The sequence below is a fragment of the Lethenteron reissneri genome, chromosome 66 (genome assembly GCF_015708825.2).
Source record: "Lethenteron reissneri isolate LAM-NWPU_2019-01 chromosome 66, ASM1570882v1, whole genome shotgun sequence".
NCBI classification, from domain to species: Eukaryota; Metazoa; Chordata; class Hyperoartia; order Petromyzontiformes; family Petromyzontidae; genus Lethenteron; species Lethenteron reissneri.
Genome location: NC_083844.1, coordinates 5,972,597 through 6,116,775, shown reverse-complemented (window position 1 = coordinate 6,116,775; position 144,179 = coordinate 5,972,597). Strand labels below are relative to the sequence as shown.

General features: G+C 50.0%; 1 protein-coding gene across 1 annotated transcript; it reads right to left on the bottom strand.

Moving 5' to 3' along the window:
• Window positions 1–76,484: 76,484 nt before the first annotated feature.
• LOC133359830 (IgGFc-binding protein-like) lies at window positions 76,485–132,302 on the bottom strand. The gene is made up of 29 exons (XM_061578371.1): window positions 132,143–132,302; window positions 129,538–129,654; window positions 121,482–121,717; window positions 120,255–120,416; window positions 116,848–116,992; window positions 115,607–115,769; window positions 114,505–114,640; window positions 110,197–110,364; window positions 107,708–107,748; window positions 106,762–106,847; window positions 105,292–105,565; window positions 104,394–104,635; window positions 103,459–103,576; window positions 102,850–103,033; window positions 101,656–101,942; window positions 100,857–101,062; window positions 99,921–100,071; window positions 99,262–99,353; window positions 97,870–98,007; window positions 95,961–96,262; window positions 94,260–94,537; window positions 93,414–93,616; window positions 91,912–92,056; window positions 91,144–91,397; window positions 90,520–90,812; window positions 78,890–79,161; window positions 78,551–78,750; window positions 77,125–77,264; window positions 76,485–76,641 (listed from the first exon to the last, which is right to left on the bottom strand). Exons 2-29 carry the CDS (start codon window positions 129,643–129,645, stop codon window positions 76,620–76,622), a joined length of 5,046 nt encoding a protein of 1,681 aa, XP_061434355.1. The 5' UTR covers window positions 129,646–129,654; window positions 132,143–132,302; the 3' UTR covers window positions 76,485–76,619.
• Between the last annotated feature and the right edge of the window lie 11,877 nt (window positions 132,303–144,179).

Here is a 144,179-nt window from a genome sequence, read left to right as displayed (position 1 = left end):
ACAACAACAGCAGCAGCAGCAAGATTAATACGAATGAAGCAACCACATTAACAACATCATCGTCATCACCAACAACAAGCAATGCCAACCTTTCCTGTTGTTAAATCTATTTGCACAAAACTAGGGGTGGCGGTGGTGGTTATGCTGCCTCACATGGCTACCTGTGATCCAGCACTGTAGAGGCAGCAGCAACAGCGAAGGTTTATGGATCACCACACAATTGTTGTGAAACTCCCTTCCCATGGGCATCGAGGTGGTGCCACGTCCTGGGCTCCCAGGAGAGGGCAGTACATCAGAGAATGGGCTAATCTCCATCTGTTCCACACTCCCCGTGCGTGGGTGCAGAGGAGGAGCCGTACCCTTGCCCTGCCAGATAGATGGCAGATATAGCAGAGTGTGGGCTAATCTCCACCTGCTCCATACCCCCTTCTCATGCACTAATTGCCATCTGTTTGTCATATGTGCAGGGATATAGTGTTGCTCCCTTGTGCAAGGCAACAGCGAGAAGATGACGACTCAGTGTGTGTCTCTGCTGGATGGGCACAATGACAATTGTCTTTGGTGACAACGCAGGAACTCACGGATCTTGTAGTGGCACCCGTGCACCCCATTGCTGTCCGTGCCACAGAAGTTGAGGTCGCAGGAGTTCGACTTGCACTGGATGTTGTTAGGAGATACGCATGTGCACTGCATGGCGCACCCGGGCCGCCAGAACGCCTCGTTCAGCTGTACAGGGGCGAGCAGGTGGAGGGGAGCAGAGAGGGTAGATAGTCTCGTCACATGCGGGGTAAAAATAGCTCTCCTACATACCACCATCCATAAGGCTAACCCTACACCCAATGATAACTGGTAAACCCTAATCCTGAGCACCCTAATCCCTCATCCTAAGTCGACATCCAAAACAATAATTCTTAACCCGAACCCCAAAAATCTAACTTAAACAAGAACCCATGAACCATAATCCGTAATGCTCACCTCAAAACCCTCACCATAAACCCCGATCACCTAACCCTCATTGCTAACCAATCAATCTAAACTATAACCCCTGAATCAGAGGTAGGGAACCTTGGGGGGCCCGTGATCTCAATCACGTGGCTCATGACCACATGAGGCCGACCGCTTCAAAAACAGACCCACAAGCGGAATCCATCGCCGGGGTGGACGAGTGCGGTTGGGAGTGTGAGCAGAGCGGCTGGAGCCACTCCCCTGGTAGTTGAGCCTCGAAGGTATGTCGTCTCTCTTGGTGGATAGTGCGAGTGAAGCGGCGGTGGTGGCAACCACTCACCTTGTAGTAGCCGCTGTCCGTGACCCAGTTGAACCTCCCAGAGATGTGGTATCTAATGGCAGTGAGTGTGGGGGGAGTGTGGCAGTCCGGGGTGTGAGCGAAGTGGAGGCGGTGGCGACCACTCACCTTGTAGTAGAGGCCGTCCGTGTCCCGGCACCCGCACTGGCCTGGATGTACGCATTGGTCGCCATCCCATAGCTGGGTGCTGTCGGCACACTCGCAGTCCTCCACGCAGGGGTCTGCGCACTGTGCTGGGGCTGCGGGGTCGTAGCATGTGGCCGGACACGCGGTGGCACACGAGCTGAACCGCGTGCCCGCGCCACAACTCGTCACTGCGAAAGAGACAAAGACCCCCCGCGTAGCCTTAACATTCTGTTGAGGAAAGTATTGCGAGTGGTGCCGATGAAGGCCGGCCACGGTGGCGCATGAGGGGGTAGGTGGCCAGCCCCATGGCACGCCGCTCCGAAAGAAACAAAGACCTACCCCCATGGTGTAGGCCTTTTAACAAAGGTCTCCCACGTTCCCGAAGTGGATCATGAACAAAAGGCTGCATCGGTCACGCGGGAAGCAGCGCGTAATTAACATGACCAGTTTTATTTTTATTTTCACCTATGTGACTTTACCGAAAAAAACTAAGAGTATGGATCCTTGCAGTCACGAAAACTTCAAATCTAAAATGATCAGTTTTGCGTGCTCATTTCACTTTCATAACAACTGCGGCTGTGATTTCAAGAATGTCGTCAACATCCAGAGAAGTGGTGCTGGCTATCTTAGAGTGGCGGTGGTCGTGTCACTATGGTTCTCTGCGGTGAGTCACGAGGTTCTTAAGAACAAGCGGCGCTGATATCGTTACTACTACTACGACGACTCCGCCTCACCAAAATAAAATGAACGTCCAACCGCTCACAAGTCCCACGATTCAGCGGTGAACGGTGACAACCCACCCAATGACCCGCAGCGTGGAGACGTTTCAGAATGGGAGAAGGGGGTTAGATGAGTGTTGGGATTTAGATAGCAGTCGGAAAGTCCATCCACCACCACCCGCCAAAGTTACCGCAGCTGGTGCCGTTCTTCCACGGGTCGGCGAAGCTGAACCCGGCCGCGTTGCAGGCCGCCACGTACGCCTCCAGCGACTGGCACAGCACCGATACATCCAAACCCGACAGCACCATGTCGAAGACGCAGTCGGTAAAGTACGGCGCGGGGTCAACGGTCGTGAAGCACGCGGACAGCGTGCCATTCGCGTCTTGTAGCCGCCCGCAGTTCTGGGGGCTGGATGCGATCGCCGACTTGCCGGGGTGCAGGATAATGCCGGACGAGGCTCCCGTGTCACTGCTCCCACTGTGGGGGCACGGTTCACGAAAGGAAGGAATTGCAATGTGAGCACGTGGCGCTTGTTGAAATTCCACCGCAGCTCACAGTACATACTACTGTATATGTGTACTATGAGACCTCCTTTACCAGTGGCAAAATATAGTAGTAGGTTTTCACCCTTTAAACTGGTACAAAAACTGACATCTTTATACAAGGGGTCATGTGGTCCAACACCAATGGAGACTAGGCTCGAAGAAAAGCTGTCTCGGGTGTGGACCAATCAACTTCAAGGACAGTGCATATCATTATCAGAGTTGTTTCTTTTTATTTGCATTTTGACTGCTTGTGTTGTGGTTATTGTAAACATGATGCCTTGTATAAAGGTGTCAGTTTTTGTACCAGTTTAAAGGGTAAAAACCTACTACTGTATGTGTGTAGTTGAACTTATTTGGCATCGAATGCAGCCAACTGCATGAATCGTAGGTGTTGGGGGGGGGGGGAAGGACAACAAACTAAACACACCAACAAGAAGCAGTTCTAAAGAAATTCATTTCTCAATCTAGATGACGATTTAAAAGTGCATCATAGCAGACGGCCGCAGAAGCGCATCTGAAAGCGCCGCGTGATGCGGTGGCCATCTTTGTTCGACGGCCAGCCAAAAGCACTACTCCCAACCTTCGAGTTGCTATGCACCAGCTCCATCACAGTGTGCATATGCGTGTGCACATATGTGCGCGTGTGCGTCGTAGCGTAAGGGGAGCAGTGGCGCATTGGTTAGCACGCTCCACTACAAACCATTTTTCCCCATTCGTGGCCACCACCAACACCGATGACGATGACCTTTCCCGGTCCTGGGCCTCTGCTAGGTCGACTCAGTCTCGAGTGAGTACCTGGTGCAGTATATAGTAAACATTGCCACTCGGGATACAGCCGCTTAAGGCTATCCAGCCCGTTAATGCTATACAGCCCGTTTAAACTACACAGCCCATATAGGCTATACAGTTTGTTAAAGATATACAGTGAGTTTAGGCGATGCAGCCAGTTAAGGGGACCATTGTCTTTGTAAGTTCCTACACGGCACCTCTCTGCGTTCCTCCTCCCGGGAACCTCCCAGCTGTTGCCAAATGTGGCCGCGTCGGGAGCCTGGGAGTGATCGGGCATGGCGAAGTCGTCGCTCTGGTCACCGTTCCACACCCCGCACACACCACACGTGCCATTCCAGTACACGTCGTGGTTCAGCAGAGACACCACCACCCTGTTCCAACCTGTGGGTGATGGCGGGGGGGGGGGGGAGGGGGTAAAGGGACAGACCGCGTCATGACATATTTCGCAAGTGTTTGAATAATCAATAGAAATCCTTCAGAATAACAAAAGGTCAAGCACCAAGTTCACACCGGGAAACCGAACGTCTAAAACGCAGATCATTGTAAGTCGGACCATGGTAAACCCGGCCGCCGCCTGTGTATTCCCTCCGTGTGTTTGACGGACGGTCTCGCGAAACGACATTGATCGAAATTGACATCGGGGTGAGGACTCTCCCTGCAGAAGACGCGACCACGGCGCAAACTTCCTCCCTCCTAATCCCCTCCTCCCTCCCTCCTCCCCCTTCACCTTCCCCTCACCATCGTATTCGACGCTGAAGAAGATGTCGGTGGTGAGACGCACGTAGCTCCTGGAGCCAGTGATGCGGAACCTCTCCCCAGGCTCGTAGTACGGCAGGTTGATGGCTTGCCCATCGAGCTGTGACGCGAACGCGGCGGCACAGTGGTGCGGGTCAGTGAGAATTCTGCGGCAGTGTTTTTGCAAGCACGGTCGCTGCTCGCTTTAAGCAGCCTCAGCATCTCAACGTTGAGCAGAAGGGTAGCAGCCTTCGCGTGGACCCACCCTGCCGTCAAGCGAGGAATCACGGCAAAACTGCCGTCGACACGGCGACCGAACGCTGACCATCGATCTCCTTCTCGGGTCCCCAGAACAACAACAGCAACAACAACACGAGGCCACACTAGTCGCCCCAGTTCAGGGCCAAACAACGACAGCGGAGCCAGATGGGCCCTGTCTGGCACAATAGTGGAATAACAGCCTCTCCTTTTTACAGTGAGCGTTTGAACAGTCCACGTGGCCACACGCAGTGATTTCCTGCTATTGCCGGAGGTACCTCGAAGGGGGAGGGGGGGTGGTGATGGGGGGTTAATCTCCTGGCTCTGCCAAACGGGGTTTGGCTGGGAGACGTCATTGGCACATGTCCCCCCGGGGCCTCCAATACAAACTCAAATGGATATTTTCAAAGTGTTTTAGTTAGAGGTGCAGCAGTCACCAGTCCCTGGTGCCCACCCAGAGCCCTCCTGTTGGCCACTGTGGCGGCTGCAAGTGCCATGAGGGTATCAGCCTCGTGGCACCGCCAATTAACATGGTTGAAATGAGCTTTCACTCCCTTGCACTCACCCAGACGGCGCCGCTCTTAAGAAAGGAGATAGTGTAGCCGTAGATCTCGGTGTGCACCTCCCGCGTCCAAGCAAAGTCCGTGTGGCCCCGGTATTCGTTCTTGGCGAGCACTCGCCACGCCGTTGGCTGCTGCTGCCCGCCCAGGCAGTTGGACGCCAACACGAAGGTGTGGGTGCCCATGTAGTTGAAGAGCCGCCCGTCAAACGAGCTGTAGTGGGGGTCGCCAACGGCGTAGCACTCGGCTGTGGGGGGGGGGGGGGGTGCCAGAGACTTTATCGCAAAATATCGTCACAACCCTTCAACACGACTCATCCACTCCTCAAAATCTTTTATTTCTAGATTTGAAGCTTTCGTGACTGCAAGGATTCATATTCTTAGGTTTTTTTCGGTAAAGTCACGTAGGTAAAAATTTTTAATTAATAAAAAGTAAAATAAAAATCAAATAAAAATCACGACGTTTCGGAGGCAACACAAGCTTCCGTCTTCAGGTGGAACAGTCATAGCACGATAGCTGTATCAAGTGAGAGAAATTCCAAGAACAGTCACAGCACGATAGATGTATCAAGTGAGAGAAATTCCAAGAAAACCGTATTTTTATATATACTGGTTGAGGGTGGGAGGAGCCAAGGTAGGCCCTGAATAGTATTTTTGTGAGGATCGGTGCGGCTGAAGCACGCTGTTAGGAAATAGCCTTTGTGTAAACTAGGTGCGGATGATGTAAAGGTGCATGTAAAAGGGACTGAGCCTTTTTGTTATGTAGAGATGATGCAGCTGAAATCGCTGCCAGGAAATTAGTCTTTGTTGTGTAGAATGGTTGACTGAGCCTATTATTATGTAGAGGTGGTGCGGCTTAAATCTGTGTTATATTACACTAAAAATGGTTTTATGTATGAGTCATTGCTTTAAAATGTCGCAAAAAAGTGTTCTCATAAAAAGAAGACTTTTAACGTGTACAGAGCTGCTTCAAATTGCTCATACAAATGGTTTTCAATGAAGTATTTGACAAGTGGAAATGCTGCTTAAAGGTTATTGAACTCATAATTGATTATACATGTGTACGTTGTCTTGTACAGTATGGTACAGGTACTGTAAATGTACCTAGTTTTATGTACATGAAAAATACGTATTTTGTGGCTAGGCAACATTCTCCTAAGTTGCGGTCCCTATTCCGACCTTGTTCCATTGTTTATTGTGTTACACAGGCAATGTTTACACTCGTAGGTCCCTACCCCCCCTATCCATGAACATGGAGTAGTATTCCTATGGGGGGAAAGGTCCCGTTATACGTGGTCTCGTTATAAGTCAAAACTTCCCGGTCCTTAATAACCCTCAATGTATATCAGGGACCCACTGTAAGTACATTATGCATGCACATTCTGACGTTTGACACCGCTGTCACTCAGGCATTTGGGCCGATTGACACCGCTGCAACTTCAGCGATTGGGCGCGGCGACGCTCACCGTAGACTTTCTTGCGCAGCATGAACACCCAGTCCTTGTGGCCGTGCGCGTAGTTTTTCGCGATGGAGCCATTGACGACCATCATGGCGGCGCCCTCGTCCACGGTGATGTAGAGCGGGACGCCGCCGCTGAACACGTAGGGCGGCGTGGTGAAGCGGACCGCCGTGCCGTTGGGCAGCGGCGTGACCGTGGTGCCGTCCACGCGGTACACCTCCCGCCCGCTGCGCAGCTCCCAGAAGCGGAAGTACCTTGAGACGGTAGGCAGGACGATCTGGTGGGGGCAGGGGGCAAGGGAGAGGGTGGAGTGGAGTGAGTAGGGCGTTGTCGTCTTCTGGCCATATGGCTGCTAATTTAAACGCAGAGCCTCGAGTTCAATTTCACATTCGAGTGGTTATTCAATGGATAACAACCACGTCAGGAGCATTGGAGTGGCATCGCTGTGATGTCTACCTTCGTATTTGTGGATCAGGGCATTGCATCGTTATATGTTGTACGGTCTCTGTTCTGGGGTAGTGATAAGAGCTGCTGATTTGGATATAGAGCTACAACTACAATGTCACATGCAGGTGGTCAAGCGACAGACAACCACGTCAGGAGCAGTAGTGGAGTAGCTGTATCATCATCATCATCACCACTGTGATGTCTCCTTCTTTGAATTTGTGGATGGGGGCATTGAGCCATTACACGTTGTGTGGTCTCTGTTCTGGATGACCACGATCGCACCACGACTACCAGAAAGTTTTTAATTTTCCATTTGTGCATCTTCAAGTATGCCATGGTTTATGCAGAGTGGACCTTGAACTGAGTGGGACAAACGCGTGGAAGCAGACGAAGAAATTGCATATGCACATCAATCGTGAGAAAATACATTCCCTTGCCCACCTTGTCGTTGAAGTTGATCGTCCACTCGATGGGGAAGTCGTTGGTGGTGATGTTGTCATAGGAGAATGCGATGGGTCGGCCGGTGCCTAGAGTAGACATGAGACACGTGACACACCGGGGCATTAGTGCTGCCCATAGACTCGTCACACAGATACCCACCGACTCATCCATCCGAGACCCATAGACTCGTCACACAGAGACCCATAGGCTCATCATATAGAGACCCACAGACTCGTCACACAGAGACCCATAGACTCATTACTCAAAGACCCATAGACTCGTGTGCCACCGTGCCAGAGTGGCGATGTTTATGTGGCACATTAGGAATGGATCACTCTTTTAATTATATCTTTGTGCAGCAAGGGAGTAAAGTATGGTTCTGTGAAAGTCCTGATGTGTTGTGCAGTGAATCAATTTATGTGTGTACAGCAGCATGTGATGACTGAGTTGGGCCTGTAGGTGGCTGGCAGGGTTAATAAATAACCGAACGTGTAAACCAGCCACATGGTTAATGGCGACTCGGAAGAAATTATGTTGTAACACGTGCTGTTGCATTTTACAGGTAAAGGACCCAAAGGTTGTTTTTGATCGTTATATAAATGTTCTAGACTTGTTCTAGACGTTAAGCTTGGCTTTGAATTGTTCGTTTGTGATATATGCAGTTAGAGGCGTTTTAGCACTGCATTGTAAAGGGATGACGCACTGTAATTACTTACTGTCATTGTAATTCTTTAACTCTAATACTGTTTAGTCTATAACCATGCCCATGTACCCAGAGTATGACTACTTGCAATGCTATTGAGAATAGAACACATGTAAAGTAGTAAGCTGTACAATGGTGAGATACAGTACGTATACTGTACACATACAGTACATATAATGGGTGTAAGATACCGATATAAGTGGATGGTATAGATAGACATACAGCTCAGGATTAAAGGAATATTGAATAGTGATGTGCAAATGTGATTGTCAGAGACAAAGAAGGGTTATCAGTAGTAGAATTCGGTTTAAGAGAAAACTGTTAATGAATAACCGTACGTGTAAACCAGTCACATGGTTAATGGCGACTCGGGAGCAATGCTGGTTGTAACACACGTGCTGTTGCATTTTACAGAGTGACGGTGCTGTTCTTCACAATATTAATATTAACCACAATAAATAAATGTGCTTGCCCTCGATTTGGAGCACCTGCCCACGTCCTTCATTTCGAGTGTGCAACATTTACACACCCCACTAGGTAACATCACAAATCATAGCTCAGTAAAGTAGCAGCCAAATACTCAAAATGCATGTTTCAAAATGTGGATGGAAAAACCGGAGGACCCGGAGAAAAATTCACACGACCACGTGGAGAACATGCAATCTCCAAATATACGGCAGGAATCAGGGTTGAAATTGAACCCACGATCTCCTTGTATACCAGCCGAGGTAGTTACTGTATCAGTCCACAGTGTGTGTAATGATATAGTAACACTGTTGCATATCCTCAGTTATTTGTCCCGCCATCTTACTACGTGGCATTGTGTATTGTTAGTACATCGTATCTCGTCAAACTTTCCTGGCACTTTTAAGGAGAGCATCTCTCGCGTTAAACGAGGCCTCCCCATTTACGCATATTCATGATGTAATATAAATGCGAATGAAGGTGCGTGCAGGGCTGAGAAATGTGATTGGCTCACCTTGAACGACGACATTGACGCAGCGTAGCTCGGTCTCCTGGCTGCTCGCGCACGGCACACATGGGTGAATAACGCACGGGTGAGTGACACGTGCAGGCGAGTGATGCCCGAGTGAGTAACGCGCGCGGGTGAGTAATGCGGCCCACACTACCATCTCAACCTTCCATTATCCTCGTCCCAGGACTTGCAATCCCATAAATAAACAAAAAACATCGACCTAAAGCAACACACCTCTTGACCTGCTTTATGTACCTATGTTAAACTTCTTTGGCACTGTACGTAGTGAACCGCGCTAATCGGAGGTGCGGGGGAAGTACAACAAACTAAACATAACAACAAGCAGTTCTAATAAATACGTTTGTCAAGATAGATTATTTAAAAGTGCATAGCTTCGGTGGCTTCCTAATATTGAAAGAGAATTGAGAGCAAATAAAGATATCCAAACTCTTGATAATGATAAGGGCCGATGTCTCATGAGGATTATGATAATAAAATCAGATATTTATTCAATGAAGGTAACTACCTTAAAATTAAATGAGACCCAACCAATGCCTTTGATTGTAAGACTACTGCAATCATTGCCACGTTGCCAATTCCCAAGAAAGAGCAAGACCTGATCAAACTAAGGGCATCAAAACCATCAAGACCTCATGGATTGCCAATAATTCACAAACCTGATGTCCCATAAAGACCCATAGTACAATAGGCCCTGCCACATTCAAATGAACACAATACGTAACAAAACAAATATAGACCTTCATCAACAGGGCCTCTTCGCTCATTAAAAACTCAGAACATCTTGTAAATATAATTAAATATATTAAGCTTAACCCTAATGATATTCTGATACGTTTCGATGTGACTTCTCTGTTCACGAGGGTTCCGCTGAACGAGCCAATTAAGTTACTCGATCCTCTGGTAACTAGTACAGGTTTACCCAACGATATCCCACGACTAGCTCAGAAATGTCTAAAGAACACCTATTTTTCGTGAAAATGTGATTTCTATAAACGAAAGGAAGGAGCCGCAATGGGCTCTCCTTTGTCTCCTGACATTGCGAATCTGTACATGGAAGACTTTGAAGCAAAAGCAATAGCTTCAAGCACACAAAAACATATATTTGGTTTATATATGTGGATGACACATTGGTAGTCTGGTCACATGGTAAAGATACACTTAATGCATTTTTAAATCATCTCAACTCGCAAAACCCATCCAGTTCACCATGGAAGTGGAGGTGGATAACACTCTCCCTTTTGTGGATATTCTGCTCAGGCGCGGCCGAAACAGTAAAATAACACAGCGTTTGCCAAAATAAAATGCACACGGACGCCTATCTGAATGTGGAGTCACACCATCACCCCACACATAAATCATCTCTCATTAAGTCGATCATACATCGGGCTAGGAATGTGTCAGATGGTGAAATTCTGAGGAGTGAAATTAAACATGTTAAAAAAGCGCTGCAATTGAACGGTTACAATGATGCACAAATCAACAGGACAATTCATGCTAACACCAAATCAAATAGCACAAGTGTTGAAATTGACTAAGAAATTTAAACTATTAAAATACCGTGAATTTCGGGAGTAACTGGTAAATCAGCCAGATTTTTGAAGAAAAAAAAGTCCGGGTAAGATTTGGCATGGTACATAAAATAAAAACGAATATCTGATACTGAAGATGTATTACCAAAGCTATCAACAAAAGGTGTGTACCGGATTAATTGCTCCTGTGGTAAATGCAACGTTGTTCAGACGGGACGAATGTTCAGCATTAGACTAAAAGAACATACTCTTTGGTTCTTTCGGTAAAGTCACGTAGGTATAAAATAAAATAAATCACGACATTTCGGGCACAACACAAGCATCAAGATTGAACCGCCTCTACGGGGAGGTTTTTCACATATCTATTCCCACCTGATGACAGACGCTTGTGTTGAGCCAAAAAAGTTGTGATTTTTTTCATTTTATACCTACGTGACTTTACCGAAAGAACCAAATAGTATGGATTTCTGCAGCTACGAAAGCTTCAAATCAAGACTAAAAGAACACCAAAGGCATATGAAATAGTCCCAAATACAACTCGGCAGTTGAAGAAAACACGTGTGCCAAGAAAGTCATTCAAATGCCACCCCCCCTCCACTCCTTGTCTGCCGGCTCTACTGACGCGTTGCTGTCGGAAGCGTAGAAGCAGATCTGGTGGCTCTGCATGTCCTTCGGTCCCGGTGTCCAGCTCAGCGTCGTGTGGAAGAGCTTCGAGTTTCCAGCGTCGGCCTCCAGGGCACCCTTCTGCACCCCGACAGGCGCGATGGTTCCCAGCCGCATGATCGTCACGCTGTGCGGACAGACACGCACAGACACACATGGACACACAAACACAGGGACACACGCGAAACACACGCACATACATACGGATACATGGACACATGTGGACACATGGACACACGCGGAAGAATAAGGGGGGGGGAATGGATGGAGAGGGAGGTCATGGTGGTCAAGCGGTCACCAAGACGGGTGCCACTGAGGTCACCACACCTACTGATCGTCATCTCTAGGGGGTGGTGTGAAATCTCTAGGGGGTAACGAGACATCTCTCGTGGGTAGTGAGTCATCTCTAGGGGGCAGTGAGACATCTTTAGTGAGCAGCGAGTTCAATGAGCGTCTCTCCCGGTTGACGATGCCACCGCCGCTCGTTCGCTCACTCACCCTGGTGCCGCGTCGCTGGGCAGGGTGATGTCCACCTGCAGCTGGAAGGGGAGCCCCTGCGTAGCCTGGAACATTTGTCCGGCACGGGGGGTTGCTCCCGTGAACAGGGGATCCGAGCACGAGCTTCCCGTCTCGACTGCCAAAGCAAAAAGACGGCGGGGGGTGCGGGTACATGTTTTACTCGCGCGGTTCAGATCAGAAGGTCAGAATCTTTATTTTGACTGCAGGAGGAATCTGATGAGATGTGAAGCTCTTTTCTCACAGATGTCTAGTTAGGGGCACGGGGTCAGTAGGTTCCGACAATAAACAATGCACAACAACCATCAGAGAACAAAGTATAAAAAGGTGAGCAAATCAATAAAGGAATACAAGTTAAACTGGGCTGTTTTTTTTATCATACCTGGTAAAGCCCACTTGAGCTATGATACATTATATTTCAGAAACGACCTGGCCACAAATGATAGCTCAACGAAGTGGCATATCATGTGGAAATGTATCACAGCAAAATAATCTGAATAATATAGATGCATGTTTCTAAATGCGGAGGGAAAACCCGGAGGACCCGGAGAAAAAAATCCATGCGACCACCAAGGGGAGAGAGAGAGACACGCAGACTCCAAATATACAGCAGACGTCAGGTTTGAGATTGAACCTCCGACCTCCTGCATACCAGGCGAGGTAGTTAACATTTACTAGCCACCGCGGTTTAGCATTGGCTAGAATGGGGTGCTATAGCGTCGTGCATCATCGCGTGCTTTGCCCAAACCACTGCGTTGTTAAATTTGTTTTCCCCAAATCAACGTTGCAGTGAATTGGTGTATATTAAATCGAGTTGCACTATGGCCGGGGGGCGGGGGACAAACCGCGTGGAGTTGACGCGAAATCTTTTTCACGAAACGTTCCGATGTCAATGCACCCCTCTCCCCACCCCGGACGTGACGACTGTCAGCAGAATTTTTTAGTAGGCTTTGGTTGGTCATGAAATTATATTCCATACAAATGGAAGCAAGATGGCGGATTCGTCCAACACTTTGCTGGACCATGGGATATTTTTTGTGGCCAATATCAAAGCGTAGTGACATTGAATGGGCCACTACGGCGCGTAGTGCTGGTTACTGACAGAGAGAAGTAATATGGGCGTAACGGCAGATCTGCCAGCAGAGCAGGGTGTGGCAGCTGTACTGCCAACAGAGCATGCAATGCCACGGAGTGGGTCACTAGGGTGAGTGTCGCTGGCTGCTGGCAGCAGGGGGCATATGAGGATGGGGCACCCCGGCCGGCTGGTGGAGCACGTGATAGGCCGGGGTAAAGGATGTAGGGCAAAGGTGACCGAGGGGACACGTGAGGTATAGCCCAGAACCTTCTGGTGGGTTCGAGAAGGGGGTGTAGCCAAGGGTGGGGCCAGGCAGGGGACACATGGAAGGTGGCCTAGAATCTTCTGGTAGGTTCCAAAAGGGGGCATGGCCGAGGGCGGAGCCAGGCCATGCCGGGGGGGCATACTACTATTCGTGTCTCAGAAAGTGACTCACTACAAAAGTATGACAAATAAGAATAGGTTTTTTCCATTTTTTGCAAAAGGTATCTAATTGGCGTTTGAACATCTTAAGACCTCATTTGTTTTTGCCAGAAAGGGTAAAACGGATTCATATTTTTCATACATTTCTGGACTGCCTTCTCCTGGCGTACCAGGCTTACGGCTACCTCCTCGATGCCCCACGGGGGGAGGGAGTTTCGCTGCATCTGTTTGCATGATCCACAAACTCTCACTGCCGCCTCCACAGCTCTGGATTACAGTGGAACCCCTCCTATTAACGAAGGTAATTGGATCCGTGAAACCAGTCGTTAAGGGATTTGGTCCTTAAGCGAGTATTGGAAAAACATGTTAAAGGCGTAACAATGGCTATTCATGCATACAGATACGAACAACATTATAAACACATAATATTGAAAGAATCATGGCTCATCAATGTTTAGTGAGTCCAACTGAGTCGCAGACGTTGTTCCTTTTAGAGGCAACACATTTATTGTAACACCGTAACACAAAGGGGTAACGGCTCCTTTACCTGATACAGCCTACGGTGTGTGACCATCCAGCTAACTACGCTATACAGAGGGGTTACTGCTACGAAGGAACGGACCCCTCACTCGGGTCTCTTGACCATGTGGTTGCCTCATAAGACGAAGCGCTTCCAGCTTGAGACGTAGAGCTTCCCGCTTGTAGGTGTTGAGCTTCCAGCTTGCAGAATGCAGCGACCCCGGTCCCTCTCAGGGACCCGCCTTATAACCCCCTACGGTCGGGGCCACTCCGACCTCGTCCCCGCCCGCCTTCTCGAGCATTCTCGTTCCCTCTCGATCCTTCTCAAGAGCTCTCCCCGGACAGGCTTGAATCGCGTGCGTTTTTTCTTGCTCCTCCGCTTAAAAGTCATGTAATCACACGACGCGATTTTCGGTGGAGAAAAATAATGGAATTGACGCGGTGTGTGTGTGATGTCACGTCAAGTGACGACGTCAGTGTCACCTTGATCCCAAAACAGAACAGGATAGCGAGTCATTTCTTGCGACGTCATAATTTTGCATAGCTGTCAACCCGTACGGTTTTCCCCATATTCTTGTCCAGGGAAATAGAGTTTTCAGGTTCATACAGCTTAGAGCCATTTCAATACAGTGAATTTTTTTATTTACTATTTGTTTGTGTTTCTCCCTTGTGATGGGACTTTGTAGGATGAACGTTGAGATTTATAAGAGGCACGGAGTGACAAATAAGGTCTGAATTGGTCTGTAATAAGATCGGCACTATGGGAACCTCATTTTCCAGTAAAAATATGATAATTGGTTTTTTACCCTTCTATCTGGCAACAAAACTGACACCTTTTTACAAGGAGCCATATTTGCATAGACCACAATACCTGCAGTCATAATACAAACAAAAGACATAACTCTGATAATGTGCACTGTCCTTGAAGTTGATTAGTCCACACCCGAGACAGCTTTCCTTAGAGCCTAATCTCACATGGGTTGGACCAGATGACGCCAAAAACTTCAAGGACAGTGCACATTATCAGAGTTATGTCTTTTGTTTGTATTATGACTGCAGGTATTGCGGTCTATGCAAACATGACTCCTTGTAAAAAGGTGTCAGTTTTGTTGCCAGATAGAAGGGTAAAAAACCAATTATCAAGATCGGCACTGTTAATGTAGTTGAAAGGTATGCTTTCACGTTGATCCGAAATGTACCGAAATGTCGAGTTATCCTGATTTCAGATGATGATGATTATTATTTATTCATCTGAAAATAAGGGAACACATCGCTGAGTGACTTCGCGACACGTGCGCCTAACAGGTGTGCTGCGACTCACTCTCGAAGAGGACCTGCAGTGGGATGCTGGAGAGCGGGCTGCTGGGGGAGTACGAAGCAGAGTCCATAGTGATGCTATTCCGCGGGAAGTCCTCGATCATCAGAGCCAGGACCCAAAGACCAGAGGCGGTCACGGGCACCGTGAACGTGATGGTGCACGTGTCCTGCCACACACACAGCGGCAACAGCAACACAACACGTGGCACATTCATTAATCCGTCCACGTAGTTATCCGTTTGCCATGTAGGCTTTCGGGGTCATCACTGTGCGGGTGTTTTATTTTTTCCCACTGGCTACGTATCGTGCCGAGCCTGAACCAAACCGTGATGCGCTGGCCTTGCAGGAAGACGTCTAAATCTAGCTCGGGGACCGGCAGGGCCTGGGGGTGGGGCTAATGACGCGTACATTGAGTTGTGACATTATCATGCCTGAAGAAGATAAACAAAATGGCGTCCAAGCGACGTCGGTCCCTTGGGGCTATGAATAAGTGTGTGCGTTAGCGAGTGTGTGTGTCTCTTTATGGATGTGTAGTGGTGTTAACTACTCGCTGTTTGCAAACTGTGAAAGCAGATCGTAAACAAGGTTTTCCCGCTCAATCAAACGGTCAGGGTCAAATGGGGTGAGGTAGGATCCAAACGCCAGATTGGGAAGGACCAATCAGAGGGTCCCACAAGGTGGCCGGGGATTGGACAACCCGGCCACGAACAGGTATAAAATCCAGAGCGCTGAGATCTCTAGGAGGAGTTCTGCTACACGAAGACCCAAGTCGGCCGAAGAAATCTAGGACCCTGGACCAAGCCCTCCAGCCCTTATCAGGGCTAGGGCTCAGAGTAACCAGTGGTCGGGGAGAGATCCCCTAGGTCCAGCCAGAGGACGCTGGGAGAGCAGGGAGATTACATAGCCTGCAAGGTCCGGAGGCTGTACCTTCTGAGGGTAACGGGTGAGGGGACCATATACCCCTTAGTGTGATAGGGACTGTGTATTAAGATAATAAACAGTGTGTGCCATAAAGATGTTTAGAAGTCCGTCTTTACAACACAACAGATGCATGTATGTGGGGAGTGGTAGTGTAGCAGAAAGCATGCTGCGCTCGAACCTGAGTTCGATTCCAGCTCACAGCCAGTACCAGTGACGATTATCTGAACCGATCCTGAACCTACCTTAGGTAGACTCAGCCTCAAATGAATACCTAGTGCAGTGTGTAAACATCGCCACGTAATTAGACAAAGCGGGCCAGGCATGGTGCTGGCAACCCACTCCCTCGTGTGCCGTGCCGACCTTCATAAGTACTTGCTGCTACAGTCTGTGAAGATTATACGGGGGATCTTTATCTTGTTCCATGTATGTATGTTGAACTTCTTTCACACCGGACGTAGCCAACTATGCTAATTGGAGGTGTTGGGGAAGGACAACAAGCTAAACACAAAAAGCAGTTCTAAAGAAATGAGTTTGTCAATCTAGATGGTTTAAAAGTGCACAGCTCCCAATGACTTCCTAATATCAGAAGGAAGAGCCTTCCAGACAGCTGCACGATGCCAAGAGGGAGACATTGGTGAGCAGTGGCGCCACGGTTAGTATGCTGTAATGTTGAGCGGTGCGGCCTCAGTGTCTCAAATCTCCCAAGCCAGCCAGGCCACCACCACCACCTCCTCCTCCATCTCCTCCTCCTTCCTCTTCATCTCGTGATGGAAGTGACAGGGACTCACCTGATTCAGCGTCCCAAAGGGCGCGACTCCGCAGATGTCTCCACACTCGTTGTGCACGCTGTTGTTGGCATATCGACACTTCACCACATCGCCATCAGCATCCAACACGGGGATGGCCCACACCTTGGTGCAGCCCACTTTGAGCCTGAGGGCACACGTGACGACCCCGGTGATGCGAGTTGAACTAAAACTAAACTAAAAACGAATAAGTATTTTAGCAGGTAAGGCCCCACTGAGCTGTGTAGCTCTTTGTCAGAAGCAAACTGTCCATCACAAATGATAGCCCAACAATGTGGCCGATCACGTGGAATGTATAGCAGCCATGGTGACAGTTGTATAGACTCGTCAAAAGACAAAGATCCCCCGTATAGCCTTAACAGACTTTTGGGACTAGTGCTATTAGCGAGACCCTATGAAGGCCAGCACGGCACACTAGGGGGTGGGTGGTCAAGCACCACGCCCGGCCGCCTTTGTCCCCCGAGGGTCAATGTTTACACATCGCACCTTGGACTATCGTAATGATAGCTCAGCAAAGTGGCTTATCGTCACGTAGAAATTTATAGCAGTCAAATACTCTCAACACGTGATGTTGATTATAGATGTGGAGAGAAAAACCAGAGGACCTGGAGAAAAATCAACGCAAACCAGAGAGAGACATGCACACTCCAAATATACAGCAGACATCAGGGTCGAAATCGAACCCACGACCTCCTGTATACCAGGCAAGGTAGTTAATATCTCGCCATCGCGAGTTACACTTTGGGTCGGTGCGGTGCGGCAACCCTGTACGTATGGATGTTGAACTTTTTTTGCACCACAAGTAGCCAACCACGCTAATCGGAGGTGCAGGGGAAGGACTCCAAACTAAATGTGTCATATGAAACAAAGTTACGGGTCATGTGACGTGAAGTCACGGGTCGTGTGAAGTGAAGTTACAGATCGTGTGAAGTGAAGTCACGGGTCATTCTTGGCCCCGTGGGCCACAGGCTCCCCCCCAGGCTTGGTGCAGCCACGTACTTGATGATCGGCTTGGAGGTGGTCATGGGGGAGATGTTGGGGCTGCCGGTGTCGCTCCGGGTCCCCGGGATGAGTATGGCGATCACGGACCACGAGCTTGCCATGCTCTGGGTCCCGTGAATGGTGGCCACGTTCGCCCTCACCCAGCAGCAGCTCGCGAAGCTATAGTCGGACCAACATGCGCGGCGTGCCACCACCGCAATCATCGTCGTCATCATTGGCAACAGCACCATTTCTGGCGCCGTCCATGTCACGGTGGTCATCTATTTACATTTTTATTTTATCTCAACTAGGTAAGGGCCCACCGAGCTATAAATCTCTTTTTTAGAAGCGACCTGGCTATCACCAATGATAGATCAAGGAAGTGGCTTATTACGTGGAAATTTATAGCAACCAAATACTCTAAACGCATGTTTATAAATGTAGGGGAAAAAACCAGAGAACGCGCAACTTCCAAGCAGGTGTTAGGGTCGAGATCAAACCCTCTTGTATACCAGGCGAGGTTATTAACATCTCCCAGCCACCGTAGCGCCTTTCGTACATACGTTGACGTCGTCATTATCATCATCATCGTCGTCGGCCACGTGTCTCTCACCTGACGATGCTCTGCTGCGTGGTGGGGATCGTCATATGAAAGCTCCCCCTTCCCATCATCCAGTCCAAGTTGCTGTTCTGCTCGATGCACGCGATGTTTATGGGGCGGCTTCCACTGCAGCCCTGGGTGCATCGCCACCAGTCGCCCGTGGAGAAGTACGCTCCAATCGTGATATCGTTGTCTGTGCAGGGGGTCATGGAGGAGTGGCGCCAGGCCAGCATGTAGTTGAACTTCACCTGGCGGAAGAGAGTCAACGCGGGCGGCACGAGTGCGGTTGTCGTCTGGTGACGGGCAACGAGAGCGTGTGGGGTTCGATCCCCGACCTCTGACGATGCCTGCTGCTGTATTTTTGCAGTTTGCGGTGTCTCTCCCCGTGGTGGTTGCGTGGATTTTTTTATCCGGGTCCTCCGGTTTTTCCCCTCCAGATTTAGAATCGACATCAAGCAGTTTAGAGTATTTGGCTGCTGCTGCAAATTACCACGTGATGAGGATGATCAGCGGCCACGTGAGCTGCTACCATTTGTGATGGCCACGTGGATTCTGACAAAGAGCTACGTAGCTCTACCTGGCTTTATCTGGTAAAATACAAACGCGTTTACAGCAATTATTATGGAGAGAACTTTGCGGTGTTTCTCTACGTTTGAATGCAGAAGTGTACGTCTAATCATACGGCTATCAAAGATCATTTATAATAAAGATGACGACAAGAGTTTCCTGGCTTGCTGCTGGTTGGTCTCCTTTCCTCCCCAAACACGAACTCTGTTGCTGTTGGTGTTGGTAGTGGCTGCTGCGGGGCCATTGCCACCGAAAATAGCTGGGTAACTGGCTACACGGGATTTTCCAGGTAACACACATTCCTGCTGAGGGAGCTGGTAGGAACGTTGGGTTGCTCGGTCAATGGCCAGGGTCAACGGCGGCGTGGTGTATTCCGCAAATATGGCCGACTGTGATGGCGGGCACAAGCCGGCGTGAGTAGGTTAAACGTTGAGTTTTATAAGGGCACCATGGGGTGACCAGCCCCTCCCTACCCAGCCCCTCCCCACCCAGCCCCTCCCCACACAGCCCCTCCCCACCCAGCCCCTCCCCACCCAGCCCCTCCCCACACAGCCCCTCCCCACCCAGCCCCTCCCCACCCAGCCCCTCCCCACCCACGCCCCACCCCACCCAGCCCCACCCCTCCCACGCCCCACCCCCCACCCCTCCCACGCCCCACCCAGCCCCACCCTCCCCACCCAACCCCTCCAATAAAGATAATGACGATAGTTTGCTGGCTTGCCTCCTCTCCTCATCAAACACGAACTCTGTTGCTGTTCGTAGTGGCTGCTGCGGGGCAATTTGCCACCGAAAATAGCTGGGCAACTGGCTACACGGGATTTTGCAGGTAACAATTAAACATTGCATTTATTTGAACAGGCGTGGGGAGGTTTGGGGAAGACGTTTAATAATGATAGTAATTGATAACAACACCAAAGAGGTGGGAGTAGACATGCAAAATAATCACACGTGACGTTTTTGTTGGGTTAGATCGCATAAATATAAATGTGTCGTTTAATGTTGTAGTTGTGTGTTTAACTCTCCAGCACAGAACCGGTTAGTGCTGAGCTCGTAGCAAATTGGCCACGTTTTGTTTACGTGACAAACCCCTTTACTGATTGGCCGTGTCAGGTGGTGATGGGGGGTTTAACGACACAGCATTTGCACTCACCCAATCTAACCCAACAAAAACACGTTTATTATGAATAATATTGGTTGCGAAAACCTAACTACTTCGTGTAAAAACGACTAACACAGCTCGCTTAAAATAGCTGTCAGTAAAAATGTACTTCTTTCATTTCTATATGTGGCACATTAAGAATGGATCACTCTTTTAAGTATGTCCTTGTGCAGCAAGGGAGTAAAGTGTGGTTCTGTGAAAGTCCTGATGTGCTGTGCAGTGCATCAATGCATGTGTGTACAGCAGCATGTGATGACTGAGTCGGGCCTGTAGGTGGCTGGCAAGGTTATTGAATGACCGCGCGGATATACCAGTCACATGGTTAATGGCGGCTCAGGAGCAAGGCTGGTTGTAACACACGTGTTGTTGCATTTTACAGGTAAAGGACCCAAAGGTTGTTTTTGATCGTTATATAAATGTTCTAGACTTGTTCTAGACTTGTTCTAGACTTTAAGCCTTTGCTTTGAATTGTTCGTTTGTGATATATGCAATTAGAGGCGTTTTAGCACTGTGCATTGTAAAGAGATGACGCACTGTAATTAGTTACTGTCATTGTAATTCTCTATTTCTAATACTGTTTAGTCTATAACCATGCCCGTGTACCCAGAGTATGACTACTTGCAATGCTTTTGAGAATAGAACACATGTAAAGTAGTAAGCTGTACAATGGTGAGATACAGTACGTATACTGTACACATACAGTACATATAATGGGTGTAATATACCGATATAAGTGGATGGTATAGATAGACATACAGCTTAGGATTAAAGTAATAGTCGAATAGTGTTGTGAAAATGTGATTGTCAAAGACAAAGATGGTTTATCAGTAGTAGAATTGGGTTTAAGAGAGAGGGTTAATGAATAACCGTACGTGTAAACCAGTCACATGGTTAATGGCGCCTCGGGAGCAAGGCTGGTTGTAACACACGTGTTGTTGCATTTTACAGAGTGACGGTGCTGTTCTTCCCAAGATTAATATTAACCACAATAAATAAATGTGCTTGCCCTCGATTTGGAGCACCTGCCCACGTCCTTCATTTCGAGTGTGCAACATATACAAGCGGACGCACAATGCGCTTCTCCAGGAATTGCTAATTTGATTATTTTTGTTGCATAGTGCACAAATAATGCGATGATTTTTACAAAAAATATTTTGTCATATCCTCAAGTTCGTGCTTTTTCCGGCACGGTACATTTTTCTTTTGTGATGGGGTGGGGGGGGCTTCCTCTGCTACCTTTCAATTCATATCACAGTCGACGCATCAGATCGCAATGCCTCCTTCAATACATCCGCCTCTCCACGTAACGAATGTGAGTATTCATTTACACGACCTATCGCACCCCTCCCCCACGATCCGCCTATGAGTTAGAAAGTTTGCAGCAGCGTTGGTTCAGTACAAGTGCAGTGATTGTTCCACACGATGATGGCGAGCATAGATAGAGCAACAGGACCGCAATGCACAGGAAGTACTTATTAAATAGACGTGTGTGTGCGTGTGTGTTTGCAAAGTTCGCAAAAACATTTGGTGATTTTGCATATTTCCCCCACTTTTTTTTACTTAAGGCAAAAAATGGTCAAAATATTACATCTAATGGGTGAGGCACGGCACGGCACACACAAAGACCCCCCCGTGTAGCCTGTAACAGACTGTTGGGGCAAGTGCTGTTAGCTAGCACCTCACACTCACACAAAAAAAGATCCCCTGTGTAGCCTGTAACAGACTTTTGGGGCAAGTGCTGTTAGCTAGCACCTCACACACACACACAACAACAACCGCCATTCACTACTAAGTGGTGGTGACGTCACAACGACGCTTGTGCCAGGCTATGTGCACGTTGAGGCCACGTGAAGTGTGGAACGCCCGCTGGCAGGAGATCACGGGGCAGACCCAGATGCCACAGGTCGACTGACTGAGACCACTGGTTGATGCACCGCCTCTGCCCCCTACTGTGCCAACTTGCTGTGCTTTAGCCACCCGGCGCTCCGCTCGTTGTTGTAAGGGTCGCTCCTCCCTCCTCAGTTGTTGTTGGAGGGCGACTGCCTCCAACTGTCCAGTAGCGTCATTCACGAGCCTCCTCCACACAGGCCGATCTTGACACCGCTGGTACCAGTCCACTCAGCTCCACATCCTCCCGTACCACATCACTACCGTTCTTCTCTAGCCCGTGCCACGCCCGTTTAGCCCCCTCGATCCGGCCGAACAAAAGCTGTTTAGGCATGCGGTGGCTGGGCATGCGGGCTACATGACCCAGCCAACGCAGCCTTGCCTGCCGGAGGAGCTCACCGATGGGACTTTGTTCAGTTCTTTCAAGGATTTGTGAGCTCCTCACACAATCCAGCCTGGTTTAACCCAGGATGGATCGTAGGCAGGACAGCCTACATGTTTCTAAACGGTGCAGATGTTCTATTAGGAGGGTCCACGTTTCGCAAGCATAGAGAAGGGAGGAAATAACTGTGGCCGAGAAGATCAAAAGCTTCGTGTGGAGCGACAGACCAGGTAGCTTCCACACAGCGTTACGCAACCAATGAAAAGATAATGCCACTCGACTGATTCGGAGTGTGACCTCTGTTGTTAAACCGCAGTCAGTCATGAGCACACTGCCCAGGTATGGGAAACTCTCCATTCTATCCACAACTGTCCTATCACCAATTTGGAGTTGTGGGGGTGGAGTGTCCGATGGTACAAAATACCCAGGCAGGTGCTTAGTTGTGGTGGGGCTGATTGTAAGGCCCACCTCTTAGTGGCAAGCTCCAGGTTCAGCAGCAGCACCTGAAACTCCTCCTCTGAGTGAGCAGAAATTACCAGAGCATCGGCATACATAACCTGGCTGACCAATAGGGAGCCATCCCTTGACCGCACCCAGGTATCGATCAGACTCCCATTGTATCTGTACCAGATGGAAATTCCTCCAGTACAGCTATTGAAGGCTTCACGCACTACGTGGTCGAAATAGATGTTAAATAATGTGGGAGCCAGATGACATCCCTGTTGCACTCCTAGGTGTACAGGGAATGGCTCCGACTCACGGCCACGTAGTTTTACTCGGGCCCACTCACCATCATGAAGGTCCTTAATGATCATGAGCAGATGGTCAGCGACTCTGAAAGCACGAAGAACAACCCAGAGCCCAGGCCTACTGATGGTATCATAGGGGTTGACCAGGTCAATAAAGCAGAGATGTCGGTCTTGTAGGAATTCCCTACACCTCTGCTGCAGAAGACAGACAGAAAAGATGGCAAATTTGTACATGGAAAACTTTGAAACCAGAGCACTTGCCTCGAGCACATTAATACCATCCTTTTGGTTTAGATATGTGGATGACACTTTGGTGGTCTGGCCACATAGTAAAGATACACTTAACGATTTTCTAAATCATCTCAATGCACAAAACCCGGCCATTCAGTTCACCATGGAAATGGAGGTGAATAACACACTCCCATTCCTGGATATTTTACTTGGGCATGGCCTAAATGGTAAAATAACACACAGCGTTTACAGAAAGCAAACGCACACTGATGCCTATCTGAACGCAGATTCGCATCATCACCCAGCTCAGAAATCCTCTCTTATCAAGACGCTCATACATCGGGCTAAAACAGTGTCAGATGGTGAAAGTCTAGTGACAGAGATTAAACATGTTAAAGAAGCACTAAGACAGAATGGCTACAATAATGCTCAAATTAACAGAGCACTAAATGCCAAATCACGATCGCAAAGCAACACTGCTGAAAGCGATCAGATTATTAAAACAATAAAAATACCATTTATCTCAGGAGTAACTGACAAATTAGCTGTAATGTTTTACTGTAATGTTTTGCAAAAGCAAAACATTACAGTAAGATTTGGTACAGTACACAAAATTCAACAACTAGTAACTTGCACTAAAGACGAATTACCTAAATTATCAACAGAAGGTGTATATCAGACTAGCGGAAGTACCCGGCTTTGCCCGGGTGAAAAATATATTTCTTAAAAACCTTACATATATACACAGATGGGCTGCTACCCCTGCCCCCCCCCCCCCCCAGCCACAATCTCCTCGGCCGCTGTGCAGTAATATGTATGTACGGCCTATAGTGTGGTGGGGTGTCGAGGCCTAGTACCGTGCAGAGCCTCCGGCCTCGCCTAAATTGCCCACCCGGCTGAGGCTGGGTAATGGGGCCGTTAACCCCCCCCCCCCCCGCGCTACAATAATACTGTCTAATCGCTATAATTGTATTATCTACCGACCCTATAACAGTAATTGCACACATTGGGGTGGGGGGGGGGGGTAGTGAAGAGGACGTGAAACTTTGATGAATTTACCTCAGAGTCGCGTGTTAATGCGTGCGCATATTTTTAACGGGAATTAAAAATGGCGTCCACCCTGCAGCGAATGCGTCGCTACCCGTTGCCAGGGGCAACCGCCGTCCAATGAAACTGGTCCGGCGACACACAGACAGAACAGACAGACAGATTTGCGATTTTATATATATAGATTAATTGTTTATGTGGCAGATGCTATATTGGACAGACAGGGCGTAACGTTAGTGTAAGACTAAAAGAACACCAGAGAAATATTAAACTATCGCAAACACAACTGTTGGCAGTGGCAGAACATGCTTGCCAACAGAGACACTCAATTGATTTTCACAACGTTGAAGTGTTGTGTAAAACTAGTTACTACTGGCAAAGACTAATTAGAGAATCCATTGAAATTGAGAGAAACAGAAATAACTTTAATCGCTCAGACAGCTACAGGCTTAGTGTGGCCTGGAAGCGTATTATTAAATAAGATACATTACAATTCCTTATAGGGGAAACAAACACGAACTGATTACTAACGTAGCATAATCACAATAAAACACATTCCAACTGATTACTAATCTACAACTCGCATCGTAACAACTGCCTGATTACTAATCTTGTATACAATTACAATAACCCCTCCCCCCTCAAATCGTTGCACCTGATGAGTTAATGAGTTAATGATGACGTCACCCTGCTGCTGCTCTATATAAGAACGGGAGACAGAGCAGAGCCTCACCATTCTGGCGAATTGCCCGATGATGCTGGATGCAATTACCAGTGAAACGTCGTACTAAAATTGAAAATGTTGTGGTTTCATGCTTCAACACACCGGTGGGCTAAAGCAGTGAACTATTTGTCTTTTGTCAACGTGACACTTTTTTACTGATTGGCCGTGTCGGGTGGTGGAGGGTTACGACACATTTATAAATAACGCGATCTAAACCCAAAAACGTTGATTATGAATAATATTGGTCGCGAAAGCCTACGTGTTAAACAGAAAAGATGGCATCGGTGCAGGACCGCCCTTTCCTGAAACCGCATTGGGGCTCCGCAAGCCTCACCTCAGCGTGCCTAGCAAGGCGATGTTGAATAATACTTGCCAGGACCTTTCCTGGCACACTGAGGAGCGAGATGCCCCTGTGGTTGTTACAGTCTGTGCGGTCCCCCTTAAGAGGGGGACCACTAGGGCATCCTTCCAATCCTGAGGAACCTGTCCAGTTGTCCAGACTGTTGTTATGATGTGTGCACAAATATCACCCTGCCTCAGCATTTCGCTTGGGAGATCATCTCTGCCCGGTGCCTTTCTTGGTCTCAGGCTCTGGATTGCCTTCAGTACTTCCTCAACAGATGGCACCTCAGCCAGCCACTCACAGGGGGTGACATCTTCTTTCAATATTTAAGGCACCGCAACCTCGGAAGGGTCATCCCCACTTTGTCCCACGTTGTTTTCTAGGCTGAGGGATTTCCCCTCTTCCAGGACCTCACAAAAATGCTCTGCAAATCTGCAAACCTGTTCCTGGGGGTCGGAGATTTGATCACCGTTTTTTCCCCTAATGATGGTAATAGGTGTGGCGCTGCAGGTTACTTTTGAGGCAGACTCCATCTCCTCAGCAACCCACGACCACCACCCATCCTTGCAGCGCCTAACAGCTCTCTGAATCTCCGAGCGAAGGCTGCGGTAAGCCTCCTCATACTCTATCAGCCAGGGTTTCTGGGGAGGTCTGGACCGTGTACCCAAAGCAGCCATTGCATTTGCATGAGCCACAGTCCTAAATCTCGCCCATTTCCCCTCGACATCAGGAGTAGTGGGGGATGATGCCAACCTCAGCTGCAAGCGATCATGAAATTATCGCTTGCAACTTTCATCAGCGAGCTGAGACCATGCCACTACGGGTTTGAATGGGGTCCTGGGTGCACACCCACCACCGGAGTGGAAGAATGGCAGGCGCATCTTACAGATGACAAGTCGATGATCATTGGGCAGATCAGCTCCACGGTCGGTCCTGGTGTCAAGGACATGGGCCCACATCCGCTGTTCCGTCACTATGTAGGTCCAGCAGATGTTCTTGCTTGGACCCGGCATGCGTCCATGATGTGTGAATGTGCCGATGCCGGAACAGCGTATTGGTAAATACAAGCCCAATGGTTGTACACAAATCTAGCAGCCTCTCGCCGTTGTTATTAAGCTGATCTGGCCCATGCCTTCCAATCACTCCAAACCAGGTGCTAGCATCATGACCAACTCGGGCATTGATGTCACCCAACAAGATGACTTTATCCCAAGGGGCCACTTTAGCTAGCACCTGTGACAGGAGGTCATAGAAGGCACCTGCATCCCTCCACGGATGTTCGTCTTCAGTGAGGTCATAAGTAACTACGACCACCACTCCTCGCCTCTGGTTCGATAGGAAAACGAGCCCAAAGTAGCCTGGGGCTTACAGCTTCCCACACCTCATTGCCACTCTCCCACGCCCCATTGGTTATTTTGTTCAGAGGAGGAGCCACTCCCTGTTGTTTGGCAGTCTCCTACCCCGAGAAGAGGACTGTCCACCCTTTATGGTGGCAGGACCCAGAGCCGGTCCACTCGACCTCCTGAATACCACAGAGAACCAGGCAGTAATGGTCCATCTCCTGACAGAGGAGTGGCAGCTTCTCCTCCACAGTGAGCATTCGAACATTCCACATGGCCACACGTAGTAGTTTTTTGTTGTTTCTGGAGGAGCCCCGAGGGTAAGGATTCAGTCTCCTGGCTCTGCCAAATGGGGTTTGGCCAGGAGACGTCATAGATGCCTGTACCCCCAAGGCCTCCGGCACAAGCTTATTATTTAAAAATTCCAGTCGTGGTTTGGTGGTAATTAATTGAAGGTGGAGGGGTTACCTGCCAGAGCCCCCATTTGGCTGATGTGGTGGTTATAAACGTCATGAGGGAAAAGGCCAATTTAAATTGGCCCTCCCCCCATGGCACTGCCCACCACAGCATTGCCGTCCGGCACCACGAGGAGGTAGGGGGTTGTTTTTTCCAGACTACACACACGCACAAACACCCACACGCACATGCACACACGCACCTGGTCGTCTTCTTGATGAATAAAGGAGATGGTTCCCCCGCGGAAATGGGAGCCACTCGTCGTGCCCAGGGCCAGGACAAGTACAGCCAGAGCCAGACACAGCCTCATGGTGGACTCCTGCAGGGAGGCGGGGTGGACAATCAACACGGGGTGGACAACGTCTGACTAACCCCGATTCATAAATCCATAATGCCTCGTGGGTCACTTCTTGTGGACATCAAATTTCCAATGAGACATCGCGTTTCCATCCCCACATCTCTCCCTCGGCACACAACACCAACAACAACATAAACCAACATATTTTTGTTTACACATCCCGTCAGCAACACTCACGGTCGACGCTCTCGGCGTCTCATCGACAGCACCGGTCCACGGGTGCTCGCTTGAACATTCCAAATGCTGTGGCAGTTACGGAGCCCTCCCAGACAAGTGTAGTGGGTACGACTTCGAGGGCGACTTCTTTCTTGGAGGCAACACGTTTATTTTCCAATAGCGATGCAGAACACAGAGGGGTACGGCCCCTTACACCCGCTACACTAGGGAGGTGCATCCTCCTCACTGGCGTGCCCTATACATTCGGGACTAATGTCTATACGCTCCTACGCTATCGGGATCTAGGCAGGCTATCTGACCCGACCCAGCCAAGGCCCTCAGGTCAGAGGTCGCAAACGGGTTTTGATTCCTTACCCGTACCCAGCCGCACCAGGGTCGCAAACGGGTATCCGTACCCTACCCAATACCCGGCTACCCGTACCCGGCCGGGTATCGGGTAGGGTACGGGTACCCGATTGCGACCTCTGGGATGAAGCCATGTTGCAGGCGCGGGTGGGTTAATTCTTGGAACTTGAATTGTGAGAAGAGACAAGACGTTGGGAAATGAGTGACAAACGGTTACTCACCAGTGACTCACGGTCTACCCGTACCCGTACCCGGCCGCACCAGGGTCGCAAACGGGTACCCGTACTCGGCCGGGTACGGGTAGCCAGGTATCGGGTAGGGTAAGGGTATCGGGTACCCGATTGAGACCTCTGCCTCAGGTCCGTCCCAGCCAAGGTCCTGGGGTCCAGCTCTGGCTCACTCCGCCCCTAGCTCCTCCTCCCTTCTGGAACCGTCTAGAGGGGCCTGGAGTGTGACGTTATTCCCCAGCCCGCCTCTTGGGGGTCTGGGGTCTGTACCTCTGGTCCTGGGGGTTACCTTGGCCCAACGGCCTCACTCATCTCCATCGGCCTCCCTGTTGACTCAGGCCAGTTAAACACAACGTTCAATGATGCCGCTTACGCAAGGATCCCCCGTGTCGCCTTTAACAGACTGTTGGGGCAAGTGCTGTCAGCGTGCACCTATGAAGGCCAGCACGCGCTAAACGCTACACTGCCACCCACCTCACTCACCCACCAACTCACTCGCCAATCCACTCCCTCACCCGCTCACCATCACTCATCCACTTACTCATCCACTCACTCATCCACTCACTCATTCACTCACTCATTCACCCACTCACCACTCACCCGCTGACCCTCACTCACCCACTTACCCTGAAAGACAAAGACGTCCGTATAGCCTCAACAAACTGAGGCAATTACTATTCGTGAGGGGGTGGGGTTCTAAGCACCACGCTCGGACCGCCTTTGTCTCCCCAGTGGAGATGTTTTACTACACACCGCACCAAACACTCATTTTTAGGCTGAGTCGACCTAGGGGAGGGGCCAGAAACCGGTTCAGATAATCGCTGCTGTCACTGGCGTTGGCGGTGGCCGTGAGTGGGAATCGAACTCGCCCGGGTTCGTCGTGCAGCGAGGCGCTAACTGCTGCGCCACCACTCCTCCACCACCACCACCACCTTACACGCCCCGTCCCATTGAATTGTAACGCGCGCACGCAGCCATCCAATGGACGGTCACCGGATCGCGTGCTTTCATATGTATGTGTGTCTGTATGTATGTTGAACTTCTTTCACACCGTCCGTAGCCGACCGCGCTAATCGCAGGTCATACCTGTCAACCCCTTATCAGTGCCCTACCTTACTACAAACCAATTAAGAACGTATTGGTCACCCCGTGCCCCTTATCAATCTCGACGTTCATCCTACAAAATCCCATCACAAGGGAGAAACAGACAACAATATATTTTTTGCCCATATCTAAACGGCTAGATGCCACATGAACCAGAATGTCCAATTTCCCTGTATAAGAATACGAGATAAACCGTATAGTTTGATGAGTATGGGAGGTGCGGGGGGAAAGACAATAAACTAAACAACAACAAGCAGCACTTCGATAGAATCAGTCTTCAATTTAGCATATTAGTGGAGTGTATAGTAGTGTAGTGGGTAGTAGTGTATAGTGTAGTGTATATAGTGCAGTGTGTAGTGGAGTGTATAGTAGAGGAAAGACCCCAGCTGGGCCCCAAAGTGAGAGGGCCAGGAGGTATGCAGTCAACAATGCTTGACTCTGGGAGGAGGACGCCCCTGCCATGCATAGTCCCATGGGATGTTGGCTATCAACAACAAGGCAACTCCTATGACTAATTGGGAATGGGACGCAAGCGTAGGATTGATCACCCTGTCGCTGGCCGCCTTTGGGGAGGGTGTATAGTATGAAAGGCCGAAACACCCTAGGAACCAAAGGTTCACTACTGACGATGCGCTCCCCAAATTTCACCAGGCTCACTGTTCATGAACTCTTGGAAGTGCTTGCACAAAGGATAGTAACATCTCATCCTGTGCTCTTTGGAATAATAGTGTAGGGTACAACGTGTATGTTGAACTTTGTTCGCACCGTACGTAGCCGATTGCGCTAATCGGAGGTGCGGGGGGAAGGGTAACAAACTAAACACAAGAACAACAGGCAGTTCTAAAGAAATTAGTTTTCAATTTAGTATAGTGGTGCAGCCGGTGAGTGTGGAACTAGTTAACTAACTGGCGATATTGTGTTTACGTGACACACCCTTTACTGATTGCTGTGTCGGGTGGTGGCGGGTTTAACGGCACACATTTATATTTACACGATTTAACCTCCAAAAATGTGTTGTGTATATGAATGTACATGTAAATGCGTAAAAAAATCATGTTTGTACATAGCTATGTCCAACTGTGCGTCTATATAACTTTCTATATGGACGTGTGCATATTACTATGACTCCGTATGTATAGGATAGTACATATATGTGTATATAGCTATGTATAACGGTGTGTGCATATATAACTATATATATATGGGAACGTGTGCCTATTACTACATATGAGTTTAACACGTAGGCACGTAGGCTTTCGCGACGAATACTCAGATTGCAAATGTTGTGGATTTACTCTCTAACACACCGGTGTGCTGTATTAGTAACGAATTGGCACGTTCTGTTTACGTGTCAAATCTTACTAATTGGCTGTGTCGGGCGGTGGCGGGTTTAACGACTCATTTATATTTACGCGATCGAACCCAAAACAACCGACATTATGGGTACTATACAGGGGGCTTCAAACATTTTTTTTACACTTATATGGGGCCATCGTTTTTAATGTAAAAAGAACGGATAATACACTGTAACATGATAACAAATGGATGTTAATAGCTTCAAAAAGTCAACGAGTCTCCACTTGTTCGCAATCATTGTCAACGCGTGGCCTGGAATCTTCTCCAGGTGGTTTCCAGAGCCCAGAGGCACATTTTTTGTGGCAATGTTGCAAATTCTCATAAGTACTGTATTAAGAATCAAGGAAGCACCCTGTATAAGACTCTGTATACCAGTGACGTGGGGTGAGGTCAATGGCTGGGGAGGCACTGGCTAGTGTCAGAGCCAGATTGACACACTGAGGGGGGCGTGGCCTCACTGAGGGGGGCGTGTTAGACACGTTCCCCTCAGTGAGGCAAATGTGATAGCTGCCTCCCCTGGTGCTTTTTCATTGCGGTTTAATGACGAGACTAGAGAGCCTAAATATATTTATCCGCATACGTGAAATAAGTTACCTGTAGTATGGAAGGCGAGGGCATGAAACGAAGGGGTCTACAAACATGACATTGGTGACATACTGAGATAGTAACAGGCACGCGCTTGTTGCCCGCGCTCCATCCAGCTACTGAGGGGTTGCGCAATCAGAGGGGAGGCTGAGCTCGTCGCTGCCTCACCTCTCGTCGCTTCCTGCATTTGCAGCGGAGCTCCGCAAATTTGGCGATTTTGACCGTAATAATGATTGGAATCGTACAGAAATGGCATTTATAACACAGACATTTCTAACACAGATCAGTGGAAAAATCTTAATATTTATTTGATTTGATTATTCTTTTTTTTTCGTAACAGCTATTTTCATTGGAGTATGACAGGCGAGGATCTGCCTTCCCTGCCTCCCTTGCCTCCCCTGACCACACATCCCTGCTGTATACATAGGATAATACATATATGTGCGTGAGAATTAACGTGTGTAAATAGATATGTAGAACTGTGTATGCATATATATATAACTATATATTTGGGTGCGTGTGCGTATTGTGATGCGTGCAATACCGAGCCTTGTGATGATCGCACGCTGAGAGTTGAGCTGGGAGCCATCTCGCCTTCACACAGACGCAGAACAGAGGGGACAAAGAACCCCTCACTGATCCTTCACTCAATCCTCTGCCCAATATTTATACCAACAGACACACCACCATCCTCATCAACATCATCCATATTGTGGGTGGGGGGAGAGGGGGGGGGGGGTGATAAGTTGAGTCACCCTCATTAAAAAATCGATCTTGCGTGACGGTCATGAATTATACAATAACTCGGCGAACTTGCTCGCGAACATTGCCAGCGGCAGTCCTGATAAATGGGGAACGCAGTCATTTGTGAGATCTGCATAAGTATGGGGGGAGGAGGATGATGGTATCAGTGTGTAGAGGTGGTAAAGGTTGCCATGGTGGCTAGAAAGATGTTAACTTACCTCATAATAGAGGGTGTTTTTCCGTATGTATCGTTAATCGTATTAACGTTTTTGTTGGGTTATATCGCGTAAATGTGAATGTGTGTCGTCGTTAAACCCGACGCCGCCACCACCCGACACACAGCCAATCGGTCAACGTTTGTCACGTAAAGAAAACGTGGCCAATTCGTTGCTAGTTCAGCACTCAGCGGTTGTGTGTTGGAGAGGAAACCCACTGCAACATTTAAAATTCGAGTACGTTTTGTGCTGAGCTAGTAACGAAGTGGCACGTCTTGTTTAGGTGACCAACCCATTTACTAATTGGCTGTGTCGGGTGGTGGCGGGTTTAACGACGCAAATTCATATTTACATGAAAAAAAATCCTGTTATGGATGATATTACTCTTTGGTTCTACGTGACTTTACCGAAAGAACCAAAGAGTATGGATTCCTACAGTCACGAAAGCTTCAAATCAAGATGGATAATATTGTTCGTGAAAGCCTGCTGCGTGCTAAGTTAACCACCTTGCCTGGTATACAGGAGGTCGTGGTTTCGTTCCCGACCATGACGATGTCTGCTGCTGTCTATTTGGAGTTTGCATCTCTCTCTCTCTCATCACCATCACGGTGGCTAGGAGATGTTAACTACCTCGCCTGGTATACAGGAGGTCGTGGTTTCGTTCCCGACCATGACGATGTCTGCTGCTGTCTATTTGGAGTTTGCATCTCTCCCTCTCTCTCTCATCACTATCACGGTGGCTATGAGATGTTAACTACCTCGCCTAGTATACAGGAGGTCGTGAGTTCGATCCTGACCCTGAAACCTGTTACTGTCTATCTGGAGTTTGCGTCTCTCTCTCTCCGCGTGGTGGTCACTGTGGATTTTTCTCCGGGTCTTCCGGTTTTCCCCACATTTAGAATCAACATCACCACGCGTTTAGATTACGTGGCTGCTGCTGTAAACTTCCACGTGATGATGATGATCAGCCGCCACTTCGTTGCATCTGCTATCATTTGTGATAGCCAGGGTCGCTTCTGAAAAAAAGCTACGTAGTAGCTCAGTGGTGGGGGCATTACACCTGGTAACAATAACATTAGTTTAGACTAGTCTATGTGTCTCTATGGGTGTCTATGTTGCTCTATGGGTTTCTATGTATCTCTACGTGTCTCTGTGTCTATATGGGTTTATATGGGTGTCTATGTGTCTCTATGGGTTTATATGGGTGTCTATGTATCTCTATGCGTCTCTATGTGCCTCTATGGGATTCTATGGGTGTCTATGTATTTCTGTGTTTCATTGTGTCTCTGGGTCTCTATGGGTTTCTATGGGTGTTTAGATATCTATATGTGCCTCTATGGGATTCTATGGGTGTGTATGTATCTCTACATGTTTCATTGTGTCTCTATGTGTCTTTGCATTTACACCTGTTTAAAAAAATTGTGTTTTTTATTAGTTTGCTTTCGGGGGTACGGGGAGAGGGGAGTGGTGGAGAATGAGCCAAGGGTGTAACAAGTATGTTTGGTATGGAGTGCATGATTTGCCCATTAAATGGAATACTGATTATGCACACTTCAATTACATAAACACGTGACGATATAGGAAGCTACTTTTAAAATCTGTAGACTGACAAACTAATTTCTTAAGAACTGTTCCTTTTTGTTGTTGTGTTCAGTCTCTTGTTCCCACCCCCGCACCTCTGATTAGCGCGGTTGGCTACGTGCGGTGCGAAAGAAGTTCAACATGAAACTAATCTCAACTATTTTGTTTATTTTTATTATTACCAGGTAAGGTCACACTAGTGAGCTATGTAGCTTGTTTTCAGAAGCGACCTGGCTATCACAAATGATAGCTCAACGAAGTGGCTTATCATCATCACGTGGGAATTTATAGCAGCAGCCAAATACTTTAAACGCGTGGTGATGTTGATTCTAAATGTGGAGGGGAAAACCGGATGACCCGAAGAAAGATCCATGCGACCACGGGGAGAACATGCAAACTCAAAATATATAGGCATCATATTCTTTGGGTTTCTCGGTAAAGTCACGGAGATAGGTTCAAAGAAAACTTTAAAAAATACAAAAAACTACGACGTTTCGATCACAACACAAGCGGTCGTAATCAAGAGGAAAAACGTGGGGGAAAGCTACTGAGGAAGACTGTTGTAAAGGTTTAAAATGGGTGTAGCCCAAGGGTCATAAATGAAGTGGGCGGGGCTAGTGATGTTAATGTGAGAAATTAGAATGTTAATGTAAGATCGGCGAGCGGCCTGCAAGACGAGCGCGCAGAGGTGGCTATGTTAATGTGAGAGATTATCATGTTAATGGCAGATCGCATAGCAGGAACGTCGAGCTCAACACCATTGCAGTCATTGAAGACTTGGTCCAACAAGGACTGAATGCTGATGTACCGTCCCTGGTGAGACTGCCTCACCAACACTTACTTCACCTGGAATGGAACCAGGGGCGGTTTCTTCATTAGGGCGATTGGGCGACGCACCACCAATGTCATTCAACCACAGAGTCACGCTAGCCGTCACTGCAGCCTCTGGATATAGTCCAATCAGCGTCATGTCACGTTCTGTGGAGTACCGCTTCTTTTGGGGCGATTTCACTCCGGCTGAGAATCGCCCCGAGTGGCCGCATAGACTTACATTCAAAGATGTTTTTTTTCGAACGGGGGCGCTCCCATGCATTCTCTATGGCTTCCGGGAGGGCGAGCCCTAACGTGCTTACGTCATCATACGTGGTTACGTCATCATACGTGCTTACGTCATCATACGTAAGCACGTTTCATCCAACAATATAATTTATCGCTACCTAGTGGAATCTTTAATAAAATAAACTTGAGTGGTTTGTTTTAATAGTGAGTATATAAACAAACAAGATGTATTGTAAGAGTCACTTTATTTTTCATTAATATTAAAGAAGTGAAGTTGCTGTTAATTTATTCATTGCATGGGTGGACCTTATCCTTATCAATCATCCAGACATTTGCCCCCCCTGAGAGATTTTGCAGGAGCCGCCACTGAATGGAACTTTCTACAAACAAGTTGAAGGTACCGCAATGGGTTCTCCCTTATCTCCAGTTGTAGCCAATGTTTTCATGGAAAATGTTGAGACAGATGCCATCCAGGCATCCACTCTACGCCCGTCATTGTGGAAGAGGTACGTAGATGACACGTTCGTCATCTGGCCACAGGCCCGACCAGCTCTGAACCAATTCCTCAACCACATCAATTCCATCCATCCAGTCATCAAATTCACCATGGAGGTGGAAAAGGATGGCAAGCTACTATTCTTGGATGTCTTAATTGAAAGGAGACCAGGTGGCTCAATGGGACACTGTCTACAGGAATACCACCCATATGGATGCATATCTAAAACCTGACTCCCATCACCATCCTTCCCAGAAGAATTCCCTCATCAAAACTGTACACCATAGAGCTCGATGTATTTTCGACCATTATCACATAGACAGTGAATTGAAACACGTACACCAAGCTCTCAAGATGAATGGATATTCAGACTACACAATCCGTAAAGCTATCACCCCAACCGTTGTGAAAGAACCATCTGAGGACTCAATCAAAACCATCACCTTGTCATACATAGCAGGAGTCACCAAAAATATCTCCAAAATCATGAGCAAATACAAGATCCAGGTTCGATTTAAAACAGTACATAAAATTCGTGATCTGATCCCATCTATGAAGGATGTGATTCCTGACATGCAATACCCCGGCATCTACAAACTAAGCTGTGTCTGTGGCAGTAGTTACATTGGGGAAACTAAGCGAGATGTCTCGGACCGTGAAACACGGTAGGACCAATACCTTGGTCGTGGCTGATCATTGTTTTAATGCGGTGGGCTCACACAAAATGTATTTCTCTAAGACGAAGGGACTTTGCAAACCCACTGGCTTTCAAAAAAGATTCGTTCATGAATCCATCCACATAGACAGACACAGACACAACTTCAGTCGAGAAGATGGGTATAAATTGAGCAATCATTGGAAGGACGTTATCAACCAGTTTAAGTCATAACTGGCTGTGATGTTACCATCCTACCACCTTCCGATGTTAGTTGCTATTTTGGGCTATCTGATTTTACATTAACAGGTTCAATTTCCCACACAACCACCTCGCTCAAAGAGCTCGACGTTGCTGCTCTGCGATCTCCCATTAAAATTATAATCTCTCACATTAATATCACTAGCCAAGCCCACTTCGTTTATGACCCTTGGGCTACACCAGTGGCGGCTCCTGCAAAATCTCAGGGGGGGCAAATGTCTGGATGATTGATAAGGATAAGGTCCACCCATGCAATGGATAAATTAACAGCTTAAGCATGTAAAGGCAACTTCACTTCTTTAATATTAATGAAAAATAAAGTGACTCTTACAATACATCTTGTTTGTTTCTATACTCACTATTAAAACAAACCACTCAAGTTTACTTTATTAAAGATTCCACTAGGTGGCCACAAATTATATTGTTGGATGAAACGTGCTTACGTATGATGACGTAAGCACGTATGATGACGTAAGCACGTTAGGGCGAGCCCTCCCGGAAGCCATAGAGAATGCATTGGAGTGCCCCCCGGTCGAAAAAAAACATCTTTGAATGTAAGTCTATGGGGCCACTCGGGGCGATTCTCAGCCGGAGTGAAATCGCCCAAAAAGAGGCGGTACTCCACAGAACGTGACATGACGCTGATTGGACTATATCCAGAGGCACAGTGACGGCTAGCGTGACTCTGTGGTTCAATGACATTGGTGGTGCATCGCCCAATCGCCCTAATGAAGAAACCGCCCCTGGGCTACACCCATTTTAAACCTTTAAAAAGTCTGCCTCAGTAGCTTTCCCCCTCTTTTTTCCTCCTGATGACGATCGCTTGTGTTGTGATCAAAACGTCGTGTTTTTTTGGTTTGTCTTTTTTGTGATTTTCTTTGAACCTATCTACGTGACTTTGCCGAATGATCCGAAGAATATGAATTCCTGCAGTCACGAAAGCTTTAAGTCAATATTTATATAGGCGTCAGTTTTGGGATCGAACGGACAATCTCCTGTATACCAGGCAAGGTAGTTAACATCTCCTCGCTACCGTCGCGCGACACTCATATAGAGAACCCCTCACATAGAGACCCATAGACTCACACATAGACACATAGACACATACATTCACACAGAGACCCATCGACTCACACAGATATCTATAGATTCACACTGAGACCCGTATCGTCACGTAGAGACCCATAGACTCACACATAGACACATACATTCACACAGAGACCGATCGACTCACACAAAGATCTATAGATTCACACTGAGACCCGTATCGTCTCGTAGAGACCCATAGACTCACACAAAGATCTACATGAAGGAGGCATCATCATCACAGCAACGATTCACCACTCGGCTACTCCTGACTCAATCATCTGCCTCGTTAACCACCTCGATGTAAAATTACAGCTTCACCTGTTCCAAATATGAATTCCACCGGTACATCTGTGGGAAGCTTATCGAACTATATGGGCAAACATGATGTGAAATAGTGTAGGGGCCAGAAGACATCCCTAGGTCAATGAAGCAGAAATGTGTTGGAGAGTAAACCCACAACATTTACAATTATACGTGGGTTTACTCTCCAACACACAACCGGTGTGTTGAAGTAGTAACTAATTAGCACGTTTTGATTAGTTGACACAACCTTACTGATTGGTTGTGTGGTGGATTAACAACAACGAGCGGAGCGCCAGGCGGCTAAAATGCAGCAAGTTGGCACAGTAGAGGGTACAGCTGGTGTGCATATACCAGTCATCTCAGTCAGCCAACTCATGGCACCTGCTAGGTCTATCCCGAGACCTCCTGCACCTAGCCTGGTACAGTAGGGGGTACAGCTGGTGGTGCATCTACCAGTCATTTCAGTCAGCCAACTCATGGCACCTGTTGGGTTTGTACCGAGACCTCCTGTCAGCGAGCCTTCGTCACTTCACGTGGCCTCAAAGTGCACCTGGTCTGGCACAGGCGCTGTGGTGACGTCACCGTCACTTAGTTGTGAATTGCGGGTATTAGTATTGGTTATTGGTGGGTTAACGACACATTCATGTGTACGCAAACCAACCCAACATTTTTTTATTATGGAATTGTCCCACAGGTAATCTAATAGTGCGAAAGTGTGGCGAGATACGATGCACTACTACTAACTACTCCTACGCACACCATGCAGTGATATGGCGGGAAAAATAATGGAGGGTGCATAACATAGGTTTTTTGGGGAAGATAGTGTAAATATAAATGTGTCGTTAAACCAGCCACCACCCGACACAGCCGATTAGTAAGGGTCGTCACGTAAGCAGAACATGCCAATCCATACTAGTAACGAATTGGCATGTTCTTGCTAGTGTAATGCGGGCGTAAACGGCCTCGCGGATATGACGTCACGGGGGGAGGGGTTAGGTCACGTGAGAGAGAGGGGTAAACTCTTAAGGGCGGTAACCGGAAGAGACGGGAGGAGAGTGGGAGAATAGAGACAGGAGGAGGCCACGCAGGGCAGGGAGTGGAGAGTGGCGCGATCGCCACGCGGTGGGACTCGGCACCGTCGGCCAGCGGTGTCCGGGCACGGGTGCAATGGAGAGCAGCTGTGAGGCTGCAGCGACAGCAGCAGAGAGACTGCACATCGGGGAAAGGGCTACGTGAGCGACGCCTGCAGCGGAGCTGCATCGGGAGCGGGGAAAGGGCTACGTGAGCGACGGCAGCTGTCAAGCTGCCAAGCGGGAGGCTCTGAGCGAGGGCCGTGCGGGGCAAAGTTGTAAGAACCCAAATAAAGGACACGGAGACAGACAACGTGGAAGAGTCCTTTATTACACTAATAACGAATTGGAATGTTCTGCTCACGTGACAAACCTTACTAATTGGCTGTGTTAGGTGGTGGCGGGTTTAACGACACATTTATATTTACGCGATCTAACTAAAAAAACCTTTATTATGGATCATATTAGTTACGAAAGCCTACGTGCTAAACAGAGGCTACGCAGTCGGGTTACCATATCGTTCCGCATACCATATCACTGCACCGCTCAGCCACATGGTAATTATCAGCGAAGCTTCGTACTGAAATTGTAAATGTTGTGGATTTACTCTCCGACACACCGATGGGCTGAAGTAGTAACTAATTGGCGCATTGTTTACGTGACAAACCTTACTGGCCGTGTTTGGTGGTGGACTGTTTCCGACACATTTAGTTACGTGATCTAACCCAAAAACCTTTATTATCAAAGAAAGTAGTTCGTCGTCGACTGCTCATAAACTACGCTCTTCAGAGCAGGACCAACTACTCTCTCAGCCTTGGCTCTTGCGCTCGACGCTGGAGGGGGTCGGGCCTTCTCAAGTGTTGCCCCAAGGAATGATCTGGCACGCTTAGAAGTCTCGGTGTGTTTAGGAGGGTGAGTGTCAAGACTCGCTATTTTCACGTGGCCTTTACTTAAACATTATTCCATTGTCTTTGCGTTTTATTTTAGTGTACAATGTTTTGGTACCCCCTTGAGTGGAGGTGATATTACATTTAAAATAAGGACGTTTTTTACGGGTTAGGGGCCGTCCAAAAATGACGTCACGCACCTAGGGGGTGGTGGGGTCAGACATTTGTGACGATGTGTGACAAGGGGGAGGGAGGGGGGGTGATAAATGTGACGTCACATCAAAATGCGCAACTTAAAATAATTATAGACAGCACGTTCTACTTAATTAAATATAATTTTTAATAAATGTTTTCTCCTACAAAATCAGAGTGCAGCGCCACATTAAATACGCACTACAATGACAATAGTTTTAAGCGATTTGAAGTATGTTTTTTTTGGGGGGGGGAGCAGAGCTTTGTGACGTCATATTTGAGGGGGGGGGGTCTGACTTTTTGTGACGCCGTGTGAAAAAAACGAACAGAAACCTTAATTTTTGGAGCTTTCGTGACTGCAGGAATTATTCTTTGGTTCTTTCGGTTAAGTCACGTTGCCGTCCACTCATTGATATGCTAATTTTCTCTGCCCCCTCCCTCTCTCCGTCCCCGCCCCCCCTCCCTATATTTAAGGGACCGTCACAGAAACGACCCCTCTCTCTGTGCCGATATGTGTCCTCTCTCTGTGTGTCCTTGTGATGTCTGTCTGCTTGTATGTCTGTCTGTAGTTTTCTAATTAGATTTTTGTTGCTATTTCTCTTATGCCTGATGATGATTGCTTGTGTTGCAATCGAAACGTCGCTATTATTTTAATGTATTATTTTATCTTTAGACGTGACTTAACCGAAAGAACCAAATAATAAGAACAGAAACCTTTTGCAAGGAATAATGTCTGCATTAATCACACATACTTGTGGTGAAAATGCAAACATAAACATGCTCTGATAGCTAGTATATGATGATGCAATGTCTTTAAAACTGATTGGTTCACACCAGAGACAACTTTCTTTAGAGCCTAGTCTCAAACAGTGTTAGACCAGAGGACGTCAAAAGTCGAAAAGCACAAAAACAATGCACTATGAGGGTATTGAGAGCCTGGGGTGAGCAGCTACATCATGGGACCTCCTCCCTTGCCAGTGTAATAAATGGACTCGGATACTTCCTTCTATCTTCGTGTCTTTTATTGGGTTCTCGTCTTCACCCACACGGCACTCTGTTATAACTCTGTATTTGTAGCCCCCGGCTATTCACTGCTATTATAGCTTCTTCTTCCCTCTGACTCTCTGCTTCATCTACTGTAACCTCCTCCCTGCAGACTCGCTGCTACCTCTATGCAGACTCCCGCTGCTACCCCTATGTGCAGACCCTCTGGCTGCTACCGTATGCAGACCCGCTGCTGACTCTGTATGCAGCCCCGCTGCTGACTCTCTGTGCAGCCCCGCTGCTGACTGCAGCCTCCTCGCTGCTTCGGGTCGGTCACCGCTGGCCAACGGTGCCGATCCTCGCTCCCCCGTGTTCGTGGCGATCTCGCCACCCTCCGCTTCGCCCTTCGTGGCCTCTCTCTGTTCCTGGTTCCCCGTCACTCCCCGTCCTCTTCCGGTTCCCCTCCTTCTATAGCCTAACCCCTCACCCCCCCACGTGACCTAACTCCTCCCCTCCTGACGTCACCTCCGGAGGGCCGTTTACGCCCGCATTACATCACCCTCCCCCATAAAGAAAATCCAGCCGACCTCGGCTGAATTGCAACCTGACAAGAAATGCGGGTGTAAAGGGCCAACACGTATAAAGACACGAAGCATGCAACAACAATATAACCAGAACACAACACAATACAATTTCAACGAAACGTGAGGGATTTCGAGCGAGTACGGGCAGCCGGGCCGTCCCGGACGGTCGGCAGACCACCCGCCGAGCGGGAACGTGGAAGGGTTTTAGGGGCAACGGGCGCAAGTTCTTCCGTCGCCATTGGAGGCCCGCCACTGTCCCGCTCGCGTCCAGAGACATCCCGTACTCGCGTCCGCGGAGGGATAGGAAGAGCTGCAGGTCCCGTGGGTTCTGCGGCTCCAGTCGACGTCCCACGAGCGGAACGTCCTCCTCCCTGCGCTGTCACGGCCGGCTTGTCTGTGAAGGGTACGACAGGCGCTCTCGCAAGGTCAGCAGACACAGGCAAGGGCGAGTCGGCAGCAACAGACCCCGGCAAGGCAACTTCGGGAGATGACGCATCCGGCCGCGGGGCAATGTATGGCTTCAACCGGGATGTATGCACGAACCAGCGCCGTGAACCAACCTGAACACGCGCCGACTGTGGGTTGGGAACCTCAATGAGGCGGACCGGACCCTGCCAAGGTCTATGTAATTTAGGAGAGGTACCTGGCCGCACCTGTGGGCAATGAAGCCAGGCCAGGTCCCCCTTTTTCCAGGGGCACTCCCCCTTTGATCGTCGGGCACACCGCTCATTCCTGGCCTGAGCCTTGGCAGTAGCCATGCGGGCACTTTCCCTCGCCTCAGCGACACGCCGAACGTTGTCCTTAATATACTCAGGAAGAGGCTTAACAGGCCCCCTCGCGCCGGTTCCCAACTGTTCATTAATCGGCGGCACATTCTCACGGCCGTACATAAGGAAGAACGGCGAGTATCCAGTAGCCGCGTGCGGCGTCATGCGATACGCCGAAAGCACCCCAGGGATATGCAAATCCCAATCAGATTGATTTTCCCCGACTGTATGGCACAGCATGGCGGACAGAGTCCGATTCAACCGTTCCACCATACCATCCGTTTGCGGGTGGTAGGGGGACGTCCGTATCTTTTTAGTTCCAAGAGCCGCACACACCTCCCCCAACAATTTGGACGAAAAGTTACGTCCTTGATCCGTAAGGAGCCTCTCCGGCGCCCCTTTGTCCATCACATACCAAAATAGAAAGGCGTCAGTGATAGACGCCGCTGACTGGTCAGGCAAAGGCCAGGCCATCGGCCAGCGAGAGAGGTACTCAACCCCCACCAGTAAATACTTATTTCCCTTAGCGGATGGCGGAAAGGGTCCCAAAATATCTAACGCCACCAGCTCATTAACCCGAGATACTTTAATCGATTGTATCGGCGGAACATATGGATGTTTAGGTGGTTTACGGCGGGCGCAATCGGGACACGCGCGAACGTGACCGACGACATCCGTCGTCATGCCGTGCCAATAATAGTCTCGTTGCAGCGTCAATAGGGTTTTCTGCACCCCCAGGTGTAAAAGTGTGTCACAGTGCAAAGATCTAATCAACTCATACCGCAATGACGCAGGCACAACGAGACGCCAGTGTTCCTGTATCCCTTCCCTCCACATCAGTAACCCATCTCGGAGAGCAGTTTCCGAAATATCACCCACACCGAATTCCTTACCCGCCTTCTCCGTTCGTTTTCGTAACGACACCAAAGATTCGTCCAACATTTGCTCCCGAATCCACACAGACCTTGGAAGACGCAAAATCCCGTCAGCCGGTCCCCCATCAACCGGTCCCGGTGTAAGCGGAGTTTCGAGAACATCCACTGCCAGCGCGACAGGCTGAGGGGGGGGCTGAGTCGGTCCACACCTATGCGTCCCCGACGCACACGCACAAGGGGATCGTTGCGGCAACCTGGACAGTGCGTCCGCGTTAGCGTGACGCACACCCTTCCGATGGTGAATTTGGAAGGAGAATTCTTGCAACGTGTCCAGCCATCTCGCCAGTTGTCCGGATGGCTGGTCCATCTTAAGAGCGTACTGCAAGGCCGCATGGTCCGTGCGGACAATAAACGACCGACCGTACAGATACGGTCGAAATTGTCGGAGAAAAAACACAATAGCCAAAAGTTCCCTGCGAGTGACGCAGTAACGGGTTTCCGCGGGAGATAAAACCCGACTCCCATACGCCACCACACGCTCAACACCACCTTTTGACTGGGACAACACCGCCCCAATACCAGTGTCACTCGCATCAGTATCCAGAATGAAGGGATGTTCAAAATCCGGATAATCCAACGTCGGCGCAGTAGCCAGTAACTCGCGCAGGCTCCGAAACGCCGCCTCCTCCGGCGTTCCCCACACAAATTTATGCCCCTTCCCAGTAAGGAGATGCAAAGGCCTGGCGATAGTAGCGAAATTCGGAACAAACCTCCGATAATATGAGGCGAACCCCAAAAACCGACGCACATCACCCACCGTGGCCGGGGTTGCCCAATCCCGGACACACGCAGTTTTCTCTGGATCCGTGGCCACCCCGTCCGCACTAACAATATGTCCCAAGTATCGAACGGAGCGTTGCAGTAGATGACATTTCTTAGGCTTGAATTTCAAATTAGCAGAACGCATTCTGGCGAATACAGCCTCCAACCGCAGTAAATGCTCATCAAATGTGCGGCTGAAGACTATAATATCATCTAAATAAATGAGACATGTCTCCCACTGCAACCCCGTCAATACCAACTCCATCAATCTCTGAAAAGTGGCAGGGGCAGCATTCAACCCCATCGGAAGACAGTTAAATTGGAATAACCCCTGCGGCGTACGGAAAGCTGTCTTTTCTCGCGAGGGCTCGTCAAGGGGGAGCTGCCAGAAGCCCGAAGAGAGATCTAGCGTTGAAAAAAACTTAGCCCCTGACAAGGCGTCGAGAGAATCGTCCATACGCGGCAGTGGATACGCATCTGCCACCGACACTTTATTCAACTTCCGAAAATCCACACAAAATCGCAATTTACCATCCTTCTTTTTAACCAACACAACCGGCGCGCCCCATGGGCTATTAGACGGAGATATAATATCCGCTTTCAACATGTCTTCCACTGCCCCTCGAACATGCTCACGCTCAGCCGGACTCATCCGACGCGAGTTCAAACGGATAGGGGCAGCGTCCCCCGTGTCGATATGATGAGAGAGCAGCGAGGTGCGTCCCAAGTCCAAATCGTCCGAGCTAAACACATCGGAATAGCTCGATAATAATTTATGAATCGCACAACGCTGCTCGGTGGAAAGGGCCGAATTTTCCCCACATAATTCGGCGATCCAACGATCATCAACCCCTCCATCGTGTGAAACACCACCCACAAGCCCCCCGTCCGGCAGGTCACTCTGAGCCGTAAACGCCGTAGTGGCATGTGCCACAACGGTACCAGCCGGCACACACACGCTTTCAGCACTCGCATTTAACACCTGCAAAACGGGCGCTGATCTGGACGGACAATAGTTTGCGCCCCTACCAGCGCTAAGCCGCCCGTAACCGCGGCGGACGGCGACAGCAAAATCCCAAGAGCACCCTGCCGACCCGGAACCGGCTTCCGGTATCGTAAGGGAATGAGCATCTGAGAGCCAGGTGGAATATCAACCGAAACTTCCGATAGCGCCTGCACCTGGGCGACAGGAGCCGGTCGCCCCCAGGCGGACTGTAAAAATTCAAATTTCCGGCCCCCCGGTAGTTCTATGCAATTTTCATTGATTCTAATTAGAATGGGCATCTTAGCCAAAAAATCCGTACCCAACAGGCAAGGAACCGCCAGGGACCTCGAAATCAACACAACGCCCGAGGCCGAGACACCCCCGATAGAAATGTTAGCGTCCACCTGTCCCACGATGCCCATACTACCCCCGTTCGCAGCGATGCAGGAAGCGTAAGCCGGCCTCACGGCCCCCGGTGGGATGTTCAAAAGATGGAATATCACATCCGAAATAATGGTCGCGGACGCACCGGAGTCCACCAAAATACGTACGTCCACCCCTTGGATGGACCCAGGTACAGTGGACGAACCGGTAGCGGCCGCGACAACCCGCCGAGCCAGCTTACGCCACTGCGTTATCGAGCGACAAGGCTCAGATACTGGCCTCCCGTATTTTACAACATCCGCGTCGCATAACAACGGCGATGAGTGAGGTGCCAGGCCTTGCCGGGTGTCTGGTGCGCACCGACTTGCCTGTGCCGGAGGGTCTTTCTTTGGGGCGTCCGCTGTCGAGGCCTCCTGCTGGGGCGGCCCAGGAACCCGGGCCCAGCAGTCCCTGGCATAGTGGCCCCGACGGCCGCAGCGGAAGCAGTCGACGTCGGGGTGGCGCGCAGCGGGCACCCCGTCCCGACGCGGCCGCGCCGGCGGCGGAGCCCGCGGCCCTGACCCGCTTCGAGCCGGCCACGGAGTGGAGGCGGCCGACAACTCCTTTGGGCCGGTCGCATCTGGCACGTACACGGCCTTTGTAGGGTCCCACCCTACGGCCCCCCCATCGACGACAGGACCGCCCGTCCACGCCGTGACTTGTTTCCAGCGGCGGAGATTGAACTGGGCGTCCAAACACTTGGCCGCGGCCCGGGACGTGAGTTTTTCGTGACCGCACGCCGGCATAGGAATGCCCAGATCCCGGGATAACTCCAACATCTTCCCCAAGATGAGAGGTTCCAGCAGGTCAGGCTCCGTCTCCGGGTAAGCGGCCATAGCGAGTTCCAACACGGCGCCCCTGTACGCTACAGGCGACTCCTCCGGTGCGCGTTGCCGCTGCACGAAGCGGCGATGGGCGTCATCCGGTGGCTCGTACGCGTCCGCCATTTCATCGAACACCCCACGCAGAGTTTTCTTCTTCGCAGCTTTTATAGAGCGAAAAAAACGAACGGACTCATCATCAAGAAGAGTCGGAAGCACCTCCAGTGCCTCAGCGTCCGTCCACCTTGCCGTACGTACCGCCGCCAAAAATCTACAGGCGAACGCACTCCAATCGCCCCCGATGGAGAACTCTTTGACGGTTGTAAGGTGACGACTGCGGCCCCTTGGCCTGCTCCCGTCCGTCGCTGACTCTTCCGGCGGTAAGTTCAGCAAGGCGTCGCAACGCGGTGTCGCCAAGATGGCGGACGATCCTCGCGGCGGCCCCAAAATGTGCAGCCCCGCTGCTGACTGCAGCCTCCTCGCTGCTTCGGGTCGGTCACCGCTGGCCAACGGTGCCGATCCTCGCACCCCCGTGTTCGTGGCGATCTCGCCACCCTCCGCTTCGCCCTTCGTGGCCTCTCTCTGTTCCTGGTTCCCCGTCACTCCCCGTCCTCTTCCGGTTCCCCTCCTTCTATAGCCTAACCCCTCACCCCCCCACGTGACCTAACTCCTCCCCTCCTGACGTCACCTCCGGAGGGCCGTTTACGCCCGCATTACACCAGTATCAAATGAAAAGAACTGGTTTTACCTTTTCTGGCAATAAAACAGGTGTTAAGATGTTAAAACACTTAACAGAAACCTTTAGCAGCGCATCTGAAAGCGCCGCTCGATCCGGTGAGCGTCTTTGTTCGGTGGCCTGCCAAAAAATATTTCATAGTGGTATGTAGTGTATAGTGTAGTGTATAGTAGTGTATTGTAGCGTATAGTAGTGTATTGTAGCATATAGTAGTGTCGTGAATGGTAGTGTTGCGTGTAGTGTATAGTTTAATGCATAGTGGCGTGTATAGTGTATTGTATAGTAGTGTATAGTGTAATGTATCGTCCAGTGCGTGCAATGTATAGTTTAGTGTATAGTAATAATCTAAATGCGTGATGCTGATTCTAAATGTGAAGGACTCAGAGAAAAATCAATGCAACCACGGGGAGAGAGACACCGCAAGCTCCAAACATACAGCAGGCGTCAGAGTCGGGATCTTAGCCACGACCTCTTGTATGGCAGGCGAGGTAGTTAACATCTCGCCTTACCCACGACCTCCTTCATACCAGGGGAGGTAGTTAACATCTCCTAACCACTGTGCCATCCATGGCCAGTTAATGCTGGCCAGCGAGGTTCCATAGCTGTTGGGCCAAGTGCTATTTTCAGAACAAACGCAAATATCTCCCGTGTAGCCTTAACAGGCCATTTGGGGGCAAGTGCTGATATTAGCATAAATGCAAAGATCCCCCGTGTAGCCTTAACAGGCTGTTTGGGCAAGTGCTTGTATCAGATAAAACGCAAAGATCCCCCTTGTAGCCTTAACAGACTGTTGGGGCAAGTGCTGATATCAGCACAAAGCAAATATCCCCTGTGTAGCCTTAAGAGGCTGTTAGTAGCGAATAGCTCCGTTTCTTTAGAACTGCTTGTTGTTGTGTTTAGTTGGTTGTCCTTCCCCCGCACCTTCGATTAGCGCTGTCGGCTACGTACGGTGCAAAATAAGTTCAACACGCACACACGCGCCCTTCAGGAACGCATCCCCAACGTAAACCGGGGGGTGGTCGCTGTAGCCGCACTCCGAATGTCGTTGGTTGTCTCTTTCATCGGTGACTGGACGAAAAGTAAACAAACGCGCACTACGACACACCGGTAACACCGTGGGCTAACCCATGACCCCAACATATCAGTGGTTCACACTCAGATCTGTGACGCAGCGTGAGAAACCACTCCCGTGAATGTTCGGGTTTATTTACTTTTAAACTCGTTATTCTTCAAAGCCCACGCGACGTCGGATTATTATATTGTCAAGTACAACAATAAGTGATTTGATTACTCTGCCTCCAGCACGTAGTTCAAAGCGTAGCGATTACTCCGATAAAAAAAATTCCAAAACAAAACGTAAATCATTAAATACAATTTTCAATTGTTAAAAGAACCTTAAAATGTTCATTGTGTAATGTTAACGTAATTAAGCGTGGATTGTAATTAAATACGCTAAAAATGTGTATGTTGTAAATGAATAATGGTTATGGCGATTAATAATTAATGATTCGATGATTCATTAGTATGGGGAGGGGTGGGGGGTGGGCAGTAATGCATCTCGAAATAGCCTCTCGCTGCCAAATTTGTGTACCTTATCGTGGTCCCCACCCTGTTGATCACCGAGTCTGTGCACGCGATCGAACGTCTGGCGGTATAAATGGTCAGGGAGCAGATTCTGGTCTCGTAGCTGCGGTGTGCTGGGTCCACCGGCATGTGGGTAGAGCGGTACCTTGACTTTCGTCGCTTCGCTCTTTCAACCTTTTTAAATTATAACCACATTTCAAATTTCGTCTACGCGCTTTCCTCTTTCGTCCGATTTCATCCCAAACCTTCCACGACGTTTGCGCCACGCGCCATCTTTTTTGTTCAGTCTTTGAATAGAAGTCGTTCAGTGAGCATACTCTTATATTTGTGTTTATTCATATTTTATGAATACTGTACTTATTTCTGTAGTTATACTGTAAACAATTAATAGTTATTTTTGTGATGACAGCATAATACTATTTCTAGATTTGAAGCTTTCGTGACTGCAAGGATTCATATTCTTAGGTTTTTTCGGTAAAGTCACGTAGGTAAAAAAATTAAAATTAATAAAAGTAAAATAATAATATAATAAAAATCACGTTTCGGTGGCAACACAAGCTTCCGTCTTCAGGTGGAACTGTCACAGCACGATAGCTGTATCAAGTAAGAGAAATTCCAAGAAAACAGTCCTTGTATATATGCTGGTTGAGCATAATACTAGTGTTCATAGTTATTTTCGTGATTATAAAACACGTCAGTTTAACACGTAGGCTTTGGGGTAGATTGCGTTATTTATAAACAATGGCGGAGCCAGGATTTTCAGGTAGGAGGGGGCAACCTCTCCAGCAATAAAAAACGATAGGATTTGTATGTAAGTAGGGACTTGTCCCTACTTACTTGACTTTTATTCGACGCGGCGATGGCGCAACCATCGATCGAGGGTCGAATTCGAACCGTGTGTGATCGAAATCGCGCTCGCTGAAGGTGTTTGCCTTCAGGGAAGTCGTGTACTGTATACGCAACTGCGCACAATTCTGCGAGTCACTTATAACTGCTTTGCCGTTATTTATTGCCAATTATTATCATCTCATAGAGTCCCTGGCACGAAATAATATGCTACACAGTGGCAGTGGGGGTCGCCAAATGCCGATTTATTTAGAATAAACCCCAATGATCCGATGGCAATTAGGGATTTCGATCGGATTATTGGGGGAGCACGTGCCACCCCCCCCCCCTTCCCACTGACTCCGCCAGTGTTATAAATGTGTCGCAACCATCCACCACCCGATACGGCCAATCAGTAAAAAATTGTGTCACGTTGACAAAAGACAAATAGTTCACTACTTTGAAGAGTGGATCCACAACATTTACAATTTGAGTACGACGTTTTGCTGGAAATTACATGCAGCATCTTCGGGCGATTTGCCAGAATAATGAAACCATCCACCTGCTTCCAGTCTTAAATAGTGCAGGATGACGTCATCATTGTTGAACCCCATCAGGATTCGAGATCAGAGGAGGAGGTGTGGGTGGGGGTGTATGTAATTATATTATAGATCAGTAATCAGCCACTTAGTATGCGACTCACCTGTAAGGAATTGCAATATGTGTTGTGTATTACTTAATAACTAGCTTTTTTCCCCATCCAAGGACGGGTGTATATGGCAAAAACAACCCCCTACCTCCTCGTGGTGCCGGACGGGCAACGCTGTCGTGGGCAGTGCTGTGGGGAGAGGGCCAATTCCGATTGGACTTTCCCCTCATGGCGTTTGTGACCACCAGTGGCCAAATGGGGGCTCTGGATGGGTGCGAGGGGCTGGTAACCCCTCCACCTTCAATTAATTACCACTAAATCACGAAGGAAAAATTTCATTAATAAGCTTGTGCCAGAGGCCCCGGGGGGACAGGCGTCTATGACGTCTCTTGGCAAAACGCCATTTGACGGAGCCAGGAGACTGAATCCTTACCCTCGGGGCTCCTCCAGAAACAACAAAAAAACACTATGTGTGGCCACGTGGAATGTTCAAACGCTCACTGCGGATGAGAAGCTGCCACTCCTCTGTTGGGAGCTGGACTGGTACCGCCTGGATCTCTGTGGTTTTCAGGAGGTCCGGAGGACCGGCTATGGCTTCTGCCAACATGAGGGGTGGACAGTCCTCTTCTCGGGGCAGGAGACTACCAAACAACAGGGAGTGGCTCTTATTCTATACAAAATAATCAGGGGGGCGTCGGGGCATGGCGGTGAGGTGTGGGAAGCTGTAAGCCCCAGGCTACTTTGGGCTCGCCTTCCCATTAACCAGAGGCGAGGAGTGGTGGTCGTGGTTGCTTATGCCCCCACTGAAGATGAACACCTGAGGAGGGAAGCAGGCAAGGTCGATGAGTCAGATGCCTTCTATGACCTCCTGTCACAGGTGCTAGCTAAAGTGGCCCCTCGGGATAGAGTCATCTTGTTGGGTGACTTCAATGCCCGAGTTGGTCATGATGCTGGCACCTGGTCTGGAGTGATTGGAACGTATGGGCCAGATCAGCTCAATAATAACGGCAGGAGGCTGTGTGGTGCCACAACGACGGGGCCGCTCTGCCGAGCCAGGGAGCCGCCCGGCTTCCACCACTGCACTGCCCCCCATCACCCCCCCCACATAAGCATGCACCCGCACCCACGTAGGGCCTTGTGGTCGGGTCACCTACCCTGAGTTTTCACCCGAGGGCCCCCTCGGGGGGTTACCCCACGGTTTCTCAGGGCCAGGGAATTGGACAGGACCCTTCCCAGGCTAAGTAACACTGCGGCGCCGTGGGCGGATTTGAGATCGCACGACCACGGCGAGCTCAGAGAGCCCCGCAGTTAGAAACGCATACAAACACAAACACGGGTCAGCAAGGCAGATAACTAGGATCAGGACCCGGGGCTGCTGATTAGCCAAAAGGTCAAAGGCCGGCGGGATCGCAAAAGGGCGGGAAATCCTAGGCTCAGGATTGGTCGAGAGACCAAGGCGGTCGGGACGGGGGCGCCTAGCCTTTGATGTGGATAGTTTAAAAGAAAACGCAGGGGCAGTAGGGAACTCTCTTCTTCTGGAGTAGTGACACGGGGTCAACGACGAGGGAGTCATCGGGCGAGCCGCAGGATCGTCTGCAGGACGACCTGAGCGCCGCAAGGTCACCTAGGACTACAGACGGTATCGTATTACGCGCCTTACAACACCTCAGAGCGGAGAGTAGGATCCGTAGGAGAAGGTTAGTTCGGGGTAAGGACGAGTAGGAAAGCGGTGTAACAGAGAGCGCAGCATAGAATAGGGCTGCACGCCACTAGAGAGTGGGTTGGAAGCGCCTTGCTGGCTCGTACACACACACGGGTGGCTCGGTGGGTTAACAAGGGTTAATAAAATCTCGAGCGTAGTAACAAAACCGTGTTGTTGGGTGTTTTTGAACGTGGTATTAGCGTGCACTGCATTCGCGGGTGTGTGGTCGTTGTATGCGTAAAGGCCGTGGTCTCTGTACGATGGTGCGGGTACGGAGGTGTGTGTGTTAACGCCCGGGGAGAGCACTTTTGTGTGTTGGCGTGCCTACGCAGCCGTGTGAGAGGAGAATCGTCCTTGCACGATACTTGTGTTGACGTGCACGCGCGAGTGCGGGAGGGGACGAGTCGTCGTGTCGGCGTGCACCCCGCTCGCGTGTGCGAAACCGCGGTGCGCAGTGAAGCTGTTAGCTTTGTGCGAGCTTGCGTGTGCTCGAGCGCGTAATCGGCTGCGCATTGTTGTACGGTTTATCTCGCGCGCACGGCGGCGGCAACTTGAGTCGTTGTGTCGGCGTGTGCCCCGCTTGCGTGTGCTCGTGTGATCCCGTGTTATAAGTGTGAACGCGTGTGGTACGGTGTATGCGTAAGCTCTCGTCGTGCGAAATCGGCGTACCCCAGGTGCGCGATCGTAACGTGAGCGGCCAGCGCGGCGCAGAGCGGCGCAAGAGTGAGTGCTGTGCAGAGCTGTGTGTGTGGGTGTGCGCGTACGTAATTAACCATGCCTGCTACGCGGACCCGCGGTGGAGGGGAATCCTCGGGCGACGGCTCCCACACCATGAGTGAGGAACTTAGCAGCGGTTCGCTTAGCAGCGGGGGGGCGATTGATGATGCTAGCCCGGCCGTTAGCATTATCGAGGGAGGGATCTCGGGGGCTAGCGACCCCCACAGCTGCTAGATTTTTGTGCAACCCATGGGCTTGTAATTACCAACACGCTGTTCCGGCATCGGCACATCCACCAAAATCATGGATGCATGCCGGGTCCAAGCAAGAACATCTGCTGGACTACATAGTGACAGAACAGTGGAGCTGATCTGCTCACTGACCATCGACTTGTCATCTGTAAGATGCGCCTGCCATGCTTCCACTCCAGTGGTGGGTGTACACCCAGGACCACATTCAAACCCTTAGTGGCATGGTCTCAGCTAGCTGATGAAAGTTGCAAGCGAGAATTTAATCATCGTTTGCGGCTGGTGTTGACATCGTCCCGAACTCCTCCTGATGTCGAGGGGAAATGAGCGAGGTTTAGGACTGTGGATCATGCAGCTGAAATGGCTGCTTTGGGTACACGGTCCTGACCTCCCCAGAAACCCTGGCTGACAGAGGATGTGTTCAAGTTGGCTGAGAAAAAGCGACAAGACCACTCTCATTGGCTACAGCATCCCACGTTGGAGAATGAGGAGGCTTACCGTAGCCTTCAATTTGAGGTTCGGAGAGCTGTGAGGCGCTGCAAGAATGGGTGGTGGTCGCGGGTTGCTGAGGAGATGGAGTCTGCCTCAATGGCCTGCGATCACAAATTGCTCTTTAATTCCATCAGAAAAGTAACCTGCAGCGCCACACCTATTACCATCATTAGGGGTGAAAGAATGGTGATCCAATCTCCGACCTCCAGGAACAGGTTTGCAGATTTGCTGAGCATTTCTGTGAGGTCCTGGGGGATGGGACATCCCTCAGCCTGGATAACAACGTGGGACAAAGTGGGGATGACTCTGCCGAGGCTGCGGTGCTTCAAATATTGGAAGCAGTTACCCCCTGTGAGTGGCTGGCTGAGGTGCCATCTGTTTAGGAAGTACAGAAGGTGTTCCAGAGTCTGAGACCAGGAAAGGCACCGGGCAGAGATGATCTCCCAAGCGAAATGCTGAGGGAGGGTGGCGTGTGTGCCCTACATGACATCATAACAACAGTCTGGGCCACTGGACGGGTTCCGCAGGATTGGTAGGATGCCCTGGTGGCCCCCCCTCTTTATGAAGTGGACTTGCCGATGACTGGTACCAGCGGTGTCATGATCAGCCTCTGTGGAGGAGGCTCGTGAAAGATGCTACTGGGAAGTTTGAGGCAGTCACTCTCCAACAACAACGGATGGCGGTAGAGCGATGCTCATAATAACGAGCGGAGCACCGGGTGGCTAAAGCACAGCAAGTTGGCACAGTAGGGGGCACAGGTGGTGCATCAGCCAGTCGTCCCAGTCAATCGACCCATGGCATCTGGGTCTGCCCCGTGACCTCCTGCCAGCGGGCGTTCGACACTTCACGTGGCCTCAAGGTGCACATAGCCTGGCACAAGTGTCGTGGTGACGTCAACGCCATTTCGTGGCGAATGGTGGTTGTTGTTGTGTGTAACTCCATGTGTGTTTGTAAGTTGATGTGTTTGTATGTGTGTGGGTCGATGTGTGTGTGTTGTCCTTCTAATGTAGGGATGTATTTATTTAGTTACATATTTTGCTAATTTATGTGGCAGAGCCTATTGTACTTACTATGGGTCGTAACTGGATACCGATTTTACGAAAATAAATTAGTAGTCCATGCAATATTGGTGGTTTTGAGGCCCGTGGCTTAATTTGGGATTACTCAGTCTTAGAGATTAATGAATTTGTAATGATTGCGGAAGTCTTGCATTCTAAAGTATTGGTTGGATATTAATATAGGTATCTTCCTTCAGTAAATCTTTAATTTTATTATCATAATCTGATTGGGACATCACTACAGTAGTGCGGCCTTAATCAGCTTCCATAATTTGAATTTATTTACTTAATCGAAGCTTTCTTCAGGCTTTTGCATCACCAAAGCTAATATACATTTTTTGTATTTTTATATTCTCAATTATTTTGGCAACCTCGTGTCTAGTCTTCTCTGCCTCGTTATGTGGAATATGTCTTACCGCTGATGCCACCTCTGCAATTATCTCATGTACTGGAATTGTGCGTGGGGCAACGGCAAAGTTAAGTCCTTTAAAAAGGACGGAAATCATGTCACTGGTTAAATCAGTGATAGTTAACTTCATTACATTTTTGTTATTAAAGTGTTTCCGAACATGATTGAAATATAATCGATACTATAACACAACAATCGGCTGATAATATATTTAATATAACTAAAACTTAGCAAATTAATCAATTCTCCAGATTATGCAGTGCGGCTTCCTCACCATCCCACATCTCATCGCCCTATCCCCAAGTCTCCTGCCTGCCTCTGTGCCTACCAAGTGTCCTGTCGGCAATCTGGCTGCAAGCAGTTGTTTGCGTGCTGTTGTTCTTTCGCCTCGGCCATTGCTTGCCCTACCTCCCTTCTCCCCATTTCCTCTATTTTCCTATTCCCATTTATATACCGTCCGTGTTTTAGGAAGTGCCTTGCTAAAGGCACTAAATAAATATTAACTACAATAAAATACAATTTTCTGTTTGTCTTCTTGCGTATGGCCCTTTTGGGGAGCTAAATGTCAATGTTGAGGTCTGCTGGCAACGAAAGAGCTTCAGGAGAGAGCTCATGTATTACTGTTAATCTTCCATTGAAGGGACGGAGACTACACGGGTTTATTATGTGGCCCATCATTTCGGTTCACAGTTCCAATGCTTATTTAGTATCATAGTTTATATTGTATTCTCCTAAACACGAAAAATTCATACACAATTACTTTTAAAATACATTATTCTTTTTTTGTATTTGTGTATGTATATGTTATGTTTTTAAGAGAAGTTTTGAAATATAACGCCAGGTACTTTCCGATAGTTGTTTATAAATGCCTACAGTTGGTAGATAAAATAGTTACGTAACTTTCACGGGAAGGCCAATAACACGACGAGGTTTTTCTTAATTAGAACACCATCTTTTCAGAGGTCACTCACAACAGCCCCATCTAGTGGAAATGAGCCGCCACTGCAAAACAGACTAGTGCCTCAAAAATGATTTATTCATGCAAGAAAATGTGTTCATAAAATTCTTACCAAAGGGTTAGAAAAAAACATAAACGATCGAATTGCAAGCTTAAGCAATTAAATTCAATTAACAGACAAGGTAATATCTCAAATAAATTAGTTAAAACATAGTTTTTCAAAGCACACACTTTTTTTTCAACCAAAAAGTAGAAAATACATTATTTTCACACCAGAAATGAATAAAATTTGATGTGCTGAACAAAAGTGGGTGGCGTGCTTAAATTAAATAAAAAATATCGAAAGGAAGCCACCCACTTTAATCAGCACATCGAATTTGATACATTTCTGGAATGAAAATAACGTATTTTCTAATTTTGGGTGCAAATAAAAGTTTGTGAATTGAAAAACATGTTTTTCACCGAATTAATTTTTTTGCCGTGAAAATTATTTTAACTATTTAACTGCTCTTTGGTTCTTTCGGTAAAGTCACGTAGAAATGAAATAAAATAAATAATAGAATACGACGTTTTGATTGTACCACAAGCACCCATCATCAGGTGTGAATGAATGCAAGCTCGGAGAGAGACATATAAAGAGAGAGAGACAAACACAGACACGCAGAGACACATACACAGATAGAGACAGAGAGAGAGATACATGGGGGAGAGACACATAGACACACACGTAGAGAGAGACACACACATGTATCCGAGTCATCCCCTATCCGAGTCGTCCCCTCTGAGTCGTCCCCTCTCTCCGAGTCATCCCCTCTCTCTGAGTCGCCCCTTCTCTCTCTGAGTCGCCCCTTCTCTCTCCGAGTCGTCCTCTCTCTACGAGAGTGAGCGACTGCTGTGCGTGTTGCATGCAGGTTGTTGACATTATTATTATTATACAGGTAGGAACACCAGTTCCACACCTGCCCACCAGGGATTATGTGTCTGTCTGTCGTGCATAGCCACGCCCTCGATTTGTATTTCATAGAGCGCTTCGGGCGGGCTCAGCACCACGTGACACGGATCGCACGAATGCGCTGTCTAACCAAGTTGCTACCTGCCTACTCCGAAGGAACGTGTTTATGAAACCACTAGTTGTTCGGGGGCACCTGTGGCCGCCCCCTCATAAAAGCACATCAACTGGTAGCTGTTGGCGAATCTGTTGTGCCGGCGGAAAAAGCGATCAATTTCGTCCAGGATAGGTTGACGACACTGAGCATTCGCGTTGTGCTGTTAACGGATCTCCGTTGCTTGCGTGCTGTTAAGCACGTACAGCTGCGCCTACTTGCGGTGCTTGATTGTCAAGCGGCTGCAGGTGAGATTTGTGGTGATATGTCTGGCCGTGGACCTCGTCCTGTCAAATCTTCGCTCCCATCGACGCGAAGGAGACCGCGCTGTTGTAGGATCGTATGTGATCGCGGAAGTGAACGTGATTCGGATGAGTTGGGTCAGTCAGCAATGAGTGGAGAAAATTCAGGATATTCCAGCTCAACTCCGTTGATGTCCTTTTGCTTTGGCAACTTAAATTTGCCCTTACGGCAGCACGAAGTGAATTTCCGATCAACAGGGCGTTCTGAGATGAAGTTCCTCGAGCCGCAGAACTGGCAGATGATGTTCATTGGACTGCAATTGTGCACCTCTACTCGAGTGTCGTCGAAATGTATGGCTTCATTGCGGAACGCTTGTCTCTGACGCTCTGTAACTAAGCGCTGAGTCTGAATTGACTGCTGAACGCCGCAACTGCGATTGTTCATGAGTTTCAGCCGCGATTCGAAGTCGATGGGCTGTGGCATCTGCTTCGCGCCGCGACTGGGATTGCTCAGCAGTTTTTGTCGATTGATGTAACATTATTGAGATTGACAATGTGCTGGACGAATTCTCTCGAGCAACTCCTGACTTTGCTTGGCCAACCATCTTTGCTTTCGTTCGTTAGCCTTTCGACACTTTTTTACGAGGGAATCATCGTCTTCGTCCATAATTTGTCACTGGAAGTGAAAACATCTTTAAGGAACATTATGAAGACAAATATAGAGAGAAGAGTGGGCCGCCTCTCCTCGCTCTTATCTCTCTATCACAAGCGTTCATCATGTTCATCATAGACAGATAAAGGTGTGCGCTTACTAACGTTATTGAACGTCTGTTCCTGCGACCTGTTGATTGTGTTAGCGTATGCGGGGAGAATGGGAAATTGTCGCCAAACAAATGGCAAAGTCGTGTCGGTGGGGGCCAAGTCGTTTCTGGCAATCGATTCTGGGAATCAACACAGAATCGCCTCGTTCTGCAGATCAATTCCAATGTAATCGAACGTCTGTCCGTGCGCATCTGTCGTTCAAACCTACGCGCCCCCTGCATGAAAACGATGGGAAGTGCAGCGTTCATCACAGATAGAGCTCGAGGTTTATACTGGTAGGAACGAAGTGGACCAGACCACCAATAGATTAATGTGTCCGTCCGTCCGTCCATCCGTCCGTCCGTGTATCAACATCGCCCCCTACTGCAAACACTTGGCATGACCCTACAAAAACCTTTAGACTCAGTGACGCTATCCTGGTAGCAACATCGCCCCCTACTGCAAACACTTGGCATGACACGTGTAACATTCCCTTATTCCCTGAGATAGCTTTTAATTAAAACTTTGAAATTAAATAAAAAAACTCACAGCGCCCTAAAGCCTACAGCTAGGCCTAAAGCCTAGAACTAGGCCTGAAACTCTCCCTTCGTATCGTACTCCCGCGTGTGTGAAAGGGAGTTATGTTAAACAATGTTACATTCCCTCATGTTTTTAAATAGAAACATTTAAATTTAAAGCTTTTACATAAATCATTAAAACATTTAAATTAAAAATTAACTCACAGCGCCCTAAAGCCTACAGCTAGGCCTAAAGCCTAGAACTAGGCCTCAATCTCTCCCTTCGTATCGTCCGATTTGGTGTAGCAACATCGCCCCCTACTGCAAACACTTGGCAGGACCCTACAAAAACCTTTTGACTCAGTGGGGCTTTCCTGGCTTAACAAGTGTAATAATAAACTTCGCTTCAAATTTACTTTACTGAAACGCAGCACGTTTTTTTTAACACAAAGACAAGATACATTTATTAACACAGAGACAAGACACATTTAATCGCCTTATTTGTGCACGAAAAGCACGGCGCGAGGCCTAGTGCGGCAGGCTTCGCGAGGCCTAGTGCAGAAGGCTTCGCGAGGCCTAGTGCGGCAGGCTTTGCGAGGCCTACTGCGGAAAAGGCTTCGCGAGGCCTAGTGCAGAGAAGGCTTCGCGAGGCCTACTGCAGGGAAGGCATCGCGAGGCCTACTGCAGGAGGCTTCGCGAGGCCTAGTGCAGGAGGCTTCGCGAGGCCTACTGCAGGGAAGGCATCGCGAGGCCTACTGCAGGAGGCTTCGCGAGGCCTAGTGCAGGAGGCTTCGCGAGGCCTACTGCAGGGAAGGCATCGCGAGGCCTACTGCAGAGAAGGCTTCGCGAGGCCTACTGCAGAGAAGGCTTCGCGAGGCCTATTGCAGAGAAGGCTTCGCGAGGCCTAGTGCAGAAGGCTTCGCGAGGCCTAGTGCAGGAGGCTTCGCGAGGCCTACTGCGACAGGCTTCGCGAGGCTGTCCCTCTGTCTGACAAGATGGCCGCCCGCTCCCCCTGCGATCCGTGAACTAAATGAACTAAACAAGATGGCCGTCGCATCCGGCGCAGCCAATGACATCGCCTGTTGCAATCCTTGCTCTGTGTGCGCGCGAGTCAGTGGGCAGGGGGGGGTGTGGACGTCATTGCTCTGTGTGCGCGCGAGTCAGTGGGGAGGGGGGTGTTGACGTCATTGCTCTGTGGGCGCGCGAGTCAGTGGGGAGGGGGGTGTTGACGTCATTGCTCTGTGTGCACGCGAGTCAGTGGGGAGGGGGGTGTTGACGTCATTGCTCTGTGTGCGCGCGAGTCAGTGGGGAGGGGGGCGTGGACGTCATCGCTCACCCCCCATGCACAAATCATTTTCTTTTTAACTCCTCTATACCCGGTCGATATCCCTGTACCGGTATTAGTATTATTCCTACCAGCCCACCCCGCAGGGTCCTGTTACTGGTAGGTACGAAGTGAACCAGCCTACAATAGATTATATCGTCCGTCCGTCCTTCCGTCCGATGTCCGATTAGGTGTAGCAACATCGCCCCCTACTGCAAACACTTGGCATGACCCTACAAAAACCTTTAGACTCAGTGAGGCTTTCCTGGCTAAACAAGTGTAACATTCCCTTATAATTCCCTGAGATAGCTTTTAATTAAACATTTAAATTAATGAGGCTTTCCTGGCTAAACAAGTGTAACATTTCTTTATAATTCCCTGAGCTTTTAATTATAACATTTAAATTAAAAATTAACTCACACCGGCCTAAAGCCTACAGCTAGGCCTAAAGCCTAGAACTAGGCCTCAAACTCTCTCTTCGTATCGTACCCCCGCGTGTGTGAAAGGGAGTTAATGTTTAACAATGTTACATTCCCTGATGTTTTTAAATAGAAACATTTAAATTTAAAGCTTTTACATTAATAATTAAAACATTTAAATAAAAAAATTAACTCACAGCGACCTAAAGCCTACAGCTAGGCCTAAAGCCTAGAACTAGGCCTCAAACTCTCCCTTCGTATCGTCCGATTAGGTGTAGCAACATCGACCCCTACTGCAAACACTTGGCAGGACCCTACAAAAACCTTTAGACTCAGTGAGGCTTTCCTGGTTAAACAAGTGTAATAATACATTGTTTATATTCTTTGGTTATTCGTTCCTACCAGCCCACCCCGCAGGGACCTGTTATATAAGACTAGGCGTTTATATATATATAGATGGCTTCAGTCATTACCGATGTCACTTCTGGTCGTCTCTTCTATAAATGTTGGTTTGTCACTGATCTTCCATAGATCTCTCTCTTTCTCTCCACTCGTTTTGACAATAATTCAGTTGGGCCCTTACCTGGCAAAAAAAATACTTTTATCTTAATGTTTTTTCTTAAGAGGAGAGAGCCAGCAAACAGCTGCAGGCCGACGTGCGCTCCCACCCCCACCTCCCGACCGCCACGGAGCCACGTATCGATCGGTCAGTCTCTGATCGCTAATCAAACATTTTGCTCGTTTTGCGAACAAATGGGTCCCATAATTCAAATTGCATGGTTGGCTGCCTACGGCGCGAAGGAAGTTCAGCGTACCTACGAACAGTGGTTATATTGTGGGGTAAGGGGAGTACATAGACTGCCACGGAACTTTGAACGACATACGATCATTTTATTGATTAGTTAACAAAAACACAATCCAATTACCGACACAAATAAGGTACATGAATTGAATTATAAAACCTACATTGCCATATGTTCTGCCAAATAAACATCTGTGCCCCCTGGTGTCTAGAGTAACACTAAACTGGTCACGCACAAACAAAGATCTCCCGTATAGCCTGCAACATACTGATGGGGCAAGTGCTGTTAGCGAGTACCTATGTAGGCCGGAACGGCACATAAGGGGGTGGGTGGCCAGCACCACGCCAGGCCGCTTTTGTCTCTGCCCGGTGTGGCGATGATTTTTACACACCACACCCAGGTACTCGTTTGAGGCTGAGTCGACCTAGGGGAGGGCCCAGGACCGGTTCAGATAATCGTCATTGTTGTTGGCCGTGAGCGGGAAGCACGGGGTTCATAGCGCAGTGCGCTAACCTGTGTCGGGTGGTGGTGGCGGCGGGTTTAACGACACACACATTTATATTTACACGATCTAACCCAAAAAATAAACTTCTGTTATGGATAATATTGGTCGCGAAAGCCACCTCAGTGTTTAAACGTTATGTCACTTATTTGATAACTCATTGACTTAAACTACAGTAGGCTCTCGATTTATCCACATGCGGTTTATGCCGATTTGGCGATTAACTCAAATTAATAATCCGAAAACGGTTATACGACGTTCTTTTCGGAAATGTTCATTCTAAATAACGCGGTGTTGATACCAAACAAATATGTTTGCTCCCGTTTCCTCCGAAATAAAATGTGATTGCCTCGACAGGATAGTAGTTGCCAAATCGTTACGACAGTGGGTGCTGCAGTCTGATTGATGTTGATTGGCTGTGGCTCTGCAATCATTAACTCAGTGACAAGAGTCTTCTGCTGGGTGGGAACCAGGGAAGTGTCGTTATCACTAAGCATGCGCATCATCGGTGGGTCGATTCTTTACAACACGTTGTCTTTTGTTCATTAAAAAACTTCATTGTCTTAGTGGGTATTGACAGAGAGGTCGGCGGAAAATGTTAATATTTTTGGATTATAAGCAATTATGTATTATTTATGTCCGTCCTCCCAGTCATTAACGCGGTCAATCGAGAGTTCTACTGCATGGCTGTTGTGTAGCCATGTAAATAAAGTTGAACCAATCATGTTACGCGACTTTGGAAGATATATTATACTATCTGGGCTCATGGACTAACAGTGACCAAACTCCTCCCATCCATCCTTCCTCTCTGGCCTCGTCTCCACCGCTCCCCTTGAAACCCGGGGTCACTCGGAGACTTCGGGCGGCAGGAGGCTGTACTCGCCGCCGTGCCCTCGCCGTCTGCGGTGGTGGATCAGGGAGCCGCCCACGAAGAGAGCCGCAAATACCACGGCCAGTGGGGTGAGCAGCTGACTCAGGTTCACTGTGGGGTTGGGGGGGTAGAGACCAGAGGAGTGGGGCAGAGGTGGGGGGAGAAAGGAATGAGGCATGGCATCACGACGTCGCCCCATCGCGGTTCTGCCCGTGTGAATCCGAAGCCGGTGCGAGCGCCGCCTTGACAACAGACATTCCCTATCAACGCTCCTCCGCTCCTCCCACTGATGTTGAAAGAGCGAATGAATTTGCTCTCTCCGTCCTTCTTTTGGTCTGTCCATCTGTGACGGATGGGGGGGTGCGTGAGATAACCCAATTGTCAAGGTGATCCGATACGCCTGACACGTGGCCGGGCCCAGTGCAACGGCGCATTTCAGAATCTTTACGTTATACCGCAGGAGGAATCCGATGAGTTGTAAAGTGCTTTCTCGCGCACAAGTCCAGCTCGGTCTCTATGAAGCCCCACGTGACCGAACTGCCCCTGTCGACTGCTGAGATCGACCGATGAGGGGGAATCGGTAAACATCCGCAGGGTGCGACTGCGAAGATCTGGGGCCCGGGCCCTTGTTCACGTGGCTCCCTCCGTACCTTGGAATTCCCTTTCCTTGTCAGATGAGACCTGATACTCCGTCGTTTGTAAACAGAACTTAAAAGATGAACCTGTTAATTTTGAGATGGAAATTAGTGTTTCAAAATGTGAAAATCACGCAATTAAAATTAGTCTAAAACCAATCACTGACTTAAAGCTTTCGTGACTGCAAGAGTTCATTTTCTTTGGGTCTTTTGGTAAAGTCATGTAGAACAAAAAAAGTGTACATCGTAGTTTTTTGTGAAAAAATGTGTTCTACGTGACTTTACCAAAAGACTCAAGAATATGAACTCTTGCAGTCACGGAAGCTTTAAGTCAATGATTGGTTTTAGACTAATTTTAATTGCGTGATTTTCACATTTTAATAGATGCATTGATTCATTTGAGTAGGAAGGGCCCACATGAGCTGTTGTTAATCCTCTATGTCGAGGATAATCATTTATGTACAGGGGGGTGGTGGGGGGGGGGGGGCTTGGTTTAAGAAAGTCGCCTTCTAAGGAATACAATTCCGCATTGATTTGTGGTTGCTATGAGGAACATAACTCTTGAAAACCGGGCACAAGTTTTGGGGCAACCATTTTGCGATCAAATGGCTTGCCCAAGACTTAAAGGTACAATTCAGTGCTAGGAGTGCAGTAGACTCTCGATGTATACGCGGCGCGGTTTATCAGAGAATCACAGATGAACCGCGCGCGCACTAAGATTTTGACGTGAATTAATAACCCATTGATTTACCCTTAAGCCCAAATTAATAAAAAAAAAACCTGTTAGACATTGCTATTTTTGGAAATGTTTACTCCAAGTCACACGGTGCTTAAAGCGTAGAGATATGTTTCTCCAGTTAATCCGAAATCCACGTGATTGCCTCTACAGTACAGTAGTTGCCATATCTTTACAACAGTGGTCGGCAGAGTTTGATTGATGGTGATTGGCTATGGCTCTGCTATCATCCACTCAGTGGGCAGAGTTTGATTGATTTTCATTGGTTGTGGCTCTGCTATCATTCACTCAGTGGGCAGAGTCTTCTGCTGGGCGGGAGTCAGGAAAGTGTCGTCATTATCGATCGGTCGATCATGAGCGTTCGTTCTCAATCGAAAGAGTAATCGTCGGTTATGCCTCGTTTTTTGGCGATTTATCCGATCGTTTATTTTGTGAGATTACATTTTTAAAGAAAACTGCTAAACGCTGGAGAGCATTGGGGAGACCCTGCGCCCACGGACATAGGAGGCCGATAAACGAGTCACCACGATATTGGAACTCAACAGACGTTGCAGGCTGTGGTTTTAGCGGTGGTTTCATGCCGGATCTGTTGTGATGTTAACGACCTCACCTCGCTTTATTTTGGTGATTTCGAAAAGTTTTTTGGTTTGGCCATGTTTGTTGTAGTACGGAGTAAGACTGATGGCCTTAATCTAAGTTGTCTTGTGGTTGTTGTTGTTGTTGTTGTTTGACTTGAATCCCACTGGCATTTCTGCACACAGCGTTGGTGTACGGTGTTTTTTCTGCAATATTTTGCTGTCTTTTCTTAAATTTTCTGTTTGCACTTAGTCACATATTCACTTTAAGATGTTTTCTTGTTCATGTTTTTGTTGTTTGTTTGTTGCGGTTGCACCCGATTCAAGAGCCAAATGGCTCACAGGGCTATACCTAATACATGAACTTGAACTTGGTATGCAGGAGGTCGTGGGTTTGTTTCCAAACTTAACGTCTGCTGTATATTTGGAGTTTGCGTGCCTCTCTCTCTCTCTCCCCGTGGTCGCGTGGATATGTCTCTGGGTCCTCCGGTTGTCCCCTCCACATTTAGAATCAACGTCACGCGTTCAGACTATTTGGCTGTTGCTATACATTTTCACGTGATGATGATAATCTACTTGGTTGAGCTGCTGTCATTTGTGATAACCAGGTCACTTCTGAAAAAAGAGCTACATCAGTAGCTCAGTGGTGGGGGCCTTCCACCTGGTTACAAAATAATTTGTAGTTTTGTTTAACCGGTCGGCTTTCGTGACCAATACTCGAATCGTAGATGCAGTAGTGGGTTTACTCTCCAACACACCTCCGGCGAGTGCTGGACTAGTAACGAATTGGCCACGTTTTGTTTACGTGACAAACCCAGATTAAATTGGCTTTGTCGGGTGGTGGTGGCAGGTTTAACGACACATTCATATTGACATGATCTAACCGATACAACCCTCTCTTATGTAGTTTATAGATTTATTCTATCTTGCCCAACCCATCCTTCTCCCCTTGTTGTCCTCCCTGACTCGCACGAACGCCACCTTTCCTGTCCCCCCGATTCCCCGTGGTCGCCCACCGTCAATCCACCATCTCATTCCCATCTCCGTTTATTCCACGCTTCATCACTACCACCAAAGACAAAGATCCATCCCCCGTGTAGCCTTAACAGACTGTTGGGGCGAGTGCTGTTAGCGAGTAGCAGCACCTACGAAGGCCGGCACTGTGGCATACGAGGGGGTGGGTGGCCAACAGCGTGCCTGGCCACCTTTGTCTCCCAAGTGACGATGTTTACACACCGCACCAGGTACTCATTTGAGGCTGAGTCCACCTAACGGAGACCCAGGACCGGTTCAGATGATCGTCACCGGTGTTGGCCGCGAGTGGGAATCGAACTCGGGTCGCTAACCACTACACCACCACCCTCCGCCACCTAATTTTACACACACACATCCGATCCACTCATCTCGTTCCATCTCGCGAACCCATCTTGTAGTTTAGTTTGTTGTGTGTCTGTGCGGGGAAGGTGGTGGTGGGTTACCTCCTCCGGTCGATCGCTCCGCCGATTCCCCGTAGACCAGCGGCCCCCGTGAGACGGTGTGAACCTCCGACTGCACCGTGCCCTCCTCCGCGCTCCTCCTGCGCCTCGCCGAGCCCCCCCCGGCTGGCAGGCAGCCTTGCTGGCACCGCGTGTTGGGCTCTCCCACCTTGCACACGATCACGTCGCAGTGGACAAACACCTGCCGGCCAGGGCGAGACAAACACAGAAATGTAACTAAACATTTCTAAATCTCCTCGATAACATCTCCTAGTCAACGTGGGTGCCCACGAGGGAGTTAACATCTCCTAGCCACTGTGAGCGCCGACGCGGGAGATAGCAAATTTCAGCCACCGTGCATGCCCATAGTGCCTAGGAGATGTTAATTCCCTCGCCTGGTATGCAGGCGGTCATGGGACTTATTCTGACCCCGACGATGCATGTTGTGTATGTAGAGTCTGCGTCTTTCTCTCCCAATGGCGAGATGTAAACTACCTTGCCTGATATTAGAGGCCGACCGAAATTCGGTTTCGGTTTCGGCACCGAAAGTTGGCAAATGGCCTCTTTCGGCATACTTTCAGTTTCGGCCGAAAGTATTTTTTAAATCCTTTATATTAAGTTCGCGTGCTTGCTTGCTTGCGTGCTTGCTTGCTTGCTTAGGACCGTGCAAATCTTTCAGTCGTTTTTTAACCCACTTCCCGTGATCCAATCGAGCTGACATTTTCCACACAGACTCGTTGTGCCAGACAATTATTGTTCGTGAAAAAAAATTCCCAAAATGTTACACTTTTTAGGCAAAAATTGTTTATTTTACATATATTCAAATAGAACGCATTCATGGCTTTAGCTGAACGTCAGAGTGTAAGAGCTCAGAGCGTAACCCCTCCACAGGCCGTGGTGGAGTAGCGCAGTTGGTAGCGCCCTCGCTTCCCATGCCAAAGGTCGCGGGATCGATCCCCGCGTCCTCCACAGGCGAATATATTTTTAAATCTTTTATATTAAGTTCGCTTGCTTGCTTAGGACCGTGCAAATCTTTCGCTCGTTTTTTAACCCACTTCCCGTGATCCAATCGAGCTGACATTTTCCACACAGACTCGTTGTGTGGGACAATTAATTTTCGTGAAATTTTTTTTCCAAAATTTTACACTGTTTAGGGAAAACAAATTAAATATTTAATTACCAATTGCTTAATACTGGCAGACAATCATCTGACCCATAGATTGCAGCCATCTCAAGCCAGAGGACGAGAGAACTCTAGCCGCCACGCATATAAAGGATTTAGAGTGAAAAACTTTGTTTTTACGGGTTTACTTGTTTTACTTTCGGTTTACTTTTGGTTTTGGCCGAAAGTCAATTTTGTACTTTCGGTCTGGTTTCGGTTTCGGCCGAAAATGATATTGACTTTCGGTGTCATTCGTCAACCGAAGATCTATTTTTAGAATATAACGCTAGTGTTACGTCTATCACTCTGCCTATCGGCCGGTCAGTCGGCGCTAGGCAATCCTATGTGATAGGCTGCAAACACACACACACGTCAGCAGCAGCAGCTTGGGAGCGAAGTTACAGCCGCAACCATAGTCTGCTAATGTATATACGACCGGTCAATAGACGGCAGGCTGTCTGGCTGAATGCGGAAAAACTGTTGTTTCTTAACTACAACATTCGTTTGTTTGGATATAATTACTAAGTAAGTAACACCTAAAGATTTGATATTTAGCGACTCTGACTGCAGGCTCTGAATGATTAGTTCTAGATTTATTTTTAATTAAAGTAGCATTGCATCATGACATATTTCATATCTGTATAAAGGTGTCAGTTTTTGTACCAGTTCTTCTTCTTCCTAGCGTTGTTCCCGCTGTGGCGCAGGGTCCGCTTTTCGACATTGTCTTCTCCATTTGGCTCGGTCCAGGGCATCTTCAGGGGATGCGTTGACCGTCTTCATGTCTTCCTTTATTCGGTCCATCCATCGCTTCTTCGGACGTCCGCGTGGACGGCGGCCCTCTGGCTCAATACGCACGGCAGTCTTGGCCACTGATGACTCTTCACTTCGCATCACATGGCCGTACCACCGAAGCCTTGCCTCAAGCATCTTGTCCGCAATGGGGGCCACACCAAGTCGCTTCCGAACGTCTTCGTTCCTGACACAATCCCATCGAGTGAGCCCGAGGCTCCATCTGAGCATCCTCATCTCCATGGTGTGGAGAGCTTGTTCGTGTACAGTTGTGGCTGGCCAGCACTCGGATCCATAGAGTGCCACCGGTCGGACGATGGTCTTGTATATTTTTCCCTTCAGCCTATCCGGCATTTTCCGATCACAGAGGACTCCGGTGACTTGCCTCCATTTCATCCACGCCGCATTGACTCGTGACCTCACATCAGTCGTGATGCTACCATCTGAGCTGATGGTGGAGCCCAGGTACTTAAAGTCCGTCACTTTCTTCAGATCTTCTCCGTCAATACTGATGGTGCCGTCGGTTTGGGGGCCACACTCCATATACTCCGTCTTTTTGATGTTGAACCTCATCCCGTTTTTGTCCCAACGTTCCTTCCACAGGCGCGTTTGTCTTTCCACTTCTCCTCTCTCTTCATCTGAGAGGAGGACGTCATCCGCGTAGAGAATTGACCATGGGAGGGGCGTGTGCAGGTCGGCAGTGATCGTGTCCATGCACAGGATAAACAGGAGTGGTGACAGGGCCGATCCTTGGTGCACTCCAACGCTGATGGGAAATGGCGGTGATATGCCCACTGCACACCTGACTGCACTGGTGACGTTCTTGTATAGGAGTTGCACCCAATGCACGTAGGTTTCAGGGACTCCATGGGATCGAAGCGAGTGCCAGATGAGGTCGTGGGGGACCCTGTCAAATGCCTTTTCAAGGTCGAGGAACGACACGTGCACAGCTTTGTTCTTCTCTCTGTGCCTCTCCAGCAGTTGAAAGGGTAAAAACCTATTACTATATTGTGCCACTGGTAAAGGAGGTCTCATAGTGTAAATGCTTACCCCAAGCTCTCAATACTCTGATAGTGCGCTGTCTTTGAGTTTTACGCCTTTTGGCGTCATCTAGTCCAACACCAATGGAGACTAGGCTCTAAGAAAAGCTGTCTCGGGTGTGGACCAATCAACTTCAAGGACAGTGCATATCATTATCATTATCAGAGTTTATTTTTGTTTGCATTTTGACTGCTTGTGTTGTGGTTATTGCAAACATGATCCCTTGTATAAAGGTGTCCGTTATTGTACCAGTTGAAAGGGTAAAAAACTATTACTATATTTCACATTTCTTCGTGTTCGGTAACTTCGGTTATATACCTTTCTGTTTCGGTCTCGGTCGAAAGTGTAGTAAACTTTCGGTTTCGGCTTTGGTTTCGGCCGAAAGTATTTTTTTTACTTTCGGTCTGGTTTCAGTTTCGGCCGAAACCAGAAATTCAGTTTCGGTCGGCCTCTACCTAGTATACAAGAGGTCGTGGGTTCAACCCCTTGAAAATGCCTGCTGCTGTATATTTGGAGTCTGCATCTTTCTCTCTCTTCCCGTCGTACTCAGATTGTAAATGTGGATTTGCTCTCCAACACACTGGTGTGCTGTACTAGTATACTACACTATACACTACACTACTATACACTAGTGCTGTACTAGTAACTAATTGGCATTTTGTTTACATGACAAAACCTTACTAATTGGCTCTTTCGGGTGGTGGTGGGTTTAACGGCACGGTTATTTTTATGACATCTAACCCCCAAAAAATCCTATATTATGGAAACATCATCAGGCGGACAGCCAGAGTTTGTGGAGAAATCCTCCCGTTACAACTAGCAGAGACTCCAATGCCCCCCCTCCTCCCCGAAAGAGCAACTTTTAAAAGTCAACTCTCCATCCCATGCTCTCCCCCCTCCCCGCCGCTCTTTGTGTTCCCACTTCGTGAAGTCTCTCCGGCCATCTCAACCCAGCCGCGCGACGCGGAGAGGGGGAACCGGCAACACAACGCAACTCAAACGCAATCGGATGTCCACGCCCCCCACCCCCCAATGCTCTCCCATCAGCCGGCCTGTTATCTTGGCACGATTAGGGCAGGAGAAAGAGCGAGAGACAGGCCGGATGGGCAGGCTACACCATTGTCGCTTTTCAAGTAGCCTCATTCTCTTTCGGGTGGCTCAATAAGGCCCCATCAAGGAAAACTTCTGAGCGGCTGGGTCTGTGTGTCTGACCTCCTGTCTCGGATGGATCGTAATGGCCGTGTCTGGGCGGACGGACCTGGTGGAAGTTGCCGATAAAGTTGAACGCCGTGAAGCTGAACTGATTCTTCTTCAAGAAGCTGCTGAAGCTCCTCCATGTAGGGTCAGCGGGGCAGCTGCCAGGGGGATAGAAATAAGCAGCGTCACCATCATCACCATCATCACTGTCATCATTATCATCAGTATCATTAGCATCGCCATCATCAGTATCATCAGCAGGCTCAGCATCACAATTATCAGCATTAACATCAGCATCACCATCATCAGTAGGATCACCATAATCAGTAGCATCATCAGTATCATCACCATCATCAGTATCATCACCATCATCAGTATCATCACCATCATCAGTATAATCGCCATCATCAGTCACAAGAGCATCATCAGCAGCAGCATTAGTACCATCCCCATCATCATTATCATCATCATCAGTTACATCAGCATCATCAGCAGTGTCAGTAACATCACCAGCATCAGCATCACCATCATCAGTCCTATCACCATCATCAGTCCTATCACCATCATCAGTCACATCACCATCATCAGTCACATCAGCATCATCAGTCACATCAGCATCATCAGCAGCGTCATTATCATCACCATCACCAGCATCACCATCATCAGTATCATCACCATCAGCATCGTCAGCATTTTGTGTGGCGAGTTGCGAAGCCAGGTGCTGAGCACAGGCCTGAGTATCACGTGAGCGCTCCACCCCCCGCATAGATGCGGCCTTCAGATGCCCGTCGATGAGCTGTAAAACTACTTTTCTCACAGATGTCCAGTAGAGGGGGGCCACGGGGTCAGAATGTGGCCACAATAACAGCAAACAACAAAAATACTCACAAACACGATAGGAGCGCAAGGTTTAGGAAAGGTAAACACGTCACTTTAACAAACATATGTACACAAATACAACTATTTGTTTTTCTTCTTACCAGGTAAAGCCCCACTAAGATATGGAGCTTATTTTTCAGAAGCGACCTGGCCCTCGCAAATGATAGCAGCTCAACCAAGTGGGCCTTCTCGTATCCACAGGGTTCCCAAGTCAACTTTACTACTGTCGATTCCAAACACGGGGGAATGGTTTTAAATGTTGTAAAAACTCCTCTAGATGTAGATGCCACCGTTTGTTCATGTTCTGCAGATGTCACTGGTTTTTCACGTTCTGCAGATGTAGATGCCATTGGTTCATCACGTTCTGCAGATGTAGATGCCACTGGTTCTTCACGTTCTACAAATGCAGATGCCACTGGTTCTTTACGTTATGTAGATGTAAATGCTACTGGTTATTCATGTTCTTCAGATGTAGATGCCACTGGTTCTTCATATTCTGCAGATGTAGATGTCACTGGTTTTTCACATTCTGCAGATATAGATGCCACTGGTTCTACATGTTCTGCAGATGTAGATGCCACTGGTTTTTCACGTTCTGCAGATGTAGATGCCACTGGTTCTTCACGTTCTGTAGATGTAAATGCCACTGGTTATTCATGTTCTTCAGATGTATATGCCACTGGTTCTTCACGTTTTGTAGATGTAGATGCCACTGGTTCTTCACGTTCTGTAGATGTAAATGCCACTGGTTATTCACGCTTTATAGATGTAGATGCCACTGGTTCTTCACGTTCTGTAGATGTAGATGCCATTGGTTCTTCACGTTCTGCAGATGTAGATGCCACTGGTTCTTCACGTTCTGTAGGTGTAGATGCCACTGGTTCTTCCCGTTCTGCAGATGTAGATGCCACTGGTTCTTCACGTTCTCTAGATGTAGATGCCACAAGTCTTCACGTTCTGCAGATGTAGATACTACTGGTTCTTCGTGTTCTGCAGATGTAGATGCCACTGGTTCTTCACGTTTTGCAGATGTAGATGCCACTAGGTTTTCATGTTCTGCAGATGTAGATGCCACTGGTTCTTCACGTTCTGTAGAGGTAGATGCCACTGGTTCTTCACGTTCTGCAGATGTAGATCCCACTGGTTCTCCACATTCTGTATATGTAGATCCCACTGACTCTTCACATTCTGCAAATGTAGATGCCACTGGTTCTCCACGTTCTGTATATGTAGATGCCACTGGCTCTTCACGTTTTGCAGATGTAGATGCCACTGGTTCTCCACGTTCTGCAGATGTAGATGCCACTGGTTCTCCACGTTCTCGAGATGTAGATGCCACTGGTTCTTCATGTTCTGCAGATGTAGATGCTACTGGATCTTCCCTTTCTGCAGATGTAGATGCCACTGGTCCTTCACGTTCTGTAGATGACACTGGTTTCTTCATGTTCTTCCGATGTAGATGGCACTAGTTTCTTCACGTTCTGCAGATGTAGATGACACCGCTGCCAGATAATGTGCGGCGGTTGAACTTATGACTCTCGGTCCGAACGGGCAACTGGACATACAGGATAGGTTCGTATCTCTGAAATTTTTTAAGTCGAATGTTCCTAAGTAGAGGAGCCCCTGCATGTAGCAGCGTTGGCATTTCTATCACCACCAGAAGCTCACCACCAAGTGTCCCGGCGGAGCCTCGCGCACTCCCCCGTTAAGATCAGCGCCCCCCCCCCCCCCCCACTCACCCGTCCTTGAGGAGGTCATATCGGATGGAGTCGCGGGGGTCACCGCTGGGTGTCGCGTAGCAGTTCTCTGCGAAGAGGGTGATACTCAGGGTGGACTTGACGGCGAGCTGCAGGTAAACCTCCTGGTCCTTCTTGTAGTGCACAGGGAAGTCGTTCCTCCTGTAGACATGGCGGGGGGGGGGGGGCGTGGGGAGGAGACTCACTTCAGACAGGGTTTGTCTGTGGCATTACAGGACCTCCGGTTGGCCATGTACGGTCGCGTAAGAAGTCCAACGTGCAGTCTCCGCTCTCCTCTACAACGTTGTACGGGTAGTTGCACTGCTGGAGAACACCACGTTATGGAGAAATCGCGTTGTACTAAATCAATAATATTTAACGTAGGTGGGGGGTAAAGCACTGTCCATGGTAATACGCGACGTGACACGCAACGCAGGCCCTTAGCAAAGACCGATGCGCGCGGTCCAGTCGCGTCTGGAAGCATCCAGTAGCATCCCGATGCCTCGTGCGACGACGATGCTACACGGAGGCAGCCGAACATACGGTCTCTTGTTCCTACTGCGACGTAGCTCCATTCGCTCAATCGCGCATCAACCATCACGTTCTGTCATCAATTTGCATTATTAAAACCACACGCGGCGTTATAGGAGAATTGACTACACACGTACATGCAAGTGTGTGTGACGTCAGTCGGAATGGTCAAGAAATTACCTTCCGGGAATTGTTTTGAAACCCGCGACATCCGTATCACCTGCATCAAGCGGCTCATCCCATGCCACCTCCACTCAAATCTACCAGTGGGGTAGGCATTATCAACTATAAACTATTAAACAGTTTTTACTTTAACAGGTAAGGCCCACCACTGAGATACACACTTTTACAGAAGCGACCCTGGCTATCACAAATGATAGCGGCTCAACAAAGTGGCGGTTTATCATCATCATCATCACGTGGAAAGTTATAGCAGCAGTCAATACTCTAAACGCGTGGTGATGTTTATTCTAAATGTGGAGGGAAAAAAACCGGATAACCCGGAGAAAAATTAACGCGACCACCATGGGGAGAGAGACACGCAACCTCCAAATATATGGCAGCAGGCATCGTCAGGGTTGGGATCGAACCCACGGCCTCCTGTATACCGGGTGAGGGAGTTAACATCTAACCACAGTGGGAATAGGGAGAGAGCTAGGGGAAGAGAGAGAGAGAAGAAGCCTCCACATAGATAACAGCAGCAGGCATCGTCAGGGTCGGGATCGAAACCACGGCCTCCTGTACACCGGGCGAGGTAGTTAACATCTCCTAGCCACCGTGGCTGCCCTCCGCACCCCCCTCCGCCCACCCCCCGATGATGGTGAGCGGTGAAAATCCCTGCCTGTAGGCGAGTGCGAATGCGTCCGTGGTGAAGAGGTCGATGTTGAAGACGAAGTCCCCAAGCCCCTTCTCCGTGATGAAGATGCTGCCCGTGTCCGGAGTGAAGCTCACGGCCAGCTTCTTGCGCTTGTCATACACACAGCTGAGGGCAAACGGAGGGATACGATGTATGTGCTTGCTGCGCAACGCGATGTATGTGTTTGGTTTGTGCGCCTTTAGGTTCTTTCACACTGTGTATGGCTCGACCATGACTAATTGGAGGTGGGGGGGGGGGGACAACAAACTAACACAACAATAACGACAAGCAGCAGTTCTATAGAAATTAGTTTGTCAATCTATATGATGATGATGATGATTTAAAAGTGCATAAAAGCTTCTAGTAGCTTCCTAATATCGGAAGGATTTGCGTTTTAGACAGCAGGAGAAACAGCAGCGCATCTGAAAACGCCACGCGATGATGCGGTGAGCACCGTCTTTGTTCGATGGCCAGCCAAAAGCCAGCGCTGCTGTTACGAGGATAACTGGAGTGCGTGTGACGATGGTTTATGATCCTAGACGAGATCAGCGAGGTGTATGATACATCGTAGCATCGCAGCAACCCTTTCCATACACACACGACCAGCCGTGTACACCAATGCACAAAGACACAAAGACAGAGATTCACCCGTGTAGCCTCTAACAGACTGTTGGGGCAAGTGCTGTTAGTAGCGAGTAGAAGCACCTATGAAAGCTGGCACCGCACACAAAGGGGTGGTGTGGAAAGGACCACACCCAGTCTCCTTTGTCTCCACGCTACTGATGTTTGCACACTGCACCGGGTACTAAGTTATGGCTAAGTCGACCTAGAGGTGGCCCAAGATTGTTGCCACTGATGTAAGTCTCGAGCGGAAATCAAACCTGGACTGCCAGGTTCGTTGCGCAGTGCTCTAACCACTATACTACCGCTCCTCACCCCATACATGCACAAAAGACAAACATCCCCCATTTCGCATTCAAGAGACTGTTGGGGCAAGTGCCATTAGCTTGTAGCACCTATGAAGGCTGGGATGGCACACGAGGGGGTGGGTGGTCAGCACCACGCCCAGCCGCCTTTGTCTCCCCTGTGGCAATGTTTGCACACTGCACCAAGTACTTATTTTAGGTTGAGTCGACCTAGGGGAGGCCCAGGACCGGTTCAGATAATCGTCAACGGTGTTGGCCGATAGCGGGAATCGAACTCAGGTCGCCGGGTTCGTAGCGCAATACAGCCGACACAGGCCGTACGTGGCAAGTGCACTTAGTGGGCACCCATTTATATATTTCGCACAGCACAGGCCTGCACGTACGTGATGAGGAGCTCGATGTCGTTGAAGTTGCGCGTGATCACTTGGCCTTCTTCGTTCTCCTTGAGTGTTAGCGTCTGGGAGAAAATCATCGACGTGTTTGATTCCTGTATGGGGAGAGAGACGGTCAAACATCAATGCTACCATCGTCGGCCATGATCCGTGCACCACTGGTTTAACATAACTGTTAACTATTTTTTGTTTGTTTTATCAGGTCAAGCCTGCTAAGATATTAGCTTATTTTTTAGAAGCGACCCTGGCAATCACAAACGATAGCAACTCAACAAAGTGGCTTGTCACGTGGCAGCTAAATACTCTAAACCTATAGAGATGCATCAACAACAACCGCCATTCGCCACTAAGTGATGGTGACATCACCACGACGCTTGTGCCAGGCCATGTGCACCTTGAGGCCACGTGAAGTGTCGAATGCCTGCTGGCAGGAGGTCACGGGGCAGACCCAGGTGCCACGGGTCGACTGACTGAGATAGAGATGCATAGCTCCAGATAGACACCCATAGACTATACTAAAACTAAACTATTTTGTATTGTTACCAAGTAAGGTCCCACCACTGAGTTGCTATGTAGCTCTTTTTTCAGAAGTGACCCTGGCAATCACAAAAATAGCAACTCAACAACGTGGCTTATCATAATCATTACGTGGAAATATACAGCAGCAGCCAAATACTCTGAATGCGTGGTGATGTTGATTCTAAACGCAGAGGGGAAAAAAAGGAGGAATACCCAGAGAAAAATCCTCGCGACAATAGGGAGAGAAGAGAAATGCAAACTTCAAATATACAGGCATCAGGGTCCGGATCGAACCCACGACCTGCTGCATACCAGGCGAGAGAGATAGCTTCTCGACACATCACATAAGGCATCCCCAGGAAGTGTTCATCTCTTGTGGATACTCCAATGCAAAAATCAATTCGTCGGTGGATTTATTTGTTGGACATCTGATGTGCCAGACAGTCAAATAGTCTGTTGATTGGTGGATTAGTCTTCTTCTGGACTGGTTAATTGATTATTGAGTCGGCCAATTGGTCAGTTGATGGACTTGTTGGTTGTTTGATCAGTCAATTGATCAGTCAGTCAATCGGTCAATCAGTCAGTTGAAGGATTTATTCCTTGATGAATTACTCGGCTAATCAGTCAGCTAGTCGGCCGATGAATGAATTTATTCATCAGTCGCTCTCTCAGTTGATCCGTCGATCATCCGACCGATCTACGCCGATGAGTCAAAATGCAATTGGTCAGGGGGGAACGCCGTTGATGCCTAGCACGCGTCACCTGGCAGACGGCGCCACAGTCAGCAATGCCGATGTCGAAGGTGATGAAGTCTCCGTCGTCGACAAGGGAGCAGCCGGGCAGCGCGGGGTCATTGAGCCGCGTGTCACTCGCCGTGTAGTTCAGCACCAGCATGCGCGGGACTCGCGCAGACATGCGCTCTCCCTCACATGACAACTCCACCTCCGCTATGGGGGGAGAAGGAGGAGGAACGAGGGAGGAGGCACCAGGAAGTGTTTGCACTGCAGAAACTGAGCCGTGCTTTTGACCTCGCACGCGGTGAACGAGCGCGGGCGCATGCAGGTGACGCGGTGACGCGGGTATGTCACATGGTGATGCTGCGTCCTCATGGTTTACTGTCCATTTGTAGGTACGTTGCACGTATTTCGCATTGCACATAGCCAACCACACTGATCAGAGGTGCGGAGGCAGGACAAAGCAACGCACAAAAATAAGTTCTAAAGAAGTAAGTTCTCAATCTAAATTTAAATGTGTATATGACTTCCTAAAATCTGACGAAATAAAACAATCCACACCGTGAGATATCCTGCCGTTGGCTCGGCTCAGTTTTTCCAGCGGAAAAGGGGTTATAAGTGAATGTGCCCCGGCGTGGGTGGCCCTGGCAGAAGAGAGGGGGGGGGGGGGTGGTGGAGGTGGTGGTGGATGGGTACCTCGGTGGCAGCCGAAGCGGCCCTCCTTGAGGAAGCACGCCTGTCCCCCATGGCACCCGCCTGCCTCCTCCACGACCACCCCCTGGGAGCAGGCACGTGAAGCGACGCGAGCAGTCGTGGGTGTACCACGACTCGGCCACCTGAAATCACACGACACATGCACACACACAGGGCTCGCATCATGCAGGGGTGGTGTTAAGTTTCATGAGGTTGCTTGTAGTGTTGTATATACATATAGAGACATAGCGTGAGTGTTGAGCTTACATTGTGCTGGCGGTGGTGTCAGTGCTGGTTTAAAGTTTGTAGTGTGAGTGTTGTTGTGCTCACATCTCTGTAGACGCCACCCTGCTTAAACCTGCAGACTCTCACCACCGTATGGTGTTGGTGTTAGGACCACGCTTGTCGTGATGTAGAGCAAGTGATAGGCTCAGTGTTTATCTCAGTGTGACCGTGTTGGTGTCCGGCAAAGACAACCCCCTACCTCCTCGGTGGTGCCGGATGGTAATGCTGTGGCAGATGTGAGTAATGTCATGGAGCGAATGGCTGAAGTGCAATCTATTCAGGAAGTATGGAAGGCGATTCAGAGTCTGAGACCAGGAAAAGCGCCGGGCAGAGATGTTCTCCCAAGCGTAATGCTGAGGCAGGGTGGTATTTGTGTGCAGACTGCCCTATATGACATCATAATAACAGTCTGGACCACTGGACCGGTTTAACCAGACTGGATTTGTGAGGAGCTCACACATGCTTGAAAGATCTGGATAATATCCCATTGGTGAGCTCCTCCCGCAGGCTTTGCTGCATTGGCTGGGTCATGTAGCCCACATGCCCAGCCACTGCATGCCTAAATATATTTTGTTCCACCGGATAGAGGGGTCTAAACGAACGCAGAATGGGCTAGAAAAGAAATGGTACAATTGGATGTGGAGCCGAGTGGACTTGCCGATGACTGGTACTAGCTGTGTCAAGATCGGCCTCTGTGTAGGAGGCTCGTGAAGAATGCTACTGGGCAGTTGGAGGAAGTCACCCTCCAGCACCGGCAGAAGGCACAACAATGAGCAGAGCGCCAGATGGCTAAAACACAGTAATAGGCACAATAGAGGGCACAGGTGGTGCATCGGCCAGTCATCTCTGTCAGTTAACCCATGGCACCTGGGTTTGTCCCGTGACCTCCTGCTTGCAGGCATTTGACACTTCACGTGGCCTCAAAGTGCACTTAGACTGGCAAAGGTGCCGTGGTGACGTCTACGTCACTTAGCGGCAAATAGTGGTTGTTGTTGTCTTGGTGTTGAGGTCACGTCTCTGAAAACTTTGCTGTACATGCAGTGTGGGTGTTAAGACCGTGCTTGCGATGATGTAGGGTGTAGTGGTAAGGTGAGTGGTATGGTGAGTATTTATCTCAGTGTGACAGTGTTCGCCTTGAGCTCACGTCTCTGTAAATGCCGTCATACGTGCACCCGCAGTCCGCCGCCGCCACGCACGTGCCGCCCTGCAGGAAGAAGCCGGCGTCACACACGCAGCCCTCGGCGCAACTGCGGCTCCGCGGGCACGCGGCTGCAGGTAGGCCGCACGATGATGGGCAGGGAGGGGCGCACGTGCTGTACGTGCTGTGAGCTGGGCACGCCAGCACTGTGCACATACACAAACACAGAGAGACACACACATGCAGTTTTTCTAAAACTACCGGGACTATACTAGGCCAAACCAAAATGGGGCTTTGGTAGCTTTCATTTTTTGTTGAGAGCATGGAGAAATTCTCCTCGCTTACAGCAGTTGGCGGCCGCCCTCCACTCCGCAAGCACCACTCCGTGCGTCAGGCATGTGTCGAAGTATCCCTGGAGGTGCGAGCAGCGCAGCGCCGCGTCCATGCCCGTCACGGCCAGGTCGAACACGCATTTGGTGAAGTACGGCCCGGGCGGCACCGTCACGAAGCACGGGGCAAAGGGCGACTGGGCGCCACGCAGGAAGTCGCACGGCACCTCCGCCAGCGCCTTGTCCGCGTCGCTGGGCGTCACCACGCGGCCGTAGTCCGGCCCACAGCTATGATCGCCATGGGGATGGGAGGACAAAAAGAGTTTACAGACCTTTGATTAAAGTCGGTGGCCTGCGGTTTTGGCTTGAATAGAAGCCCAGGGATAAGAGGACTGAAAATGCTATTACAATTTGTTCCCTCAACCAGATTCGGACGTCTTCTTCTGAGATCTGCAGTGCATCGTGGTTTAGTTTCAGTCTCGGCATGGCAGGTAGCGTGTGTGCGTGTGTTTGTCCGGCAAAAAAACACCCTTCCTCCTTGCGGTGCTGGACGGGCAACACTGTCGTGGACATTGCTGTGGGGGGAGGGCCAATGCCCATTGGCCTCTCCCCTCATGGCGTCTGTGACCACCACAGTGACTGAACGGGGGCTCTGGACGGGTGTGAGGGGCTGGTAACCCCTCTACCTTCAATTAATTACCACGAGACTACGATATAAACATAAAAATGTAACAAATAAGATTGTGCCGGAGGCCCCAGAGGGACAGGCTTCTATGATGTCTCCTGGCCAAACCCCAATTGGCGGAGCCAGGAGATTGAATCTTTCCCCTCGGGGCTCCTCCAGAAACAACGAAAAACCACTGTGGATGGCCACGTGGAATGTTTAAACGCTCACTGCGGAGGAGAGGCTGCCACTCCTTTGTCGGGAGCTGGACCGGTACCGCCTGGATCTCTGTGGCATTTAGGAGGTCCGGTGGACCGGTTCTGGCTCGTGTCACCATGAGGGGTGGACAGTCCTCCACTCGGAGCAGGAGACTGCCAAACAACAGGGTGTGGCTCTTCTTCTGAACAAAAGAATGAAGGGGACGTGGGAGCGTGGCGGTGAGGTGTGGGAAGCTGTATGCCCCAGGATACTTTGGGCTCGCCTTCCCATCAACCGGAGGCGAGGAGTGGTGGTCGTGGTTACTTATGCCCCCACCGAAGACGAATATCCATGGAAGGATGCAGGCAAAGCCGATGAGTCAGATGCCTTCTATGACCTCCTGTCACAGGTGCTGGCTAAAGTGGCCACTCGGGACAGAGTCATCTTGTTGGGTGACTTCAATGCCCGGGTTGGTCATGATGCTGGCACCTGGTCTGGAATGATTGGAAGGCATGGGCCAGATCAGCTCAATAACAATGGTAGGAGGCTGCTAGATTTTTGTGCAGCCCATGGGCTTGTAATTACCAACACGCTCTTCCGGCATCGGCGCATCCACACAAAATCATGGATGCATGCCGAGTCTAAGCAAGAACATCTGCTGGACTACATAGTGACGGACCAGAGGATGCGAGCCCATGTCCTTGACACCAGGACTTACCGTGGAGCTGATCTGCCCTCTGACCATCGACTAGTCATCTTTAAGATGCGCCTGCCATTCTTCCGCTCCGGTGGTGGGTGTACACCCAGGACCCCATTCCAACCTAAAGTGGCTTGGTCTCAGTTAGCTGATGAAAGTTGCAAGCGAGAATTTCATCATCGCTTGCAGCTGGGGTTGGCATCGTCCCCCACTCCTCCTGATGTCGAGGGTAAATGGGCGAGGTTTAGGACTGTGACCCATGCAGCTGCAATGGCTGCTTTGGGTACGTGGTCCAGACCTCCCCAGAAACCCTGGCTGACAGAGGAGGTGTTCAGGTTAGTTGAGAAAAAGCGACAGGCCCACTCTCATCGGCTACAGCATCCCACGTCAGAGAATGAGGAGGTATACCACAGCCTTTGCTCGGAGATTCGGAGAGCCTAAGGCGCTGCAAGGATGGGTGGTGGTCGCGGGTTGCTGAGGAGATGGAGTTGTGATGCCACCGCCACGAAGCCGTTCGGCAGGCACCAAATCCCCGACCTCGCCACCACCAAGCAACGGAGCCGACCCCGCGTCCCCCTCACCTCACCTCACATGAACACACCCGCACTCATTTCCCCCCCCCCCCCATAGAGCTCCGAGGGGAGGTCGCCTGGCCGACCGGTTTTTATCCGAGAGACCCTTATCGGGATTAATTCTCACGGTTTCCGGCGATCAGGGGATTGGATGACCTCCCCCGTGCTACGTGGCACCGCGGCGCTGCGGCCGGCCTTAATATGGTGTGGTCGCGGCGTGGGGCATTCGGCCACCGCGGTTGAAGCGCATCTCCCCCCACACACACTCCCACGGGTCGACGGGGCGAGCAGGGGAGGCACGGGACAGCATGAATAGGGGGGTCACAGGGGCTGTTGCGCATAGTCATGGAGGGTTGGGATAATTGCGCTTGAGCGCGCAGGTCCCATTGTTAGGGAGGGTAAGGGATTAAGTAGGATTTACGCCTTGCACGCAGCACACTGATTAGCATATCAACAGCGCCCAGAACCGCCGTGCGCGTGCCAGAGGATCGCGAGCCCATTGTTTAGCGCAGCATCCCCTTTGAGGTAGGGAGGATAAATAGAGGGGCGCAGAGGGAAAATAGCTCTCTTCTCTCCAGCGCCAGGCGACAGGACGCTCTCCAGTCCAGCGACCCGATCGTCCGTGAGACGCATCGAGGTGCGCTGCGAGCACGGGATCAACGAACCGCCGTGGGCATCCAGCAGGAAGTCCCCGATCCGTCTGTCGCCGCCGGGACTCGCGCAGTGTGAGGGCAGCGCTGTTCGCCCCCGACCCCCGTTTTAATAGCGCGTGATCCGTGGAGAGACAACGCAGCGTCTGCAGGTGAACGAGGGCATGCGACGAGCTATGCCTCTCACACGAGCTCGCGGAGGGACGGACCAGGGAGGGGAGCCGTCGGGCGATGAGCCCAGCGACGGCAGCAGCTGCTCGCAGAGCAGCGAGGGGTCGGCGCACGGCGGAGCCCCTGCCATAGGCACGGAGCAGGGAGGGACTCCGGGGACCAGCGGCCCCAACAAATTGGTGTCAGAAGTGGGACGAACCCTCACATCTTCACGGGAAGGTGGCGCGCTACTCCACGCAAAGGTAAGGCATGTGTTCACCGGCCAGGGGACCCCTACATGGAAAGCGTTTTCCCGTAATATCATAGGGGCTAAAGAGCTTAATGGCTGGTCGGACGCGCAGGCGTTGCGACATCTTACGTTAAACTTAGACGGGCGGGCAGCCGACTTTGTAGAGGCACTACCCGAAAGCGCGCAAACCCAACTAGAAGAACTAATGCGTAGATTAGACCTGCGTTTCGGCACGCGCAACGTGATACGGGCGAAGACCGCCTTAGAGGCGCGCCGACGCCAAACTGGCGAGGACTTCCGAGACTACGCTGAGGACGTGCGATCACTAACCCGGATCGCCCGTCCAGAGTTCTCGAAGGAGGTCATTGACGCGCTAGCTGCAGACAAGCTACTCAGGTACCTAGCTCGCACCGCGTGGTGGCAGCCCAAAAAGAGTAGCGCAGGCCTCCCTTTCGATACCCTAGTCGAGCAAGCGCTGGAGTGTGAGGAGCTCTCCAGCGAACGCGCGCAGCTCCGAGGGTCGGGACAGGAGTACACCGTGGCGAGCCTGATCCCTGACGAGGAGGATGAGGATGAGCCCGCCAGCCCCATGGGGAGACGGGCAAGAGAGGCCCAGAAACCCCGCGAGACAACCCCGGGTTGGGTAGCTGGGTTACAGACCGGCATGGGAGATATTGCTGGCCGAGTAGACCGAATGGACGGTAAGGTAACCCAAGTAGGGGAGAGGGTAACCCACGTAGGTGAGAGGGTAACCCAGGTACGCGAGGAAGCGAATAAAAATATGAAGACCCTCCAGTCTGAGATGGGGGAACTACGCTCGACCGTAGGGGGGCTGGCCGGGAGAGTAGCCCAATTAGAGTCCGATGTGGGACAACTGCGTACTGGGGGAGGGAGAGGGAGCGGACAGGGGACCCGCTACGGAGCCGCCCCCCCTCCCCGGGCATGTTATATGTGCGACCGCCGAGGGCATCTAGTGAGAGACTGTCCTGAAATCACCCGAGCTAGGCAGACGCGGGGGTTAAACTCCAACGCCCCCTAGAAAGCGGACCAACTAGGGGTGCAATCGACGCGGTCCCGATACAAATAGACGATAATGAGAATAATGGCGAGCGAGTGATCTCCACACAGGTTCCAGCAACAACGCCCACAGAAACGGTGACTCCTGGCGACTGGCTGCGGGAGCTGGTGGCGGGGATCACGGGGGCCACGTCGCTGGTGGAAGGGGAGGTAAACGGAGTGCGTACCCGAATCCTGCTGGACACGGGGGCGGTGGCCTCGCTCGTGAGCGCAGCGCACTGCAGCGCGATCGGGGTCGACGTGCGTCACCTGCAGGCCCCGGACCGCGCGCTGCACACTGCGAGCGGAGCCGGAATGGGACTGCTGGGGAGAGCCACCCTAGAGGTCCGCATAGGCAGCCAGGTGTGCACGCAGGAGTTCTACGTGTCGAGTGCGTTGTGTCACGAGTGTATCGCAGGCACCGACCTCCTAGAACGGTTGGGACTCAACGTGCAACCCCGCCAGCGATGCGCCACCATGGAGAGCAACGGCGAGCGGATACCGTTCCTGGGACGAGAACCAACGCGCCGCCGCTTTGCACCTGTGGCCGCTATCCTGGCGACGACAGTCACCATCGGCCCGCTCACCGAGATGCTGGTGCCGGTGGCAACATCCCCCACCGACCCCGCGCTCCGACCATCAGGGGAGGTAATGCTAACTCCTCACCCGGAGTTGGCAAAACGGTATGGGGTTGTGGGATCCGCCACGTTGGTAAACGCAGATGGGGACCGATTGTTTATGCGGATGTTTAACCCCCACAATACCCCAGCGACACTGCGACGGCGCACCCCGATAGCCATAGTACACCCCCTGCACGCACGCCACTCTAACGACTCGGTGTTCGCACTCTGGGCTGAGGACCCCGGGCATCCTGAGGGTGACCAGGACCTGGCCTGGCGAGTCGGCCCGACTCCCCGAGCCGAGGTCGTTCCCCTGCTCGACGCGTTACATGTACCATGGGCGGATTTACCTAAGGGAGGGGCCGATCGGCTGCGCGAGTTACTGCGGGAGTATGCCGACGTATTCAGTGAACACGACTCGGACGTGGGTCGGACCGATCTTGTTAAGCACCAAATTGACACCGGTGCAGCCCGACCCATCAAACTCCCTGCGTACCGAGTGGGCGCACCCGAACGCGCCCAAATCAAAGAGGCAGTTGGGGACATGCTTCGCGATAACATAATTCAGCCCTCGGCGAGCCCCTGGTCAGCCCCGGTGGTACTAGTAACGAAAAAGGATGGGTCAACACGGTTCTGCGTCGATTACCGTAAACTAAATGCAGTCACGCTCGGCGATGCCTTCCCTATACCCCGCATCGACGACACCTTCGACAGCCTCGCCGGAGCGCGATATTTTTCCACCCTCGATCTCGCGTCCGGGTACTGGCAGGTGGAGATGGCGGAGGAGGATCGGCCGAAAACCGCATTCACCACCCCGATGGGGCTATTCGAGTTTCGAGTACTCCCGTTCGGACTCACCAATGCGCCCGCGACGTTCCAGCGGCTGATGGAGTTGGTGATGCGGGGCTTGCAATGGGAACAGTGCCTGATTTACTTGGACGATGTGATAGTGTTCAGTAGATCTTTGTCTGAGCATTGGTCCAGGCTTCGAGAGGTGTTCCAGCGACTGCGAGCGGCTCATCTCAAGCTCAAGCCACGTAAGTGTTACATCGCACAACGCGAGGTGGGGTACCTCGGGCATCGTGTCAGCGAGGCAGGCGTGCACACCGATCCGGAGAAGGTACGCGCCGTAGTGGAGTGGCCACGGCCAAGGAATCTGACGGAGATCAGATCATTTTTGGGGCTTGCCACCTATTATCGTCGATTTGTAAAGGGATTCAGCGAGATTGCACGCCCCCTCACCCAACTCACTTCCCCTAAGCACCCCTATCAGTGGACGGGGGCCTGCCAGACGGCCTTCACCACTCTCAAAGACCACCTCACCCACGCCCCCACCCTCGCTTTCCCCGATTTTACCACCGATTTTATTTTGGACACCGACGCCTGCAGCAGCGGGCTGGGCGCGGTGTTGTCACAGGTACAGGATGGGACGGAACGAGTCATCGCGTACGCCAGCCGGACCTTGAGTGGGGCCGAGCTGAACTATTGCGTGACCCGCCAAGAGTTGTACGCCGTGATTTTCGCATGTAAGCAGTTCCGGCCGTATTTGTACGGCAGGAGATGTCGCGTACGCACTGACCATTATGCTCTTCAGTTCCTTCTTACATTCAAGGAGCCGCGGGGGCAGATGGCCCGTTGGTTGGCGCAGTTGCAGGAGTACAACCTGCAAATCGAGTATCGGGCTGGCCGGACGCATGCAAACGCGGACGCCTTGTCGAGGCGGCCCACGGTGTACGCCGAGACAAGGGCGGAGGAGGCCTGCCCCTGTTTCACGGGGGGACGCTGCCGGCAGGCAACGGACCCCCGAGAGGCCGCGGCCACTGACCCCCCCCCAGCGAGAGAGAGTGCAGTGTGCGCCACAGAGACCCTCACAGGTGGCACCGAGGATCCCGTCGACCGCCCGGCAAGCGCGGGACCCGCGGCTCGGGACCCGATCGGACGGATCCAGGAGGACGTCGGCTGCGCCTTCCCGGGCCTGAACGACGAGCAGCTGAGACAGACCCAGCAGCGAGATCCGGATCTGGCGGCCGTGGAGGCGGCACTGCGGGAGGAAAAGAGCGCCCTACCAGGACCCTGGAGCGGTTTGTATGCCCGGTTGTGTGTGCAGAACGGAGTGGTACGGGAGTTAACCGAGGCCGGCCAGCCAGGGTGCATCTGTGTTCCTGCCCAGGTGCGACCCCAGCTGCTACGGCTGGTGCATGACCACCCACTCGGGGGCCACGATGGGGAACGACGCACTCGAGAGACCCTGCGTCGCCAGTATCTCTGGCCCAAATTGGCACAAGACGTGGCGGCCTGGGTACAGGGCTGCCGCGCCTGTCAGCAGTGCGGGCCGAAACCGGCACGATACCAGGTACCCCTAAGGCCGTTCCGCGTCAGCCGCACGAATCAGCTGGTCGGGATCGATCTACAGGGGCCATTCCCACGATCCCATCGAGGCAACCGGTATATTCTAGTCGCAGTAGAGTATTTCACCCGCTACCCCGTGGCAGTGGCCATCCCTGATAAAACGGCCTTGGTGGTGGCCCGGGCATTCGTAGAACATTACGTACTCAAGCACGGGATCCCGGAACGAGTCCTCACCGACCAGGGTAGCGAGTTCGAGGCCGAGCTGTTCCAGGCACTGTGCCGAGAATTCGGAATCCAGAAGGACCGAACCACAGCGTATCACCCCCAAGCGAACGGTATGGTAGAGCGCATGAATCAGACCCTAGCGGGGAAACTCAAACGTATGGCGGCCGCAAATCAACGGGATTGGGACGAACACCTCCCCTACGCCCTTTTCGCCTACGCCACCACCGTACACACGTCGACGGGACAAACCCCGTTTTTAATGATGTTCGGCCGTGAGTCTCGTTTACCCGCAGATCTGCTATTCGGCGTCCCTTCCCCCCAGCCGGAGGAGGGAAGCCGCCCCGTGGAACACCTGTTGGAGACCCTGCGAGAAGCCCGAGGCCGAGCATACCCGCAAGGGGAAGCCGCGCATCGGCGGCAGGAACAGGGCACCCGACCCCGCATGGAACCCCCCTTATTCCTGACAGGCGCTAAGGTGTGGCTACACACCCCTCGCGTCGGGGCCGGGCAGGTGGGGAAACTGACGACCTACTGGCGGGGACCCTGGACCGTGGTGCGGCAGATATCCCCCTGGACGGTACTAATTTACGGCGGGGAGAGGGGTCGAGAGACGGTGGTCAATGTCCGCCGCTTAAAACCATGGAAAGCGGCCCCGGCGAGAGAGGACTCCGTCACCCGAAAGCCCCGAAATCCCGGAGTACCCGCACCCCTCGTGTTGGGGGGCCTCGCACACTACATGGGCCCCGCCTGGTCCCCGAGACGCCCCGATCCAGTCCGGAGACGGCGCGGACGACGGCCACTAAACCCTTCCGCTGCTGAGTTTGTGCCCCAGCCCACAGGTGCCGGGGGACGGGGAGAGCCGCTGGAGTGGAGGAGGAGACCGCCGCAGGAGCTACAGAGGACGGAACCACCCGCCCAGAGGCCAGCCACCAGGTCCGGACGGATCCCCCGGACCCCGCAACGTTTCCTCGTGGGCGCGGCCCAAGCGAGGTGCTCCAGTCAACCCGGGACGGGGACTGGCACCTCGGGGGGCTATGTGATGCCGCCGCCACGAAGCCGTTCGGCAGGCATCAAATCCCCGACCTCGCCACCACCAAGCAACGGAGCCGACCCCGCGTCCCCCTCACCTCACCTCACATGAACACACCCGCACTCATTTCCCCCCCCCCCCCATAGAGCTCCGAGGGGAGGTCGCCTGGCCGACCGGTTTTTATCCGAGAGACCCTTATCGGGATTAATTCTCACGGTTTCCGGCGATCAGGGGATTGGATGACCTCCCCCGTGCTACGTGGCACCGCGGCGCTGCGGCCGGCCTTAATATGGTGTGGTCGCGGCGTGGGGCATTCGGCCACCGCGGTTGAAGCGCATCTCCCCCCACACACACTCCCACGGGTCGACGGGGCGAGCAGGGGAGGCACGGGACAGCATGAATAGGGGGGTCACAGGGGCTGTTGCGCATAGTCATGGAGGGTTGGGATAATTGCGCTTGAGCGCGCAGGCCCCATTGTTAGGGAGGGTAAGGGATTAAGTAGGATTTACGCCTTGCACGCAGCACACTGATTAGCATATCAACAGCGCCCAGAACCGCCGTGCGCGTGCCAGAGGATCGCGAGCCCATTGTTTAGCGCAGCATCCCCTTTGAGGTAGGGAGGATAAATAGAGGGGCGCAGAGGGAAAATAGCTCTCTTCTCTCCAGCGCCAGGCGACAGGACGCTCTCCAGTCCAGCGACCCGATCGTCCGTGAGACGCATCGAGGTGCGCTGCGAGCACGGGATCAACGAACCGCCGTGGGCATCCAGCAGGAAGTCCCCGATCCGTCTGTCGCCGCCGGGACTCGCGCAGTGTGAGGGCAGCGCTGTTCGCCCCCGACCCCCGTTTTAATAGCGCGTGATCCGTGGAGAGACAACGCAGCGTCTGCAGGTGAACGAGGGCATGCGACGAGCTATGCCTCTCACACGAGCTCGCGGAGGGACGGACCAGGGAGGGGAGCCGTCGGGCGATGAGCCCAGCGACGGCACCAGCTGCTCGCAGAGCAGCGAGGGGTCGGCGCACGGCGGAGCCCCTGCCATAGGCACGGAGCAGGGAGGGACTCCGGGGACCAGCGGCCCCAACAGAGTCTGCCTCAGTGGCCCGCGATCACAAATTACTATTTATCTCCATCAAAAAAGTAACCTGCAGCGCCACACCTATTACCATCATTAGGGGAAAAAACGGTGATCCAATCTCCGACCCCCAGGAACAGGTTTGCCGTTTTTTCTGAGCATTTCTGTGAGGTCCTGTGGGAGGGTAAATCCCTCAGCCAGGAAAACATCATGGCCCAGTGGGGATAACCCTAATAGGGCTGCGGTGCCTCAAATATTGGAAGAGGTCACCCCCTGTGAGTGGCTGGCTGAGGTGCCATCTGTTGAGGAAGTACTGAAGGCGATCCAGATTCTGAGACCAGGAAAGGCACCGGGCAGAGATGATCTCCCAAGCGAAATGCTCAGGGAGGGTGGCGTTTGTGCACAGACTGCCCTATCTGACACCATAACAACAGTCTGGACCACTGGACGGGTTCCGCAGGATTGGAAGGGTGCCTTGGTGGTCCCCCTCTTTAAGAAGGGGGACCGCACAGCTCAGTGTGCCGGGAAAGGTCCTGGCAAGGATTATTCAACATCGCCTTGCTAGGCACGCTGAGGAGAGGCTTGCGGAGCCCCAATGCGGTTTCAGGAAAGGGCGGTCCTTGCACAGATGCCATATTTTCTGTCCGTCTGCTACAGCAGAGGTGTAGGGATTTCAACAATACCTACATCTCTGCTTTATTGACCTGGTCAAGGCCTATGATACCATCAGTAGGCTTGGGCTCTGGGTTGTTCTTCGTGCTTTCGGAGTCCCTGACCCTCTGCTCACGATCATTAAGGACCTTCATGATGGTGAGCGGGCCCGGGTAAAACTACGTGGCCGGGAGTCAGAGCCTTTCCCTGTACACCTTGGGGTGCGACAGGGATGTCCTCTGGCTCCCACATTATTTAACATCTGTCTTGACCGCGTAGTTCGTGAAGCCTTCAATAGCTGTACCGGGGGAATTTCCATCTGGTACAGATATAATGGGAGGCTGATCGACGCCCGGGTGCGATCAAGGGATGGCTCCCTATTGGTCAACCATGTTATGTATGTCGATGATTTGGTAATAGCTGCTCATTCAGAAGAGTAGTTGGAGACGCTGCTGCTGAGACTGGAGCATGCCAGTAACTAAGCACCTGCCTGGGTATTTTGTACCATCGGACACTCCACCCTCACAACTCCCAATCGGCAATGGGGCAGTAGTGGAGAGAGTAGAGAGTTTCCCATACTTGGGCAGTGTGCTTATGACCGGCTCCAGTTTAACAGCAGAGGTCTCACTCCGAATCAGTCAAGCGGCAATATCTTTTCATTGGTTGCGTAACGCTGTGTGGAAGCTACCTGGTCTGTCGCTCCGCACGAAGCTTCAGGTCTTCTCGGCCACAGTCATTCCCTCCCTTCTCTACGCTTGCGAAACGTGGACCCCCCTAATGGAGCATCTTCGCCAGTTGGAAACATTTAGGCTGGCCTGCCTACGATCCATCCTGGGTTTAACCAGGCTGGATTGTGTGAGGAGCTCACAAATCCTTGAAAGTCCCATCGGTGAGCTCTTCCGGCAGGCAAGGCTGCGTTGGCTGGGTTATGTGGCCCGCATGCCCAGCCACCGCATGCCTAAACAGCTTTTGTTCGGCCGGATCGAGGGGGCTAAACGGGCGCGGCACAGGCTAGAGAAGAGATGGAGTGATGTGGTACAGGAGGACGTGGAGCTGAGTGGACTTGCCGATGACTGGTACCAGTGGTGTCAAGATCGGCCTCGGTGGAGGAGGCTCGTGAAGGACACTACTGGGCAGTTGGAGGCAGTCGCCCTCCAACAACAACGGAGGGCGGAGAAGCGACGCTCACAACAACGAGCGGAGCGCCGGGTGGCTAAAGCACAGCAAGTTGGCACAGTAGGGGGCACAGGTGGTGCATCAGCCACTCATCTCGGTCATCTTGGTCAGTCGACCCGTGGAACCTGGGTCTGCCCCGTGACCTCCTGCCATCGGGTGTTCGACACCTCACGTGGCCTCAAGGAGCACATGGCCTGGCACAAGCGTCGTGGTGACGTCACCGCCACTTAGTGGCGAATGGCGGTTGTTGTTGTTGTTGTGTGTTTGTATGCCTACGAGCGCTCACGTTGGTCTCCAGGCAGACTCTTCGCTCTTCCAGGCGTTGCCGAATGTGTACGGCGTGCTATGGTCCTCGCCGGCAGGCCCCGTGAAGTCGTCGCTGACGTCCCCGTTGTAGTTCCCGCACAGCCCCTCGACGGCGCCCGCAAAGTCGGCCTTGAGCCCCACGTCCACATAGGAGAAGCCGTCGTACTTGACGGTGAGGCCGGCTGCCGGCGCCGACAGCACCGCCAGGTTCCCCAGCTGCACCACCGTGGCGCCGGGCAGTAGCGCCGGCAGGCTCACCGTCTCGCCGTTCAGCTGCAAGTTGCCAACAGCAATTCGTCATTGTCATCATCGCTTTACATTTAATATGTCACTCATAATACAGGTTTTTTTGGGCTAGATCGTGTAAATGTAAATGTTGTGTCGCCAAACCACCCGACAGAGCCAATTAGTACGGTTTTGTCACGTAAACAGAACGTGCCAATTCGTTACTGGTACGGCCATACTGGTGTGTTGGAGAGCAAAGGCACGACATTTAAAATCTGAGTACAACGTATCACTGGTAATTACTTCTGACAGGCAGACACATCACGTTCACGCCGCGCGCCGTGTGGGTTCCATCTCGAGGTACCCTGAGGTGACTCACCTGCACGGCGCCCCCGGGCAGGAGCCTGACCCTTGTGTGGTTGCCGAGCTGCACCTCGACGGCGCGCGTGTACGACACGGCGGCGTACGGCCCCAGCGCCTCGTTCTCCACAAGCACTCGCCAAGCGCCGTCACGTGATGTGCCGGCGTAGCGTGCGGACGGAGCGGCCAGCGTGTACGCGCACGTGCCCATGAAGTCGAAGTAGGTGCCGTCGAACGTCACGTAGTGGGGGTCGCCCGATGCCTGGCAGTGACCTGGGGTCGGTGGGGGGGTCGGGAGGGGGAAATGGGGGGGGGGGAGGTTAGTAGTGCAAAATAATGGAAATTATGGGACCAAGGACAGATCATCGTGGCGATCTAGCCAGGGAGGTCAATAGAGTTTCTTGTCAGCGGTGATGCGACTCTGTAAACGTTGCCCGAGCGGTTACGGAATGGACCGCGATGGCGCAGTTCCCCAATGGATGCCGAAATCTTCACTCAAGATATTGCAGCAGTTGTGGCGTGGTCCAACCGCCCTGTTGGTGAGCTCAAAAAGACGCCATTGCAGCTGTCCGTGGCCATCAGGAGAACGGATTTTCAGCACGGGGCCATCTCGGTGCTGAATGCATCGATTTAAATGATGGTGGTAACGACGTTACTGACGATGGTGGTGACAATGATGGTGTGATGATGATGGTGATAATGGTGACGATAATGATGATGATGATGATGGTGACGACAATGAAGACGATGCTGACGACGACAATGATGATGACGACGTGGACCTCACCCTCCAGGGCATTGCACCCGATCTTGCCGTCGTCCGTAAGTCCACACGTGTGCAGTGCAGGGCAGAAGAAGGCGTCGCAGTCCAATCCACCAGCCTCACACACGCACTGACTCCTGCAGTCGTCTGAGATGAACTCATCTCCCAGCTGGGACACGCCCACACACACACGCACACACACAAAGACAAAGATCCCCCATATAACCTGAACAGACTGTTGTGGCAAGTGTTTTTTGCGAGCACCTATGAAGGCCATCACGGCACACATGGGGGTGGATAGCCAGAAAACATGCCCGACCGCTTTTGTCTCCCCAGTGACGATGTTTACACACCGGACCAGGTCTGGAATTAATGAGATTTCCAAGGCCAAAACCGGCTTTCTCGAGGGAAGAATTATCTTGAAATGGGAACGGTAGCTGCCTCAAGGGAATGGTGTTATCAATGGTGGCAAGGTCATGGATGAAAACAGGGGGGCTGTGATTTGAGTAGTGCAGTATGTTGTATTTATCCCCTTTTTCCAAAAACTAATATTAAGAATAATTCTGCCAATAATATTTGTGTTGTTTAATTAAATAATGAAAACAACCCGCTACTCCTCACAGCACCAAGCGTCTGGAGGTCGTGGAATGCCATTAAACAGCAAACCTCAGGACCTCCCCGGCCACCCTTTTTCTTCCAGCAGTTCGGCACGAAAACAGGCCAGCCATACATCTGTATGGAGGGGTCTGGCCTCGGGATGACCCACTCAGAGGGAGTGGAGGGTGAGGGCGGTCGCGAGGAGGGGTCGGGAGGGTGTCTGTTTTTTTCGGTTTGTTTTTCTCTCACAAGAGATGCACAAGGAGGGGGTTGAGGGGGTTGCACGTTTTTGGTTTTAAGCACAAATGCACATCACGCAGTCAGTTTGAGAGAGTCTAAGTTCTGTCTGGTTCGAGTTTTGCTCAGTCTTGTGACTCGGCTTGCGATGCAGCGTTGCGAGGGAGGCCCGCAAGGGAGTTGGGGCGGAGGCTTGCCGGCAGACACCGACACCAACCATGGGTCGTGCCTCGAGGAGAGATGGGACGAGGAGGGGTCGTTAAGAGTCACAGAAGTCTGAGTTCAGTCTGGGTCGAGGCTGGGTTTCAGGCGTGCTCCGGCTGGCGGTCCTGTCGCGAGGGAGCAAACACCGACACCGATGGCCGGTGTCGCTTCTCGCAGAACGAAGTAACGAGGTGTGGTTAAGTACGAGTGAAGCTTGCGAAATTCCAGCTATCACTCTCGTGAAAGAACCTGAACCGGAGGAGGACCCGGAGAAAAATCCACGCAGTAACCACCACAGGGATAGACTCCAAATTTACAGCAGCAGCAGATATATCGTGAGGGTCGGGTTGGAACCCATGACCTCCTGTATACCAGGTGAGGTAGTTAACATATCTGACCCACCGTGGTGCCCCATGTCACCTGTGCGCCTCCCATCCCAGCCAAACCAGTCTACCAGAGACCGCTGCCGCTCACCGCTCGCCACTCACCTTGTAGTACTTGCCATTGCTGATGCAGCCGCACTTGTCGGCGCGCACACACTGGTCGTGATCCAGCAGGTAGCCGGCGTCACAAATGCAGCCCTCTACGCAGCCTCCCGCGCACTGACCCTCGCCCGGCCCCCGCACGCACGTCACAGGGCACGGGGAGGTGCAGTGCGAGTACGAGCTGTTGGCGGGGCACGCCGGGGCGGCTGTGGAGAGGTCACGGATGAGGGCGGGGGGGGGAGGGGGTAAAGGTCACGGTGCGCCTAGGTGGCAAGGGAGATGTTAACTACTTCACCTGGTGTACAGGACGTCGTGGGTTCGATCCTGACCCCTGATGATACCTGCTGCTGCTGCTGTAGTTTTGGAGTCTGCATCTCTCTCTCATCAACATCACGGTAGCTAGGAAATGTTAACTACCTCGCCTGGTGTACCGGACGTTGTGGGTTTGATCCCGACCCTGACGTCTGCTGTATATTTGTAGTTTTCGTGTCTCTCTCCCCGTGGTCCCACGGATTTTTTCGGAATCCTCCGGTTTTACCCTCCACATTTAGAATCAACATCACCACGCGTTTAGAGTATTTGGCTGCTGCTATAAATTTCCACTGCGTTGAGCTTTATTTGTGATAGCCAGGTCGCTTCTGAAAAAGAGCTACATAGCAGCTCAGTGGTTGGGGCCTTACTTGGTAACAATACTAAACAGTTCTTTTTTAGTTTAGTCTATGGGACTCTATGTATATCTATGCATCTCTATGGGTTTAGAGTATTTGGCTGCCACATGGTGAGCCACGTGGTTGAGCTGCTATCAATTGTGATAGTCAGGGTGTTGCTTCTGAATAAGAAGCTACTCACGGCAGAGCGTCTCGTTTCTCCAGCCATTCAGGGCGATGCCGGCTTTGATGCAGGCGGCGTAGTACGCAGAGAGGGCTCGGCACAGCACGGCATCGTCAAAGCCCTGCAGCACCAGGTCGAGCACGCAGCCGTCCACGTAGGGCTGAGGGTCGACGGCACGGGCGCAGGCGGCGAAGGGGCCCACGGGGTCGCTAATTGCGCCACACTTGTCATTCTGCGAGGCCGCAGCCACCTCGTTGGCGTTGGGGGTCGGGTGGTTGCCCGTGTCGTCTGAGCCGCTATAGTTTTCATCCAGAAAAAAAAGCAAGTGTGTCGGGGTGGGCGGGTGGTTTGGTGGGTGGGTGAGTGGGTGTGGTGGGTGGATGGAGTGGGTGGTTAGTGGGTGGGCAAGTGGGTGGGTGAGTTGGTGTGCAGGTTAGTGGGTGGGTTAGTGGGTGGATCAGTGGGTGGGTGTGGTGGGTGGGTGTGGTTCGTAGGTGTGGTGGGTGAGTGGGCGGACATTGGAGATCATTTAGCCCCTTCTATCTAGCCAAACAAAAGCTGTTTAGGCTTGCGGTGGCTGGGCATGCGGGCAACATGACCAGGCCAATGCAGCCTTGCATGACGGAGGAGCTTACCGATGGGATTGTGTCCAGACTTTTCAAGGATTTGTAAGCTCCTCACGCAATCCAACCTGGTTAAATGCAGGATGGATTGTCGGAAGGCCAGTCTCAATGTTTCAAACCGGAAAAGATGTTCCATTCGGGGAGAAGGGAGGGCATGACCATGGCCGAGAAGACCCAAAGCTTCGTGTGGAGCGACAGACCAGGTAGTTTCCACATGCAGCCGACTGATTCAGAGTGAGACCTCTGGTGTCAAATTGGAACTGGTCAAAAACACACTGCCCAGGTATGGAAACCTCTGCACTCTCTCCACAACTACACCACCTATTGGGAGTTGAGGGGGTGGAGTGTTTGATGACACAAAATACCCATGGCAGGTGCTTAGTTTTGGTGGGGCTGATGGTAACGCCCCACTTCTTCATGGCACGCTTCAGGCTCAGCAGCAGCGCCTCCAACTCCTCAGAGTGAGCAGCAATTACCAGATGATCAGCATACATAACATGGTTGACCAATAGGGAGCCATCCCTCGACCGCACCCGAGCATTGATCAGCCTCGCATTGTATCTGTACCAGATGGAGATTCCTCCAGTACAGCCATGGAACGTTTCTTGAACTACACGGTCGAAATATGTTAAATAATATAGGTGCCAGAGGACATTCCTGTTGCATTCCAAGGTGAACAGGGAATGGCTCTAACTCCCCACCACATAGCTTTACCTGGCCCCTCCCACCATCATGAAGGTCCTTAATGCTTATGAGCAGAGAGTCAGGGATTCTGAGAGGGACCACCACGAAAAACAAAAAAACAACCCAGAGCCCAGGCCTACTGATGGTATCATAGGCCTTGACTAGGTCAATAAAGCAAAGATGTAGGTCCTGTTGGAATTTCCCACACCTCTCCTGTAGCAGATGGACAGAAAGTATGGCATCTGTGCAGGACCGCCCTGTCCTGAAACCATACTGGGGCTCTGTAAGCCTCTCCTCAGCGTGCCTGGCAAGACGATGTGGAATAATCCTTGCCAGGACCTTTCCGAGCACACTGACGAGGGAGAAGCCCCTATAGTTACAGACGCACAAACATCCACATACACACACTTACGTCTCAGAAGAGCCGGGCTCCGTAATCTTCCAGCTGTTGCCGAAGTCGGTGGCCGATGCAGCACGGGTGCCGTCCCTCATCACGAAATCGTCGCTGGGGTCTCCATTCATGTTGGAACAGAGGCCACATAGGGCCCCGGCGAAGGAGGCAGGGAGGCGCGCCACGGCATGGTGGTGCCCGTCATACAGAACCTCGAGCTCGAAGTCACTCCGCAGGCGCATGAAGTTCCCTGAGCGAATCACGGAGAACTCCGCACTCCCATTGGAGTAGTAGTACGGAACGTTGATCTCCACTCCATCCAGCTGTGGTAAAGTTGGGGGAGGGAGGTTGTTTATCGGTGCTGCTACATATAGCAAATGCTGCTGATAGGTATGTTCTACCCTGTCTATAGCCATTCTCTACGCAGAGCTGGGACCAGAGTAAAGAACGTTATCTCGTGATTCATCAAACGTTTTGCAGCCTACCATGGCGGTATGTATGGTCCTAAATGGCACGTGGAAAATGGATAGTAAGATCATTAACCCTCGCTGATCACTCCCACTGCTGCAGCCAATCGGCTGCTAGGACGACAACCACCATGCAATGTGGCCAACTGGATGTTATCACTCCCTGTGCTGCAGTGGCAGAATGTTTATATTATTAACGGTGATTGGTTTTATTTTTCATGGTCTGTTTTTTATTGAACCCGCAACACAAACACAACAAAGGTTACATCATGGGACCTCCTTTGCCAGTACCAAAATATACTAATAGGGTTTTTCCCCTTTTTTTTGGCAACAAAACTGACACCTTTTTCAAGGAATCATGCTTACATTAACCACAATACTTGCAGTAAAATGCAAACAAAAAACCTAGTCTCATATGGTGTTCGACCAGATGACGCCAAAAGGCTAGTCTCATATGGTGTTCGACCAGATGACGCCAAAAGGCGTCATCTGGTCGAACACCATATGAGACTAGGTTCTAGGCTCTAAAGAAAGCTGTCTCTGGTGTGGACCAATCAGTTTCAAAGACAATGCATAAATTATCAGAGTATTGTTTTTTTGTTTGCATTTGACTGCAAGTATTGTGGTTAATGTAAGCATGATTCCTTGAAAAAGGTGTCAGTTTTGTTGCCAGAAAAAAGGGGAAAACCCCTATTAGTACAACAAAGGTTATACAAACGTACGGACGAAAGCTAAAAAGTTAAAACGTTGATTGTTGATGTTACGTACCTGTCATCCTGTACGGTTTAACTCGTATTCTTGTACAGGGAAATCGAGTTTTCAGGTCCATACCGTGTATAGACGTTTCAATGCAGGCACATTTTTTGTCTATTTGTTTGTGTTTCTCCCTTATGATGGGACTTTGTAGCATGAACGTTTAGGTAACAAAAATTAAATTAATAACCTGAAGACGGAAGCTTGTGTTGCCTTCGAAACGTCGTGATTTTTATTTTATTTTACTTTTATTAATTTAAATTTTAAATTTTTACCTACGTGACTTTACCGAAAAAAACCTAAGAATATGAATACTTGCAGTCACGAAAGCTTCAAATCTAGAATGAACGTTTAGATTTATAAGAGGCACCTGGTGACCAATAAGGTCTGAATTGGTCTGTCATAAGAGAGGGCACTGATAAGGGGTTGACAGGTGTGATGTTATCATCATTAATTTTGTCGTGAACTATGCAAGTCTTAAATGCTCGAGAGATATCTCCTCACATTACGAACTCCCGATGTTGTAAATCCTTTGATTACTCGGAGTGACGACCAGCCTTTTTTTCCCCGCTTAGGCTACCGTCGGCCATTCTTGTAACTCTGGCCGCAGATCGCCTCCCCCCCAAACGTGCCCAAAACTCGTCGCAGCTCGTAAACTAAGCAGGGGGCTGGGGCCTGACCAGCACTGGTAGGTGGGGCCCCGCACTCACGTAGACTCTCCAGCCGAGGCCGAAGTGCACGCTGTGGTCGTAGATGTTGACGAAGACGTCACGGGTGTAAGCGATGGACCAGCTTCCGTAGATGAACTCGTTCTTCACCAGCACGTTCCAGCCGGCTCCAGAGCACGGCTGTGTGTGTGCGCGTGCGTGCACACACACACACACGAACAAATAGGGCAGTTTTAATTTGGTAAACATTCGTCTTTAATTGCATTTGGTCGTCTTAGTCTAGTCGAATCCGACTTGTGGAGTTTTGGTTAAGCATTTATTTGTATTTCACTTCGTCATTGTCGGAGTTGAGTCGACTAGAGGCAGTCAAATATTACCCGTTGGCCTTGTGGCTGCATTTGCGGGCATTAACGCCACGCTGCTGCCCGATGCATGTACTTAATGCCGTGCTCTTATAACCTGAAATGAATGGTGAAGTTGAACCAATTTACGACCTGGGCCCTCACTCTTTAGGCCCCACCCATTGCTGATTAGTCCCAGATTGTCGAATACGCTTTTGGCCCCCGCCTTTCCTTTTTATGGCCCCGCCTCTTTCTGTTTATGACCCGCCTCCCCTCATTGCGTGGTCTATAGGGAGGGGGAGCTCTCTGTAGAATGGGACAAACGCTGTCGGCAAGAGGGGATGATGTAACCAAGCATCAGGCATACCCGGCCACCACAGTCGGTGTTAATGTTTTTTTTTATATATACGTGTGCACATGCAGCAGACACTAATGTAAGGCTAAGTTGAGCTCGGGGAGGCCCAGCATCGCTTCGGATATCGCTTTGCCACCTATGCTGTGCAGGCTCGCAATTAAAGAGAGAAAGTTAAGGGGTGAGAAATTAAGAAGTGAGAGGAAGAATCGAGATGGTACAAATCACAGAGATGAGAGAGAAAAGGCGAGTGTGATTTGGGCATGTGGAAAGACAACAGAAACATTGTGGGTCAGAAGGTGCAGGTGATGCAAGTCTAAGGAAAGAGATCAAGAGGAAGGCAGAAGAAGAGGTGGGGGGCCGATGTCGTGCGAGTGGTCCATGGTGGCCCGAGGAGCGGAAAGAGAGATGGCGCAGGAGAGGGCAGCATGGAGAAGGTTGGGAAGGACAACAGAACTCCCCACATGAGTGGGACAAACGTGTGGAGGAAGAAGTTAAGGGGAATCGTGTTGACTGTGGTCGACAACGGGATTGGGCTGGGCACATCACAGGCAATGAGTTGTTGATGAGCACGATGGGGAGAACGCGCCCGGGAGTGAGAGAGAGAGGTCACATCCACTACGGAGACGGGGCTGTGTAAAAATCGGGGCGCTATCTGCAGGACCAATGGGAGATGGCGGCGGCGGCTTGAAGAGGCTCCTTCATCCAATGGCGGATAGATCATGGGTGAGGCTCGCGCACCTGTGTGAGGGCATAGGTGTAGGTGCCCATGAAGTCGAAGGTGCGGCCGTCGAACGTGACATAGTGCGGGTCGCCCCAGGCGGTGCACTCCACTATAGCCACAACAATAGCAGCAGAAGCAGCAAAAACAACAGCAGCAGCAAGATTAATACGAATGAAGCAACCACATTAACAACATCATCACCAACAACAAGCAATGCAAACCTTTTCCTGTTGTTCAATCTATTTGCACAAAACTGGGGGTGGCAGTGGTGGCTTTGCTTATACACATGGCCGCCTGTGATCCAGCACTGTAGAGGCAGCAGCAGCAGCAGTGAGGGCTGGTGGATCACCGCACAAATGTTGTGAAACTCCCTTCCCATGGGCATCGAGGTGGTGCCACGCCCAAAGCCTCCCAGGAGAGGGCAGTATACTCCCCGTGCGTGGGTGCAGAAGAGGAGACTTACCCTTGCTCTGCCAGATAGAAGGCGGACATAGCAGAGTGTGGGCTAATCTCCACCTGCTCCATACCCCCTTCTCATGTACTAATTGCCATCTGTTTGCCATATGTGCAGGGATATAGTGTTGCCCCCTTGCATCAGCGAGGGGACGACAACTTGGTGTGTATCTGTTGGATAGGCACATCGATGATTGTCTTCAGCGACAACGCAGGAACTCACGGCTCTTGCGGTGGCACCCGTGCACCCCCTTGCTGTCCATGCCACAGAAGTTGAAGGTGAGGTCGCAGGAGTTCGACTGGCACTGGATGTTGTCGGGGGAAGCACACGTGCACTGCACGGCACACCCGGGCTGCCAGAACGCCTCGTTCAGCTGTACAGGGGCGAGCGGGCGGAGGGGAGCGGAGAGGGTGGATGGTCTCATCACATGTGGGGCAAAAAGAGCGGTCCTACATACCACCATCCCGAAGGCTAACCCTACACTCAATGCTAACTGCTGAACCCTAATCCCGAGCACTAACGTCGAATCTTAATCCCTAATCCTAAGTCGACATCCAAAACCATAATTCTTAGCCCGAACCCCAATAATCTAACTTTAAACACTAACCCATGAACCATAATCCCTAATGCTCACCTCAAAACTCTCACCATAAACCCCGATCACCTAACCCTCATTGCTAACCAATCAACCTCATATCCTAACCCCTGAACCAGAGGTAGGGAACCTAGGGGGCCCGTGACCTCATTCACGTGGCCCATGACCACATGAGGCCTGCCGCTTCAAAAACAGACCCACAAGCAGAATCCATCGTCGGGGCGGACGAGTACGGTTGGTAGTTGAGCCTCCCAGGCACGTGGTCTCTCTTGGCGGCAAGTGCGAGTGAAGAGGCGGCGGTGGCAACCACTCACCTTGTAGTAGCGGCCGTCCATGACCCAGTTGAGCCTCCCAGAGATGTGGTCTCTATTGGGAGTGAGTGTGGGGGGAGTATGGCAGTCTGGGGTGCGAGTGAAGTGGAGTCGGTGGCGACCACTCACCTTGTAGTAGCGGCCGTCCGTGTACCAGTTGAGCCTCCCAGACACGTGGCCTGTCTTGGCGGTGAGTGCAGGAGTGTGGCAGTCCGGGGTGCGAGCGAAGTGGAGTCGGTGACGACCACTCACCTTGTAGTAACGGCCATTTGTGTCCCGGCACCCGCACTGGCCCGGCTGCACGCATTGGCCGCCGTCCCATAGCTGGGTGCTGTCAGCGCACTCGCAGCCCTCCACGCAGGGGTCCGCGCACTGAGCCGCGGCTGTGGGGTCGTAGCACGTAGCCGGACACGCGGCGGCGCACGAGCTGAACCGCGTGCCTGCGCCACAGCTCGTTGCTGCGAAAGAGACAAAGATCCCCCGCGTACCCTTAACATTCTGATGGGGCAAGTGCTGTGAGTGGTGCCTATGAAGGCCGGCCATGGTGGCGCACGTGGGGGTGGGTGGTCAGCCCCACGGCTCGCCGCTACCCCCATGGTGTAGTAGGCCTTTTAACAAAGATCTCCCACGTTTCCGAAGTGGATCGTGAATGAAAGGATGCATTGGTTACGCGAGAAGCAGCGCATAATTAACATGACCAGTTACGTGTGCTCATTTTACTTTCATAACAACTGCGGCTGTGATTTCAAGAATTTCGTCAACATTCAGAGTAGTGGTGCTGGCTATCTTGGAGTGGCTTTGATTGTGTCACTATGGTTCTCTGCGGTGAGTCACGAGGTCTTTAAGAACAAGCGGCACTGATATCGCTACTACTACTACGATTACTCCGCCTCTCCAAAATAAAATTAACGTTGAACCGCTTTTGCGTCCCGAGATTCAGCGGTGAACGGTGACAGCCCACCCACTGCGCCACAGCATGGAGACGTTTCAGAATGGTAGAAGATTTAGATAGCAGTCGGAAAGTCCATCCAACACCACCCTCCAAAGTTACCGCAGCCGGTGCCGTTCCTCCATGGGTCGGCGAAGGTGAACCCGGCCGCATTACAGGCCGCCACGTACGCCTCCAGCGACCGGCACAGCACTGACACGTCCAGACCCGACAGCACCATGTCGAAGACACAGTCGGTGAAGTATGGCGCGGGGTCAACGGTCGCGAAGCACGCGGCCAGCGTGCCATTCGCGTCTTGTAGCCGCCCGCAGTTCTGGGGGCTGGATGCGATCGCCGACTTGCCGGGGTGCAGGATAATGCCGGATGAGGCTCCCGTGTCACTGCTCCCACTGTGGGGGCACGGTTCACGAAAGGGAGGAATTGCAACGTGAGCACGTGGAGTTTGTTGAAATTCCACCGCAGCTCACAGTACATACTACGTGTGTGCGTTTAACTTATTTGGCACCGTACACAGCCAACTGCGCGAATCGGAGGTGTGGGGGGGGGAGGGGAAACCAACTAAACATAACAATGGGAAGCAGTTATAAATAATTGAGTTTTCAATCTTGATTACGAGTGAAAAGTGCATCATAGCTCCCAGTGGTTTCCTAATATCGGAAGGGAAGTGCGTTCCAGACAGCTGCAGAAGCGCATCGGAAAGCGCCGTGTGATGCGGTGGCCATTTTGTTCGACAACCAGCCAAAAGCCACTACTGATCCCAACCTTCGAGTTGCTATCCACCAGCTCCACCACAGTGTGCACATATGTGTGTGCACATATGTGCACGTGTGCGTCGTAGTGTATGGGGAGCGGTGGCGCATAGGTTACCACACTCCGCTACAAACCCAGCAGAGACCCGAGCTCCAATTCTTTCCCACTCGCGTCGACCACCAACACGGGTAACGATGACCTTTCCTGGTCCTGGGCCTCTGCTAGGTCGACTCCGTCTCAAGTGAGTACCTGGCGCAGTGTGTAAACATCGCCACTCGGGATACAGCCGCTTAAGGCTTTCCAGCCCGTTTAGGTTATCCAGCCTGTTAAGGCTACACAGCATCGTTTAGGCTATACAGCCTGTTAATGCTATCCAGCCCATTAAAGCTACATAGCCCCGTTTCGGCTATACAGCCCATTAAGACTATACAGCTGGTTAAGCTACACAGCCCATTTAGACTATGCAGTCTGTTAAAGCTATACAGTCCATTTAGGCTATGGAGCCAGTTAAGGAGACCATTGTCTTTGTGAGCCTCTACACGGCACCTCTCTGCGTTCTTCCTCTCGGGAACCTCCCAGCTGTTGCCGAACGTGGCCGCGTCAGGAGCCTGGGAGTGATCGGGCATTGCGAAGTCGTCGCTCTGGTCACCGTTCCACACCCCGCACACGCCACACGTGCCGTTCCAGTACACGTCGTGGTTCAGCAGAGACACCACCACCCTGCTCCAACCTGTGGGTGGTGGTGGGGGGGGGGGGGGTAGACAGAGGGACAAACCGCATCATGCCATATTTCACAGGGGTTTTCATTTTCCATAGAAATCCTTCCGAATAACAAAAGCTCACGCACCAAGTCACACCCGGAAACCAGACCGACTCCGTTCAAATGCGGGGTCATGTCGGAAGTTGCGTCATAAAAATAAAGTTTCTGCATCGTAAATCGATCCATGGTGGCATCATACAAACGTCTAAAACACGGATCATCGTAAGTCGAATCATGGTAAACCCGGCGACCGCCTGTCCATTCCCGGTCTCGCGAAACAACGTTGATCAAAACCGATGTCGGGACGAGGACTCTCCCTGCAGTAGACACGACCACGGCCCATACCTCCTCCTCCCCCCCTCCTCCTTCCCTCATCCCGTTCACCTTCCCCTCACCATCGTATTCGACGCTGAAGAAGACGTCGGTGGTGAGACGCGCGTAGCCCCCGGAGCCAGTGATGCGGAACCGCTCCCCGGGCTCGTAGTACGGCAGGTTGATGGCTTGCCCATCCAGCTGTAACGTGAACGTGGTGGCACAGTAGTGAGGATCAGTGAAAATGCAGCGGCAGTGTTTTTGGAAGCACAGTCGGTGCTCGCTTAGAGCAGCCTCAGCATCTTATTATGTTTTATTTTTATTATTTTATTACTTCCCTTCTACGTGACTTTACCGAAAGAACCAAGAAGATGAATCCCTGCAGTCACGAAAGCTTTAAATCAAAATTCAGCCTCAGCATCTCAAGGTTGAGCGGAAGGGTGGCAGTCTTCACGCAGACCCACCCTGTCATCAAGCGAGGAATCACGGCGAAAAATGCCTTCGACGCTGCGACCGAACGCTGACCATCGATCTCCCTCTCAGCTATCCAGAGCAACAACAACAACAGCAGCAACACGAGGCCATGCCAGTAGCCCCCATTCAGGGCCAACGAATGACAGCGTGGCCAGATGGGCCCTAGCTGGCACGACAGTGGAATAGAAACCTTTAATTTGCGGTGAGCATTCGAACAGTCCACGTGGCCACACGCAGTGCTTTCCTGCTATTGCTGGAGGAACCTCGAAGAGGGGGTGGGGGGTTTAATCTCCTGGCTCTGCCAAATGGGGTTTGGCTGTGAGATGTCATTAGCACCTGTCCCCCCCGAGGCATCCGATACAAACTCGTATTGATCTTTACAAATCGTTTTTGTTTGTAAATAAGTCCAGCAGCCGCCAGTCCATGGTACCTACCCAGAGCCCTCCCGGTGGCCAACGTGGCAGCTGCAAGTACCATGAGGGTATCAGCTCGGGGCACCGCCGATTAGCACGGTTGAAATGAGCTTTCACTTCCTCGTACTCACCCAGACGGCGCCGCTCTTCAGGAAGGAGATGGTGTAGCCGTAGATCTCGGTGTGCACCTCCCGCGTCCACGCCACGTCCGCGCGGCCCCGGTGCTCGTTCTTGGCGAGCACTCGCCACGCCGTTGGCTGCTGCTGCCCGCCCAGGCAGTTGGACGCCAACACGAAGGTGTGGGTGCCCATGTAGTTGAAGAGCCGCCCGTCAAACGAGCTGTAGTGGGGGTCGCCAACGGCGTAGCACTCGGCTGTGGGGAGGGAGTGCCAGAGACTTTTTCGCAAAACATCGTCGCAACCCTTCAACACGACTCATCCACTCAAAGAACGATCATACAAAATACAGGTTCAGGTAAAATCTTTTCAAATAATGTTTAAGATTCTGTGCCTAAAATGTCACAAAAAGTCTTCAATTAAAAAAGGAAGACATTTTAAAGTGTACAGGGTTGCTGTGAAATGCTCATAAAATGGTTTTCAATGAAATATTTGACAAGTGTAAATGCTGCTTAAATTTATTATAAATGTGTTAGTTGTGTTGTACAGTATAGTACAGGTACTGTAAATGTACCTAGTTTTAGGTACATGAAAAATACGTAATTTTTTTGGCTAGGCAACATTCTCATAAGTTACGGTCCCTATCCCTACCTTGTTCCATTGTTTATTGCGTTGCACAGGCAATGTTTACACTCGTAGGTCCCTATCGCCCCCCCCCCCCCCCCATGAACATAGAGTAGTATTCCTATGGGGGGAAAGGTCCCCGTTATACGCCGTCTCGTTATAAGTCACAACTTTCCGGTCCTTAATAACCCTCCATGTATATCGGGGATCCCCTATATGTACATTATGTATGTACATTCTGCCGTTTGACACCACTGCAACTTGAGCGATTGGGCACAGCGACGCTCACCGTAGACCTTCTTGCGCAGCGTGAACACCCAGTCCTTGCGGCCGTGCGCGTTGCTTTTTGTGACGATGGAGCCATTGACGACCATCATGGCAGCGCCCTCATCCACGGTGACGTAGAGCGAAACACCGCCGGCAAATACGTAGGGCGGCGTGGTGAAGCGGACCGCCGTGCCATTGGGCAGCAGTGTGACCGTGGTGCCATCCACGCGGTACACCTCCCGCCCGCTGCGCAGCTCCCAGAAGCGGAAGTACCTTGAGACGGTAGGCAGGACGATCTGGTGGGGGCAAGGGAAAGGGTGGAGCTGAGTGAGCAGGGCGTCCTCGTCTTCTTGTCATATGGCTTCTAATGTAAACACAGAGCGTCGACTTCAATTTCACATTCGGGTGGTCAAGCGATGGATAACAACCACGTCAGGAGCATTCCAGTGGCATCGATGTGATGTCTACCTTCGTATTTGTGGATCGGGGCATTGCATCATTATATGTTGTACGGTCTGTTCTGGGGTAGTGATAGAAGGAGTGATGGGGTCGTGATAGGGATAGTGATAGTCTTCTTCTTCCATACGAGCTGCTGATTTAGATGTAAAGCTACAACTACAATGTCACATCAAGGTGGTCAAGCGACAGACAACCACATCAGGAGCAGTAGCGGAATAGTTGTCTAATGCGAGCGTAAGCGAGGGTTCGCCGCTCAGTTCTGGGCCAATCGGACGGCCCGGAGTATTGGGGGCGGGGCCCAGTAAGGTGGGCGTATGGGGAGGTCCGCCGCCCACCTCTGGTCTAATCGGATGCCCGGATGATCAGGGGCGGAGCCTAGGGGCGGAGCTGGGGGGGGGGGCGCTAAGTGAAGGGCGTGATCTGGAAGGTTCGGAAAGGGCGTGTGGAAGGTGAAGACGGGATGACCAGTGAGGGGAATAAAAGGGGGATCTGGAAAAGGCTCGGGGCAGTTGGCATAGACTCGAAGTGGGACCACGTCGAGCCGTGGGAGGTCTCCAGCGCCATCGGCCACGTGGCTGGAGACGGCTCCAAGCACACCATTAGCCAACGGTGTGCGGGAGTGCAACTGACGGAAAGAGCGCGCGGGGCGCGCCAGTAGAACAGCCGGTCCACAGTCGGGACCGTCGGAGTGTGAGTGGAAAAACAAGAATAAAGACAGAGATGGAGACCAAGCTGTGTGTCGTCAACGTCCTTTATTACAGTTGTATCATCATCATCATCACCACTGTGATGTCTCCTTCTTTGAATTCGTGGATCAGGGCATTGGGCCATTACACGTTGTATGGTCTCTGTTCTGGATGATCACGGTCGCACCATGACTACCGGAGAGTTTTAAATTTTCCATTTGTGCATCTTCAAGTATGCCATGGTTTATGCAGAGTAGACCTTGAACTGAGTGGGACAAACGCGCGTGAAGAAGAAGAAGAAATTGCATAAGCACATAAATCGAGAGAAAAAAAGTTCCCTTGCCCACCTCGTCGCTGAAGGTGATCGTCCACTCGATGGGGAAGTCGCTGGTGGTGATGCTGTCGTAGGAGAATGCGATGGGTCCGCCGGTGCCTAGAGTGGACATGGTACACACGACACGCGACACACCACGACATTAGTGGTGCCCATAGACTCGTCACACAGAGACCCAGAGACTCATCACACAGAGACCCATATATACATCACATAGAGATGCACAGATTCGTCACACAAAGACCCAGAGACTCATCACGCAGAGATCCACAGAATCGTCACACAAAGACCCATAGACTCATCACACAGAGACCTATATACAGTATACATCACATAGAGACCCACAGACTCGTCACACAGAGACCCATAGACTTATCACACAAAGACCCATAGACTTATCACACAGAAACCCATAGATACATCACATAGAGACCCACAGACTCGTCCCACAGAGGCCCATAGACTCATTACTCAGAGACCCATAGACTCGTGTGCCACCGTGCTGGAGTCGCGATGTTCACACACCCCACCAGGTACCATCACAAATCATAGCTCAGTAAAGTAGCAGCCAAATACTCTTAAACGCATGATTCTAAATGTGGAAGAAAAAACCAGAGAACCCGGAGAAAAATCCACGTGACCACGTGGAGAACATGCAATCTCCAAATATACAGCAGGCGTCACAGGTTGGTATTGAACCCACGATCTCCTGTATACCAGCCTAGATAGTTACTGTATCATTCCACAGTAACACCGTTGCATACCCTCAGTTATTTGACCCGCCATCTTACTACGTGGCATTGCGTATTGGTAGTACATCGTATCTCGTCAAACTTTCCAGGCACTTTCAAGGAAAGCATCTCTCGCGTTAAACGAGGCCTCCCTATTTACGCATATTCATGATGTAATATGAATGCGAATGAACGTGCGTGCAGAGCTGAGCAATGTGATTGGCTCACCTTCAACGACGACATTGACGCAGCGCAGCTCGGTCTCCTGGCTGCTCGCGCACGGCACACATGGGTGAATAACGCACGGGTGAGTGACGCGTGCAGGCGAGTGATGCCCGAGTGAGTAACGCGCATGGGTGAGTAATGCGGCCCACACTACCATCTCAACCTTCCTTTTTCCTCGTCCCAGGACTTGCAATCCCATAAACAACAAAAAAAACACCGACCTAAAGCAACACACCTCTTGACCTGCTTTATGTACCTATGTTAAACTTCTTTGTCACTGTATGTAGCCAACCGTGCTAATCGGAGGTGCGGGGGAAGTACAACAAACTAAACTTAACAACAAGCAGTTCTAAAAAAATACATTTATCAAGATAGATTATTTAAAATTGCATAGCTTCAGTGGCTTCCTAATATTGAAAGAGAATTGAGAGCAAATAAAGATATCCAAACTCTTGATAATGATAAGGGCCGATGTCTCATGAGGATTATGATAATAAAATCAGATATTTATTCAATGAAGGTAACTACCTTAAAATTAAATGAGACCCAACCAATGCCTTTGATTGTAAGACTACTGCAATCATTGCCACGTCGTCAATTCCCAAGGAAGAGCAATACCTGATCAAACTAAGGGCGTCAAAACCATCAAGACCTCATGGATTGCCAATAATTCACAAACCTGATGTCCCATAAAGACCCATAGTACAATAGGCCCTGCCACATTCAAATGAGCACAATATGTAATACAAAATACAGACCTACATCAACAGGGCCTCTTCGCTCATTAAAAACTCAGAATATCTTGAAAATATAATTAAATATATTTAGCTTAACCCTAATGATATTCTGGTAAGTTTCAATGTGACTTCTCTGTTCACGAGGGTTCCGCTGAACGAGTAAATTAAGTTACTCGAGCCTCTGGTAACTAGCACAGGTTTACCCAACGGTATTCCACGACTAGCTCAGAACTGTCTAAAGAACACCTATTTCTTGTGGAAAGGTGATTTCTATTAACGAAAGAAAGGAGCAGCAATGGGCTCTCCTTTGTCTAATGCCATTGCGAATCTGTACATGGAAGACTTTGAAGCAAAAGCAATAGCTTCAAGCACACGTAAACATATATTTGGTTATTACAGGGTGTTTAAAAGAGATGGACCCGAATTGAAATCGCTATATCTCTGCAAACTCGAACCACCCATGAATGAAACTCTTACCACTTGAAAGGGCGGGGCATAGAGTTTCAAATGATTACTGCACAAATAGCCCCTAGCCTCAGTCATTCGCAAGATGGTGACCATGCAACACAAGGCGTTTTGCGTTTTGCAGTTCAGCAAGACTGAATCCGTAATTCAGGTGCAGCGTGCATTCAACGGCGTTTAGGCATTGATCCGCCAATGTCAAAGAGTATGGTGGCACAAAAGACCGTGTTTTTGTGCCACCATTAGCGACTAATCTGGATGATTTCAAAAACAGAATCACGGCAACGGTGACTTCAGTGGAAGAAGACACTTTGAGAGGCGTTTGGGACGCATTCAACTATCGTCTCGATGTTGTCCGTACAGCAGGTAGAGGGCACACAGATCATTTATAAAATGGTTAGTAAATCTTTATAACTCATTAAACCGTTTGTAACTTTTAGTGTAATTGTAACATGTTGCCATCGTGAAATATACTGCTTTGAAATTGGGTTAATATTTTTCAAACACCCTGGAAATGTGGATGACACATTGGTGGTCTGGTCACATGGTAAAGATACACAATGCATTTTTAAATCATCTCAACTCGCAAAACCCATCCAGTCCACCATGGAAGTGGAGGTGGATAACAATCTCCCATTTCTGGATATTCTGCTCAGGCGCGGCCGAAACAGTAAAATAACACAGCGTTTGTAGAAAGAAAATGCACCCTGACACCTATCTGAATGTGGAGTCACACCATCACCCCACACAGAAATTATCTCTCATCAAGTCGCTCATACATCGGGCTGGGAATGTGTCAGATGGTGAAAGTCTGAGGAGTGAGATTAAAGATGTTAAAGAAACGCTGCAATTGAACGGTTACAATGATGCACAAATCAACAGGGCACTGAATGCCAACACCACATCAAATAGCACAAGTGTTGAAATTGACTAAGCAATTAAAACTATTAAAATACCGTAAATTTCGGGAGTAACTGGAAAACTAGCCAGAATTTTTGAAAAAACAAAACGTCCGAGTGAGATTTGGCATGGTACATAAAATAAAAATATCTGGTACTAAAGATGTATTACCAAAGCTATCAACAGAAGGTGTGTACCGGATTAATTGCTCCTGTGGAAAATGCTACGTTGGTCAGACGGGACGAATATTCAGCATGAGAGTAAACGAACACCATAGGCATACGAAAGAGTCCCAAATACAACTCGGCAGTTGAAGAAAACACGTGTGCCAAGAAAGTCATTAAAATGCCACCACCCCCCCCCCCCCACTCCTTGTCTGCCGGCTCTACTGACGCGTTGCTGTCGGAGGCGTAGAAGCAGATCTGGTGGCTCTGCACGTCTTTCCGTCCCGGTGTCCAGCTCAGCGTCGTGTGGAAGAGCTTCGAGTTTCCGGCGTCGGCCTCCAGGGCACCCTTCTGCACCCCGACAGGCGCGATGGTTCCCAGCCGCACGATCGTCACGCTGTGCGGACAGACACGCACAGACATACATGGACACACGTGAAAGACACACACGGATACGCGCGGCACAACAACAACTGGCGGTGACGTCACTACGACGCTTGTGCCAGGCTATGTGCACGTAGAAGCCACGTGATGTGTCGAACGCCCGTTGGCAGGAGGTCACGGGGCAGACCCAGGTGCCACGGATCGATTGACTGTGATGACTGGCTGATGTACCACCTGTGCCCCCTACTGTGCCAACTTGCTGTGCTTTATCCACCCGGCGCTCCACTCGTTGTTGTGAGCGTCGCTCCTCCACCCTTTGTTATTGTTGGAGGGCGATTGCCTCCACCTGCCGAGTAGCGTCCTTCACGAGCCTCATCCACAGAGGCCGATCCTGACATTGCTGGTACCAGTCATCGGCAAGTCCACTCAGCTCCACATCTTTCCGTACCACATCATTCCATCTCTTCTCTAGACCGTGGCGCGCCCGTTTAGACCCCTCTTTCCAGCTGAACTAAAGCTGTTTAGGAATGCGGTGACTGGGCATGCGGGCTACATGACCCAGCCAACGCAGCCTTGCCGGCTGGAGGAGCTGACCGATGGGACTTTGTCCAGATATTTAAAGAATATGTGAGCTCCTCACACAATCCAGCCTGGTTATACGCAGGATGGATCGTAGGCAGGCCAGTCTAAATGTTTCTAACTGGAGTAGATGTTCAATTAAGGGGGTCCACCTTTCGCAAGTGTAGCGAAGGGAGGGAATGACCATGGCCGAGAAGACCTAAACCTTCAAGCGGAGCGACAGACCTGGTAGCTTCCACACAGCGTTATGCAACCGATGAAAAGATAATGCCACTGGACTGATTCGGAACGAGACCTCTGCTATCACATCGGAGCCGGTCATGAGCATACTGCCCAGGTATGGGAAACTCTCCACTCTCTCCACAACTGCCCAATCACCAATTGGGAGTTGTGGGGGTGGAGTGTCCGATGATACAAAATACCCAGGCAGGTGCTTAGTTTCGGTGGGGCTGATGGTAAGGCCCCACCTCTTAGTGACACGCTCCAGATTCAGCAGCAGCACCTCCAACTTCTCCTCTGAGTGAGCGGCAATTACCAGATCATCAGCATACATAACGTGGTTGACCAATAGGGAGCCATCCCTTGACCGCACCCGGGCATCAATCAGCCTCCCATTGTATCTGTACCAGATATAAATTCCTCCGCTAGAGCCATAGAAGGCTTCATGAACTACGTGGTCAAAAAATATGTTAAACAATGTGGGAGCCAGAAGACATCCCTGTCGCATCCCAAGGTGAATAGGGAAAGGCTCTGACTTTTAGCCACGGAGTTTTACCCGGGCCCGCTCACCATCATTAAGGTCCTTAATGATCGTGAGCAGAGGGTCAGGGACTCCGAAAGCATGAAGAATAACCCAGAGCCCAGGCCAACTGATTGTATCATAGGCCTTGACCAGGTCAATAAAGCAGAAATGTAGGTTTTTTTGGAATTCGCTATACGTCTGCTGTAGTAGACAGACAGGAAATATGGCATATGTGCAGGCCCGCCCTTTCCTGAAACTGCATTGGGGCTCTGCCAGCCTCTCCTTAGTGTGCCTGGCAAGGTGATGTTGAATAATCCTTGCCAGGACCTTTCAAGGCACATTGAGGAGTGAAATGCCCCTGTAGTTGTTACAGTCTGTGCGGTCCCTCTTCTTAAAGAGGGGGACTACCAGGGCATCCTTCCAATCCTGCGGAACCTGTTCAGTGATCCAGACTGTTGTTATGATGTCATGTAGGGCAGTCTCTGCACAAACGCCACCCTACCTCAGCATTATGCTTGGGAGATCATCTCTGCCGGGTGCCGTTCCTGGTCTCAGACTCTGGATCGCCTTTAGTACTTCCTCAACAGATTTCACCTCAGCCAGCCACTCACAGGGGGTGACTTCTGCTTCCAATATTTGAGACATCGTAGCCTCAGCGGGGTCATCCCCACTTTGTCCCACAATGTTTTTTCTGCCGAGGGATTTCCCCACCCCCATGACTTCAAAGAAATGCTCAGCAAATCTGCAAACCTGTTCCTGGGGGTCGGAGATTGGATCACCGTTTTTTCTCCTAATGATGGTAATAGGTGTGGTGCTGCAGGCTACTTTTTTGATGGAGTTAAATAGCAATTTGTGATCGAGGGCCATTGAGGCAGACTCCATCTCCTCAGTAACCCGTGACCACCACCCATCCTTGCAGTGCCTCATGGCTCTCCAAAACTCCGAGCGAAGGCTGCGGTAAGCTTCCTCATTCTCTGACGTGGGATGCTGTAGACGATTAGAGTGGGCCTGTCGCTTTTTCCCAGCTAGCCTGAACACCTCCTCTGTCAGCCAGTGTATCTGAGGAGGTCTTGACCGTGTACCAAATTCAGCCATTGCAGCTGAATGAGCCACAGTACTAAAACCTCGCGCACTTCCCCTCAACATCAGGAGGAGGTGGGGACGATGCCAACCCGAGCCCCAAGCGATGATAACATTCTAGCTTACAACTTTCGTCAGCTAGCTGATACCAGGCCACCTTGTATTTGAATGGGTCCTGGGTGTACACCCACCACCAGAGTGGAAGAATGGCAGGCACATCTTACAGATGGCAAATCGATGGTCAGTGGGCAGATCAGCTCCACGGTAGGTCCTCGTGTCAAGGACATGGGCCAGCATCCACTGTTCCGTCAATATGTAGTCCAGCAGATGTTCTTCCTTGGACCTGGCATGCATCCATGATACTGTGTGGATGCGCCGATGCCGGAACAGCGTGTTGGTAATTAGAAGCCCATGGGCTGCACAAAAATCAAGCAACCTCCTATTGTTGTTATTGAGCTGATCTGGCCCATGTCTTCCAATCACTCCAGACCAGGTGCCAGCATCACGACCAACTCGGGCATTGAAGTCGCTCAACAGGATGACTCTATCCCGAGGAGCCACTTTAGCTAGCACCTGTGACAGTAGGTCATAGAAGCCATCTGAATGATCGGCCTTGCCTGCATCCCTCCACGGATGTTCATCTTTGGTGGGGGTATAAGTAACCACGACCACTATTCCTCGCCTCCGGTTGATGGGAAGACGAGCCCAAAGTAGTCGTGGGTTTACTGCTTCCCACACCTCACCGCCACGCATCCACACCCCCTTAATATTTTGTTCAGAAGAAGAGCCACTCCCTGTTGTTTGGTGGTCTCCTACCCCGAGTAGAGGACAGTCCACCCTTCATGGTGGCAGGAGCCAGAGCCGGTTCACCGAACCTCCTGAATGCCACTGAGATCCAGGCTGTACTGGTCCAGCTCCCGACAGAGGAGTGGCAGCCTCTCCTCCGCAGTGAGCATTCGAACATTCCACGTGGCCACCCTCAGTGGTTTTTTGTTGTTTCTGGCGGAGCTCCGAGGGTAAAGATTCAATCTACTGGCTCCGCCAAATGGGGTTTGGCCAGGAGACGTCAGAGATGCCTCTCCCCCTGTGGCCTCCGGCACACGCTTATTAATTATATATTTAAATGTGGGTTTGTGGTAATTGATTGAAGATGGAGGGGTTACCAGCCCCTCGCACCTGTCCAGAGCCCCCATTTAGCCACTGTGGTGGTTACAAACGCCATTAGGGGAATAACCAATCTAAATTGGGCCCTCCCCCCACGGCACTGCCCACCACAGCATTGCCGTCCGGCACCATGAGGAGGTAGGGAGTTGTTTTTCCGGATACATACGGACACATGTATCTGAATGTATCAAGCGGTCACCAAGGCGGGTACCACTGAGGTCACCACACTTACTGATCGTCATCTCTAGGGGGTGGTGAGACATCTCTCGAGGGTAGAGATAAATCTCTAGGGGGTAGTGCGACATCTTTAGAGGGTAGTGAGACATCTCTAGGGGGTAGAGAGAAATCTCTAGAGGGTAGCGAGTCATCTTTAGGGGGTAGTGATACATCTCTACGGGGTAGTGAGACATATCTAGGGGGTAGTGAGTCATCTCTAGGGGGTGGTGAAACATCTCTAAGGGGAAGTGAGACATTTCTAGGGGGAAGTGAGACATTTCTAGGGGGCAGTGAGACATCTTTAGTGAGCAGCGAGTTCAATGAGCGTCTCTCCCAGTTGACGATGTCACCACCGCTCGTTCACTCACTCACCCTGGTGCTGCGTCGCTGGGGAGGGTGACGTCCACCTGCAGATTGAAGGGGAGCCCCTGCGTAGCCTGGAACGTTTGTCCGGCACGGGGGGTTGCTCCCGTGAACAGGGGACCCGAGCACGAGCTTCCCGTCTCGACTGCCAAAGCAAAAAGACGGCGGGGGGTGCGGGTACATGTTTTACTCGCGCGGTTCAGATCAGAAGGTCAGAATCTTTATTTCGACTGCAGGAGGAATCCGATGAGCTGTGAAGCTTTTTTCTAACAGATGTCCAGTTAGGGGCACGGGGGTCAGTAAGTTACGACAATAAACAATGCACAACAACGATAGGAGTACAAAGTATAAAAAGGTGAGCAAATAAATAAAGAAATACAAGTTAAACTGAGCTATTTTTATCTTACCAGGTAAAACCCACTGAGCTATGTAGATCATTTTTCAGAAGCGACCTGGCCACAAATGATAGCTCAACGAAGTGGCATATCACGTGGAAATTCATAGCAGAAAAATCATCTAAATAATATAGATGCATGTTTCTAAATGCGGACAGAAAACCCGGAAGACCCAGGTAAAAAAATCCACGCGACCATCACGGGGAGAGAGAGAGACCCGCAGACTCCAAATATACAGCAGACGTCAGGTTTGGAATCGAACCCCCGACCTCCTGCATACCAGGCGAGGTAGTTAACATTTACTAGCCACCGGGGTGTAGCATTGGCTTTGACGGAGCACCGTGGTGTCGTGCATCGTCACGTTCTTTGCCCAAACTACTGCGTTGTTTAATTTGTTTTCCCCAAATAAACGTTGCCGGGAATTGGTGTATATTAAATCGAGTTGCACTCTGCTAGGGGGACGGGGGACAAACTGCATGGAGTTGCCACGAAATAGTTTTTCACGAAACGATCCGATGTCAATGCACCCCTCTCCCCCCACCCCGAACGTGACGACTGTCAGCAGTTATTATTCTGGCTTTTTGTCTTTGCATGAAAGGATCTTTAGTTGCGTTGAATAGCGTAAATTATCTATTTGGCGTTTGAACATCTTAACACCTCTTTTATTGTCATGAAGAGTTACTTCGCGACGCGCGCGCGCGCGTGCTGCGACTCACTCTCGAAGAGGACCTGCAGTGGGATGCTGGAGAGCGGGCTGCTGGGGGAGTACGAAGCAGAGTCCATGGTGATGCTATTGCGCGGGAAGTCCTCGATCATCAGCGCCAAGGCCCAGAGGCCGGAAGCGGTCACGGGCACCGTGAACGTGATGGTGCACGCGTCCTGCCACACACACAGCGCAACAGCAACACAAAACAGGGCACATACATTCATCCGTCCACGTAGTTTTCCGTTTGCCGCGTAGACTTTCGAGGTCCGGCTCTGTTAGCTATCATACAATGGTACGTCGAAGCCGAGCCAAATGCGGGAGCCATCACTGTGCTGGTGTTTTATTTTTTTCCACTGGCTACGTATCGTGCCGAGCCTGAACCAACCTGTGATGTGCTGCTGGCCTCGCAAGAAGACGTCTAAATCTAGCTCAAGGACAGGCAGGGCCTGGGAGCGGGGCTAATGACACGTACATTGAGTTGTGACGTTATCACGCCTGAAGAAGAAGCTAAACAAAATGGCGTCCGAGCGACGTCGGCCCTTTGGGGCGTTGAATAAGTGTGTGCGTGAGCGAGTGTTTGTGTGTCTCTGAATGTATGTACGTGGGGAGTGGTAGTGTAGCAGTAAGCATGCTGCGCTCGAACCTGAGTTTGATTCCTGCTCACGGCCAGTACCAGTGACGATTATCTGAACCGGTCCTGGACCTACCCTATGTCGACTCAGCCTCAAATGAATACCTGGTGCGGTGTGTAAACATCGCCACATGGTTAGACAAAGCAGGCCAAGCATGGTGCTGGCAACGCACCCCCTATTGTGCCGTGCCGAACTTCATAAGTGCTCGCCAACAGCACTCGCTGCTACAGTCTGTGGAGGCTATACGGGGGATCTTTATCTTGTTCCATGTATGTTGAACTTCTTTCACACCGTATGTAGCCAACCATGCTAATTGGAGGTGTGGGGGAAGGACAACAAGCTGAACACAAAGAGCAGCTCTAAAGAAATGAGTTTTTCAATCTAGATGATTTATAAGTGCACAGCTCCCAATGACTTCCTAATATCAGAAGGAAGAGCCTTTCAGACGGCCGCACGATGCCAAGAGGGAGTCATTGGTGAGCAGTGGCACCACAGGTTAGCGCGCTAGAACGTTCAGCGGTGCAGCCTCAGTGTCTCAAATTTCCCAAGCCAGCCAGGCCACCACCACCACCTCCTCCTCTCTCCTCTTCATCTCGTGATGGAAGTGACAGGGACGTACCTGATTCAGCGTCCCAAAGGGCGCGACTCCGCAGATGTCCCCACACTCGTCGTGCACGTTTTTGTTGGCATATCGACACTTCACCACATCGCCATCAGCGTCCAACACGGGGATGGTCCACACCTTGGTGCAGCCCACTTTGAGCCTGAGGGCACACGTGACGACCCCGGTGATGCGAGTTGAACTAAAACTAAACTAAAAACCACTTAGTATTTAATCTTAATTTGGAGCTTAGTATTACCAGGTAAGGCCCCACTGAGCTGTGTAGCTCTTAGTCAGAAACGAACTGGCCATCACAAATGATAGCCCAAGGATGTTGGCTGATCACGTGGAATGTATAGCAGCAATGGTGACAGTTTTATAGACTCGTCAAAGGACAAAGATCCCCCGTATAGCCTTAACAGACTTTTGGGGTAAGTGCTATTAGTGAGACCATATGAAGGCCAGCACGGCACACGAGGGGGTGGGTGGCCAGCACCAAGCCCGGCCGCCTTAGTCCCTCGAGGGTCAATGTTTACACATCGCACCAAGGACCATCATAAATGATACAGTGAGGGAAAAAAGTATTTGATCCCCTGTTGATTTTGTACGTTTGCCCACTGACAAAGAAATGATCAGTCTATAATTTTAATGGTAGGTTTATTTGAACAATGAGAGACAGAATAACAACAACAAAATCCAGAAAAACGCATGTCAAAATGTTATAAATTGATTTGCATTTTAACGAGGGAAATAAGTATTTGACCCCCTCTCAAATCAGAAAGATTTCTGGCTCTCAGGTGTCTTTTATACAGGTAACGAGCTGAGATTAGGAGCACACTCTTAAAGGGAGTGCTCCTAATCTCAGCTTGTTACCTGTGTAATAAAGGTCGTTGAGGCAACTTCTGGAATCCGGTCTTTTATTCAACTTGTATTACAGCTTTCCTTCACGCTGCTGACAGGCAGCGTGAGAGGGACAGAGAGAGAGAGACGCACCGCCACGTGGCAACCCGGAGCCACGCTCCCGCGTGGCCCCCTTCATCCGTTCGTTCCCGTTCTGACCCCGTGTCGTTCGTCTCCACCCCTATTTAATACCCGGGTCACGTGGTACGTTTTCACCAATCCTGGATAGCCTCCATGGAATATTCCAGGCTCCCTCGTAGGCTCCCGGAACCACGCCCCTGACTCATCTCCCCATTGGCTGTGGCCAAAGCCAGCAGAACCAATCCTCTCCTTACAGCTGTCACCTTTCCATTATGTCAGGGCCACGCCCCTAGGCTTCCCCCCATTGGCTATAAACCAAGACCGTCAGAGCCAATCATCATGACGAGTTGTGATACGTCAGTGAGCCGGATATATCCTCACATTACACCTGTATAAAATACACCTGTTCACAGAAGCAATCAATCAATCAGATTCCAAACTCTCCACCATGGCCAAGACCAAAGAGCTCTCCAATGATGTCAGGGACAAGATTGTAGACCTACACAAGGCTGGAATGGGCTACAAGACTATCACCAAGCAGCTTGGTGAGAAGGTGACAACAGTTGGTGTGATTATTCGCAAATGGAAGAAACACAAAATAACTGTCAATCTCCCTCGGCCTGGGGTTCCATGCAAGATCTCAACTCGTGGAGTTACAATGATCATGAAAACTGTGAGGAATCAGCCCAGAACTACACGGGAGGATCTTGTCAATGATCTCAAGGCAGTTGGGACCATAGTCACCAAGAAAACAGTTGGTAACACACTACGCCGTGAAGAACTGAAATCCTGCAGTGCCCGCAAGGTCCCCCTGCTCAAGAAAGCATATATACATGCCCGTCTGAAGTTTGCCAATGAACATCGGAATGATTCAGAGGACAACTGGGTGAAAGTGTTGTGGTCAGATGAGACCAAAATGGAGCTCTTTGGCATCAACTCAACTTGCCGTGTTTGGAGGAAGAGGAATGCTGCCTATGACCCCAAGAACACCATCCCCACCGTCAAACATGGAGGTGGAAACATTATGCTTTGGGGTTGTTTTTCTGCTAAGGGGACAGGACAACTTCACCGCATCAAAGGGACGATGGACGGGACCATGTACTGTCAAATCTTGGGTGAGAACCTCCTTCCCTCAGCCAGGGCATTGAAAATGGGTCGTGAATGGGTAATCCAGCATGACAATGACCCAAAACACACGGCCAAGGCAACAAAGGAGTGGCTCAAGAAGAAGCATATTAATGTCCTGGAGTGGCCTAGCCAGTCTCCAGACCTTAATCCATAGAAAATCTGTGTAGGGAGCTGAAGGTTCGAGTTGCCAAACGTCAGCCTCGAAACCTTAATAACTTGGAAAAGATCTGCAAAGAGGAGTGGGACAAATTCCCTCCTGAGATGTGTGCAAACCTGGTGGCCAACTACAAGAAACGTCTGACCTCTGTGATTGCCAACAAGGGGTTTGCCACCAAGTACTAAGTCATGTTTTTCAGAGGGGTCAAATACTTATTTCCCTCATTAAAATGCAAATCAATTTATAACATTTTTTACATGCGTTTTTATGGATTTTGTTGTTGTTATTCTGTCTTTCACTGTTCAAATAAACCTACCAATAAAATTATAGACTGATCATTTATTTTTCAGTGGGCAAACGTACAAAATCAGCAGGGGATCAAATACTTTTTTCCCTCACTGTAGTTCAACAAAGTGGTTTATGATCACGTGGAAATTTATAGCTGCCAAATACTCTAAACACGTGATGTTTGTTATAAATGTGGAAAGAAAAACCAGAAGACCTGGACAAAAATCCACGCAACCAGAGAGAAACACGCAAACTTCAAATATACAGCAGGCGTCAGGGTCGGAATCGAACCCACGACCTCCTGTATACCAAGTGAGGTAGTTAACATCTCGCCACCGCCAGTTATATACTTTGGGCCAGTGCGGTGCGGCAACCCTGTACGTATGCATGTTGAACTTTTTTCGCACCGCAAGTAGCCAACCACGCTAATCGGAGGTGCAGGGGAAAGACTACGTGTCATATCAAATGTGTCATATGAAACGAAGTCACGGGTCGTGTGAAGTAAAGTCAAGGGTCGTGTAAAGTGAAGTAGTGGGTCATGTGAAGTGAAGTCATGGGTCGTGTAAAGTGAAGTAGCGGGTCATGTGAAGTGAAGTCATGGGTCGTGTAAAGTGAAGTAGCGGGTCATGTGAAGTGAAGTCACGAATCGTGTGAAGTGAAGTAGCGGGTCATGTGAAGTGAAGTCATGGGTCGTGTAAAGTGAAGTAGCGGGTCATGTGAAGTGAAGTCATGGGTCGTGGGAAGTGAAGCAACAGGTTACGTGAATCACGGGTCATGTGAAACAAAGTTATGGGTCGTGTGAAGTGAAGTCACGGGTCGTACTTGGCCCCGTGGGCCACAGGCTCCCCCCAGGCTTGGTGCAGCCACGTACTTGATGAGCGGCTTGGAGGTGGTCATGGGGGAGATGTTGGGGCTGCCGGTGTCGCTCCGGGTCCCAGGGTTGAGTATGGCGATCACGGACCACGAGCTTGCCACGCTCTGGGTCCCGTAAGCGGTGATCACGTTCGCGCTCACCCAGCAGCAGCTCGCGAAGCTATAGTCGGACCAACATGCGCGGCGTGCCACCACCGCAATCATCATCATTGGCAACAGCACCATCTCTGGCGCCATCCATGTCACGGTGGTCATCTATTTATATCTTTATTTTATTTTAACTGGGTCAGGGCCTACTGAGCTATATAGCTCTTTTTCAGAAGCGACCTGGCCATCACCAATGATAGCTCAAAGAAGTGGCTTATCATACGGAAATTTATAGCATCCAAATACTATAAACGCGTGTTTATAAATGTGGGGGGGGGGGGGGGGAAACCCGGAGGGTCCGGAGAAAAATCCACGCAACCACGTGGAGAGAAGGCATACCCTCCAAGCAGGTGTTAGGGTCGGGATCAAACCCACGACCTCTTGTATACGAGGCGAGGTAGTTAACATAGCCGAGGCACCAGTGGCGGCTCCTGCAAAATCTCTCAGGGGGGGCAAATGTCTGGATGATTGATAAGGATAAGGTCCACCCATGCAATGGATACATTAACAGCTTAAGCATGTAAAGGCAACTTCACTTCTTTAATATTAATGAAAAATAAAGTGACTCTTACAATACATCTTGTTTGTTTCTATACTCACTATTAAAACAAACCACTCAAGTTTATTTTATTAAAGATTCCACTAGGTGGCAACAAATTATATTGTTGGATGAAACGTGCTTACGTATGATGACGTAAGCACGTATGATGACGTAAGCATGTATGATGACGTAAGCACGTTTGGGCGAGCCCTCCCGGAAGCCATAGAGAATGCATTGCAGCGACCCCGTTCGAAAAAAAACATCTTTGAATGTAAGTCTATGGAGCCACTCGGGGCGATTCTCAGCTGGAGGGAAATCGCCCAAAAAGAGGCGGTACTCCACAGAACGTGACATGACGCTGATTGGACTATATCCAGAGGCTGCAGTGACGGCTAGCGTGACTTTGTGGTTCAATGACATTGGTGGTGCGTCGCCCAATCGCCCTAATGAAGAAACCGCCCTTGCTAGGCACCGTAGCGCCTTTCGTACATACGTTGCCGTCGTCATTATCGTCATCATCGGCCACGTGTCTCTCACCTGACGATGCTCTGCTGCGTGCTGGGGACGGTGAAGTTGAAGTTCCCCATGCCCACCATCCAGTCCGAGTTGCTGTTCTGCTCGATACACGCGATGCTCATAGTGCGGGTTTCACTGCAGCCCTGGGTGCATTGCCACTGGTCGCCCGTGGAGAAGTACGCTCCGGCCGCGATGTCATTGTCCGTGCAGGGGGTCATGGAGGAGCGGCGCCAGGCCATCATGTAGCTGAACTTCACCTGGCGGAAGAGAGTCAACGCGGGCGGCACGAGTGCGGTTGTCGTCTGGTGACGGGTAACGAGTGCGCGTGGGGTTCGATCCCCGACCCCTGACTATGCCTGCTGCTGTATTTTTGGAGTTTGCGGTGTCTCTCCACCCCCCCACCCCCCCCCGTGGTGGTTGCGTGGATTTTTTTTATCCCGGTCCTCTGGTTTTCCCCTCCACATTTAGAATCGACATCACGCAGTATTCAGCTGCTGCTGCAAATGACCACGTGATGAGGATGATCAGCCGCCACTTGGTTGAGCTGATACCATTTGTGATGGCTTCTGACAAAGAGACACGTTGCTTGGTGAGGCAAACAATACAAACTGGATTACAGCAATTAACATTATTATTATGGAGAGAACTTTGCGGATTTTCTCTACGTTTGAATGCAGAAGTGCACCTCTAATCATACGGCTATTAAAGATAATTAATAATAAAGATGACGACGAGAGTTTTCTGGCTTGCTGCTGGTTGGCCTCCTTTCCTCCCCAAACACGAACTCTGTTGCTGTTGGTAGTGGCTGCTGCGGGACCATTGCCACCGAAAATAGCTGGGTAACTGGCTACACGGGATTTTCCAGGTAACACACATTCCTGCGGAGGGAGCTGGTAGGAACGTTGGGTTGCTCGGTCAATGGCCAGGGTCAACGGCGGCGTGGTGTATTCCGCAAATATGGGCGACTGTGAGGGCAGGCACAAGCCGGTGTGAGTAGGTTAAACGTTGATTTGTATAAGGGCACCACGGAGTGACCAGCCCCTCCCCACCCAGACCCACCCCTCCCACCCCCCACCCAGCCCCACCCTCCCCACCCAGCCCCACCCTCTCCATCCAGCCCCTCCCCACCCAGCCCCTCCCCACCCAGCCCCTCCCCTCCCCACCCAGCCCTCCCTCCCCACCCAGCCCCTCCCTTCACGACGGACGGACGGACACAAGAATCCCCTGTGGGCTGGTGGAACCAGTGGGTTCCTATCAGTATTAAAGATTGCATTGATTTAAACAGGCGTGGGGAAGTTTGGGGAAGACGTTTAATAATTATAGTAATATATAGCAACACCAGAGAGGTGGGAGTTAGACATGCAGAATAATCACACGTGACGTTTTTGTTATGTTAGATCGCGTAAATATAAATGTTTCGTTAAATGTTGTAGTTGTGGGTTTTACTCTCCAGCACACAACCAGTTAGTGCTGAGCTAGTAGCGAATTGGCCACGTTTTGTTTACGTGGCAACCCCCTTTACTGATTGGACGTGACAGGTGGTGATGGGGGGTTTAACGACACGGCATTTATATTCACCCAATTTAACCCAACAAAAAAACGTTTATTATTAATAATATTGGTTGCGAAAGCCTAACTACTTCGTGTGAAAAATACTGACACAGCTCGCTTAAAATAGCTCTTAACTTTTAGACTGTGTGTGCTGTCAGTTTAAATGTACTTCTTTCATTTCTATACAAGCGGACGCACAATGCGCTTCTCCAGGAACTGCTAATTTGATTATTTTTGTTGCATAATGCACAAAGAATGCGATGATTTTTACAAAAAAATATTTTGTCATATCCTTAAGTTCGTGCTTTTTCCGGCACGGTACATTTTTCTGTTGTGATGGGGGAAGGGGGCTTCCCCTGCTACCTTTCAATTCATATCACAGTCGACGCATCAGAACGCAATGCCTCCTTCAATACATCCGCTTCTCCACGTAACGAATGTGAGTATTCATTTACACGACCCATCGCCCCCCCCACGACCCGCCTGTGAGTGAGGAAGTTTTCAGCAGCGTTGGTTCAGTACAAGTGCAGTAATTGTCCCACACGATCCCTGGGAACTAGAGTCGCCAATAAGGCTGGAGAGCAAACAATCCACCCTCCGATTGGTTAAGGGTACGGGGGAGCCAAGAGGGTTGTCCCCGGGGACGTTCAAAAGGGGAATAAGTATAACCCGTAAAAACAAAGTTTTTCACTATAAATCCTTTATATGCGTGGCGGCTAGAGTCCTCTCGTCCTCTGACTTGAGATGGCTGCCACCTATGGGTCAGATGATTGTCTGCCAGTATTAAGCAGTTGGTAATTAAATATTTAATTTGTTTTCCCTAAACAGTGTAAAATTTTGGAAAAAAATTTTCACGAACATTAATTGTCTCGCACAACGAGTCTGTGTGCAAAATGTCAGCTCGATTGGATCACGGGAAGTGGGTTAAAAAACGACCGAAAGGTTTGCACGGTCGTAAGCAAGCAAGCAAGCACGCAAGCAAGCAAGCAAGCGAACTTAATATAAAGGATTTAAAAAGCTGTAGGGGTTGGCTGAGCGTCAGGCGAGGGTGAAAGACAGGCGATGATTGGTGGAGATGGAGTCGCGACGAGGTACGTGGCCAGGAAGGGGTTAAAAGAGGGAGCGGGAGGCGGAGGTCGTAGAGTTTCAAGTTTCATGTATTAGGTGTAGAGCCCTGTGAGCCATTCGGCTTATGAATCGGGTGCAACCGCAACAAACAAAAAAACAAAAACATGAACAAGAAAACATCTTAAAGTGATTATGTGCAAACAGAAAATCCAAGAAAAGACAGCAAAATATTGCAGAAAAAATCACCGTGCACCAACCCTGTGCAAATATCCCAGTGGGATGCAAGTCAAACAACAACAACCACAAGACAACTTAGATTAAGGCCATCAGGTCTAACTCTGTACTACAACAAACAAACATGCCAAACCGAAAAACTAGAGAGAGAGAGAGAGGGAGCGAGAACGGAGGTGTGGACCGTTGTCCATGAAATTTAGACCTTAAACCTTGTGGACAAAGAAAAGGCCAGAGTCTTCTTTCACGAGCGAAGACTCAGTGTCTCCTTATCAGCAGCAAGAGTCACGCTCTGCTTGAACCAAGACTGGTGAAGTGCCCAGATTTTTACATGTAGGCAAGGACCGGTTTCAACTCTCAGTGTCGCATCAGCAACACGAGTCATGCTCTTCTTGAACGAATGCTGGTGAAACTACCCAGGTGTAGTGGCGTAACGCGCGCGGGGTTTGCAAACGGCAGTTGCATTATGTGCGGGGGTGCAGACGGTGAGGTCAGCTGAGGATAGGCATGTGCAGGCGGCTGGCCTGGGTGACAGCAGACAGAGAGACGCCAGTGATTGCCTGGCTGCAAATGCAGACGGGAAGTAGGCGACAAGTGGGGAGACCACGGGCGGGAGGCGTCGAGATGACGCTCTTTAATGAGGGCCATCTGAGGGCAATTAATGAGTGAGAGGATATAAGCGGCTTGGAAGCGTATTATTAAATAATACATTACCATTCCTAATAGGGGAAACACATACTAATTAACTGATTACTAACGAAGTATATAATTACAATAACACATTTCGATTTAAAGCTTTCGTGACTGCAGGGATTCATTTTATTGGTTCTTTCGGTAAAGTCACGTAGAAAGGAAATAATAAAATAATTAAAATAAAACATAGCAGCATCATTAGGATGCTGTCTTTCCGACAGCTCTGTTTCTTCACCTGAGGACGGCTGCTTGCGTTGTGGCCGAAACGTGAGAATTTTATTATGTTTTATTATTATTTTATTATTTCCCATCTACGTGACTTTACCGAAAGAACCAAGAATACAATAACACACATTACAACTAATTACGAATCTACAACTTATTACTAATCATAATAATGAATTGATTACTAATCTATTATATCACCCCCCCTCACCTTAAATTTCTGCACTTGAGTGATTATAGTATTGGTTCAGTTAAATAATACACATTAAAACTAATTACGAATCTACAACTCATTGTTAATTATAACAATTGACCGATTACTAATCTATTATATAATTACAATACCCCCCCTCTGCCTCAAATCACTGCAGCTGAATGCGTTAAATGATTACGTCACCCTGCTGCTCTATTTAAGACCCGGGAGCAAGTGAGGGCTTCACCATTCTGGCAAATTGCCCGATGATGCTGGATGTAATTACCAGCGAAACGTCGGACTACTCAAAAATTGTAAATGTTGTGGATTCACTCTTCAACACACCGGTGGGCTAACGTAGTGAACTGTTTGTCGTTTGTCAACGTGACACTTTTTTACTGATTGACCGTATCGGGTGGTAGAGGGTTACGAAACATTTATAAAACATCTAACCCAAAAATGTTTATCATGAGGATATAAGAAGATGTGCGGGCAAACGCGAGTTGAGTTGGTTGGAGTGAAGACAAGAGAGAGGCTAGCGGAATCCTAAGTGTGAGTGTGATACGGCTAACAGTAGGGAAGCTCGCAGTGTGTATAGTAATAGGCTAGAAGTGGAGAAGCTAGCAGAGCGTATAGTAATAGGCTAGCAACGGAGAGGCTAGCAGAGAGAGAGCATGCAAGCGGAGCGAGCGGAGCGTAGCAGGCGAGCAGCGCAAGCGAAAGAGTTGCTGCGGAGATACGTGGTGTTGAACGCGAGGAGTTCTACTCGAATAAAGTAACAACGGGAGAAAAATAAGTTGCCCGTGTGAAATAACACCACTACACAGGCAAGGGCCCTCTCTTTTAAAGATATTGTACCTAGTTTGATGAAAACAAATCACACAATGCACAACTCGGACTACGGGCATCCGTCACGTAATCTGTCCTTGCACTTAACAAATAAGAGTAGAGCGATTACCACCCCGGCTTACGTCGAGGTGAGGGGTTGCGTTCCTGCAAGATGCGACGACGACGTATATTGAAACGACGACGAGGGGTAGTCGTAGTCAGTGGTGGTGGTGGAGGAGGCTGAGAGTAGGCGACGGATAACGAGACAGGATGGACGGACGACGCTGCTGTGGACGATGTGAGCGAGCGTGGGGTTGAGGCGACCGCTATTCAGGTGGCGGTGTTAGTAATAACGTGACGACGGATATCGAGACAACGTAAATTGAAGTGACGTGCAGGGGTAGTCATAGTAGTAGTAGGAGGTGGAGTAGGAGGCTGAGAGTTGGCGACGGATAACGAGACAGGATGGACAACGATGTCGGCGATTTGAGTGAGCGTGGGTTTCAGGTAACCGCTAATCACGCGGCGGTGTTAACAACGACGTGACGACGGATTTGCGAAACTACGTAACAGGGGGAAGACGTACATTAGGGTGGCGCTGTAGTTCTTTACACAAACCTATCGGCCCCATGGTCTTCTGCGAGTGAATATATTTTTTATTTAGCAGTATTGCCTTCGAACGGGGGCAAGGACTCATTTGTGATTGCCAGGTTGCTTCTGCAAAATAAGCTCATAGGGGGCGTCCATAAATGACGTCACGCGATTTTGGACGATTTTCGACCCCCCCTCCCCTTCGTCACACGGCGTCACAAAAAGTCAGACCCCCCCCTCAAATATGACGTCATAAAGCTCTGCCCCCCCCCCAAAAAAAAAACACGCTTCAAATCGCCTTAAACTATTGTTATTGTACCGTGTATTTAATGTGGCGCTGCACTCTGATGTTGTAGGAGAAAACATTTATTAAAACGTCTATTTAATTAAGCAGAAGGTGTTGTCTATTTATTTAAAGTTGCGCATTTTGATGTGACGTCACATTTCTCAAACCCTCGCCCCTCCCATGTCACACATCGTCACAAATGTCTGACCCCCCCTCCCAGGTGCGTGACGTCATTTATGGACGGCCCCATACCTCAGCGGCAGTCCAGGATTATCCTAAGTAACAAAAGTAGCTACACATGCTCGGGGCCCCGCACGTTCAAGGGCCCCGCACGTTCAAGGGCCCCGCGCTAAATGCTTTCAAGCTATCAATTCTGTCTAGATTTGATTTAAAGTTGTCGTGACTGCAGGGATCCATACTCTTTGTTTTTTTTTCGGTAAAGTCACGTAGGTATAAAATAAAATAAATTAAATCACGACGTTTCGGGCGCAACACAAGCCTCCGTCATCAGGTGGGACAACCACAGCAAGAAACAATTGCTGAAGTGGCCAAAATGGGGGGCTGCCTTGACAAGAGGCTATATAGGTAAGAGAGGGGAGAGAGGAGTAATGGGGGGGAGAGAGATTAAGAGGGGAGGGGAGCGCTGCGAGAGCGTTTATCAACTCCGTCTATCAATTCCGGTTCAGTGATTCTGCACTTGCTCTATTACTATAGTACTATACTGCCTTCAACTTTTACGAACGGCTGGGTGTTTAAGGTTAGCGATTTGTCTTATCATCTGGCGGTATAGCAAATGAAAAAATCTAATTACTTTACTATGCAAGTAAAAAAAATAATGTGTTTCATATTTACGTGTTTTTTTATATTTAGGGCCCATTTATAACATATGCTGCAGGCCCCTGCAGCAGCTTAATCCGGCACTGCTCGGCGGGCTTTGCCTGATGAGATGGGGATGGTTTAGTGTTGAAATTTGTTTGGGTAATGCATTCACCTTTCCTGTACTCTGCACTCCTGCAGTCAAAATATATATTCTGATTCTGATTGATCGCCGTCAATAGCACCACAAGCCTTCGTGAATTATGCAAGATATGCGTGTGTATGATCAGTCAGTTCCTGGGGAAGCGCATTGTGGTGGCATTTGCTTATCTATGCTCGCCATCAAAATGAATTCACTGACTTGTCAGCAGCAGCAAACAGCCGTGACGCAGATTGTGACGACCAAGAGGTTAACAGTAGAACCGGTCCCTTTGCTGAGACGTTTATAATCTGTCAGCCGCTTACAGTCGGTGAATTTATTTTGATTGCGAGCATAGATAGAGCAACAGGACCGCAACGCACAATAAGTACTTATTAAATAGACGTGTGTGTGCGTGTGTGTTTGCATAGTTCGCAAAAAGCATTTGGTGATTTTGCATATTCCCCCCACTTTTTTGAAACTTAAGCCAAAAAATGGATAAAATATTACATCTGATGGGTGAGGCACGGAACACACAAAGATCCCCCGTATAGCCTGTAACAGACTGTTGGGGCAAGTGCTGTTAGCTAGCACCTCACACACAGACACAGACAAAGATCCCCCCGTATAGCCTTTAACAGACTTTTAGGACAAGTGCTGTTAGCGAACGCCTATTAATGCCGGAAGGATACACGAGGGGGTATGTGGCCAGCATCACGCCAGACCGCCTTTGTCTCCCTAGTGGCGATGTTTACACACCACACAGTTCAAACCTTATTGAGGCTGAGTCCACCTCGGGGACGCCCAGGACCATTTCAAATAATCGTCACTGGTGTTGGCCGTGAGTGGGAATCGAACTCATTTGGCCGGTTTCGTAGCGCAACCTGCTAACCGCTATGCCACCGCTCCCCATACACACGCACACACACGGACAAAGACAAAGATCCCCCGTATAGCCTTAACAGACTGTAGGGGCAAGTACTGTTAGCGAGCACCTATGAAGGCCGGAAAGGTACACGAGGGGGTGGGTGGCCAGCACCACGCCCGACCGCCTTTGTCTCCCTAGCGGCGATGTTTACACACCGAACCAGGTACTCATTTGAGGCTGAGTCGACCTAGGGGAGGCCCGGGACCGGTTCAGATAATCGTTACTGGTGTTTGCCGTGAGCGGGAATCGAATCCGGGTCGCCAGGTTCGTAGTGCAGCGCGCTAACCGCTACACCACACAGACACACACACAGACACACACATACCCACACACTCACACACACCCAAACACACACACCCACACTCACACACCCACACTCTCACACCCACACACCTACAGGCACACACATACACGCACACACCCACACATACACACACCCACACGCACACATACCCACACATCTACACACACACACAAACACACACACATCCACACACACCCCCCACACACACAAACACGCACACACACCTGGTTGCCGTCTTGAGGAATCCAGGAGATGGTTCCCCCGCGGAAATGGGAGCCACTCGTCGTGCCCAGGGCCAGGACAAGTACAACCAGAGCCAGACACAGCCTCATGGTGGACTCCTGCAGGGAGGCGGGGTGGACAATCAACACGGGGTGGAGAATCATCACTGATTGAACAATCAACAAGGGGTGAACAACGTCTGACTAACCCCGATTCATAAATCCATAATGCCTCGCGGGTCACTTCTTGTGGACATCACATTTGCAATGAGACATCGCGTTTCCATCCCCACATCTCTCCCTCCGCACACAATACCAACAACAACATAAACCTACATCATGTCTTTTTTTTACACATCCCGTTAGCAACACTCACGGTCGACTCTCTCGGCGTCTCATCGACAGCACCGGTCCACGGGTGCTCGCTTGAACATTTCAAATGCTGTGGCAGTTATGGAGCCCTCCAAGACAATCATCCCCAGTGTAGCCTTTAACAGACTCACTCACGCACCCACTCACTCACTCACACTCACTCACCCACTCACCCACCCAATCACTCACTCACTCACTCACCCACCCAACCACTCACTCACCCACTCACCCACCCACTCACTCACCCTCGTTCACTCACCCACTCACCCACCCACTCACTCTCACTCACCCTCACGCACTCACTCACCCACTCACTCACCCTCAGTCACTCACCCACCCACTCACTCACCCTCACTCACTCACCCACTCACCCACCCACTCACTCTCACTCACCCTCACCCACTCACTCACCGTCACTCACTCACCCACCCAGTCACCCTCACTCACTAAACGGCTGGATGCCGTATGGACCAGAAAAGTAATTTCCCTGTATAAGAATGCGGGGTAAACCTATATTTTGATGGGTATGGGAGGTGCGGAGGGAAGGACAACAAACTAAAGAACAACAACAAGCAGCACTTCTATAGAATGAGTTTTCAATTTAGTATATTATTGCAGTGTATAGTAGTGTAGTGGGTAGTAGTGTAGTGTATAGTAGTGCATATAGTGCAGTGTATAGTGTAGTATATAGCAGTGTAGTGTGTAGAGCGTATATTGTAGTGCATAGTATATTGTAGTGGAGTGTATCGCAGTTTAGTGTTTAATAGTGTAGAGTACAGCTTGTATGATGGACTTCTTTCGCACCGTACGTAGCCTATCGAGCGAATCGGAGGTGCGGGGGGAAGGGTAACAAACTAAACACAAGAACAACAGTCAGTTCTAAAGAAATAAGTTTTCAATTTAGTATAGTGGTGCAGCCGGTGAGTGTGGAACTAGTTAACTAACTGGCAATATCGTGTCTGCGTGACAAACTCTTTTTTGATTGTCTGTGTCGGGTGGTAGCGGGTTTAACGACACACATTTATATGTACGTGATCTAACCTAAAAAAAGGTTATTATGAAGAAGGATACATATATGAGTATGTATATGAATGTACATATATGCGAAAAAATGAATGTTTGTATATGGATACTTATAACTGTGTGTATGTTTAACTATATATATATGGGCGTGTGCATATTACTTTGACTCCGTATGTATAGCATAGTACATATATTTGTGAGAATTAATGTGTGTATATAGCTATTTATAACTGTGTGTGTATATAATACTATATATATGGAGACGTGTACATATGACTATATATGAGTTTAACACGTAGGTTTTCGCGACCAATTCTCAGATTGTAAATGTTGTGGATTTGCTCTCCAACACACCGGTGTGCTGTATTAGTAACGAATTGGCATGTTCTGTTTACGTGACAAAACCTTACTATATTCTTGGTTCTTCGGTAAAGTCACGTAGAAGGGAAATAATAAAAATATAAAACAATAAAAATTCTCACGACGTTTCGACTGCAACACAAGCAATCATCATCAAGTGTGAAATCTACAGCAAGAACATTTGAAAAAAAAATTATTGCTGTGGATTTCACACCTGATGATGATTGCTTGTGTTGCAGTCGAAACGTCGTGAGAATTTTTATTGTTATATATATTTATTATTTTATTATTTCCCTTCTACGTGACTTTACCGAAAGAACCAAGAATATAAATCCCTGCAGTCACGAAAGCTTTAAATCAAAACCTTACTAATTGGCTGTGTGGGGTGGGTTTAACGACACGTCTATATTTACGCGATCTAACCCAAAACAACCTTCATTATGGATACTATAGAGGAGGCTTCAAACATATTTTTAACACTTATATGGGATTATCGTTTTTAATGGAAAAAGAACGGATAATACACTGTAACATGATAACAAATTTATGTTAATAGCTTCAAAAAGTCAAAGAGTCTCCACTTGTCCGCTATCATTGTCAACGCGTGGCCTGGAATCTTCTCCAGGTGGTCTCCAGAGCCCGGAGGCAGCGCATTTCTCGTGGCATTGTTGCAAAGTCTCAGAAGTGTTAAACATTTTTTGAAGCACCCTGTATACGACTCTGTATGCATAGGATAATACATATATGTGAGTGAGAATAAACGTGTGTATATAGATGTGTAGAACTGTGTGTGTGTATATATAACTATATATGTGGGTACGTGTGCGTGTGCGTATTGTGATGCGTGCAATACCGAGCCTTGTGATGATCGCACGCTGATAGCTGAGCCGGGAGCTCTCTTGCCTTCACACAGACGCAGAACAGAGGGCACAGCGAACCCTCTCGCCGACCTCGCTGCTCTTCCACTCGATCCTTTGCCCCATATTTATACCAACAGACTCACCACCATCCTCATCAACATCATCATCATTGTTGGCAGGGGGGCGAGGGGGGGAATCACCCTTCCGTGACGGTACTGAATTATAAAATAACTCGGCGAACTTCCTCGCGAAGATTGCCCGCGGCGGTCCTGATAAATGGGGAACCAAGTCATTTGTGAGATTTGCATAGGTATGAGGGGTGGGGGGAGGATGGTATCGGTGTGTCGAGGTGGTACAGGTTGCCGTGGTGGCGAGGAAGTTGTTAACTGACATAATAATAGAGGGTGTTTTTTCCGTATGTATCGATAATCGTAATAACGTTTTTGTTGGGTTATATCGCGTAAATGTGAATGTGTGTCGTCGTTAAACCCGACGCCACCACCACCCGACACACAGCCAATCGGTCAAGGTTCGTCACGTAAAGAGAACGTGGCCAATTCGTTGCTAGTTCAGCACTCACCGGTTGTGCGTTGGAGAGGAAACCCACTGGAACATTTAAAATTCGAGTACGTTTTGTGCTGAGCAAGTAACGAAGTGGCACGTCTTGTTAAGGTGACAAACCCATTTACTGATTGGCCGTGTCGGGTTGTGGCGGGTTTAACGACACAAATGTATATTTACGCGATCTAACCCAAAAAACCCTCTGTTATGGATAATATTGGTCGCGAAAGCCTGCTGCGTGTTAAGTTAACCACCTTGCCTGGTATACAGGAGGTCGTGGTTTCGTTCCCGACCATGACGATGTCTGCTGCTGTCTATTTGGAGTTTGCATCTCTCTCTCATCACTATCACGGTGGCTAGGAGATGTTAACTACCTCGCCTGGTATACAGGAGATCGTGAGTTCGATCCTGACCCTGACACCTGTTACTGTCTATCTGGTGTTTGCGTCTCTCTCTCTCCGCGTGGTGGTCACCGTGGATTTTTCTCCGGGTCCTCCGGTTTTTCCCACATTTAGAATCAACATCACCACGCGTTTAGATTATGTGGCTACTGCTGTAAACTTCCACGTGATGATGATCAGCCACCACTTCGTTGGAGCTGCTTTCATTTGTGATCGCCAGGGTCGCTTCTCAAAAAAGAGCTACGCAGTAGCTCAGTGGTGGGGGCATTACACCTGGTAACAATAACACACTCCGGCGGAGGGAGATGGTAGGAACGCTGGGTTGCTCGGTCAATGGCCAGGGTCAACGGCGGCGTGGTGTATTCCGCAAATATGCCCGACTGTGAGGGTGGGCACAAGCCGGCGTGAGTAGGTTAAACGTTGAGTTTTATAAGGGCACCACGGGGTGACCAGCCCCTCCCCACCCAGCCCCACCCCTCCCACCCCCCACCCAGCCCCACCCTCCCCACCCAGCCCCTCCCTCCCCTCCCCACCCTCCCCTCCTCAACCAGCAAATCCCCACCCTCCCATCCCCACCCAGCCCCTCCCTCCCCACCCAGCCCCTCCCTGCACGACGGACGGACACAATAATCCCCTGTGGGCTGATGTAACCAGGAGGTTCCTACCAGTATAACATTAGTTTAGACTAGTCTATTTGTCTCTATGGGTTTCTATGGGTGTCTATGTATCTCTATGTATCTCTATGTGTCTCTATGTGTCTCTCCGTGCCTCTATGGGATGCTATGGGTGTCTATGTATTTCTATGAGTTTCATTCTGTCTCTATTGGTCTTTATGGGTGTCTATGGGTGTCTATGTATCTCTATGTATCTCGATGTGTCTCTATGTGTCTCTATGTGCCTCTATGGGATTCTATGGGTGTCTATGTATTTATATGTGTTTCATTGTGTCTCTATATGTCTCTATGGGATTCTATGTATCTCTATGTGTCTCTATGTGCCTCTATGGGATGCTATGGGTGTCTATGTATTTCTATGAGTTTCATTCTGTCTCTATTGGTCTTTATGGGTGTCTATGGGTGTCTATGTATCTCTATGTATCTCGATGTGTCTCTATGTGTCTCTATGTGCCTCTATGGGATTCTATGGGTGTCTATGTATTTATATGTGTTTCATTGTGTCTCTATATGTCTCTATGGGATTCTATGTATCTCTATGTGTCTCTATGTGCCTCTATGGGATTCTGTGGGTGAGTATGTATTTATCTGTTTCGTTGTGTCTCTATGGGTCTCTATGCATATTAGTGCTTTACACCTGGTAAAAAAAACAAGTTTTTTTTTATTAGTTTACTTTTCGGGGGTAAGGGCAGAAGGAAGTGGTGGTGAATGAGCGAAGGGTTTAAAAATATGTTTGGCATGGAGTGCATGATTTGCCCGTTAATTTGAATGCTGATTAGGCACACGTGCACGATCAGTTCACAAAGGGGAATAACGTCGCTTGCGAAACACTTCAATTACATAAACACGCAACGATATAGGAAGATACTTTAAAATCACGTAGACTGACAAATTAATTTCTTAAGAACTGTTGCTTTTTGTTGTTGTGTTCAGTCTCTTGTTCCCACCCCGCACCTCCGATTAGTGCGGTTGGCTATGTGCGGTGCGAAAGAAGTTCAACATTAAACTAATCTAAACTATTTTTTCATTTTCTATTTTTACCAGGTAAGGTCCCACTATTGAGCTATGTAGATTGTTTTCAGAAGCGACCTGAATATCACAAATGATAGCTCAACGAAGTGGCTTATCATCATCACGTGGGAATTTAATAGCAGCAGCCAAACACTCTATTCGCGTGGTAATGTTGATTCTAAATGTGAAGGAGAGAACCGGACGACTCAGAGAAAAATCCATGCGACCACGGGGAGAACATGCAAACTAAAAATATATACAGTAGCTGCCAGTTTTGGGATCGAACACACAATCTCTTGTATACCAGGCGAGGTAGTTAACATCTCCGAACCACCGTGGCGCGACACTCATATAGAGACCTCCTCACATAGACACCCATAGACTGACACATAGACACATACATTCATACAAAGACACATAGACACACAGAGATCTATTGATTCACACTGAGACCCGTACCCTCACATAGAGACCCATAGATTCACACAAAGATCTACATGAAGGAGGCATAATCATCACAGCAACGATTCACCACTCGGCTACTCCTGACTCAATCATCTGCCTTGTTGACCACCTCGATGTAAAATTACACCTTCACCTGTTCCAAATAGGAATTCTACCGGTACATCTGTGGGAAGCTTATCGAACTATATGGGCAAACATGATGTGAAATAGTGTAGGGACCAAAAGACATCTCTGTCGAAACCCCAAAGTGAACAGGGAATCGCTCTGACTCCCTGTACATAATACAGTTTTTTTGGGTTAGATAGCATGAATAAAAATGTGTCGTTAAACCCACCAACACTCGACAAAGCCAATTAGTAAGGTTCGTCACGCAAGCAGAACATGCCAATTCGTACTAGCAACGAATTGGCATGCTCTGCTCATGTGACAAACCTTACAAATTGGCTGTGTTGGGTGGCGGCGGGTTTACACATACGTTCAAATTTATGTGACCTAACCCAAAAAACCTTTATGATGGATCATATTGGTTGCGAAAACCTATGTGTCAAACGGATGTTATGCAGCTGGGATATCGTATCATTCTGTGTACCATATCACTGCACCGCTCAGCCACACGGCTCAAAGAAAGTTCACAGTGATGACGTCATCATGCCCTATTTAAGACCGGAAGCAGGTAGATTGCTTCACTATTCTGGTAAATCGCTCAATGATGCTGGATGTAATTATCAGCGAAGCGTCGTACTCAAATTGTAAATGTTGTGGATTTGCTCTCCAACACACCGGCGGGATGAAGTAGTAACTAATTGGCGCGTTGTTTACGTGACAAACCTTACTGGCTGTGTTGGGTGGTGGAGGGTTCATTTTTAGTTACGCGATCTAACCCAAAAACCTTTATTATCAAAGAAAGTAGTTCGTCGTCGACTGCTCATAAACTACGCTCTTCAGAGCAGGACCAACTACTCTCTCAACCTTGCCTCTTGCGCTCAATGCTGGAGGGGTTCGGGCCTTCTCAAGTGTTGCCCCAAGGATACGGAATACCTTTCCGTTGGTGATTTGGCACGCTTACGAGCCTCGGCGTGTTTAGGAGGGTGAGTGCCAAGACTCGCTATTTTCAAGTGGCCTTTACTTAAACATTATTCCATTGTCTTTGCGTTTTATTTTAGTGTACAATGTTTTGATACCCCCTTGAGTGGAGGTGATATTACAATTAAAATAAGTACGGTTTATATGGGTGATAACGGCACGCGTGCGATCCGCGTTGAGCGAGGGCTTGCCATATATCTCAGTGTCGCCACATCGCGGCGACCCTCCAGTATCGCAGTGTGAGAAGTGGACGCTGCCCCCTCGTGGCCAAGGCGACGTTAACACGGACTCACGACTAAAACTGTGGCCTTCAATGATTACCCAGTGCGATGTGTAAAAAAATACATCAGCACTGGGAAGGCAAATGCGGCCGGGCGTGTTATTGGCTATCCAACCCCCTCGTGTGCCGCAGTGCCGGCCTTCATAGGTGCTACTCGCTAACAGCACTTGTCCCTAATAGCCTGTCCGAGGCTATACGAGGAATATTTGTCTTTGTGTTTATTCGTGTGTCTTTGAATGGGTGAGGCTGAGTGAGTGGGTGAACCGGTCCTGGGCCTCCCGTAGGTCGACTCAGCCTCAAAATTAGTACCTGGTGCAGTGTAAAAAAATCGCAACTAGAAAGACAAAGGCGGTCGGGCGTGGTACTGGCCACCCACCCCCTCACTAATAGCAATTGCGCCAACAGTCTGTTAAGGCTATATGGACGTCTTTGTCTTTGAGGGTGAGTAAGTGGGTGGGTGAGTGAGTGGGTGAGTGACTGAGGGTGAGTTAGTGGGTGGGTGGGTGAGTGAGTGGGTGAGGGTGAGTGGGTGAGGGTAAGTGGGTTAGGGTGAGTGAGTGGATGAGTGAGGGTGAGTGGGTGGGTCAGTGAGTTGGTGGGTCAGTGAGTGAGGGTGTGTGTGTTGTGGGTGGTAGTGTAACGTTTAGCATGCTGCACTACGAATCCGGCGACCCAAGTTCGATTGCCACTCACGGCCACCAACACCAGTGACGATTATCTGAACCGGTCCTGTGCCTCCTCCCGTAGGTCGCCTCAGCCGCAAATGAGTATCTGGTGCGGTGTGTAAACATCGCCACTGGGGAGAAAAAGGTGGCCGGGTGAGCTTGGTGATGGCTACCTAACTCGTGTGCCGCGCCAGCCTTCATTGGTGCTACTCGCTAACAGCAAGTGAGTGAGTGGGTAGATGAGTGAGTGGGTGGATGAGTGAGTGGGTGGATGAGTGAGTGGGTGGATGAGTGAGTGGGTAGATGAGTGAGTGGATAGATTAGTGAGTGGGTGGATGAGTGAGTGGGTGGGACTGCTGGCTGTACCTCAAAATATTAGAAGAATTAGCCACTCCTCGTGAGTGGTTGGCTGATGTTGCCATCGTTTGAGAAAGTGCAAAGAGCGAGCGGGAACCTCAGACCAGGTAAAGCGCCGGGGAAAGATAACCAGAGATAACCTCCCAAGCGAACTGCTGAGAGAGAGAGAGTGACGTTTGTGTGCAGACTGCCCTACGTGACATCGGCACAACCGTCTGGTTCACAGGACGGGTTCCGTGGGATTAGAAGGATGCCCTGGTGGTTTCCTTCTTTAAAAAGGGAGACTGCACTGATTGCAACAACCACGGAGGCATCTCCTTCCTCGCCAGGCATACTGAGGAGATGCTTGCGGAGCCCCAATGTGGTTTCAGACCAGGGCGGTCCTGCACGGATGCCATATTCTCTGTTCTTCTGCTACAGCAGGTGTAAATAATTTCAGCAGGACTTACATCTCTGCTTTATTAACCTGGTAAAGGCCTATAATACCATAAACAGGACAGGGCTCTGGGCTGTTCTTCAGGGCCTTCATGATGGTGGGCAGGCCAGGGTAAACCTACGTGGCTAGGAGTCAGAGACATTCTCTAGTCACCTTGGGGGGTGACAGGGATGTCCTCTGGCCCATATTCTATTTCACATAGTTTTGACCATGTAGTTTGATAAGCTTCCCATGGGTGTTATGGAAGAATTTCCATCTGCTACAGATACAATGGGCAGCTGATCGATGCCCGGTGCGGTCAAGGGATGGATTCCTATGAGTCAACCATGTTATGTATGCTGATGATCTGGTGATTGCTGCTCACTTTGAGAAGGAGTTGGAGGCGCTGCTGCTGAACCTGGTGTGTGCCACTCAGAGGTGTGGTCTTACCATCAGCCCTACAAAAAATCATAGCACCGGCCTGGGTATTTTATGTCGTCAAATGCTCCACTCCCTGAACTCCACATGAGTGATAGGGTAGCTGAGGACATAGTGGAACATTTTCCGTACTTGGGCAATATTCTTATGACCAGCACCGGTTTGGCAGCCGAGGCCTCATTCTAAATCAGTAGGGCAGAATTGTCTTTTTCATTGGCTGCTTAACGCTGCTGTGTGGAAGTTACCTACCTGGTATGTCGCTCTATACAAACCTCTGGGTCTTCTCGGCCACAGTCATGCCATATCTTCTTTATGCTTGCGAAAATTGGACTCCTCTGAATAAACATCTGCGCCGGTTTGAAACGTTCAGGCTGGCCTGCTTACTATTCACCCTGGGGTTAACCAGGCTGGATAGTGTGAGGAGTTCACACATCTTTGAAAGATTTGGAAACAGTCACATCAGTGAGCTCCTCCAGCAGGCAAGGCTGCGTTGGCTGAGTCATTTAGCCCACATGCCCAGCCACCAGCCACCGCCTGCCTAAACAGCTTTTGTTCGGATAGAGGGGGCTAAACGGGCGAGGAACGGGCTAGAGAAGAGATGGAGTGATGTGGTGCAAGAGGTTATGGAACTGAGTGGACTTGCCGATGACTGGTACCAGCGGTGTCAAGATTGGCCTCTGTGGAGGAGGCTCGTGAAGGACGCTGCTACGGGCAGTTGAAGACAGTCGCCCTCCAACAACAGTGGAGGGCAGAGGAGCGAAGCTCACAACAACGAGTGGGGAGCACAGCTGGTGCATCTGCCAGTCATCTCAGTCTGTCAACCCATGCCACCTGGGTCTGTCCGGTGACCTCCTGACACTTCAGGTGGCCTCAGAGTGCACATGGCCTGGCACAGGCGCCATCGCGACGTCATTTCCACTTGGTGGCGAATGGCGGTTGCTGTGTTTTTATGTCAGTAGCGGTAGTGTAGTGGTTAGCACCACGAAGTGCTACGAACCCGACGACCCGATTTCGATTCCTGCTCACGGCCACCATCAGTGACGATTATCTGAACCGGTCCTGGGTGTCTCCTAGGTCATGTCAGCCTCAAATGAGCACCTGGTGCAGTGCGTAAACATCGCCTCTTGGGAGACAAAGCCGGCAGGGCGTGGTGCTGGCCACCCAAGCCCTCGTGTGCCACAGCGCCGGTCTTCATAGGTTCTACTCGCTAACAGCACTTGCCATAACAGTCTGTTCAGGCTATACGGGGGATTTTTGTCTTTGTGTGCCAGGCATTTGAATGTAGAGGAAGTATTTACTCAATTCCTTCTTGCTATAAACCGGACGAACTGGATGTATTTGCGTATAAAACGCTCCCTTTACCTAAATCTTTCGTAGTTTAATTTGTTGTGAAATCTTAAATATCATATGTCATTAGAACTCATTCTTTCCGTCGCTGAGCGAGTGCCTCTGTAGGGAGCTCACCTTTACCCAATGGGCATCCAGACGCTTGGCTAATGCCAAGGTCACTCGCAGTCATGGGACCTTTCTTGCCAGTATTAAAATATAATAAAAAAATTTTCACTTTCTGTCAATAAAACTGGTGGTGTTAAGATGTTAAAACACCGAGCAGAAACCTTTTGCAAGGAATCATGTCTGCATTCACCACATGTACTTGTGGTGAAAATGCAAACAAACAAAAAACATGCTCTGATTGGATATGATGATGCATTGTCTTTGAAATAGATTGGTCTACGCCAGAGACAGCTTTCGTTAGAGCCTAGTCTCAAACAGTGTTAGACCAGAGGACACCAAAAGTCGAAAAGCACAAAGACAATGCACTATGAGGATATTGAAAGCTCGGGGTGAGCAGCGACATCACGGGATCTCCTTTGCCAGTAGCAAATGATAAGAACTGGTTTTACCCTTTCTGGCAATAAAACAGTTGTGTTAAGATGTTAAAACACCAAACAGAAAACTGTAGCAGTGCATCTGAAAGCGCCGCGCGATCTGGTGACCGCATTTGTTCAGTGGCCTGCCAAAAATGTATTTTATAGTGGTATGTAGTGTATAGTGTAGTGTATAGTAGTGTAATCAATAGTAGTGGTGTGAAGTGCATAGTTTAATGCATAGTGGCGTGTATAGTCTATTGTAAAGTAGTTTAGTGCATAGTGTAGTATATAGGGGAGTGCAATGTATAGTTTAGTGTATAGTAAGAATCTAAACGCGTGATGTTGATTCTAAATGTGGAGGGCCCGGAGAAAAATATATGCGACCACCGGGAGAGGGACACAGCAAGCTCCAATATACAGCAGGCGTCAAAGTTGGGATCGCCTTTTTGTAGAGCAGGCGAGGTAGTTAAAGTCTTGCCAACCCACGACCTCCTTGCATACCAGGGGAGGTAGTTAAGATCTCCTAATGGCTGTGCCATCCATGGCCAGTTAATGCTGACCAGCGAGGTTCCATAACTTTAAGCACATCTTGTTGTGTGTAGATATGTTGAACTTCTTTTGCACCGTACATCGCCGACCGTGCTTATCGGAAGTGTGGGGGGAAGGGAAACAAACTTAAACAACAACAACAAGCAGCAGTTCTAAAGAAATAAGTTTGTCAATGTAGATGATTTAAAAGTGCACTGCTCCATTGCTGCCTGTGATCAGGTTGGTGGTCTGTACTGATGAGTCCTATGAAAGATGAAACCAGTCTACAGCTGCTGTCCATGTCTAACTGCTGCTTGTGATTGGTATGGTGATCTGTACTGATGAGTCCTATTAATGATGAAGCCAGTCTACAGCTGTGTCCATGACTCAATGCTGCTTGTGATTGAAATGGTAGTCTGTACTGTTGAGTCCTGTTATAGATAAAAACCAGTATATGGCTGTGTCCATTTCTAACTGCTGCTTGTGATTGGGATCGCCACATTGGAGTCGCTGGGTCCCAAATGACAAAAATAGCCACACACGCCCAATTTCTGCTGAGCTTGTGGTTTGGACAAAGGCTGCGGTCACTTCTGCATGAGCAATCACAATCATTTGTACTCGAGGCTGGGTTCAGACAGGTAAATCTAGACCCTATAACGATGGCGAGGATGCGCATCATGACGGAAACAATATGAGCAGTATGCGTTTTTATCCGCGTTCCATGAGCTCTCAGTGCTCTCGTTTGAAGGGGGTAATTTGAGCTCAACAATAGCCTTAAAAAGCAAACATTTGATAAGTCAACATTTGATAAGTCATCGGTAACCGCCTCACAGCCGAAAGAATGTAGAGCATGCATCAAGAGGGGCGAATCAACCAAATACAAAGAACCCCCCCCCCATATAGCCTCAAAAGCCTTTTGGAGCAAGTGCTGTTATCAGTACAAACGCAAAGATCCCCGTATAGCCTTAACAGGCTGTTGGGGCAAGTGCTGTTATCAGCACAAACGCAAAGATCCCCCGTGTAACCTTCACAGGCTGTTGGGGCAAGTGCTGTTATCAGCACAAAGACAAAGATCCCCCATGTCGCCTTCGCAGGCCGTTGGGGCAAGTGCTGTTATCAGCACAAACGCAAAGATCCCCGTATAGCCTTAACAGGCTGTTGGGGCAAGTGCTGTTATCAGCACAAACGCAAAGATCCCCCGTATAGCCTTAACAGGCTGTTGGGGCAAGTGCTGTTATCAGCACAAACGCAAAGATCCCCGTATAGCCTTAACAGGCTGTTGGGGCAAGTGCTGTTATCAGCACAAACGCAAAGATCCCCCGTTTAGCCTTCGTAGGCTCTTGGGGCAAGTGCTGTTATCAGCACAAACGCAAAGATCCCCCGTGTAACCTTCACAGGCTGTTGGGGCAAGTGCTGTTATCAGCACAAAGACAAAGATCCCCCATGTCGCCTTCGCAGGCCGTTGGGGCAAGTGCTGTTATCAGCACAAACGCAAAGATCCCCCGTGTAACCTTCACAGGCTGTTGGGGCAAGTGCTGTTATCAGCACAAAGACAAAGGTCCCCCATGTCGCCTTCGCAGGCCGTTGGGGCAAGTGCTGTTATCAGCACAAACGCAAAGATCCCCGTATAGCCTTAACAGGCTGTTGGGGCAAGTTCTTTTAGTAGCCAGAAGCTTAATTTCTTTAGAACTGCTTGTTGTTGTATTTAGTTTGTTGTCCTTCTCCCGCACCTCTGATTAGCGCGATCGGCTACGTACAGTGCGAAAGGAGTCCAACACGTATGGTGTGGGCTAAGGAGCCGTCCATAAATGACGTCACGCACCTGGGGGGGGGGGGGGTGTAAGACATTTGTGACGATCTGTGACGAGGGGGGGGGGGGTGAGAAATGTGACGTCACATCAAAATGCGCAACTTTAAATAAATATAGACAGCACGTTCTATTCATATTCTTTGTTATTTCGGTAAAGCCACGTAGAAGGGAAACAATAAAATAATAAAAATATAAAACAATAAAATTATCACGAAGTTTCGACGGCAACACAAGCAATCATCATCAGGTGTGAAAAACACGGCAAGAAAATTTGAAAAATGGGGCGGTTTTTCTTAACGTTAGCGCCACGGACAGCGATTTTGGCAGTTGTTCAGATGGACGAGTCCATCTATGTTCGGAAAAGAGCACGGGGGAGAGGAAGAGAATGGAATGCGGTCTGGAAGTCACCGTAAGCATGAACAATCAATTAAGACCCGAAATGGTTGATCAAATCCTTCCAATGATTGCTAAGCCAGAATCCATCTTCTCGGTTGAAATTGTCTCTGTGTTTGTATATGTGGATAGCCTCATGAACGAATCTCTCATGGTAGCCAGATGGCTTGCAGAGAACATCTGTCTTGGAGAAGTCAATGTCATGTGAGCCCACTGAATAATAACAGTGATCTGCCACGGCCGAGGTGTTGGTCCTACCGTGTTTTAGGTCTGCTTTGTGCTCACAGATGCGGTTAGAGACATGTCGTTTGGTTTCTCCAATGTAACTACTACCACAGAGGCAACTCAGTTTGTAGACGCCAGGGTACTGTATGTCCGGAATCACATCTTTTACAGACGGAACCTGATCACGGATTTTATGTAATGTGTTGAATCGGACCTGGATCTTGTGTTTATTCAAGATTTTGGAGATCTTTTTTGTGATCCCCACAATGTAGGGTAAGGTCATGGTTTTGAATGGCTCCTCAAGAGGGTCCTTCTTCATGGTTGGAGTGATGGCTTTGCGGATTGTGTAGTCGGAGTAACCATTAGCCTTAAGAGCTTGGTGTACGTGCTTGAGTTCACTGGCAATGTGTTCCTGGTCAGAGATGCATTGGGCTCTATGGTGCAAAGTCTTGATGAGGGCATTCTTCTGGGATGGATGGTGGTGGGAATCCGGTTTCAGGTAAGTATCCGTATGGGTAGCTTTCCTGTAGACAGAGTGGCTCAATGAACCATCAGGTCTCTTTTGTTAGGACATCCAAAAAAAGGTAGCTTGCCATCTTTTTCGACTTCCATGGTAAATCTGATGGCTGGGTGTATGTAATTGATGTGCTCGAGGAATTGGTCTAGAGCAGGCCGGCCATGTGGCCAGATGACAAAAGTGTCATCCAGGTACCTCTTCCATAAGGTTGGGCGCAGAGTGGCGGTCTGGATGGCGTCAGTCTCAAATTTCTCCATGAAAACGTTGGCTACAACCGGAGATAGGGGGGAGCCCATTGGGGTGCCCTCAGTTTGTTTGTAGAAAGTTCCATTCCAA

Excerpts from the sequence above, each read along its gene's own strand:
- LOC133359830 (XM_061578371.1), bottom strand. The coding sequence starts at position 129,645 with ATGAGGCTGTGTCTGGCTCTGGTTGTACTTGTCCTGGCCCTGGGCACG. Across the intron at positions 99,354-99,920 it reads CGGGTGCCACCGCAAGAGCC|TGGAGTGCACCGCCTGGGGC; the intron begins GTGAGTTCCTGC and ends TTGTGGCTATAG. Across the intron at positions 76,642-77,124 it reads CCGCTTCGGCTGCCACCGAG|CGGAGGTGGAGTTGTCATGT; the intron begins GTACCCATCCAC and ends CTCCCCCCATAG.